Raw genomic sequence first — 115,482 nt, 5'->3', positions numbered from 1 at the left:
AAAACATGAAAACTTTATAAATGCCACAGGCCTTGTTAAATTACCACTTCCCTCTTCAAAATCTTATATAAGCCACGATCCACTATTCATGACAACAGCTGACAAGACCGTCCCAAAAAATCTGCATCAGAAACTGTGGACTGCCTAAAACACCATCAGCAACCTAACGCACACTTTGACTCCTATTCCTGCGGGTAAGGACGTACACGCACAGTTAAAAAAATAAATAAATAAATTTAAAAAAAACTTAAGGCTACTACAGTGCCAATAATACAAAAATACACAATTATAATAAAAACCACTTGATAATGACTTATAAATAAGTGATATATTATTAATAGTATGTTTGAGAGAAATAATCACAAGTGTCAGACTGATAATTAATTGATTACAACATCTTATTCAGGACTGTTATTTTCACACTTTCAGGTTGCTGACTCACTAACTTCCTGTGATTGATTAGAATTTAGTCCCTCTTTAATGTACCACATCGTGATTGAGTGCATATTAGCAAACACTTGTCAGCAGGCACTGATTGAACAAAATAAACAGCAGCGCTCCTTAACTGCTTTTGGATGGGCTTCCTCCTCTTTCTGCCCGCGTACATGCAGTCTCCCGGAGGGATCATGGTCTTGCACTCCGCGGAGGTAACAGGTGCGCTGCGGGTGAGACAGAGAGCACGTTAAGTTCAGTGTGGCTGGAGAGAGAAACTTTACACATGTAAAAAACTGTGAGAACTAAAACACATTCAGACAGGCTGTTGCACAAGATGACATTTAAAGTCATTCCTAGGGGGGGGAATTGCATTTAATCCCTACATTTCTAAAAATGAAAGTAAAAGAACCTAAATTAAGCTAAAGTTCAAATTTAAACAGAAGGGTCTGTGAATTAGTTAAGATTTATGGCATATGAAAGCTTAAGAGCCTTCAAACAAGTGCCAGTAGTTACAAAATAAAATACCACGCTGGTGCAAGTGATCTAATCAATATTTTTGAAAAGCCCAGAAGACATGCCGGATCCCTGGAAATGAATTATAAAATAATAATCTTATTAAATACACAGCAAAACGTCCAACAGAAATAAAAATAAAAATAAAAGCACTAACCCAGAATATCGGTGGTTGTCAGTTAATTCCAGTATAATGTTGGATGTTGGGTCACATTCACTTTAAGTGCAGAGTAGAGATGCGTCTCCCAGGGTGCACCGACACCGTAAATGCCAAATGATAAATCCAAGGAAAATAAAATAATTCGGAGAGGTCCTGTATGAGCTCCGAGCTGATGTTTTCATCAGCTTTGCACTGCTCGGGGCAGATGTTGGCTGATGCTTTATACCCAATTGAGTCGCCTTCACTTCCTCGCGTTTCAGGTGGCGGATTCCTCTGAATGACATGTCGAGCTCTTCGCACGCAACTCTCTGCCTCACAAACAGAGCGCGAGGAGGGCACACACACACACACACACACACACACACACACACACACACACACACACACACACACACACACACACACACACACAAACAGGCTTAGCTTATGCTGCTTTCAAGTACTGCCTGCTTATAGGAATTACCACCTACGTGTTTGTAGCCTATATGGTTTCAAATATTAGTGGCATGTGATTTTATATTAAACCTAATTATAAAAAACGACATGCTCACTGTGGCTGTTTTTCATTTTCTGCTTACTTTCATATGCTAAGTAAGCTACTTGGCAAAAATATGAGTTGCGTGTGTAGGAGCATTTTCTCTTTAATTTGTGGCTATTGTATTTTTTTCAAAAACCGCCACCAACAGTAACATATTGCACTTGGCAGAGGGAGTGGATTCTGTGTTAGACTGTGTGTATTTTCGACTCAATTTATCTCAAATACACGATGAGTTCTTTATATTTACGAGGAGTACATGAAAGCAGCAGTAGCCCAACCCGACCCCAGCCTGAAGCCGCGCGCTGCACACACACATTCTGAGAGTAGCGCGAGGGGAGGGATCACACGCGAAGGGCAGCAGAGGCACAAATCTCCAGATTCACACCGAGGCTACCCGCGGTCGACGGCACTCAGCGGACCGGAGGGTTTGGGGTTTTTTTCCCCCACCGCGGCCCGTTCAACAAATTACACACTTTACAACGAAACCTGCTGTACGTGAATATCACGCTGCGCTGGACGGGACCGGGCTTCTTCAAACGAGTAATTAAATCAGTGAACGCAGCTTTTGGGATCAACTCGGCTCTCTGGGACAGATTGGCAGCTGCGTCAAGCTCGATACAGATGAGATGTTTACGGCGGAAATGAGATGATTATGCCTTCAAAGCAAAAGCATGAATGTGTCACGGCTGTAATAGCCTTTCCAATATAGACTGAATGTGAAGAGACTAAACAATGTCGTAGTTATTAAAGCAATTTATATTCAGTTTTCAATGTGAATGGGCTGGTAGCGAAATGTTACACGTCTCCAATAACATTTGACAGCTTTGACACTTCGCGTGTACGGCTTTACTTTGAAGTCTGTCACCGGAAGTGGTGTTACATTCTGGTTCGCCTCACTGAGTCGGTTCATTTCGGCACAATACTATACGCCGAATTTAACTGTTCATTAATTAAATACGCGACAAGACACGAGGAGACACGGCTTATAAAACGTCCTTGCTTACAGTCCCGTAGAAAAGATAAGCGTCTTGTGTTCGTGATTTGCTGCCTAAATCTCCGTCCGGAAATCATCGCATTGTGGTTGTAACTTTACAAACTAAACTGAAGAGGAAAGATGAATTAAATTGAAGCCTTACCATTCCCTTATTAATTATAATCTTATTATGATCGTGTTTACTTAGGCCTCTGGCGCTGTGTGTGAAGGGACGAAGAAAACACAAGCTTCAAATGTGACGCATTCACTGTCGAAACTGTTTGTTTACCCCAACATCATATGTTAATGTTTAAATATTTGCTTAAAGTATACTCATACTTGCCGTGTATAAAACGCAAGCACAACGCCTAGTTTTTACGAGCCACTTATAAAACCAGTTGCTGCAAAATGCAAGCCCGAGTTGTTGAATGATCTCTGGGATAAATGCACGAAACCCTCAGCTCCTGCAAACAGCTGCTTGAATTAAAGCTCAAGGACAACCTTCCCATATGATTTTACACAAAATGTGTATGCTGGTGATTAATATGTTTTTATTGTCTAAAAATAGCCATTATATATACTTTTCTGTGTACTTTTAATTTGTAAAGGAATTAATTGTAATCTTTTGACTTTTAAATGTTTATTTTTGTTTGTATGATTGCTTGTAAAGCTCTAACCTAATAAAGTTGCCATTGTTATTTGTTGTGTCTTGTCACTGAAACATCATTACGTACTAGATGTACTGTATATGCACAGTATGCAGTTTGTATCATAGTCTACTGTACTGCACCCCAGTGTACAAATGCATGCACTACAAACAGTCAAGTACGCCCCTTGAGCACCCATTGCGTATTGTGTATTTATGTGTAGTAAATCATGCAAGCTTATGGCTGAGATACACTTTCCTCCTTTAAATAAAGATGACATAGTAGAGGAGAATCCCCATGGTGATGTTGTGCCACATGATCTCACATAACAACAGAAATAAGGCACCATTAATGGTGGGGGTGGGGTTGATTGTTCCTTGCCAATGTGCTTTTTGAATGAGTTGCTTACTTTCCCAACAAAATTAAAAACATTAAAATGACTAAAACAAAAGCAAATGCATTGTGGCTGTTATGTCATCTCTTTAGAATAGAGAAAATAGAAATAAAAATAAAAAATAGAGAAAAATCATTTAATCAGTATTGGTAACACCGAGATGGGCTGTATTAGACATTTTAATTCAGTTCTGAGCATATTCAGCATTATAATTTTACCTTTAACATTAAACAAATGCAAAGCCTGGATGGTTATTTTTATGTAATTTGATTTATCACATGGTATATGTTTAAAATCTTTACTTATAAAGGCAGCAAGCCAGTGTACAGTCACATGGCCAAGATGTGGTCCTGTGAAGTGGCTCCACCTTCGAAGGTTTAAGTCCACCAATAAGATTATTTTCAAATACCATTCTGTTGTATCAAATCAGGGCTGATGTTTCATTTGCTGTGACAGGTGGAGATGGGGATCTGAAGAGGTCCTAAGGTCCCGTTAACACAGTCAGTAGCTGCCATTAAAGCTACAGGGAGCTTTGGTATCAATGCAAATCCACTGGCAACACCATCCAAGCTGCCTTCCAGATTAGCCCAGGTTTAAAGCTTCTGCTGGGGGAGCCCTTCGCACGCAACCGTGTGTGTGTGTGTGTGTGCATGAGCTCATGTCTGTGTCCCCTGCCCGCGCGTGTGTGTGTGTGTGTGTGCCCACAACGTGTGTTTGTGTGTGGCTTAATAAACATTTCAGAATAATGACCGCACAGACAACCAGGGCAATACTGGAGGCCATCTGCCAGGTGCAATAGTGTGGCTTTCATTGATTAAGTTGTCTGTGTAAGCATCATCGAGGGATTTCAGGAGGCGTGCAGCGCTGCGACATGACAAGTCTGATTCTAATGGACATTCAAAATTGATGGGGTGGTCAATATCGGACAGACAACTTAAAAAAACATAATTTAAACATAGTCTAGCCAGCAATATTGACCTTATACACAAATACGTACATGTACATCAGTAAACTTGTAAATATGTGAGAAAACTACAGAGAAAATATGGTGGAACTTTGTCCATTTCTAACAATGAGTGGGGTCAATGGATGTGATGGCCCTGAACTCAGAGAGCAGGAGGAGAGCTCAGTCTGGTAAGTGCCATTGAAAAGCAGCAATGCTGTCAGGATATGCAGAGTATAATCCATGACAGCAGAGTTGTTAATGGACAAGACCAGCTCAAGAGGTCATGTTAGGTCGGACAGGACGCATGTTTTAACAGGAAACACTTGCAGACATAAATGCATACGTAATACCATCGCACAGAAACAATGGTGCAGTTCGAACTGTTTAAATTCATTCACTTTAAAAGATCACAAGCTGACCCTAAAGTGTTTAATACCACATTTGAACAGATTGGTGACTGGGGACGAGGAGTGGATCTGCTGTGATCTCTGACACTTAAATCCAGGAGGAAATCAGATGATGAACTTGAAAGGCACAGAGTGAAATAGCCTGCGATGCCAAGAATTAGCACAAAATATGACCACAAAATTTAGAAATGTGTCAGCTGATATACACACATGTTTAGCAAAAACCCTTCAAATGTGATTATCACACAACACTTGTGACAAAGATTTGTAATGGAGGTGGGATATTTTACAGGAAAACAATATAATTTACTGTCTAAAATAACATCAGTGCACAGACAGAGTAAACTTACTTACTTACTGTAATTTATTATAATCATTAATCACACCAAGCATCTTTTTCTGCATTATAATCCCTTAAAACTGTTTATGTGAAGCATGTAAGCTGGATGGTCATTAGATAAATAGTCCATTCACTCTTTTAAATCATACTGTTTATGTAAAGTCTGGCTTATTTCATCGCATTCAGTATCATGAAAGATTGTGAAGTTCAATTTCACTTGTTTTGAGCTCCAAATAAGTATCGTGCTGGTTACACACCACCCAATGGAGCCAAATGCTAAAAAATATGCCTCAAACTCGTGCTTCGCTGTCCCATTTAGGTCAGTCGCTGTATCAAAAGCTGTGTCAATTGGTTTAAGTAGGAAAATTGTGTTTTGGGACTCTGTGGAGAAAATCTTCTGTTGATATTTGGGCTTTTCAAAGGTCATTTTATGGTCAGAACAAGGGTCAGATGGAGGCCGTCCTCCCGTGTTTCCAAAATCTGTCTGTAATCTGCTGCATCCCGTGGCTGTGTTACTGTTTCTGTGTGAGTGTCGTGTACAGAGAAACAGAGAGGTGGGGGACAGAGAGGTGGTGAAAGGGCCACAGTGTTGTGTAACACCCAGGATGCTGGGAAATCCTAGGAGCAAATGAGTCACTTTTGCAAGGATGAATGTTGACAGTGGGATGCTAATGTGAAGTCAGGCAGCAACTGTTTGTTTGGGCATAGCTTGCACAAACAATACACAAGGCTATGATAGCTGTGCAAGCTGTTTATTGGATGTGCTTTAGCTTTAATCAACAACAGGCCTGCCTGATGTGAGGAAAAATGTGCTATGTGCAAAAACATTGTTAAATATTGCAAAGATTATTTGACCTGCGATAAATAAATACGCATTGAAGTGGAAATATTAGCTCTTTTCTCCTGTTCAGCCATCGCGCTAGCTAACCTCACAGCCGCAACCACATTGACGCCAATAACACTGAGGGTAGCTAACGGCTAGCTGGGACAAATGGTGCTTTGCGATGACGATAAAAATATGATTTATTGGTTACTAATCACCAACTGCTTAAAATGTGTTCAGTTCAATGGATAAGTACAGTACGACTGCTGACAGGAATCCAGCGACAATGGATGAAAGTGGGCAAGAGAAGTTAAACGAATCAGAATAGAAAGGAGAGTGCAAAACATGAGGTTACTGTCCTCAAAGTGAAAGCTCCAGCGGCCTCAATCCTGCAATCCCTGCTCCCCACTAAATCACAGAGACCAAGCATCCCAGGACACACACACACACACACACACACACACACACACACACACACACTGTAGTAAAGCCATTGCCCTAGGTGATGTACATCTTAAAACCGCACTGGCTTGTACAGCCAGAGGCCAATGGCCACAAAGTGTATTTCATGGTAATGGCACCCAAGCTCTTAGAGAAGACTCCCAAAATGCTGGGAAAAACCTCTGTATCTGGCAACTTGTTTCACCGCTGGCAGAGAGCGAGGCACTTGTTTTGCATTTTGACCCAAATATCTCCACAGACACGGCTGACGGAGCACAGCACCATCACAATTCATTAAGTTCTGCTCTTAATCATAACATCTTGTATTTCTTTAACCATTTGAAATGTGGAGGAGTTTGCTTGTTACAAAGGAAAATCAATCATGGGAATTGATTTCCTTGAACCAGAACGATGCCATTTGTTCCAGTTGTTTTAAAAACAGATGAAATGGCTTTAAATCTGGCTCATTTTTAGTTGGCTTTCAGTAAATGATGCAGCAGAACATTTGCATTTGTTAATTAAGTGCATTGTTCCTTTCAAGGGACCATTCGCCCGAAAATCAAAAATACATATTTTCCCTCTTACATATAGTGCTATTCATCCAACTAGATTGTTTTGGTGTTGAGTTTCTGAGTTTTGGAGATTATCAGCCGTAGAGGTTTCAGCCTTCTTTTGACATAATGGAACTAGATGGCCCTTGGCTTGTGGTGCTCAAAGCGCTAAAAAAAATACATTGAAAAATCATTTTAAAAACTCAACACCAGTGTCTCTTTCCAGAAATCATAACCCCGTTACTCAACATAATCCACAGACCTTATTGTCAGTAGTTTCAACTGAGAACATTTTCTTTCTACTGAACTTCCCCCACCAACCATGTCACCCCAAAGAAGGAAGTGTGCATCTACTCGTGGACGAGAGGCTCGTGCTGACAGCGCAGGATGTAAACATTGATGGCATCATCGGCTCAGCTGTAACAGTATCTGGCTTAGTTAGCTAGCCTCTTGTCTATGCTGATAACTCCAAAACTCTGTGGATATTTTGAAAAATTTGGCAACTCACAACAAAGCAGTCGAGATAGACAGATAGCACTACATGTAAGACCAAAAATATATACTTTTATTTTGGGGTGAACTGGCCCTTCTTCTATTATGCTTAGCAGGTGAAATAAATTGGTGGAGTTTATTGTTTCCAAGGAAAATCAATCACAGGAATCAATTTCCTGACTAGCAGAATGACGACCATCTTACACCTTGTGCTAGTGTATTGTCACTTGTTCCGATACTTTTAAAAACAGATGAAACGACTTTAAAATTGGCTGATTTTCAGTTGACTTTGGGTAAATGATTTTGCCGCAGACATCTACATTTATAAGTTTAGTGACATTTTCCTTAACATCTGACAGTACTGGACAACATGATACATTTTCATGACACGTGACAACTGTATAAGGTTCAGAATAACTGCTCTTATTAAACCATTTAGGTGTAATTTTGTGCTACTATGTCTTCAGCGTGTGCATTGAGAAATACAGTATGTACTGCTGTAGGGAGGCACAGGGGTTTAAGATTGGAAAACTGGCACTTTGGCGCACTGTATCTCTTCTGGGGATCTTAACCTCGACAGACTCAGGTTCCTTCAGTCAGCCTGTTTTACCACAGACAGGAGACCACATTCGGCTGATGAGGCAGACATCTTGGTTAAGGCTGTCTGGAACTTAACAGTAGCAGGGGTAGTTAAAATACATCCAGTTCTACAGAAATTAATTTATTAATCACAGAAATCTTCTTTCCGAGTCCCTATCCGCATCACTGAGCTTGTGACCTCTACTGTTTGTGTGATCTTCAGCATGTCTGCTGTTCCTAACTACCGCATGCCTACTGTGTTGACAGTTACAAACAATATTATTAAATGTTATTCAATCCAATCAAAACCGTATGCGAGTGAAATCAATTGGGAGGAAATTGAATGAGTCACTCCATTTGCTGCCCACATGCCACAGCGATGTTAATATATTCCAAATGGATTTCTCCCTCCAACAGTCTCTTACAGCTCACATATGAGTGTACATCTGAGCCCTCAATCTGCCACAGCCCTGGAGAGGAAAGCTTTCCTACACTGAGTGATGCTTTTCATTAAACTCTACAGGAACCCTGTCGCCTGCCTGTCGGGCCAGTCCATATCCAGGTCATCAATAATGATTTCAACAACGCCAGTGTGTTGCTATGTGGTCATGTTTTGGGGATGGTCGGTGTTACTGAAGCCGTTTGAAGAACTCGTTTTTTAAAAAAAAGACACATTTTTCAGTTGATCTCACTCACATGGTGACATTTGCTTCAAAAAAACAAAACAATACAATCCAAAATGGACAATGGGGAGTCTTTTAAGTCCCCCTCCACTCAAAAATGTTTTTTGCTTGTTGTTACTTTGCTTGGGTGTTTGGCCTTCACTGTGCAGAGTGACGTATGTGCAGAGTTTGATACTCGAAGGCTGATTTCACGCTGAACCGCTGAAGGAGGAAAGTTGCTCTCTCTGCTCACTTTAAAGCTCAGTTTAACACAAACACAGTACGTACCTGCAGGATCTTGTGACGTCATTAAGGTTGGAAGACAAAAGTTGTGTAAGGACTTACACAAGTGTGATGTTGTAACTTGAAACACTTAAGTACGACACATTTTGTATTTAATTCGGTGTCTAGCAGCATTTCTAGCTGAAATTTTTAAATATTTGCAAATTTATAGATAATACATTTTTCAATAAAGGTAAAGGAGTTTCCATAAATGTAACTAATATTAAAAACATATAAGACAAATTATTATTCAAAGCTGAGTAGTTTTATATGTCTTACACATGTCTAGAGTGGTTCTTTAAGTGGTTCAAATTAATTTTAAAAATGCGATACTTTGGTTCTGATGCCAAATAATAGTATTATTAAATTATAGTACTAATAATATGAATTTGCAAAGTATCTAGTGGCTTGAGTTGTCAGATAAATGTGGTGGAGTAAAATTGACAATATTTGCCTCCGAAATGTAGTGGGTAAGGCCGAAGAAAATGGAAATACTCAAGTAAAGTACGAGCACCTCAAAATTGTACTTAAGAACAGTAATTGAGTAAACTGTACTTAATTAAATTCCATCACTGGAGTTTTTCATTTTTACTGCCAATGTATATTGGTTCCAAATATCTTTGATTACTAATAACTGGTATTGATATCGGGCCTGAAAAACATTTCGGTTGATCCCTAGTGTAAAGGCCTACTTGGCTACTAATTATGACTTACACTGCTTCATCCCTGGAGGATCTAAAGCGAGCCTATGTAACTACTCCTGTACTGCAGCTACTATGGCCTCAGGTGGCAATTAAGACATGAGGCCAAATGCTTAAAGAAAGTGTTACGTAAGCATGGGTAGAGAAGAGTCAACAAGTTAGAAAACTGACTTCAATAATGTCAGTTACATGGTGAAATCCATCTAACGTCTGCAAACACGAGCCACCATAAACTACTGATCATACCAGAGCTGGGTAGGGCTGCAGCAGCATAACTCCTAAGTGGGTTAAAATAAGTAATGTCGAGCTTCATTGCTTATCAATTAAACCTTTAATTTGAAAGAGAACAATGTTTTATTTCATCTTTCAGAAGTTACATAGTACTGCTTTAATGTGACTACCAATACTAAGAAGAGACCTCATAGAACGTATCCCAGAACTGGGTCTAAAGAGTACATCACAGCTGGACAACACAACTCTGATGATTTATTACATCAATAGAAGGTCACTGCCATCTTGTGGAAAGAAGATAGTTTCACATTAGATTTTATTTGGTATATAGTTTTCACACAAGCAAAGCTGGAACTGAAACCTGGTTTCCAATTATTAAACCTGAGCACCAATGAGTATAGTCTGTATTGATTACTGTATATAGCAATATAGCATTTAATTTTGGACACAGACTTTATTTCTAGGAGTTATGATTCAATTCAATTTTTAAAAGTTCCTTTTTGAAAGCATACAGGAGGGCTGCATGTTATGGTTAAAAACAACATATTGCAATTATTTTTACAGATATTGTGATTTTATTTTCTGTACTATTAAAATCATGAGAAAATGACCCAAACAAACATGTTTTCTCACATCTGGAGAACAAGGTTTATAGGCTGGGACATCTCTGCAACACTACAGTACTTCATTGTAATGCTGTTTTGTCACATTTTACATTTATCAAAAAATTGCAGCTTCTTGTATTTTGGATATTACACTTGACCATATTGCAATTTCAAATACATTTCAATTAACTGTGCGGCCCTAGCATACAGTCAACTTATTCATATTTTCCCAGCACATTGCATGAATAAACAGCGTTATCTCATATCTAACTGTCCCACTGAAGTCTGCCACAGCCCATCCTTTGGATTTAAGCCATGGATTATAAGTCCCTGATATTCAGGGATGATATAGCGCCCCATCTGTCTGCATTGGGACAAACTATTTAATGGTGGAGCCAGATGCAAAAACAGAGGAGGCTCCGTGGAAACTATTGCTCAATGTACCTCTTTCAAAGAAAATTTATACTGCTCATAAAATGCTTCCAAAATGTTTTTGCCAATGTCCTCTCATCTCAAGTCCAATAAGATGTTAAACGTAAAGAAAAAAGAAAAAAAACATAGTTATTACATCATCATCATAATGTTTATTTATTCATGACAGCACAGTCTTGACTAAGAATTTACTTCACATAGTGGCCCATAAACCAAAGATATAAACACACTAGTAAAAGCAGTCCAAGAGACTGGATGACTAAAAAACAGCTTGGCTAATGTTCCTTTCCCTCTCCATTTGCTTTTCTCATCAGTGCACCTTTTTAAGTCTCGATCACAGTTTCACTGGCTAGTACCTGTTTCATGTCATTTTATTACTGTACTCATACTCTCTCTTATCTTTTCTCCATGGAAAACGTACCATTTTTACAAGAGATATGCATTTTCTTTCTCACATTATTCAGATAAAATAAAAATCTCTGTCAGCTCAAATTCACTTTCCTGTAGAGGCCGAGAAGGGCTGTGTTTGCAATTATTTCTCAAATGCTCTTCAAGCTTTTTTATTTTGAGATAAGATTTTTTGCGTCATCTCAAGAAAAGAAAATAACGTTTTCTGGAGATAACAAGATAATTTGTCACACGAAAATATAGGTCAGTAATTAAATGGTGTAAGAATGCAAGTAAGACTGAAAGACAGTCTGATGCGTTGATCAATAATGGGCATGGACACCATCTATGCATACTGACATGGCACTCTTGATTTCTGACATTGTAATTAATAAGAGGATATTTTACTGTGATAACAGGTTGATTGTCTTGTTATTTCGATGCAACGAAGATTATTAACTCATTACATTGAGCTAAGTGCATTAAAAAAACACAATTGCAAGCACGGCCATTCTCTGCTTCCATACACTTCCTCTGCTGTCGATTTGATCGTCTTGTCTTTCACAACTCCCCGCTCATAACCCTCTCTGTGTAACCCATGTGCTACATTAGCAGTAGTGTGGCAACCGTATCACTTTGGCAAAACATCACATTTGCCACACATTACACGCTTTGTCAAAAAGCAGCAGGGCACTGGACTCAGCCAGCCCTGTCACGCCTCCCCTGCTTTAGGATCCATAAGAAGAATTCTTTAAGGCAGTTTGGTCCTGTAAAGGCAGTTTATCAGGGCCTGGTTGGTCGTTTTGCTGCAGCGTCCTCTCGCAGTAACACCACTAGTGGTCTGGGACACTGGCGTTCAGGAGACTCCATATTATTAGTGCCTTGGCTAGAGGTCACCAGCAGTTTACTCTTAAATCAGGTACCTTTGGTGTACTTCCTGGTGGCATCAGGGCTGCTGGGTTACCTTTTGTTGGAGGAGCGTACCTGGTGTCTCATCCAACCTGTCGGTGCTGATCAAGAAAGGTGTAGAGAGAGAAAATCAGACATAGAGGAAGACAGATTATGATGCTGTCTTTGCAAGTGCTGGTGCTCCAAATTCTCCACCAGAGTTCATAGTTTACTTTAAACCTTTGACACTCACAGCGTGGTTCACCTGGCTGTCTTGGGTTGCTGGCACTACTGCCAAAGGAAGACTGGAAGTTATGGATGGTCTCTTGAAGGATCTGCCGTTCTCGGCCCTGATGACAGCCAACAACAGTCATTATAAACCAGTTATAATTTTTCGACAAAGATGATACTATACTTTCACATATCGTGTGTCTCCTGTATCCACCATAAATTGCTTCTTTTAGCAAATTTCCATCCTTGTTCAAATTAACTCTACTTATCTCTGCTGGCCCACATTGTTAACAGTTTATCGTGACATTATTGTTGAGTTATAATGTGGAAAAATGGAAGGGGAAAAAGTAGAACTATAAGCACAGAGATTCCTGGAAACACCACTGGAAGCATAATATATGTTTAACCAAATGCACCTTTCCAGCATTGAGCTCTGATATGGCAGCCAAGATCTGTTGTCTGGGTCCGTCTGTTTTAATGCCCAGCTCTTTCAGGTCTCCATCTGTTAGAGTCAGGAACGCCTCCATGTCCACCTAAAAGAAAACACAAACATTGATGGAAAAAATTTATGAAACGTGTAACAAATCACAGACATCATTTTCTAGGTTTAATATGAGTACAGAACGTACTGTACAGTTATGGCAGGGCAGTTTCTTTCATGTCGAGAAGTCGTGTATCAAAACGTAATGAAACAAAGGAAAAACAGACAGGAAAATGTTTTTGAATTCCCCTTTGACAGAAAAGATAGAATACCTCCTGCTCCTCAAATATAGGCTGGTATTTCTCCAGGGACAGTTTCTTCAATATACTAGACAGCTCATCTGAAAAAGACAAAAACAACATAAAGTAGGATCTTACGAATAGAGATAAACCTTGGCACTCATTGTTATACACAGATTTAGGTTGTGTGCTTTCATGTGCGTTGGTTACTTTATGTCATGGCCCATGGTTCACATACTATAAGATCATTGTTCATTTCAGGCTTTGTGTATAGTAGAGCTGGGCTATATTATTAAAATATCTGCATCTCAATGTTTTCCTTTGGCAACGGTTACAGATTTAGATCTGAATGGATATGCATGATTTTAATGACTTTTCAATGGGATTTTAATATCAGAAATCTAATTAACACAAAGTCAAAAATGTCAGTCATAACAAGTGAGGTTAAGTTACTGTAAATTATAAATGAACAGCAATTGAAATCCTCAAAGCAAGTTATCAGGATTCAGCTTCCACCACAGCTAATTGTATTACTATTAATAGTTGAGCATATCTATAAATATATTGTTTTCCTGCCTTCTCTCAAACATTTACAGAACTGGTCTAACTGGTCCAAGACTTGGCAGCAAAACTGGCAGCGGAACCATGCTTTCAGTTCAGGTCTGAATTCAACATGTCATCACCTTCATCAGTTATGGTTCCACTGCTGGAGCCACCACTGCTCTTGGAGCGAGGATGTGAAGAGGCTGAGGACAGGGAGTCTCCCGGCCCAGTAGGAGGCTTAGGCGTTGGGGAAGGAGACGGAGTCAGAGTGGGTGACGTACTCTTGGAGGTGGAGGAATTCCCTGACTGAGGTCTCTTCTTCAGCTCCATTTTCTACAGAGGAATAAAGGTGAGCAGTAGCACCACTTCACTGACATGATAGGAGGTACTTTCTTAACGTGGGCTGTTTTCACAAACTAAAAGCAACGACAGAAAAGAAACAAAAACACAGACCCTCCGCGAGTGGATGTCAGAAGCAACCAGGCTGGGGTGGGAGTGGATGTCAGGAAGGTTAATATCAGGCAGTGGTAGGCCAGGTCCTGAGGGCGGCAGTGAGGGTTGGCTCTGTGTCTGGCTGTGCTGTTTCTCTGGAGCTTGCGCCTTCACATCAATCAGACCTGCTGCTCGCTTCCTTTGGGCTGCTATCTGGGAGAGAACACTGTCTGCACTGCCCCCTGGTGGAAAAAGGGGTTTGAGAATATAATCTGGTTCCCATTGTGTCTGACTATGTTTGTATTTGTCTGTGTTTGTATGAACCTGAACGGTTGTGAGAGTCCCTGTTGATCCCTGCCACTCCATTTGAGCCTCCTGAGGAGTGTGGGGAGTGGTAGTGGCCAGAGTTTGAAGGCGAGGAGGAGGAGGGCCCTTTTGGGATGCTGGGAAACTTAATGGATCTGCTAACCACACGACTGATAGATGTCTAACATAAAAAGGAGAGAGAAGGAGGAGAGATGATGACAAACACATAGACGGCTTTTCAGAACAAAACATCCCTAAACAAACACTCACAATATCCGAGTTTCCACTGCTGTTCAGCTTCCTCTGGGGTGGCATGGGCAGACGGGGCGCCTCACTTTTTCCGTCCCTGAGTAGGCGCGAACGATCCGAGTTCCACGGTTCAAAGTTGGACGGAGGCAGGAAGGGAGGGATCACTGCTTTTAGCTTGTCATTGGGCAGCCGGGTCAAGGGAGCATCACTTCTGAGCTAGATGAGATGGAACACATGGTATGATTACAACACCGCTGCAAATAATAATCATAAGCTTTATTTATACAGCACTTTTTCAAACAGTTACAAAGTGAAAACCCTAAACCTTTAATACAGCATAAATCAAATATAAAAGATAACTACACTAACATAAAAACCAGGGCAAAAGAACAATCACTTTGCACCAGGCTGTTACAGTCAAGCATGCTATTTTTCTGACATCCTACAATGTAATTTATCATAATCACTGTCAAAGCTTGAAGAAATGCACTGAAACATCATTTATAGCCAATCCATCACCCCTACCATAGTAGTTATAAGAAAGTCCTCCTTTTCTGATGATGCCCTGCAAAGACCTGAAAAAAGGAAAACAAGTCACATTTACTACATCTTATAACATACAACTTCTGTGTGACATTTTTTTAAATTCACGCATGTACACATCCAAAGCCAGTTACTCTCAGTGGGCCAGTGTCTGGACAATACAGCCGACGATGAAAAGCAGCAACTTCTTCTGGAGCCACAAGAGGCTTTGCTTTGTTTCACATCTGAAGTAGTACTCCCTAAAACTAAAGTACTCCCTAAAACCTTTCAACAGACTTTGATGTGTAAAATATTTGGGCTCTCTCCCTTTAAGGTAATCATCTGATGTATTAGAGTCTCCAGTAATTATGCTCTAAAAATGACAATTAATTTTATCACTGTGTCTTACCAGCATCTTTGCTCTTGACTGCCCAGGCAGTGCTCATGTCATTTCCTCCCAGGGCAGGGGTTTGTGCTAGCGTCCCATTAGACACGGCAGCAGGCTTCCTATTCGCCTTCATCGTGGCGTCCAGTGAAGTTTCAGTATCGTCTGGAAATGGAGCCAAGCGGTTGGATGAAAGGCCGTGCCTCAGGGTGTGAGTCAACTTGAGGCGTCGGAACCGATTTGACATCCGACTCCACCAGGACTGGAAGGGGAGAGAAGTCCAACATGTTAGTGTCACAGAGTAGTGTTATAAAACTAGGTGACTTTCTTTACCTTAACATTTCATCAGAATCATCATAATTATTACACCATAGATGAAATGTGACTTGTGGGTTAGGGGTTAGGGTTAGGCCACAAATTCAATTTCCCTCGGGATATAAATAAAGTTGAACTGCTGAACTGAACTAAATTTCAGTTTAGTTAAATAATATACAAAGAACTACTACATGGTATGGATTATTCAAACCTACAGCATGATGTTTTTTTCTTTACCTTAAGGCCTCCCTTGTCGTCAGGTGGCACAGGGACGTTGTTGAGGGACTGTCGGCTTTTGGAGCGATTCATTAGGGCTTTGCCGCGGTGTTTCGACTTGTCCTTGTCTACTTGCATACAAACTGATGCTAAGAGACGCACCAACTCAGTGTCTGAGAAAATCCAAAGTAGACAGAGAAAATCAGTTAAGGATTCGCTGGGTTCTCCAAGCATGGACTGAGTCAGGTGCTGCTGTCCTTTTGCTGGGAAGACATACAATGCTTATTAGTTTGAACCTTATTAGAAAACGATTTTAGCTTTCTAGATTGATTACTTTCTTTATCAATTATTATAAATATTATAATTATTATTTTTGTTATTTATATATTAACAGTTTTGTTCTTATTATTTCTCTATTTATCAACTAATCATTTAATCTTTACAATTTACAGTCAATGTCATAAATAAAGGAATTAATTCCAGAATAGTTAATACTACAAAATCACGAGTACTTCTACTCTTTTTCCTTGATCAAAGTCTTAAGATGACTCCAAAAAGACAAATATCTGCTATCATTCTTTCAGGAAGGTACTGCTATTTTGACAAATTATAGACACCTGATTTAATAATCCTGCTATTCGTGGCAGTATTTTAGGAAGGGATTGTTTGTTCAGTCTGAGCACATTTGATGTGATGGGAGTACCTGGATCATTCAGCAGCATAACCAAATCAAAGGCTGTGTAGCCATTCTTCGCTCGAAGGTTGACATCAGCTCCTTGACTTAACAGGTACTTCACAATGTCTTTATTACTGGAAGGAGAAGTGTAAGAGAGAAAGCAAAAGAAAGAGTGGGAAAGGACTGATGATAATGCCAGCACACACAGTGTATGTACAACATTACATTATCACATGACTTCATAACCCCTCACATTTTCTGATTTTGTAGACTTGATTTAATGGGCCACTACATCAACAATTGTATCATAATAAACCTGCAGCTCCGTCTTACCCGTGATATGTGGCCTGCATTAAAGCGGTCCACCCGTGGACGCCATCTTGTTTGTCTATGTCTGCGTTCTTCTCGACCATCAGCTGCACCACTTCTAACTGACCGCTGACTGCTGCCATCATGAGAGGTGACGCTCCCTCCTGATTGGATGAATTCACCTGAGTCGGATCCTCCTCCAAGATTTCTTTTACTAGCTGGGAATTCCCTGGGGAAACATACACACACATATGTGGATACAAAAATATGCAGATTAATTTGGACTTTTTTGTGTTTTTCTTTTCAACAAAATCACCAGTTTATCTTACAAACAAAACATGACTTATTTGGAGTTCTAACGTATCTTTTATTATGAATTATTCAATTTAACTCACCTAACTTGAGGGCACTGAACACATCTGGTCTTCTTCTCTCATCGTCTGTGAAGAAAAGAGGAGGACCGAGAACAGAAGAGTTCTGATTTACTTTGAAACAACATTCCTACTTGGCAAAACTCCACATAGCTCAGAGTCAACTGTCAGTGTGGTGGGGTTAGATAAATAAACAGAAACAAAATCATTGCAGAGTTCACCGCTCACACAAATCAAACTTGAACACAGAGAAAAGAAATAAGAAACAGGTCAAAGTAGAGATCTGTAAGATACATTAAAAACATTCTGCTGTAACTGGAAAACTGAATACTACCCTGAGTAGTGTCTACAGGTACTCCTCTGAGGTTGCTTACAGCCCTAACGCCCTTCACCCATAAGGTAGGGCCATTGACTGTACATAATGACAGACAAAATGACAGCTCACCAAAAAAGCCCAAACATTTCTGATAAGTTGTGTTTTAATTAGTAATTTGATGATATAAAAAGGGGGTGGGCCTCCATGCTCCAACCCATGATCACTACTGTACAGACTCAGACTCAAAATGACATCACCAGTGGGAGGAAGTAGAGACACATCATCCATGTTTGTATGCAGTCGGTGGGTAGGGCAGCCTATACGTGTCTGAGAGGTGAAACTCAGGGCAACAAACAGCGTGAAGCACCCCCTGCTGCCCCCTAAGCTCATGGCTTTGAGCACATAAGTGCATCAACATCTTTATCAATTAAGATGTTCTTGCATTTGGACTGTGGTGGCTGGGCTGAACAATATTCAGGGACTAAAGTAAGAAAAACAACATGAAAGTGTAACAATGGGGGGGACAACAATAGGATTTTGAAATTGGAAATTAAGCCCTTGGCTCTTTTACTTGGTATTAATGCCCCAGTCAGAGCTTTAAAGACCATGCAGGAAAACTTGAACTACTGGTGAGAAGAGCTATTAAACATCAAAGAGCTACCACTGTTGGTTTCACTCTCACATCAGTGCTAATTGCAGTGCAAGACAGCTGCATTCTAGTTGCGGCAACACACACACAGACAGGGATAGGTTGTTATTTTTGCCAACAAGAAAGAGACAGGTCAGCACATCCTGTTAAACTGCAGATCGACATTAAAAAAGTGCTTCACCAAAATAAAAATCAAATACCAAAAATTCAACACGCTCTCAGACCAAAACAAAATTAAATATTTAAAAGCGGGAAAACTGGTATTACCAAGGAAGAAGCAAAACACGACAGAGCCCAAGAGACAACAACAAGAACAGCACATGAAACTGTACTGAACTCCTTCGAAGTCTCATAAAAAATTCTAGTTCTCTTACGGCTACCGTTCTCACCATCTTATCCTTAATATCATATTTTACGCTTTGATTTTGTAACACTTTGTATCTCTTCTGATTTATGCATTATGTAGCATTATACTATGTATGCAGTATTACAATTCAGGTTTATGATGTTTACAGAATAATAATGTGCAAACACGTCCTTTTTCCCACACACTTAGATTCTGAATCATTACAATTACATTGTAAACATTGTACAACAAGCTTTGTAGAAGAACGTCTTACCTGTCTGTGGTCTGACTGTGGTGATGGAGTCCAGGTAAGCCTTGATATCTCTCTGTTTCAGCTGCATGGCTAATTCAAAGGCTGTCTTGGACAGAACATTGACTCGGTCTGGGTCAGCTCCACGCTCCACCAGCTGCTGAGCCACAGCCACCTTCAAGACACACATAACTTTATTTGCCAGCTGCTCCAGTATCTCAAATCACACTTACAATACCCAAAATGTATTATCCATCAATCTTGTCCATCCATTGACCCCACCTTCCCACTTAGGGTGGCCACCATCAGTGGTCCCCAGCCGGTGGTCTTCTGGCAAAAGTTGACATCGGAGCCCCACTCTAGCAGCAGGCGCACCACAGCCTCATGGCCATGCTGAGATGCCACAATCAGGGCAGTGATGTCCATGAATTCTCTGCCACCTCCTCCTGGACAGCCTTCACCTCCACCGAAACCCGCTGCACTGTGGAGAAAGAGGGACAGAGCAACAACCGGTTTTCCACACAAGGATTAACAAAGATGATAGAGAATATATAAAAGTCCATTTTGTTTTAGTCTAGGAGTAGGTATAATGCCTGTCTGAAAACAACCCACACCTGCAGCTGTTGTTGTTGTTGCCATTTGACACTGCCTCTGCAGCAACAGCCAGATGATCATAATCATCAGCATAAGCACCGCTCTCAAGGAGTAGCTTGACCACGTGAGTGTGTCCTCCACGGGCTGCCATGGTCAGTACACTCGCACCCAGCCTGTTCCGTCCATTAATTTCCGCCCCGTTCTCCAGCAGGATGTGGGCAACAGTCAGATGACCAAACCTGGTTGGAGGAGTAGAGACACAGAGAGTGAAATTATCTATTTTTACCCACTTTATGACAGTTCATTACACATTTTGCAAATGCATTACAGTGCTCTTCTCTAAACTGAATCAACTCAGAGGGTTGAGAAGACATGGTTCTGTCTAATACCTCACACCACCCAATTAAGTTAGGTCACACTTCATCAAAAACCTGAGGGAAATTCATCCAGAAGTTCATGTCCTGTGCATCTGGCACAAATATTTATACACTTTATAGAAAGGCCCTAGGCAGGTGTTGAAATGCAGACCCTTGCCCCTGAGGTGTTATTTTATTTTCCTGGCCAATCAATAATCAATTGTAATGACTTGTACTCTTATTTGTGGACTATTGGAAAAAAAATAATTATGCTCAGGTTTAGGACAAATCCATCAAAACTCCATGACACCAAAACAACAAAGGCATAAAAACATTCAAATTGAACAGAGTAATGATTTCGCAAGGGTCATGACACTGACAGTTAACATTAATACACCCTTTGTAGAAACCATGAAGCAAAGAAATATGATTTCATCAAAAATGATCAGGAAGTGACTACAGAACATGCTGCAACATCAAACTCCATGAAAGAATCTGCCAATTGCTTAACAAATGTTCATGTAACAGGCAAAAGTTTTACACACACATCCCTTAAAAATATAACATTAAATAAACCCTTTTATTATGGTTTCACAGTGCCCACTGCCAGGATAAGACAGTCAGGATGGGTAAAATAGACAGATTTTTGAATGAAGTTTGGTGTGTGCTCCCCTGAACATAGTGCAACGAGCTCCAGCAAGCAGCCCCACCTAGCAGCCTGCATCAGCGGGGTCCAGCCGTAGTTGTTGCGGCTGTCCACCGAGGCTCCCTTTCGCAGCAAGAACCGGACCAGGTTCTCATGACCGCTGGCCGACGCGAACTGCAGGGCGGTGTTCCCCTCCTCGTCCGTACAGTCCACCGGTACCAGAGACAACATGTCCGCGATGTTGCACTCCGACCCAGCCTCTGACCGCAGCCTGCTCTGCCGCCCGGACTCTTTCGGGGCTCCGGGCTCCAGGATGCCCCGGGCGGTTTCATAGTCCCCTTCGTCGCAGGCCCGGAAAAGCAGCAGCGAATTAGCGGGGACACCGAAATTCATCTCCTCATCTGAAGTGTTGACTTAGTCCGTCTCCATTCAACTCCACTGAGCTTCAACGACGATAACGGGCAACTTTTCCTCTGTCAGTTGGCGGCGGCCTGTGTTTGGAATTCATGACGCACAGTAAAATGAAGTCAAATCTCCAAATTAAGACCTACTCTTGTTCTTTTCAAACACTACACCCTCACAATCATAATGTTTACAGTCAAAAACTTTCGGGATATCTTGAGTTTCTACAAAACAACTTTCTGGCACCGGCAGCCACTGCCCCGGTTCCGTTACTTGTTCAGGAATCTGACCCGCAGCAATACATGGACAACACAGAGCACGACTTCCGCTGTAATCCTTCAGAATAAAAGCCTAATGATTTATGCAAATGCAAGGGATTTTTTGTTATTAGGTTAGAAAGGACAGTGTCAGTAATGTAACATTATGCACTCAATTACCACATCATTTCTAATATTAATTAAACATTCAATTTTTGACTGGAAGTAGGCCCATCAGTACGTTTTTATGTCAGCCTTAGTCTTGTATACCCAGACATAAGTCATTAAAGGATAACTACCGTTTTTTACAACCTGGACCTTATTTCTAGCAAAATATATGATCATTTACTCACCCAGATAACTTTGGTGTCATTTGAAGTTGTTCGGACGAAATTAGATCCAGTGTAGCGCCGATATATCCATATAATGCGAGTGACGGGGCACCGACACACAGCCTCTATATAACGCATTATCTGCCACGAAACCAGTTCATTTCACTAATATTTTGTCATGATACGCTAGCGCTATTCCCCTCTGAGTCCGGGGTTGGCTGTTATCAACATCCGGGGTCAAACTAGCAGTAGCAGCTACAGGTAAACAAGCCGGCTGTCGCGGGTGTGCACGCAGCTCAGAGATGACATCTTCCAGGTCAGAGGTAGTAGGTCAACCTACAGACCCCGGATGTTGACAACAGACTAGCCTGGACTCAGAGGGGAATAGCACTAGCATATCGTAACAAAATATTGGTGAAATGAACTAGTTTCGTGGCAGATAATGCTCATAGAGGCTGCGCTTCGGTGCCCCGTCACTCACATTATATGGATATACCGGCGCTACACTGGATCTAATTTCGTCCGAACGACGCCAAATGACACCAAAGTTATCTGGGTGAGTAAATGATCATATATTTTGCTAGAAATAAGGTCCAGGTTGTAAAAAACGGTAGTTATCCTTTAAGTAATTGAAACCACCCAAAACATCGTTGGTATCATCTACCAGAATCAGTGATATTGAAGTGAGGTGTCTGCACAGAGCCTAAAGGATGCTAAAAAACAACAACCATCCCAGTCACAGTCTGATGGGTATTTCTCTACACTCAAGCTGCTTGAGAGCTCAATAAGGTTGAGATCTGATGACTGCACTAGTCACTCCATTATAGACAGAATACCAGCTGGTACTGCTTCCTGCCTAAATAATTCCTGTATAGTTTGGAGCTGTGCTGATGTGGTTGCACAAGGGATTTCTAATAATCAACAGGAAACAGGATGAGAGAGACAGGAAGGATGACATGCAGCAAAGGGCCACAGGTGCAAGTGCAGGTGCAGGTGCAAGCCCTGGACCATTGAGCTACTGGGGAGCCCCCATGGCCTTTTAACACAACAACTTTTGATTAGCTAACACAATGGGCCATTGCACCACAGAAGTTATGGTTGCTGAAAATGGTCCTTGGTACAAATATGTAGATATTTTATCAAAACATCGTTTTTTTCCAGCTAAAATAGTGATTTACCACATCAGTTATGTCAAGACTGTAATTCTGACCAATGTATTGTTATTCTAATTGAAAAATATTGCATTTCTTTCAAAAAATTAGGACATTTGTAAGTGACCTCAAACGTTTTAGGAGTAGTGCATCAAATTTGATTTTAGCAATGCAAATTATTTATTTTGCTTGTTTTATTTTGCAAATCTTTGCCGGATGTAAGACTATCTTGTTGAGCCTACCTTGAAACCACAGACGAGGCAGCAATTGTCGAGTGTTATGGGTACTTCACTGACATCTGGTGGACACATATATGAACTGCATCTCTTCATTAGTTGTGTCAAATCTGGTATTGATCATGATTGCAATTGCTCTTGTTAATATTTGTCATATATAAAACTATTAAACGATAACCATCCGTACCATCGAACTGGATTATATTTCATATATTTTAGCAATAATATGTTTTTTGTGATTTATTCTGCATATTTTAGTCTATGATCTGCCATCACACTGGTGGAGCCTGGTCATACTGGGAGAATTCACTGTCATTAGTTGCTATATCATTTATGCTGATTATTCTTATACGTATTTATTCTGATCTTAGTCTTTTATCGGTAATTGATTAATAATTACGTTAACAGACTAAAGGGACTGAGTTCTGAAGAGTTAAGCATATACTGCCCTCTAGTGGTTACAGAAAGAACCTACAGCTCTGCTTTAAATTCAGTGGTCAAGTGCAGCCACCAGATGTCGCTGTTGGTTTAGGCCAGAGTAAAACACTAAAGAAGAAGCATGAGAACCCCGGATGAACAGTACATAACCAGGAAACAGGCCTCTGTCGGTCCTTTTTCGTGAAGAGCTAACCACGTTGGTTGCTCCCATTCCTGGCTCACCGCTGTTCGCTTGAATTTTTTCCGAATAAGTCGGTCAGGGGTATTCACAATGGTATGTGCTGTTTTAATATAACTGTTTGTATTTTTCACGAAGCTTTCTATTCGGTTATTTCGTAATTACATGTCCTAATTTGGACGTCAAAAGTCTACAGAGACGATTGGCTAACGCCGATAGCTTGTGTTGCTGGAAGTAGACATCCCGCCACTTATCATTTAGAACCTGGACGTTTTTAATAATAAACTGCGTGTTGACGAAGTTAAATCCGCGACACTACAGAAGACTACATATTTTCAGACTCTTAATGACTTAACTTAAAATTCGGCATGCTTTAAAGTACACCAGCAGCATTTGCTTGAAATTAAAGCTTTAATATAGCTAACGTTATAGTTTACATTGTCTCGTTGAAAACTGACCTTATTGTAATGTTTATGATCGCTTAAAGTCTAAAATCCCTAACAAACTACAATCTGTCAATCATGTTGGACGTGTTACATTTGCCAACGTGTTCAGACATAAATATAATTTGGAAAAATGATTAAAACGAGTATTAGCAGAATAGACAGTTGACCAAGCTAGTTCTCCCATGCGCCCATTATGTGGCAGCAAGTCAGATGGAGAAATTGAACTCAGGATTTATCCACAGGCAAACATGGTGTTTGCTTCAAAACGTATTTAGTTTGAGTACAGCCTGAGCCTTGTTAAATTCAATAGAAAGCGACCCACGTGCTAGTTAACTTGTGCTGCGTTTACGTGCTACACGTAATTCTCCAACTTCAAGTTGAAGTCTTATGAAATAAATGATTATACTGAATTTTCATCTATAAACGTATATCAATGATTATCACAGAATTACATTACCAGTCCAGCCTATTTGAAGGGATTGTCCAGTTTTCTTAATAGTAAACATACACTGATGCAAGTGATGTAATCCTATACAGTGCTTTAACTGTGTAAACTCTTATTTCCTCACATGCAGGCTTTCAAGGACACTGGCAAGGCACCTGTTGAGACCGAGGTCGCCATTCACCGCATCCGCATCACCCTTACCAGCCGCAATGTCAAATCTCTGGAGAAGGGTGAGTTGGCTCAAAATTGTTAGTGACGAGAATGGAACATAGACCTGAGCTATGAGGATACAACTTCCACCTGATGAACCCTGACGACTGTATACGCTATTCTGAGCCATGGCTTTTCAAAAGTAGAATGATGTGAGTTCTAGTTGCTTTTGTTAAGGTTTTGTCTTTTTATTATCCTCAGTCTGCGCTGACCTGATCCGTGGGGCTAAGGAGAAGAACCTGAAGGTGAAGGGACCCGTCCGCATGCCAACCAAGGTACTGAAGTATATTCTTTTATGGCTTCAATGTATTGAATTCTTCTTCTTGAAACAGGAACCAAAATGTTTTTTTGGACATTTATGGACAACACAAGCAAAGGCATTGAATTTTTTACACTGAATACAATTGACAAGAATCTAGCCTAAGTAGTTCAACTTCCCTTTGTGATGCTGATTGGTTTAACAATTCTAGCAACTCTGAACATGCCTTTACATTATTTTCTGAGATGACAGTGGTCAAGCTAAACTCTGCCTTTTCTGCCTGTTTTCAGACTCTGCGCATCACCACCAGAAAGACTCCCTGTGGTGAAGGATCCAAAACCTGGGATCGCTTCCAGATGAGGATCCACAAGCGCCTGATTGATCTGCACAGCCCATCTGAGATCGTCAAGCAGATCACCTCCATCAGCATTGAACCCGGTGTTGAGGTTGAGGTTACCATCGCTGACGCATAAATGATGCGGATGATTGAATAAAGAAATGAATAAGAAAACTGTGACGTGGTTATCATTGGCTGGGCTCTTAAAGTGGGAATCATGAAAACTTTTTAACTGTGTGTGTATAGCAGAAGTGTGGGTGGGAGGGACAGGGTTCTAGAAATGTGCTATCAACCAGTAAACTTCTTAATTTGTGAAGATGCCTTAAGCATTTTAGAGGGCTGAAGGAACATTGCTTTTCCAGCAGATGCACGCAACATCTGATAATTGATCAAAACTGAGGACTTAGTCTGACAAAATGTTCTCACTAAAAATGCAATTTGTGGTATGAACTGGAATTCTTACACAGTGGGATCCCAATACATCTAAACCTGATTCACTGTCATTTACATAAAAACTAAGTTATTGCTGAAGATTAAACTGAAGTGCATTTCATGAATTGGCAAATGTGCTGTTGATGTAGGGTCTGTAACTCTTGAGAGAGCAGGTTAATCAAATACTATGTGGCCATTATAAATTTACAATACAGCTAAAAGCATCTTGCTTGGCACTGCAGTGTCGATGTACTACAGTGCCTGACAGGTGGTCTGTGTGTGAATTTGTAATAGCTACACTTTTTGGAGTTGCATTTCAAAGAACAAAGTTCCATAAAATTCACCCCAAATAGTAAAAAAAAAAAATGGGTTTCTCCCATTTGTAGACAGTGTAAACAGTTTAATATGTTAATGGAGAAAACTACAATATATTAGATACATGTGGTCAGACTTGCATCAGAAAAGAAAACTACTTAAAGAGGAATCCCACTGCCTATACTGCATTCTCAACATCTTTTTGCATTGCTATTTACATTATGGACATCCAACTTTTGTATGGCCCTTTGTTTAAAATAAAACTTACCTTTAACCAAGAAAGAAAGGTTACACATTTCATTGTGTATTCTCACTGTTATTCAGAAAAAAAAACTAACTCAAGTGACAATAACATAATACTGAATACCAAGGCATAACGTAACTCAAGTAGAAAAAGTTAGTAACACAGCCATAACTAAAGTCTCCTAACATTAGCAAAGATGGGCTCTTCAAGCTATGTTCATATTAGACAAAGGCTGTAGCAGCACAACTCCTACATATATGGAATTAAGCATGATTTGTTCATTGCTTATGAAAGTCAGCTTTTCATTTCAAGGAGGAAGAATATGTTATCAGTAGGCCTACTCGAGGGAGTCCAGATTCTTTGTGACAATGTTTGCCACTGGTCACATACCTAATTTTATAGGGTCTTTCATTATTGGATTTTAAATGTGTAAGCTACTCTTGAAAATGATTCACACCAAAGACATTGAGCAGTCTTTAATGTTTTATTGACCCAGAAAGTGACAGTTTTGGCTTGCGTGGCAGCCTAAGTTGTGGAGCTATTTTAGCTGCCACTCTCATTTGAAAATGATATGAAAGAATTACTCAGAAACACAAATATATGCTTTAGGATATTATAGTAGCATTGAGTGACTGATGGAAAACAAGTCCTGGTACTATTTGGGTATTCATTTTAAAAGATTAACGTCTCTCCTGTCTTAGAAATTCCCTTTTTAAGTAGAACAAAGAAATCTGGTTATTGCCTTTGCCTGCAGCACAATCTTTTATTGCGTATAAATCATGTTTGATCCCCAGAGAATGATTTGACATATCAGGGTTAAACTCGGTAAAGCTGGAGTAGAGTTCTCTGAGCTGGTTGGTCATTCTCTGTGATTTGCTTGACTTCACCTGCTTTCAATTAGAATTGATTACAAGCTCCCCCTGACATTCAGTGGAAGATGAGCAGACTCAGACTCAAGGTGAAATAAGTCAGTTTTAAGGTCAGAAATTCACGTGTATTATCTATCAAACAGTCTGGGCTGTTTAACCTGCATTTGTGCAGAGAATCAAGTACAACTTTGGGGCAGATAAAGAAATTGCACTTGAATTAATAGACATTTTGGAGATTCCTTGCCTCAAGATGAGTACAGTTATTGATTTGACCACTGAAGGAAGTGACCATATGGAGCCTGTTGACATGGACTTGACTTGGGATGTTCCTGTTGTCAGCGCTTCATCCCAGCAGGTGAGGTTTTCTCCTCATTTTGTTTTCATCAAACAATAAAACAGATTCCAGTTTGATCTCCCAAGCTAAACTCATTGAATACTGACTTTTTTGCTTAGAAAGGATGCCTGTGCCTATTGAGTTCACTTGGCTTTATCATTAGCTGTTCAAAAGGACTGCAATAAATCCTAAACCCAGTGCTGATGTGTAGTTTGCAGTCTGATGGCTGTCTTCCTTGTTTGTAGAATGAAATGCCAGGTGTTGCTGAGCAGCAGACCATGAGAGTTTACCTCCGAGTCAGGCCCTTCTCAAGAGAGGAACTCTCGGACAATGAAGATCAGGTACAGTATAATAAGGAAAGGTCAAAGTCATGATCGTGAATGTGACAACTGGGTTTTCAACTTGTAAAGAAGCTGAATATTCCTATTTCCTATATTCCTATAAGTGTTGCATTTTATCTACATTGTGAATCTGATTTCCACCAATGTAAGGGACTGTATGAAAAATACTTGGATGGGTGTGGGGGCTGATATTATATTTTGCCATATTAAAAAGAAGACCCTCCCAAGAGTTACCATGTGCCCCTGAAACGCTTAAAAGTTAAGTCCAAGAGGGACATCAGTCTTTGAAAATATACATTTTAAAATTAATTTCAAACGGTCCCTAGGTGTAGACGACAAACCACAACTTGCTCCAACATCCCACTTTGAGACTTTTCATCCACTGTTGCTTACGGCTTGACAGCTCATTCCTCTTTTATTCCCTCAGGGTTGCGTAGTGATTGAAAACGGCCAGGCAGTGACACTGAATGCACCAAAGGGTTCTGCAACCATGAAGAGCAGTGAGAAAGGCATCGGCATGTCACTCCACAAATTCTCCTTCTCACAGGTCTTCAACATTTGACATTTGTAGCACTGTTTATCTAGCTGCCTGAACATGTTAGAAGACCAACCGAGCAACTTTGTGTTGGCTTTTAGATTTTTGGACCAGGGAAGACACAATCTGAACTATTTGAGGATACTGTCAAAAGACAAATGTATGATTTCTTGGATGGGAAGAATGCACTGATATTCAGCTATGGTGTAACCAATGCTGGGAAAACCTACACAATCCAAGGTAAACATGAAAAGACAACAGCATTTTAATATTGAGCGCCAGTCCTATTGACTTCCTCCGCCAGTCTAACTATGCTGTGAAATGTTTTTAGGATCTCCAAAAGAGCCGGGAATACTCCCTCGAGTGCTGGACGCCACCTTTCAGTACATCGCAGGCCGTCAGTATGAGGGGATGGACCTGAAACCATACCTCAGGAATGATGCACAATATCTGGAACCTGACCAAGTCAAGCAGGAGAGAAGTGCTAAAGCTGCTATTTTTGCTTCAGTCAAAGAAGTGAGGGAAAAACTTGATGTTTCGTCAGGCAGCGTAGAAAATATTGCTGGAATGACACACTGTTGACCTCAATGCTGTCTGCAGGTGATGCATATTTCTTTTCTCCCATCTAGGAGTGTGATCCTCTCAGAGCCAGTGGTGGTTTAGAGTCCTTGTCCTCTTCCACCGCCGCCCTCTCATCCTCCTCTTTGTCCCACGAACAAACTGGTAGCCCTAATTTATTGTACACTCACACTGAAAATATAATATATATATTGAATGTCTAAATGGTAACCAGTGAATGTTGAAACTGCAGGATCTTAGGCAAGAAGAATAATGGCAACTCAGTCTTCTTCAGATCTTTCCATTTCACTCCTCTGCCTTTGTTGTCCTCTGTATTTCTATTTAGTGTTGGCAAGCAACCCAACAGAAGCAGACAGCAGCCAGTTCACGCTATGGGTGGCATTCTTTGAAATCTACAATGAGTGTGTGTACGATCTGCTTCAATCTTCCCTGTGCACGAAGTCCAAGAAACGTGCTTCTCTGCGAGTGTGTGACGACGGTGCTGGCAACGCTTACGTCAAAGGTGTCAGCGTGTCTTCATTGCGTCAAGTTGGTAGAAACCGTTATCCTAAGGCTTAAAATTGAATTGCAATGTGTGTTTTTTATTTCAGATCTCAGGTGGATCAACATCCAGACCCTGGGTGAAGCCTGCAAACTCCTACAGTTTGGGAACAAAAACAGAAGTGCCGCAGCCACGAAGATGAACCAGTCGTCAAGCAGGAGGCAAACTCTAATTTCCCACTTCTTAACATGGTGTCATTTTCTGTTTTCAAAACTCACGCCAGCTTTCCTTACAGCCACAGCATATTTACAATGAAGCTACTGAAGATCGATGGCAGTGCAGTTAAATGGGTCTCTGAGTAAGTGTCTCATCATTTTTTTTCCTGCCTACTCATCATTTTTTCTGTGTGGCTACATTTGGCAAGTAGTTGTTAAGTGACAGGAGGAGGAGGAGAGGATTAACATGAGACATGATTGTGATAAAGAACTGACTGAGTCTTGCTGACCTACGGTAGCTCCAGCACCATGAAACAACCACTAATATACAAAAATAACTTAACCAACTAAATTGCATTTCTCAGGTTTTCTCTGTGTGACCTGGCTGGTTCGGAAAGATGCAACAAAACCAAGACGTTTGGAGAGAGGCTGAAGGAAGCAGGAAACATAAACAACTCCCTGCTCATTTTGGGGAAGTGCATCACTGCCCTGCGCAACAATCAGACTGACCGGTACAGTTGGTTAGATTAAGTATATTTTTGACAAAAGTTGCCAATGCTTTGAACCTTATAATACATGGCTTGACATGTCCCTTAATGATTTATATGCTTCTGCACTCTGAAACTCCTTTTTTTCCTCTGTTGTTGTTGATCAGAATGAAGAACAGCTACATCCCTTTCAGAGAGAGTAAGCTCACCAAGCTTTTCCAGGCGGTTTTCTGCGGCAAAGGAAAAGCGTCAATGATCGTCAACATTAACCAGTGTGCCTCCACCTATGACGAAACCCTCCATGTTATGAAATTCTCTGCTGTTGCCAAACAGGTTAGTCTGAGGTACTTGATGATGTGAGAGGTTGCAGAATTTAGCTGTGGGACATCTCCAACACCACTAATGTTACCTGTGTTTTCTGTAGGTGGTGCAGGTGATCCCAGACAAGCCTCTGGAATCTCTGGCTCCCTGTTTGGTCGGCCGGGATGGCAAACCTCTGGTGAGGAATGGGATGATTGACAGCCAGGCCCTGGAGAGCTACCTGTCTGAAGAGGAGCTGCTTGATGAGGAAGAAGAGGCTGACATGTCTTTGCTGCCCCAGAATGTACAACTGCTGCTCAATATCCCATTCAAACATTGTTTCACAAATGTATTGGAGAGGCAGTACGTCAGACGTCCAGTTGTATTTGTTGTATCAAAATCAGCACCATGCATTTTATGGATGAACTTGGATGAAGGATGAGACTCGCACCAGAATAGACCTCGTTAACTTTTGGTGTGGATAAAGGAATGGATCCAGCAATTTCTTTCTCACTTTCTTTAACATTGTGCGATATACAATTGTGAACATGCTGTAGTTAGCATTCAGCTCAAAGCATCTAATGCTTGAATATTGCCTCAGAGCAAAAAGCATGGCTGTAACCTACTACCTTTGTGTAGTAAATAGTTTTAGTTTTATTTGTGTATATATAATTTGGGGGATATTTACAGTAGCCTTTTCTCATTACAAGAGTCACACTATTATCCTTTAACTCTTCTAGGAGCTTATGAATGTGATTGAGAGTCTGCGAACAAAACTCCTGGCTGAGCGAAGAAGAAACCTGGTTCAGGAAATGGAGATTCGTAAGGAAATGGGAGATGCAATGTTACAACAGATCATGGAGAGTGAAGAGCTCCGCAGGTAGGCTATTTTTTTAATTTTATTTGCAAGAGAGGTTATGACTGGTGTAACATGTGGTTCACTGATTTGATTGGTTGAAGTTAGCCCATGATAGCCTGTGAAAGGCAGTTGATATGATCACCTACAAAGTCATTTTTTAAAGTACCTGCCCTTTTCTTAACCGTTTCCAAGGATTATTTTTTAGATGGTTATGTATCTGGCTGGCTAGTGAATAAAGCTTGGGCACAAGAAAGGAAAAGAATGGCTCTCATCAAGTATGACTATTCCCTTTGATCGTACCAAAGAGCTGTTGAAAAGAATCATATCATTCACAGATGTAACATCACAAACGAGAAGGCGAGTGATGCATACCTCTGGTACTTCAGGCCTACAGTTTTCATTTCTGTTATTACGATTTGTTTGTCAAATTAGGACTCTGCTTAAAACTTTCATAAATGCAGTCATGGTCAGAAGGCATTTCAGCATAATCTCCTGAAATAAACCTTTATTGAAGTCAAAATTAAACCAAACTGGATGAATGAGGTTTGCTTTTTATGTTTAGTCGACAGATAGAAGAGCTGAAGGAGGGCTACCAAGAGAAGCTGGAGAACACCTTTGAGATGTACAAGGATGCTATCAAGGAGCACGCCTACCAGAGTGCCATGAACAATCTGGAAGATGACTATGTACCTCTGGATGAGTTCATTGCAGAACAAGAGAAAGTGGAGGTAGGTCTTTTAGTCGGCTGTTTTAGTGGCTCTTAAAGTTGAGGCTTTAATCTCTACCCATGCCAGACTCAGGACTGGGTTCATTACAAATGCTTTGCAGGTATATAATGTACTGTTAAAACCTGATAAACTTCATTGAGTTCTTATATTGCAAATAGTCAAATTGGCTTTGTAGTATTCTGGTATAGTCTCATGTTATGCCACCAAGCAAAACAGTGGGAATCTTCAGATTTTTGGGGTTATTAAAACTTAATCTCTTACCTTAACGACTGTAGGCTCTCAAACGTAAAGTGTCAGAGTTGGAGACCTTAACGTCCAGAGGAGGAGTGTGTGCAGCTCCAACAGTGAACCAGTCGTGCCAGACTCAACCATGTAAAACAGAAAGAGCAGGTCAGCACACTGTATATTCACAGACATAGCTCAACATCTTCCGCTTTTAGGAAACGCCCTCTGGGATGGATACAGACAACTTTGTTTGAAATCTGTAATAATGCCAATTTGTAAGTTTTAAAAACTTCTGTTGTTAGGGCAGTAAACTTGACTCAGCTCATTTTATCCCCACAGCAGATGATCGATTCAAATGGATTTACAAAGAAAAATGTGCCATAGAGAGGATGTGTGAGGACAAACAACAGGTAACAGGGACAAAATTAAAATGATGTATCTGAATCAAATGTCTGGTTATGTAATCACTTGCTCAGTTTTCACATTTAATGCTTTGTCCAGTTGATTTTGTCCTTGGAGAAAAGGCTGATGGATCTTAGTGACACACTTGAGAAGGTCAGAGATGGCTTCCTGGAGAAATCTGCTGATCTGGAGGCTCTGCAGAGGAAGGCTGATGATCAGGTGAGGCAATTCAAATGTCACAAGAAATCAATCAAATTTAAAATCATACTTATACTGGCTTTTAAGAATAATACAATTTGAGCAGATTGACTGGATCCAGGCATGTTGGACAAACCTGACTTCACCAGGATGGAAATATTGTTGCATGTAGATTTAATGTTTATCAATTAATATTTTTTTTCCATCAAGACGAAATCTATGGAGGAAATCCTTCTGCAGAACATTGATAAGGACAGTGAGATTGCCTCACTGAAGGCAGACATTGCCATGCTCTCCCAGAAGTCCCCTGTGCAGCCAAAAACCAAGCGAGGCCTGCTTGCCAACATCAGGGAGGCAGTAACTTCTCCACGGAAGTGTACGACTAGCCGAACGCTCAGGAAAACTCTGAAGGCTACAAAACGCTGAAAAAGAGACTTGGGAGAGAGCTTTGGTTTTTAAAAACTTATCTTGGAATAGTTTTACTTGGGTTAAAAGTGATAAATTATTGATTTTATCCAGTGTGTCTTGCTATGTTTGTGTTTTTGGTTTTTAATAAAAATGTAATTACTCAAACTTCTAGGCCTGAAGTAATTTATCTTTCTTACTGACAATATTAGTTCCTCTGTTTTTATATATTAAGCATCACTAGTATGATGTCATTTCATGGTCACAGCACATGCACATATGGTTTCTTTTCTTATAGTGTGCCGTTTTCCCCACATAGAAACCTTGTTATACATGCATACATACACTGCTATAGACATGTCACGGCAGGGAATTCATGCTTAGAACGCGCTGACCCTTAAATCAACCTGGTCAAATGAGGCCATCCATTATCTAGGGCCTAAGGGGAAGTAAAGCACCAAAGAGCCTGATAGGACAAAGAAACCATCTATAACTTTCAATTCCTTCAAAAGCATCACTATTCAATAAGCTTAATATTCCATTCTGACAATCAATAAGTAAAATTCTTAATTCTAAATCAATGCAATATTAAAAACCCTGATATTTCCACTGTCAATGAAATACTTATGTATCATATTGTCTTTTACAGTAGAGTGAATGATCCAGTGTGGTGTGCGTGAGGTGACAGAGCGCAGCCTCCTCTCAGTTAGTGAAAGGACCATTGTGGCAGGGACAGCCAGCTGCTCTTCTATCTCTCTGCTCTCAGTGATGGTTAATGAGATTAGCTGTTCGTCTTAGCCTGCGTCAGTCCAAAGGGGTCAATCACAGGATTAGCACCTTGCTTAAGAGTTACATCAGTTTATTACACTTTTTTTCTTCTTTCCTTTGACTCGCCCACCTCTGGCTCTTTTTCGGGCCCATTTTTTTTAGCATCCAAAGCATGTTTGGTACCTGTCATTTAGTAATTGGAGTGGAATATTGCGGTGCATCGTGCGGCTGTGGGAATGAGTCTGTCTCAACCATCAGCCATTGAATGAAGCATCCTACAGGGGAAGAAGAGGAGCAGCCGCAGCCAGAGAAGTGAAGGGCTGCTGGGCCAAAATCTTGCCTGCTGTGGCAGAGTCTGAGACTCTGGACAAGTCATCCTCATGCCACTTGTAAATAACAAAGTGGGCGATGATGGCACAGTTGGCACAGACAAGGCTTTGGCTGATGGGAAGGCTCTGGTGGACTCGTTGATGAAGGTAAGATGCTCCTGGTTTTTACAGTTTTTACTTCAATGTCTATTAAGGACACACACAATGCTGTGGTGTACTGCTGTATTGGCATGTTTACAACAGTAGTTTCAGTTTGCTGCTTTACAATTGGATAAGCAGGTGCAGGTTGTCATCTAATACATAAATTGAATGTCAGTAAACACCTTTCAATCAATTATGCAATGTTACTGCATAAGAGTGGAAAATTGTTATTTTAATTTTAAATGTACTATTTGATATGTTTTGCATCAGCAGTTATACCGTCTTCACTATATTCTTTTCTAAAACTCTAATGTCAGTATTTTACAGACTAAACAAACGCGAGACTTCTAAGCATTGTTTTTCCCCCGTGGCCAAAAAAGCACTCTCACTGAAAAGAATTTCTTGGTCCACTGCATCTTCGTGACCCTTCTATTATGTGTTGGAAAATGCAGAGGCAATACCAAACATTTTTTTCCCTCAGTTATTGGCATGTATTTACTACAGTGTTTTATCAGCAAAAAGCGTGTGGGTAATCTATATCATTTTTGCACATTTTTGCTCTACGTTTGGTCGCTGAATATTTGTTTAATATGCAGACAATACAATTCTTGGTGCTAACAGCATGCAAGTTCCAGTTATGCAGACCTTTTTAGCACTTCTTACGAATTTACTTTAAGAATGACCAGATATTGCCATATGATGGATTATTATTATTATTATTGAAATTAATTTCATTAATTCCCCAGAGAAATTTGAGCATCATAGCAGCAGTTTAACACATTGATAACACATGAGACACCTTCGTAGTAAATGAAAGACTACTGTACAAATGTTTCTATTTAGTATGCCACTGCAGTGCAACATGATAGAGATAAGCATGCTTTGTTAATGTGGCAAGAAATATACTAGGGTTCTGATTACACAAGCAAAACAAATTATATAGCATACTCAGTAATAATTGTGTTCCCTTCTTTCATCTGTCCACGCTCTGAGAGCACAAGGTTGTTTTGGCTTAACTAGAAATAGATCAATGATAATGAGATTATTAGTAATATTTTTCATTGGAACCACTCCTGCTAATCCTCCAGCGCGAGGCTAATGCCTATTAATAAACCATTATGTTACCGTATGATGATGTAGATCACAAAACTGGATGTGTCTCATTTTGCACATTTCACAGTTACTGTTTCAGCTTTAGATTACATACAGTATGGATATTTATCAAAACTGTGTCTTACCCATCTTAAAGGATAAGTTCACCCAAAAATACAAATTTAGTCATTATCTACTCACCCCCATGCCGATGGAAAGTTGGGTGAAGTTTGGTAATCCACAAAACATTTCTGGAGCTTTGCAGCAAAAAAAAAAAAAACAGCATTGCAGCGTTCTGCTAAACAATTGAAGTAGCTGGGTACAAAAAAGACAGAAAATGAACAATTAATTTCTTTAATGAAGCACTGATGTGTAAAATGCATATTAACTCTAAGCAACTCTAAAGGTGACTTGGATAGCAGCACACAGCTTCATATTGTAATTGGCACAATTACATCGCTTGTATTTCTACGTCCTCGTACAGGTGGTGGCATGTTACCGGCACTTGGCCTCATGTGTCGGTGGGTGCACAGACAGCTTGCAGTTGCGGGATGAGCTGCGACAAACGAGAGAAAAGGCCCAAAAGTTGGTCGTGGCCATCTGTCATCATCTGACCTCACATCTCCGAGACAAGAGCCTGCCTGAGGAGCAGCGTAAGGAGATGGAGCTCCTATGGGTGGCCTTCTCCTCCAGCCTGGAGCTCCTCCATGCTGACATGCGCAAAGTTTTCAATGTGGCTGACATCTTCTCTCTGGCCAACAGTCATACCCTGATGCAAACGGGCCTACAAGGTACATTTCAGCCCCATAGCTCTTATTAGTTTAGCCTAGGAAAAAGCTTTGAAGGTGGTACAACATATATAATTGCACTACTCCATCTCCATAGTCTTTTCAGAGATTAAGTGTGAATAGGACTGTGATGTCTTTCTTTGATGCACTGAAATGACATACGATAGCAACCTCCCTTATTACCATAAACAATAACTAAAATTTCAGGAGGAGCACTGATTGTAAGTCAGTTGCTCTTCTGATGATTAAAATAAGTTGAAGTTAGGACAAAAAAGACAGGCTGCTCTTTAATAATTCGACAATTAGTTCACTTTCAATGATTACAAAACATCAGCACTTTAGTAAACATTTTTTGAAGTTAAAGTGAGGGCCAGTAACGGTGGCTGTGTTGAGCTAGAGCTTCTCAGACACTACTGGTGAGGATCTCTATTGTTGAGATGCTGCCTCTCGTGCACTTTCTCTGCTCTCTAGCATTTGAAGAGTTACTCTGATTAGCCTGAGGGGGAACACAACATCACTTCTTTGTGCGTGCACATCTCAAGTGGCATTTCCAGTAGAACCTTTGTCATCTGAGTAGTGCTGTCGTGCTTTCATTGCAGTATTCAGTAACCTATACAGCCAGTTTTGAAACCTATTTTAAAAAACTACTATAAAAACACCACCTATTATTAAGTCTTTCACTGCTGGAAAGTTGACATATACACTCAGTTGCCAGTTCTTTAGGTATGCCTAGCGAAATAATGCAGTCTAATACAACAAAAAATGAACATGATAACTTTCACGATGGGTTTATCAAAGGACTGTTACAGCCAGTTTTATGTTGTCTGTAGGGACAATATTTACTGTGACAACTAGTATTAGTCTGTTAAAGTCGGATGATCTTGCAGCTCCAAGTCATATGATTCCTCCCCAAAGAGTGACCACTGCAACAGACTTTAATTTATTAGGTATACAAAATGTATTCATGTTTATCGGTGCTCCTGTGACCATCTGTTATAGTTGACTTGGTATGTGGACGGGGACTTTACTACATTTCTGTTATTTCTGTGCCTATAATCTTTCAAGGTTTTAAGTGTCACATTTTATATAATTTTATTTAATTTCGTTTGTCCATCTCCTAATTTCTTTTTTCAACATGAGTCAAACTCTTCAGTGTCAAAGTCCACATTTCTGATTATACAAATCTTTAAACTTACCATGACTGTACTTACCTGCAATGCTTGAATAAGAAAAAGATAATTTGTCCTTAGTCTTAAATATGGCTAATAATTATCTTGAAATGGGCCTTTATAACATTAGTTTTAAGTTTATGATAACTGTAGAACAGAGCTTCACTTCTTTGATCTTCTTAATACTCACTGCTATTTATATGATATAATAGCTCTATAAGCTCTATTATATGTTATAAAAGCAGTGAGTAAATTATGAATATCGCCCACTCATTCCCTTTAAACATACTGTACTCTGGTGCAGCCTAAACAAGCTGAGTCCTTTATGAAAACTTAGAATAATGTTTCAGCTTTCAGAGCTTTGTCTCTTCGGTTTACAAATGCAAAAGCCTCAGTATAAGAAGTTTTCTCAAAATAATCTAATTTTTATTTTGTTAACACAGGAGGAGGCAGTGAGGTTGCAGCTCGGGCGCTCAGCCTGCCGGACCTGAACCAAACTCCAAGCCAGACCCTCCCTGCTAGCCTGGAGAGCCAGGAGCACAGCACCATGGAGCAGGAGATCAGCCAAATCGACCACATGATCGACGACATGGAGATGAAAGTCAACGTGTTGCGCTGGATGGTGGAGCCCCACGGGCCGCAGTATGCAGACCCTCTGAGCAGCACCGACAGCACCTCCCTGGCTATGCTCTCTGTGGATGAGGAGCAGCCCGTACACCAGTCTCTATGCCAGCGCAATCAAATCTTTGTGCTCTTATTGCTGTTTTGTGTTGTTTTGCTGGCAGCCACTTTATCTGTTTCTGTTGTGATTTTCTCATGAGCGAAACCTTAATATATTTTTTTTTTCTGTAAAACCTCAGCAATACTCAATAACACTGTAAAAAAACAAAAACAACAAGTAGTTTTATCTTTCCAAAAATGGTTACATTTTGTAATAGCAGTTAAAATATCTACTAGTGCATAAGATAATTTGTCTAATAACAAATCTGGATGAAAACCAGTGAATCCAAAGCTGCCATATTCTTTGACCTATCTTTGTTGAACAAAGTGACAATAAAAACACATGGTTGCCAGTTACAACTGAGAAAAAAAAATAACAATAGCCCCCTTTCCATCAACAGAGAACCAGTTCTGTTCCGATTGGTGCACCGAAGTTTAAACTGCTCTGAGCATTTCGACCTGCTTTAAATTGATTAGAAACCCCAAAAGTTTGTTTCCAGCTGGTTCTGCTCAGAACTGGTGGAAGGTAGATAGCACCATGGTTCTAAGAATCTTGAACGGAACTGGTTCAAGAACCAGAGCTAATTTGGTAGAAAGGGGGCTAATATAGGACAGGTGGTTGACTCTTACTTACTCTACTGTAAAAAGATAGAGCTTATATTTTCCCTTTGTTCAGTACAGTATGTTCTCCTGACTAGTCAGAAAGACATTTCCTCACGTTATTCCTTGTTGCCATCGAGAAGACATAGGTGCTGATGCTTTGTAGTTGATATGCTGTAATAAGAACATTCACCTCCAATGACTGAAGCGTTTTTTGATTCATTTCATTGTTACTTATTGTGTATATAATCTGTGCTGTAGAGAACTGACAATGTATAGTTATGCATTATAAAAGTTATCAACTTTGATATGACACTGTGTTGTACTCCATTCATTTTTATTTATTAGCACCTTGGTAAAAGCACTAAATCTTTGTATGCAAAGCAACAGGAAAATGTGCAGAATCTAACTTTCAAACAGGATAATACGGTTAGAGTCTATGAAAATCTGTAAGGCTTTTATGGCTTTTTCAAATACTGTATAAATGTGGGTCATGCCCAAGAGGGTTACAGGCATGCTGAGCAGCTGGTCTATCTGGCTTGAAAATACAATTTGCAAAGTCGTCCCCTTCCTCCCAAACTAAAAAACATGTAAAGTACCGCAAAGGATCCACACATCAAATGTGTCATTCGCGATTGAAAGGCTGACAACACACTCTAAATATATAAACTGTAAAACGTTAACATAAAGACCAGTTAATGTTGATGACCTCACAACGGTTATGTATGCTTCCAAAACAGACAAAACTGTGCAGCATTAAAGTAAAAACAAACCCTTATGAGCCAGCTCATTAGTATGCTTTTGTTTTTTTAAAACATTAAAATGAATAATGCAGAAGGCTTGAATCAGGGCGACTGCCGACTGTATATTCTATATAGATGACTTTAATTTATTTAATTTTCTGATGATCACAAGAAAAATACAGTATTGTGATCTTGACATAAGCTGCTTGTTTAGTCACCGAACATCTCAAGTAATAACTTACTACGGTATACAAATAGATATTGCATCACAGCAGAATATAACAAATTGCTTAACAGATCACATTAGAATTTGAAATGTTGTACTTCTGTAATTTTCAAAGAACTCCACCAAAATATTCCTGCTTTAGAAGTCATACATGTATTAAAAAGTCATTCAGATTTTTAATATGCCATTCTGCATATTTACTTTTGGTACTTTAAGAATATTTAAAGCTAACACTTTTACAAAAGTAAACAAATTATATGCAAGGCTCTTACTAGTAACAAAGTATTTCCACTCTGTGGCATTACTACTTTTACTTAAGTACAAAATCTGAGAAGTAGGTAGCCTACTGCATGAGCAGTTGTGACACAGGTAAGCTTTATTTTGAAATATAAAACCGGAAGTTTGTGAGTGTCACGTTTCAGTCCGTGCCTCTTTGTTCATTGTGTCAAACTTGATGGTCGGGCGGGGGCAGAGACTGGGTGAAAAGTTGCTATGCCGCCGCGGTAACATTGTCAGGATTTCACCAGACTGAAGTACAGCTGCTGCTGTAACAATGGTGCCTAAACAGTGTCATTCGCGATTGAAAGTTTTTCGAGTCAGCCATGGAGAAAGGTGGTATGACCTCTCTTTTAATCACGCGTGTGTCCGGTGTATCTTCTTCACTACACCCTTCAACGACTTTAAGCCGCAGTGGAGAAGGAGACAAGCTCCTGGACTAAACTTAAAGCCTAAGCATCTGTCTGCAGTGACACAGGTGTACGCAAGAGGTAACGTCTTATGGTCTCCTAACTAATATGGCATCTAGTTTCATGACAAACGTCAAATAACCACTTTTAGCCCCAGTGTGTGCATGAATGCAGTGACGCAGCTCCTTTGTGTCACAAGTGAAAGGTAATTATTTCTTGTGAAAACAGGTGTGTGCTCTCTGGAGTCTGGTGACAATCTTAATCCATCAGAAATGAGCTGTCATACACAGTAACTGTCTGCATGAGGTCATTTGATGTGTCTCTTTTATGAATGTCAAAATAAAAGTCCTCTTCAGAAACTCTTAATTTAGGGCTTTCTTATATCTCTGCCATTGATCAATTAATTCGTCAGCTGTTGAATTCAGTGGTTGTTGATCCCAACATCTGCTCACTAATACAGTTCTTTGTACCTCTGCGCTTGGTGTTAAATGAAACCAGACCCTGATGCTAAATGTTTTCAATAGAAACCTTTGCCCACATCTCACACTGTATTCACAAAACATGGCCTCCCATTCTTCCAGGTGTGTTGCCACCATAGGGTTATTGTTGTTTTTTTGAATTTCAATGTTTTATGTAGTTAACTATCTATAAGTTGTTTATATAGTTGACCTTTTTGAATTTGGTTCAACCTTTCTTTACCCACACGCTTATCCTGATTATTGTTGTTGTAATGGACATTATTTCAGAAGTTTTAGTTTTCCACCTTTGAATTGTCCAGAACACAACGGAGCGAAGAGCTTCAGTTAGCAGCAGGTAGAAGTTACTCAGGTGATATGCTGCAGTATGAATTCAACAGATGATCAATTCTTACATGGTGCACCTTTATGACAGGGGGAAAAAAACATTGTTTAGTTTGTTTCAACAGCAAAGGAAGTGACTGGTGGAAACCATAGTATAGCATTATAGAAAAATAATAACATTAAAAGTTACATGAAATATGCATCGTAAAACAGCTGTTTACTTGCACAACCATCAGTTCCTTCATATACGAGTAAACTAATACTTTGTCCTTTAAACTATTTGTACGAGTTTTAAATCCTGTAATGTGCCCAATAAAGGTCCATGACTGAAACATTGTACTGTATCTGTATTGAACACTGCTGGAGTTTCTTTTGCAGCTCTTATTAATGCTAAATATCAAGTAAGGGCTATACAAGTATATATAAGTTATTATAAACATGAGCGCCATAATATGAAAGATAATTACTATTTGTAAGTAAACATATAACCCATACATGAATACAATATGTACAGTTTGAAAGAGTATTAGCTACATGTAAAGCAGAAATGTTTACAGTTAGAAACATTATTCACAAATATACATTATATGAACATTTTTACTTTGATTATTTAATATGTGCATATATGTTGTGGCATAAAGATTTATGTTTACAAATATATAATATTTAAGCAATTGCTGACAGCATATGTAGAGAATGTGCCATTTATATTAAATGCTGTGTCTTCACACAAGTTTGAAGACAAAAGCTACATAAATATGGAAAATTGTGTTAAAATATGCAATGAATTACAGTGTATATTTCAAAATAAGAAAGGAAGGGAAAAGTACATTTCCAGGTAATGTTTAATCTCTTGTCCTTAATGGTTTCAGATCTGAGTACGTCCATTAGAGCCCTCCAGTATGATCTGGACCCAATTCCAAAGTCTGAAGGCGGGAAGCGTTTTTTTGATACACACGCGGTGGTACGACTCTTTGAGGAAAATGGTTTGGCTTCTTTTGTTACTTCAACAAGTACCAATAAACAATATCACTCTGCTTTGTTAAGACGCTGTTGTTTTCTATTAAATAATGATTTTCCATGAACAGGCTTCACTACTCAGCAAGCTGAGGTGTTGGTTAAAATACTGGTAAGGATGACAAACTCTAACATGGATGTCATCTATGCTGAAATGGTAACCAAAGTGCAGCAGGTGAGGATCTTATACATTTACTGTAAGCACTATGTCAGCACCTGTTTGTTTCTTCTCTGTGTATCACCTGAAGGCTGTGCCTCTAGTCTCGTAAAGGTCACTTTGTGTTTATCCTCCACTGCACATTCATTGAACATGTCAAAGCATTTCAATAGCAGTGCGTTGAACTAATCAACAATAATATGATCATACGTTTGAGTTTGATGTAGTGTGATTTGAGGATTCTTGTACTAATTGTGCTGAGTGAAGCTCAGGATTTATACAGTGTTGAGACTGATATTGCAATGTGAGCAGAGGATCAATCAAGGATCACTTTATTTAATTTTCCTCCACAGGATGTTCAACAACTTCTATGCTATATTGTTAAAAAAAGTTTTTCTTATTAACTTTTGTAATGTTTATTTGATTCTGGCAGGAGATCATGCTGCAGCGTGTGATGTCTCAAATAGCAGCTGTAAAGAAAGACATGATAATCCTTGAGAAGAGCGAGTTCTCTGCTTTACTGGCAGAGAGCGAGGTAAGTGTCCATGGTCCCTGAATTCACATTCATGTTGTTCTGTTTTTGATTCATATTACTAAAGAGTTTCAATATTTTTTATATTTCTCCCAGAAACTCAAGACCCAGTTATTGCAGCTCAAGGTCCAACTGGCTGTAAGTTATTCCTATTTACTCAAATCAGTTAACGTCCAAGTTTTCATGATATAAGTAATTATTTAGATTTGTGATTGAATGATATAGATTTATTTGTGTATCTCCGTTGCAGGATATCATGAATAAAGTGCGCTCAGACACTATTTTGGACATGAATTTGGAGAAAAGCCGTGTAAAAGAATTGGTAAGTGTTTGAGGAAATTAAATGGATTTAATTTGGTCTTTTTTCATGTTGACTTAAATTTGCTTTAAATTACTGATGACTTATTGTTGAAACATATTGTTTTGAAATTATATCTTTTACCAACCCTGTTTCTCATTGAATGCAACACTCTATTATTGCAGCTGCCAGTATGTAAACATGCTGAATGACAAGAATAATGCAGTCTTGATCCTAGCAGATCAGTGATGTTTGAAATGTATTGTTCTATAGACCGGTGGGACAGGAAGACTACATGAAATGTGAACCTGACAGGTCTTGACTTGTGTTGCTTTCTCTAAATAAAACATAATTTGTCATTTTCAGAAAGCAGAGCATGAGAAGAAGCTTCTAGAAACACGAACTGATATTATGGAAATGGTTTGTATTTGTGCAGTACACCTACACCTATGATAGTCTACATAATGTACAATCACAGAATAAACTGTGAAACAGTAGATAGTGTCAGGTATAGGTGTAACAAGTGTTCTTTTAGATGAACATGATAGTCGTATCATTATACTGCTCGTTACATTAAATATGCTTTATTAAAGTACAACAAGAAGCGCAATACAGTACCAGTCATAAACTTCTAATAATGGCTGTAACTGATTGCTTTGAAGCTATTACACTGTGTGTTACAAATATCTGGTAGGTCTTTGGTGAGACTTATAGATCTTTAATGTCTGACTGTGTCTAATTGCCTTTTTTACAGACTGCAGAGCAAGAGCGTCATTTAACTCAGACCAACATGAAGATAGACACTGAAGTGGCCGGTTTGAAAACCATGTTAGAGTCCCATAAGCTGGATACTATAAAATACCTCGCAGGTAGGACATGGCACGGGTAGAATAAGCATTCATAGCCTGGAGAAGAAACTGGATTTTCAAATATACTATATACTATACTATACTATTCAAAAGTAGTTGCCAAACACTTAGCTGATGATAAATGAAATAATAAGTCCGGTATATTAATGATTGACCTACGTTTTTCTCTCTTTTAGGTTCAGTGTTCACCTGTCTCACTGTGGTCTTGGGTTTCTATCGTATTTGGATGTAAGAAGGACAATGAGTATGATTTCATATTTATAACCACTGGTAACACTTGAACCTTCAATGAATCCTCTAAATCTAACAACAGTCAAAGACAAGTCACTTTCATGTCCGACAGTTTGGATTTTTTTGGTGCAATCGTTATCTTTTGTTCTGAAGTATGACTTTTAGAAGAAAGCCTCTGCTAACTGATCACTGCTAGAAGTTTTTTGAAATAATGAAATTTTGACGCTCAGGGCTGAGGCCAGTCATTTTATTTTTTAGCTGCCATGGTTATCGAGTATCTGCCGGAAACATAGCTGAAGAAGCGTTTTGGACAGATGGGAATTGACCTTCCCCTAAAGAAACTCTGTATAAAGAAATGTGCAGGCGATTTAAATACTGACCTCTAATTCAGATAATGCTATTTGAAACTGAAGTAAAACTTGTTTTTAAATGTATTTATTTGTGTATATATCAAGGTGTTGATATTGAAGAGATGATTAAAAGAAGGATGGGTCAGTGTGACTCATGACTACTCCACTATATTATCACAGAAGTAACTTGTATCTATCTTTCTGCTTTGTGTTGTAACATGATTGATTAACTGAAATAAATTGAATTGCCAACCAATGCAAACTTTGTGCCAACAAACAAAGTGTCTCTCTCTATTTATTGTGTTGGGAAATATTTGATGTTACTGTTGTTGGGAAATGTTCACATCAATATGCAAAAGTCTTACAAACAAGTCATATTGATTAACTACTGGATCTCCTCTGGGCTGCAAAATATAATGATAATGCTTGAATGATTAAAACGTGTGCATCATAACAGTGATCTGGAAATGTTAGTTTTAGTAGTGAAAGCAATAGTTTTTAATGATGTCACGGCGAGTTGATGAGAAATATTTGTCTTAAGGTAAATAATGCAATAATATAAGACATTCATGAGTCACCCTTGCTTTTATTTTGAAAAGCCTTTGAGCCGGAAGTATTTGCCCTAGCGACTGTTGTGGGGAACAGTGTACTGCTGTCACACGTGTGTAGCTGTCAAAGAAGCGTTTATCTCTTAACAGGAACTCGCATGACATTGAATTGTAAGTCTACAGATATGTTGTGATGCAAGTATATAACGTAATAACTTGTAAAATATAATTTGTAACTACCGAAGCTTTAAACAAAGATTTCTTGTAGTCAATCAGCTAGCGGCTAAGCTAACTTAGGTAAGGTAACGTCAACGTTATGGTAGCGCGGCTACGCTAATTTAAGGATGTCGGATATGTTACTAATTTGTTTTATTCGCTTATTGTTTACTCACCGGGTGATATGCTAAACCATAGCTAATCTTATTTTGTAGGCACTGTTGAGTGTTTTCTACGCAATAATGGCTGATGCATTCAGCAGCAGCTCGGAAACGGTAATTCAGCGTGTGGTGGACGTAACAGTGAAGACAAACACCCCTCTGGAAAAACTTGAAGAGTTGTATCAGATTAAGAAGACTTGTGAATTCATCTCTGAACGTCAATTTCAAAAGGTGAGGGCTTTTTTTTTACTTGTAGTCATACAAACATTCAGTCCATCCATTGGTATACAAAAGCATGAAAGGAAAACGTGCTTGTTTAAAAACAACTCTTTGAATAAAGCTGCTCATTTAAGCAATTGAGGTTAAATCATGTGCAGGAATGCCTGACGCACGTTTAAGAAGAGTGTGTCTAAAATGGTGAACGTTCACAGGTTGCCCTCCAGTTTCCTGATGAGCTGCTGGTGGATTCAGTTGCAGTAGCAGTGGAGATCGAGAGAAACAGCAATGCCAAGCCGTTCATTTTGGGAGATACGTCCTATGGCAGGTAAAAAACACCAGATTCAACAGAGAAAAGCCTGATTTCATGGAATGATACACGCATGCCATGCCATTTTTAGTGCTTGTGTTTCTCATGCAAAGTGATGTGTAAAAGCAGTGCTCAGTGGTACCTTTACTGACATATTCCACAGCCATTTGTATGCTTCACGTGTTAACTTCGAAATTTGGATCCAGAATGTGATATCTTGAATTGAGAATAGCTTTTGTGACACTGATTTGGTAAGTTATTTACTTAGTTGACTTATTTATCATCGTCTTGTGTGATAATATGCTGAAATTCAGTGGCTTATAGGCTTATATAAGGCTAAAACAAAACAGGACCTGAGCCAAGCTGTCCATTAGTGACATTTACAATTTTTGTTAAATTCTCTCGAGCAGTTGCTGTGTGGATGAAGTCGCAGCAGAGCACGTCGGAGCCGACTGCATTGTGCACTATGGCAGCGCCTGCCTCAGCCCGTCTAAAAGGCTGCCCTTGATGTACGTCTTTGAGAAGCGACCGATGGATCTTGAAAAGTGCACGTCTGCCTTCAGAGAACTCTACCCTGACACACAGAGTCACATCATCCTCCTCTATGATGTCAACTATATTCATGCCATCGGTAAGTTCTTTTACATAGCCCTACTGCATGCTCTTCTATCTTTAAGTATGAAAGAGGATTAGATCATTATATATGTACGCCATTGTATTGGGTAGATATTCATGTTTATTTGAGCTGTCATCTTTCAAATCACAAGATGTAATTCTTCATTAAAATTATGAATGAAGATACATATTACTGTTCTAGTTAATTTGACTATCAGGATCCTCAGTCAAATTAACCACACCCTCAGTTAAGAGTATTGAAATCTTACCTATTGAAATCTTTCTTTATCAAAGGCTTGTTAATGATTTCCTGTCACTGACTGAACATGTCTTTCTGTTTTATTTTTTCAGAGGATCTTCAGACCCTCCTTTCGCCAGAGTATCCGAACCTAGTCTGCTCAGAACTTGTTGTCGAAGGGGAGCAGTGTTACAGTCATGGCTGGATTAAAAGAAAACATGATGACACCTGTCCCTCAAACCAGGACGACAACCAGGTTGTCTGTCAGTTTGGAAGACAGTTCTCCTTGAAAAGCGGTTTAAGCATCATGGATTACAGTATGTTCTATGTAGGTCAAGAGGGAGCCACCCTGAGAAACTTCATGATGACTTGGAATCGCTGCACATTTTGTTCTTTTGACCCAATCACCATGATCGGGAGGACTGAGTCGATAAGTATCAACCGTACACTGATGAAGCGATATTACGCAATAGAAAGGGCCAAAGATGCCAATGTGGTTGGTATCCTGGTCGGCACACTCATGATGGCCGACTACCTCACCATCATCCAGCAGTTGAAGGAGACAATCAGCCGAGCTGGCAAGAAGAGCTACATGTTCGCCATGGGGAAACTGAACGTGCCCAAACTAGCAAACTTTCTGGAAATTGACATTTTTGTGTTGATTGCATGTCCCGAGAACTCACTGCTGGACTCAAGTGAGTTCTACAAACCTGTAGTAACACCGTTTGAGATGGAGGTGGCCTGCAACAAGAAGAGGGAGTGGTCAGAGGAATATGTCACAGACTTTCGACAGCTCCTGCCAGGTCAGATTGGGACTTACCCACATCATAAATTCCTAAATAATCTCTTGTCAACTTTTTTATGTTAAGGGACTGAATTAAAAAATATAAGGGGGTGGTGGTGCAGGGTGGGGGTGAACTGTTTTGATTTAATCTCACCCAAAATGTATATTTCAGACTCTCCTTGTAGGATTGATTTTAAAAAAGGATCAAATAGTTGCAAATGATAGCTTTAGTGTGAGCAGTGGGTCATAAAGTTGCACTTAGCCATGTGCGGAGGACAATTCACTCTCTGTAGCTGGCCTTTTTTTCTTCCCATCACAATTAACTAGCTGATCGGACCAACTGATCAGTTTTGAGAAACACCAAATAAATGTGATTCTTCATAGTATTTTAAAGGTGTTACCAGAACCAACAGTTCTGCAAAGTTTGCTTATATTATCATTCATGCAGCCTATTATGTTGGTGGAATTCAAGAATAGAGATGGCTGGGTTTGCAGTAGATTTAAAAAATCTTATTTGGCTTCTAACATGCGCATTGGTGGCTACAGTGAATATTATTCCTCCATTAATATATATTAAAGTTGATTGCACCATACAAAAATCTTTATACTTCTCTTCTTTTAGTTAATGGTTAAAGATTTGTACCAAATCTACTATGTACTATGGTTTGCGATATTAAGGGGCGGGTATTGCATTTTTTTCTAAGTAAAGGGAAAGGTCCGAAGAAAAGACTAAAAATATTGCAAAGTGAAATAAAGATTAATTTCATACAGTCCCTAATATGAATACAGGTCTATATCTCTCATACTCAAACATGTTGAGCCTATTATTTTTTTTATCACAAGTAGCCTAATGAAGGCTATTAAAGTCTTTCTATGTCTAATTTTTTCTATCCGTCTCAAATTTGCACCAGGTGGACAGAGTCATGTGCCGTTGTCTGATCAGCAGGAGGATGGCGACGAGACTGACATGTCATTAATCACAGGAGCTCTGCGGAGCAAAAATCTGTTGATCAGTGAGCCTGCAGAGTCCTCGTGTGGCTCCTCCGTGGTCCTCAGGAACCAGACGATGACTGTAGCCACTAACTCAGCTGGTATGTAGTGAATAAGATGCTGTTTGCTCTAATTTTCATACAGCCATAAGTTTATTGTAGAATTTCTCACACATACAGTAATTGTTACACCTTGTGCAATGTGAGCATTTCGCAAAAACAACAAAAAACACTTCAGTCAATATAGTCTGGCATAAACACTATAAATGTTTTGTATCACACTACAAAGTTCTGCTTTTTTTTTTACAGCATCTTTCCTGGCAGAAAGAAGTTGGCGTGGCTTAGAGCAGAAATTGGGAGAGACACCTGTGGTAAAGGCAGGAAAGGGCAGGAAAGGCATAGCTATTGCCTATGAAGAGGAAGGATGATCTTCATGATAATTAAACACATTTACAGAACTCCCAACAGAGAATTTGATTATCTCTGTATACTATTTGTAATTGCTGGAAACTGTAAGTAGTAATAGTTATCATTTTTTTTCATTTCTCACTGTGTCACAGAATGTCACCTATGATTTTGTCTTATTATAACTTAATACACTTGACTATAAAAAGGTATTGTGATAATGTCAAAAACAAAAATGTTTCAATAATATTCATAAAGAATCTGTAGGCTGTGATGAATCAGATTTCATTCATTTATTAAAAGGTTTTGGTAGGGAGAACCGGACCACTTTTCTGCTGTGGCCACTTCATTATATCACTGGCTTTAATATTGTTTCTCATTACATTTCTTAACTTAAATTACTGGTCATTGACAGGAACATCTTCCACAAAGGATGCAGGGAATATACCAGTATTCCCGTTACACTGCCCCTCCAACCAATCCTGGTTAACTAAAGAAAAGGGGAAAATGTGAATTAGAATCATCAATCTTGGAAAAAACAGTATTTCTAAAGATTTGGGATATGTCTGGCCAAATGAATGGAGTCTCACCTCTAGAGAGCAATGTGATCGTATCGCCTTGATGAAAATTGAGATCCTCTGGATTTGATGACTCGTAGGAATGAAGAGCCACAAAGTGAATCTTGCTCTGTGGCTTTCCATCAGTTTCCTAAAAACACAAATTAATAATTTTCTGCTCAATTACCTTGAAATCATGTCTGTCTATTGCGTAGTGGTGTACTACAGTTTGACTGGACTGCAGCACCACCGTGATTGAGGAAGAAACACATCTGTATTATTCTGTTTGACTCTAAAGAAGACATTAGTAGTGTCACAACATGTTTCCACAATTAAAGGCTGAAAATCAATCTGTGTTCCAGTCCCTTTTTTCCCCTGGAAGTTTGGTCAGAGTTTCAATCATGTCGATATTGCTTTCCAACCCTGACAGAAATTTAATTCTCAGGGAATACTTGATACTCTGGATCATGAAGATTTTAAAAGTAGTAGGTTTTATTCATAAATATTGCTATCATCCCAATACCCATATTACGAAACTGCGATATCAACCAAAATATATGAATAGAAGATAGAATTATTTTGAAGTATAAAGTATTTTGTAAGGTCCGCATGCACAGCAACATAAAACGCCACTTACCTCTTTTGTGTCACACCACAAGGTAATGTGCCTGCCACTGGCACAAGTCCACACACTTTCCATGTCTGTGTTGGCATTGATTACAGTTTGTCCTGTTACCTCAGAGGTCAAACTAAAAACAAAAGGACTGAGTTGAAACTCTGCCAGTAACACAATATACCGATTAAAGTGGAAATGTTTAAATGTGTACTGTACCTCAAGATGATTGCTGTAGAAGGGAGATTCAGTTTATTACTGATTTTTTCAATCAGTACCTCATAGGGAGATCCAGATGGTACTGAGACAGCAAAGGTGAATGTGAATCGGACTTTGACAATAAGAGAATTGTCAGTAGACTCTGCATCCTGGCATTAATGAAAGGACATAGTGGAATAACGTCATTACAGAAATCAAATAAAATCCACCTTAAAACACTTCACATGACGGTTCATTTAGAGAGTGTGTATTCATGGGCAGGAACGAGCATACCATTACTTGTGTGTTTCCACTGCTGTCATCACGACGGAGACCTTTATTACATAAAAGTTTTGTTAAAATGGGTCATATATTATTTGCAAATACTTGCTCTTGGGTAGAGCTGGTCAAATGTCCTGGTATTTAACACCAATCAGAGAAAGATGCCTGTAGTTATTTTAGTCATAGTTTGCTTAAACCGTCAGTTAAGTCTACCTTGTTTCCTTTCAGGTCTGGTCGGTGGTGCTCGATTTGGAGGCCTAGATATTCCCTGTACATGGTGAATCCAAATAATGTAATTTAGAATACAGGAAAACAAAGATATAATAGCAACATACTACAAACCTTGAGCAAACACTTCATTTTATCGAGGGTTATTTTAGAAACCTGGAGAGTATACCTGGAAAATGTAATAAAGTCAACTAACCTCATTCTGTTTAGAGGCCAAGGAGATCTCCAATCGTTCCAGGTAATTGTAAGGTACAAGTCCTCTCTATAATTGACACAATGATGAACACTCAGTGACATTATATGAATTCTCTTAACATGACATAAATAATAGTTTTATATGCCATTAGTATGCAGGTTGCAGATGTACAGGTTCTGCACATTGTGCTCTTACTCTTTCATTGAAGATCACAGATGCCCAGTTGTCAGCTCCCTTCTGCAGCACAAACACAATGTTGCCCGGCACTACAGCCAACTCATCACTGGTCTCAGGAACAAACTCAAACAGGACAGTGTGTGGTTCTCCTTCTAGAGCCCTGTGAAGATGGGAAACATCCACATGGCATCACGACACATGCTGGTTATTGCTGTGTAATCATGCATTCCTATCCTGCTCTCATATTGCACAGTGATTTAACATTTCCCTCTTACAAAAAGCTGAACATTTAATAGATTTGCTTGATGCCCCCCCCTGTTTTCAGTTGCCTTTCTATGCTAGGAGCTGATTTTTTTTCATTTTACATGTCCATGTGTAGGTGGAAATCCATCATTATCACAAAATCTTACCAAGTATCATGGCAATTTACAAATAAATACATTTATGGATAATAATAATAACTTAATACATTGTGTTTTTTAGAGAGAACCGAGTTTCACTGCTTCAAAGTTAGTGTTCTACCTTAGGACCTCAGGTTCTTTTGGACAAGTCGGGCCATCTTTGACCTGTTAGATAGAAAACACAAAGCAATTAATCAGTAGTGCTGTAAACAGTTTGAAAATGGCTGAAAGAAAAAGAACCAATGGTCTTTTAGTAAACAGTTACTATGTAAGTTATAAGGCAGAAAATATGCCAACATACAATGCAGCTTGTGATACATCAATGTTTCCTGGCATCACGGTCAATATTGCGGAAGGATTGTGAATAATTTAGTGCCTCTTAAGTTTTTAAAATCTTCCATATAATATATTCTTGATGTAATGATAATTTTTTATATACATCTGATTGTATTGATTTTTTTATTCCTGAATAAGAGCCCATATGTCACCTGTGGCTGTAATGGGGCAAATCCAGAGAATGCATCCTGAGGAATGACTGAGGCAACAACCTGAAGATAACAGAAAATATAATGGTTATGTATGTCAAATAATTAAATTAATTGGCTGTTGAAAAAACAAGAACAGCCTAAAGACAAAACATTTACATTTTACTGAGCTATACTCAGAATGGGGTGCATATGAAAAATTCAGTACCAACAAAAGGTGTGTCATCAGATAGTCTTACCTTCGCTTTACCCAGGTAGTCCTTCTTCTCCAGCTCAGCAACATAGTGCTTATTTGGTTTAAATAGCACTTTTGAGGGGTACTCGACTGGTTTGAAAGGTTTCTGTTTCTGAAATTGCATCACAAGGGATATTAGTGTTTGTCAAGCATTTCTAACATGAGAGTAAATTGTAATTTAATTGTGAACACCTTTGCTTACAAACACAGTATCATTTTGAGCTATAGAACTGCAAACAAATAGCACTTTCCATGCCCAATCCTTGATTCTCACTGATATTTTTGTATTGTTATTTGACTATAGACTGTTTTTTATTGAGCTGTAATTAATAATCGCCTACTTGCTAGTCAATGTGAGGCAATGCTTCATTATGAAGCCTTATACAACAGAGTTTTGCATTGGTGCAACACCTTGCTCGAAATAGCTGCCATCCCACCCAAGTTGATAAGATTTAGTCTGATCCACTCTGACAAAGATTTTGTTAGAAGAAAGGCTAAACACTTAGATGAGATAGAGAGATATAATAAACTGAATACATTTTTGGTAGCTTAAATATCAAGTTTTTGTTACGTGCTTCAGGACTTAGATAATGGTGATGACATTTTAACTGACCAGGGTGGATTGCAGGGCTCTGTCGAGGCTATTGAGCTTGGCCTCTGTCTTGTAGTCAAGTGCCTTCACAAGGTTTTCCTGGGCCTTTTCCCAGTTACCCAACTGAGCCTGAGCCAGGGCCATATTGTGGAGAACCTGTGGCAGGAAAATATTGATTAGAAACTTGTCACTTAATCACTCATGCAGACCACAGAACTGAAAACAATGGCTGAGTCTCCATAAGAAGAAGGAGTGACAATATTTACATTTAACAGACGATTTTGTCCGAAGGGACTTACAATAAGTACATTTGTCACAAGAAAGAAACCACAACATATCACCGTGGATAAAGTAAGAATGAAAAGAAAAAATAGAAACAACTTTCAAGCCCTCGTCTGAGCATAGTAGCTGCTATTTATCAAGGATACCTTGTCTTGTTTTGAACAGCAGATTACTGGTTGCTCCTTTCATGTAGGGTTAGCTCCGCCCTGCAATCAAGCCTATACCACAGCTGAGTTGGCCGAAACTGGCTAATAACCACTCAGCATCAACAGTTTCCCAAGAATTTGCACAAAAGGTACAAAATTAAATAAAATTAACCCTCCTCACCGAATGCCTAAACACTGGATCTACAATTACTTTCTGACTTAACTCAAAGCGTACCTGGGAGGAATGACTTACATCAACATTGTAATTTCAGAATTAATGTACTCTGCACCTCTGAACTGCAGGATGTAGAGCAGTCATAAGTAGTCTGATGATTGTAAATCACAAAATAAGGAGGCTTAACAAGAATTTATAAAAACCTATTGGAGGCTTTGAAATACTTACCTCACATGCGTATAATTTGTATCTGAGACCAAGTGCTTTGTAATCTATCAGCTGGTTGCCTCTTAGTGCTTTGAAGGCATGCTGGAAATCCGCTAAACTCTCCTCATACCTTTGAATATAAATAATCCAGTTAGTCATTTTTGCATGTAATACACCACACAAATGGTAAAAAATAAGAAAATAGTGATTAAGATTGCAATTTTATAATAATAAACACACAGTGTATCTAGTACACAGTTGTTTTAAAATCACAATGTGATGTGAATGTGAAAAGTAAATGTGGTCATTTTATTAAGATGTTGTGTCTTACCTCTGCTTTCTGTAAAATGTGATTCCTCTTTGAAAGAAGGCAACAGCCAAATGCTCATCCTTGCGTATGCTGTAATCAAACGCCTGAGAAACACAAGAGCATAGAGTAACTTCCTCTAGAGGAAAGGAGAAACAGTAAACTCAACTTCTTCTTTCTGCGTGACTTGCACTTTGGGGCTGTAAAATATCACAGCATTTTGCCTGAGATTTATCAGCTACATCTAAACAAGATTTTACTTTTCGATGAGTACTATTACACAAAGATGTTTATATGCAATATTTTAGTTTGCCTTTCACCAACAAGGGTCATACCTTTTCAGCAGCATCCAGATCTTGGTTAAGAAGATGGAGACAGCCAATGTCAAAACAAATTTTGGAGTTTGGCTCTTCGATAGACAGGAAAATCCTGAGTGCTTCTGGCATATCCTGTCTGTCAACACAAGTTACAGCCTTGTCCCACTGTCGCAGAGTGTCCAGGAAAGACATGGTGGCAGGTTAGGTGTACACTGAGTTACAGACCAAATTCAGGAAGCTCTTCTGATTTGTATCAGGGAGATCAGGAAGTGTGATGCAAGTGTCAGTGTTGGGACATTTACATCTTGCCACCACTAGGTTTTAAGGCCCAATGGTTGATGATTTTTACCCCCATGTGATTCACAGGCTTCTCTGTAGTAATTCTGTGTGTGTGTGTGTGTGTGTGTTTTCATATACTTTCCCATATCACTTTTCCCCATGCATATAACAGTTTATATATCATAAATGGGGTAGGCTACATTAATTATTTCCTCAGGGGGAAATGATCCATGATCAGTCTCTGCTGTGTATTTAATCATTATGATTATACCTGGAGCACAAAGAGGAGTTTTATTGGGAATGGGCCTTTTTTTTAATCAGCATCAGTGCCAGACTTCAGTACAAAACTACGACTTCCGCTAAATACTAAAAATACATTGTTTCTGAATAGCCGATGAACCCTGAGCGAATACCATGCAGTCTACATTTTTCCACCGCATAATGTTAAGGAACTTAACTATTTTAGGAAGAAAGTGTTTTTGCGTTGTTAACCTTTGTTGTTGTTCCTATCTTGTGTAGCGCACAGTAAATAATGCTCTTATTTTAAAAGGCTAAAATACGTATTTCCGTTATTCATCTAGTTAACTCCAGACTAGTTGTCTTGATGCAGCCGTCGCTAGCTAAACAAACATGGCTCTGCCACATTATCAGACAACGGACTTTAATGATACGTAGGCACATGCGACAATTATTTACAATCGTGCCAATTGTAAAGCTGTAGATGGAGAGCTGATACATTATTACGTTAGTTAGCTTAGTGTAGCCTTTTGTGACCGTGTTTACACATAGCTAGCTCTCCAGTTGGCTAATGCAAGCTAGCAAAATGGACCTTGGAACAATGTTGTACAACAATTTAAAAGATGTTACATGGAGCACGACGTCCCTGCCACTAGATCAACTGGTCAGTGCTTACAGGTTGCCTCAAATTGTCAAGCTGGATAACGGTTAGTAACTTTCTGTCACTACAAAGTTTTCTGTCGCTAGCTGCTAATTCGCTAATTAGCAGCTGAGGTAAAAACTAAGCCGTGTGTACGACTTTATTGTGGTTGATGTTATCAGCGTATGTTATTAATTCTCAGCAAAGTTGTGTAGATAACATGACAAAAAGTTGGCATTTTCTAATGATCAAAGTTGAAAGTTGCGACTCTATCGTTAGGACCTTGCGTCTGTCGTGCAAATATCACCAGACAACGTCAAGTCTGTGTTATTTTATAAAGGTTATGTAAACTCACTGCTGTCACTCAGCCAGTAGGTGAGGGCAGTACGTTAAAGTATAAATGATTGTTTTAAAAGTAATAGTATTTCATGTTGGGGACACAGTGAGCACTTGAAAATGTGTTAATGTCATTATAAATGACACATGTGAAGTGCAGAATTGAAGGGCAAAGTTTCAATTGACAAATGTAGCAGGATGGATCAAGTTGATTGTGGATTCAAGGCTGAAAAATCAATTTTGGCCTCATTCGGGGTGCAATGAACGATGCATTTAAGCAAAACCGTTCCTTCAAGATGAAGCTAGAACATAACCTGCTTGCATTATGGGGCTGGGGAATTTTTCTTCACAGCTGTTTTACCTGACAGTTGTGTAATTATAACAAGCATGTTTATTATGGTATGAATATGATTTTGATGAAGCTATCCAAATCAGATATGTATGACTTTTAGTTTTTTTCTGCAACTTTCCATTTTTTGTCACACTCTGGCCAGCCTCTCCTGCAGAATTGTGGTGGTGTATTGTATTTTTAAGTGGCAGTGCTTGCTATTTAGAGAGGTATGGATTAGGGCATTAGTCACTCTAGTCTGGAGGATAGTGACTTGAATGTGCCGAGTAATCCAATTGGCTTGAGTGGAGCACCCTGTGAAGCTCACAAGGAAACAGTAATCATGGGATGCCTCAAGATACTCACCTTATTATTACCTTATTTATGTAATATTTCTCAATCATGGACATAACAAATTAATGTCAATGCTGCCATGACTGTTCTAATTAATACAATAAATGCTAAGTCACAGTGACGAGATGAATCAAAACTTAAACTAATCATTTTATAATTTGCAAGAGACATGATGCAGCAGACACAATTGTTGTTATATTACAGTTAGGATGTTGATTGTCCAAAAGTGGCAGGAAATACATCAAAAGTACTTAATCTGCTGTTTTTTTTCTATTGCACCTTGCAGTTTCACAATATTTCCTGGATTATAAGGTATAATCCGTAACCTGCATGTTTTGATTTCTGCAGGTCAGTTAGTTGAAGGGCTCAGAGACAATGACTACCTCTTGCTTCATTCCTGCCGTCAATGGACAACTATTACTGCTCACAGTCTGGAAGAGGGACACTATGTCATTGGGCCTAAAATAGAGATCCCAGTGCACTATGAAGGTGAGCTGCATCTGCATGGATACTTGATGCTTGCTTTACATTGTGTTATGATAACATGTCTTTGTATGTTGCAAAACCAATAAAGTCAGTGTCGAAAGATCGTTGGAACAGTGTGCCTTATCCCAAACATAGTTTTTAATACTTGCACCGAACAGTACTACCAGTGCTTGACCCTTTCTGTTGCACTAATTTGTCTTTTCCTATTTTAGGTCAGTTTAAGCTACTGGAGCAGGACAGAGATGTCAAAGAGCCTGTGCAGTACTTTAACAGCGTGGAGGAGGTTGCCAAAGCATTCCCTGAGAGGGTATACGTCATGGAAGAAATCACATTCAATGTTAAGGTAGATCTAATCTCCTGAAAGGATTATTGTGATTGGTTGTGGATTCTATAGTGTTAATTAGAATTAATATCTTTTTTTAAACTATGCTATGCCGTGTTATTTAGAAGTCTCATCTCCAACTGTGGCATGAGGTGGATTTGATAAATTAACATCTCCAGTAAAGAGCAGACATCCTCCTGTCTAAACTAATAATACAGCATATTTAAATAATTTTATAGCATTAATAACAATTGTATTTCTATAAAATTCAGTTCCCCAACAAATCTCTACAGAAAGCAACTGTTAATGCACTGACCTAATGTGTATTGACAGGGTTTTTACTAAAAAGTGTCAATGCTGTCCTCAATTTCCGCTGTACTTAGGTCATATGTCATATTTTTCACAGATGGCATCGGGGGAATGCAATGAAGACACCGAAGTTTACAACATTACACTCAGCACTGGTGATGAACTGACATTAATGGGCCAGGCGGAGATCCTGTATGCCAAGACCTCCAAAGAAAAATCAAGATTCAACACCATTTTCAAGAAGATTGGAAAGCTGAACTCCATCAGTAAGATCGGCCGAGGCAAAATGCCCTGCTTGATCTGCATGAACCATCGCACCAATGAGAGCATCAGCCTGCCTTTCCAGTGTAAAGGCAGGTTCAGCACCTGTAGTCCACTGGAACTTCAGATGCAGGACGGCGAGCACACCATCAGGAACATTGTGGAGAAAACCCGTCTCCCTGTCAATGTCACAGTACCCAGCAGTCCACCCCGCAACCAGCACGATCTCCACCTCATCCGCGAAGGTCATCGCTACAAATTGGTCAACATTCAGACGAAAACAGTGGTTGTGTGCTGCGTTCTGCGAAGCAACAAAATTATCCCCATTCATTTTCCCTTTCACATGGCCATGCCTAGATTTATTATTCCAGAGGAGCTGCTGCAAGGAGAGTTATGGCTGGAAACTATGGTACATCGCTGGTTCTCCTTCTGCCAGGAGCAGTTTGACATAGACGACTATTCTCGTGCTGTCCGCGATGTGCGGACAGACTGGAACGATGATGGTAAGAGTCCCAAGAAAAGCAGTGGGAACGGTAGTTGCAGTGGAAGCAGTGGAGGCAGCTCCAACGGGTGTCAAAACCACATGCAGATACCTAGCTCTTTAACCTACGCCCGGGATGAACTCACCCAGTCTTTCCACCGACTATCTGTGTGTGTGTATGGCAGCAACCTGCATGGTAACAGTGAGGTCAACTTGCAGGGCTGTATGACACTATGTGGAGATTGGTCTCTTCTGCCCTCTGACAGCATCCCTTCAGACGCGGGGGAAAATGAACACTTTTTCCCTGAGCTCATGGATAGCACAAACCAACAACCACCCCTCAACAAGTCGGACGTTCCTTATGAGGAGCTGTGGTTGGACCACTTGAGAGGGCAGATCCCAAAACCTTCTTTAAGTGAGGGAATTCGAGGCATTAACAACGGCTGTAGTACAACAGCAGCCCTGTCATACCCAATCACCTGTCCTCTTTCTGCCGTAACCAGTTCAGATGTGTCTCCTATTCCACCGCCGGTCCCACCCAAGTCTGAAGCTGTGAGTATAAGCTGTTAAATGTAATCCTTAATATTGCGGTCTTGGTTGATTTGGCAACACTCATGGTTACTGTGGTAACAGAAAGTACAGTTAAGTGCTACAGCAAACACACCTTGAGCAGCTGCTTCTTCAGAAATACAGCAGGCACATCTGGTGTATCAGTTTACAGCGCAACCACACAAACTCACTTTTTAAAAAAAATTCAGTTTTTTCAGATTCAGTAATTATATTCTGATTTAGTTTCCACATGACAGCAGGGCAAAGTAAAGTTAGTTAACAGTCCACTGAGGCTGATCCATCTTATTCCACTACTTCTTTGCGAGAATTACAAAATGATCTGTTGATGAAAACGGTGCCAAAGATTTTTTTCTAGATGCATTTTTAGCAAGACTCACAAAAGATCTTACAAGAAGTAATTTTTTTTTTTTTTTTGCCTAAACCATGATCTTTCCCTAACCCTCAAAAAGTGTTTTGTGCCTAAATCTAACCAAAACCAGAGAGGTTGTGTATTGGGGAGACAAAACAAACTCTTCACAGGAGGGCCAACTCCTCAGGTCAAGACTCTGCTGTCCACCTACATCTGAAGGAGAAAAATGTCCCCAGACAGCTTAACAACCATTCACACCTGGGCTCACCTAGTCCTAGCAACCCACATGAAGGCCGGTTGGGTCAATGACCCACAAGTGCCCCTAACGACTCTGAAACGCAGAGCTCACACGTGTCCTTAACAACTCCGTAAGGACACTCCCACACAGAGTTTAAAAGCCTGCAACTCCCCTCCAGTTAGTTAGAACTGAAGTAGCCTCTTGGATGAGAGGTGAAATGTCTTCAAAAGAAAGAAACAAGCCCAGGTGCCTACGATACAGCACTTTAGTGAATGATGAAATCCAGACCATAAATGGTATCAAAAAATGGGTTTTAAGGATCATATCTTCAAGCAGCGTCTGACATGCTTAGTTTCAGAGAAAAATGAATATGTTGGTCTTTCTGTCAGTTTCAATGTCAGTTACTTTCTTCTCTAGGTGAAAGAAGAATGCCGTCTTTTGAATGCCCCACCTATTCCTCCAAGAAGTTTGAAACAGATGCCAGCAGTGCCCATCCTGTCCAAGCCTCGGCAGCAAGAGACTCGGTCTCCAAGTCCAACCCTCTCCTATTATTCATCTGGTCTCCACAACATGTAAGAGTTTCATAGCACAAATCTGACATCTATTACACTTCATGTAAAGATATAATATGCAACATTTTGGCATTGAAGTATCTAAAAACAACCAGACCTTTGTTCCACACAGTATTTTGTTGAGTTGTGTTCTTATATTATCCCAAATATTTCCAACAATGTTGAAACCCAGAGAAATCCACAAGTTTACTCAAGTTCACGGTGCTTTCCCATTTGTTCCCCTTTCGCTGTAACTTCTGGAAGAGAGTCAGAAGCCCTTTTCACACAGTAGACTCCGCTTTATCGCCACAACGAAGGCTTTCCTTTACGCCACCTTTGTTTGTTCACACTAAACCCAGCAAAAGAGGCGTGATGGTACACATCATGACGTTAACATCCGTGTGTTTTTGGTTTTTTTCAACGTGTTTCCTCCGATTTCCACCTGTTAATCTAAACATATATCCGCCGGCTGTTTATAATCATATGGATGCAGTTATTTATGTGTTGTGATTGAGATCCTGACCCACTATACAATGTGGAAAGTGACAAAATTACTATTTTGCTCTAAATTACATAATTGCTATCAGTAAACGGCATACCCAGTCTTGCTTTCACTCTCGGGGAGGGATGCTGTTTTCTAGGGGAAAGTTCACTGAAGTCTCGGTCAGGAGTGCTGACCGTTGCAGTGATTTTTTTCTGCCAGAGACCGTAACAACCACAACACAATAGTGGAAGGCGACAAAGACATGAGTTTTTTGCTCTGAATCGCGTCACATAATCACCATTATTCAACTGCGGGACCCACCTGGCTCTCTCTGCCGGAGACAGATGCTATTTTTCGGGCAGAAATGTGACGAAGAGTCGGTAGGACAGACATGATGACAGACACTTTTCCACGTATGAATGCAGTATTTTTTTTCCTCATATAAGTTGCCAAAGACTCTACCAGTTACCACATTACTGTTGTTTGGTCCTGTAATGTTGCTTTATGGGTTGAGGTTTGGGACATTTCTCTTTGATGTTCCGCGCTGCTGGCTTTTCCATTCACACAGATGGCGTCTCGCCTCTGCTGTGGCTCTGATACTACCTCCGGAGGCAGATCAGACGGCAAGGCGGAGTATTGGCGCATGATTCCCTCATTGAAAGGGCAGTGTGAATGGGGCTAGAAAGTGAGAAAGGAACTTAAACACAAGTAAAATTTAAAAAACATTACCTTGTGAGTTAACATTTCGGCCTGAGTCACATCAGATACATTTGTACCAGTGAATATACTATTAAAATAATATACTGCATTCAAATAAAGGAAAATCAGGAGACGATTTACTAATTTGTGCCCCTTGAAGTCCACCTAGATCTTTTGGGATTTTTGTCCTGTATATTTCTATCTGTGTCCCTGAGTTTTAAAATGTTAAATATTTAGATCATATGATAAGGTATTCATAAGGGTTTTCTCCTACACCTCAAATTAATCTTGAATCTGTTTTTTTTATCAGTATTGGAGCATGTGAGCAAGAGGCTGCCGAACCAGAGGAACGTGTGTGCTACCCCTGTAACTGGGGCAAATCCAACAGCACTGAGCCAGCTGCTACTTTGCCCAGCGGTAGCCTGCCATCGGATGGGATGTCTGCCAGGTTGTCTTGGCCAAATAACTTCAGCGGAGGAGAATCATACGCCATGGATGAATTTTCTCCTGCCAGCTGTCGAAGCTACTACAGTTACCCCAGAAAGAGATCCCCAAGCACCCCCAAAATGTGCACGTCCAGCCTCGTTGACTTTGATGGCCGAGAGTATGCACGAGAGGACTTTCGACTGGAGAAAGCTTCTCTGAATCCGTTTTGCACCAAATCATCAAGTTACAATTCAGAAATGTACAGAGACAAGCCAATAGAAGAATCTAACACTAAGCAGAGCCTCTCTTGCCCCATCTTACCACCGAGAACACCAAAATCAAATGCCATAAAGATGTGCAAAGATTTACTGTCTGGATCGATCTGTGACAGTGAGCAGGAAACTTCCAACTGCTCATCTGCTCCACTTGAGCAGGGCACAAAAGAGATATATTCCATCTCTAACTCATTAACCCAAAACTGTCCAGCCTTTTCTCCCGCTGCACAGTGGCAGCCCCCGTCCAGTCTGGCTGGTCTTTCTATTGAAGAGGTGTCCAAATCTCTAAGGTTCATTGGCCTGCCAGATGACATTGTTTCTCTTTTTGTGTCGGAAAAGATTGATGGGAATTTACTCCTGCAGCTCACCGAGGAGATTTTGTCTGAGGACTTCAAGCTAAGCAAACTGCAGGTGAAGAAACTCATGCAGTTCATAAATGGGTGGAGACCCAAGATATAACTAACAGTATATGACACCGAATCCTGTAAAGCAGAGAAAGTCATGCCTACAGTACCGTATATGCTATGCACACCAAGCCACAAAGAGTTTCTTTTGTATAATATGAAAGGATTTCCTTGTTACTATATTGTGGGCAAGATAGTCGGGTAATATTTCCCAGCCAACTTTAAGTCTTTGACAGCTATTTACGAACCATTTGTAAATGGAATCATTTGGCACTTTTCATGAAGACATTTTCATGTCCGCTACGTATTTGACCCAAAGCTTACTAGTGTCACACAAATCCTAACTGTCGCCAACACATTTAAGAGAAATTACTGATTTGACAAGGACAAGAAAACATTAATCTGCTTGATGAGGACATTGTATGATTCTGTTCTTAAAGGGGAATATCACAACATGCTGCTATTTCCAGTATTTTTAAAAGAGCACAAGAACCAGAGGATGGACTGTAGTATACGTTGCCTATTTAATGTATGAAAAAGAATGTAGAAAACATGCAAAAAAATACAAACAAACTAGTCCTTTAATTTTTACTTTTATGAAAGTATCAAGTAGCAGAAAATGGAAATACTTAGGTTAAGTACAGCACTTGAGTAAATTGTACTCGTTACATTCCATCATTGGTTGTTCTACATTTTGACTCACAAGATTTTCATTTTTACTGCAAGTTTATGAGTTCCAAAGATGGGTTATTGGTCTCCTTGATTATTAATAATCGATATATGCCCTGGATCGGTCAATCCTCAGTCCTGCTCACTACTAACGGGTATTAGGGTGTACTTGTGTTCTTTTAAAAATCTGCCCCTTTGAGCTCTTCCTAAGCTACAAGCCTTTGTCAATTGGAAAAGAAGTGGACTCTGATAAACTCCTTTCCTTTTCCAATTGACAAAAAACAATAATGTATGTAATCCTTATCTTTAGCCCTGTGGTATCATGTTGATGTACAGTTAAAAAATTAATTGTAAAAATGAATGGGGAGTTGTGCCATTACTGAAAAGATTTGATTTTACAGCTCTCTAAAAATAATAAATATCTTGAATTTTTTAAAAGACTGGCTTGTTGGACAAAGCCAAAATCTATAACTTTTAATGTGAATTTTGACGTAGCTGTCTGTACATCAATCTGATATCAGGTAAGAGTGTTGGTTTACTGTCTAGTTTTAGAAGATGAAGTTTTGCATTTGGGCTTTGTTCGCCACCATAAATCCCATCTGCATTCTTGGTGTGATATTCTACTTTACCAAACTTTGCTTGCAAGAGTCAGCCAAATAAAATGGATAACACGTTATAATAGCAAAAATGAATTAATGGTACATTTATAGCTAATTAAACTTTAGTTAAAAGTCAGTTCACTGTTAACAATGACCATTATAGACCATTTATTCAGCAATTGTTATTGAAAATGTGCAACTGATGTTTATTATAATTTGTAAATGGTTAATAAATACTCTGTAGCTTATCTATAAATATTATTAGAACAGTAACTATTAACTAAACTTTAACTATAAATTTACCATTTACTAATGATGGTTATTATAGAGTGTTGTCATGCTCGTGTGCAACAAGGTGTTGTATTTGTCAACCTTCTTTATGCAAGGTTTTATTTCTATTTGATGCTTTTTTAATCTAGAGTTGAATTCAACTATATTACTACTTACTTTAACCTAAAACATCTCTGCTAAAAAAAACATATATATATATATATGTATATATATAACTGAAAAAGACTGACAGAGGCCTAAAAAAAATTATGTCCTTACTCTAATAATGTGGAAATATCTGACAGAGATAATGGACCATGACGTTCTACATAAAATACAAATTATGCATCATGCACTTTGGTAGATTTCAGCCTTATTAACTGCAGTTAAGGTCATTAAATATTAACCTATAAAAGAAGATTGTCTATGTAGAGAGTGAATGCACTACATGCTTTTTCTAAACTAAAAATGGTACTTCTCCTTTGTTAATTTTGTGTGTTGTAAGTTTCCTCTAATGCAAGAAACAAGTAAAAGATAGCTTTTCTGCGCCTTAACCCAGAGTCCTTAAAATATGTAATATTTCATTATGACTTAATATTTTCATGTAGTCAGACACTTGACTTGAGAATATTCTCTAACATGAAAGTCTACATGAACATCAGGGAAAGATGTTAAGTGTGTATTTCCATGGACCCTGAGAGGCATGTAGGCTAAAATTGAAATTGTGTGAAGGTCTGCAAAAATGAAATGTTGGTTTATATTGGTACCAAACCTTTTGTTTTCTATTGCTTAGATTCAGATTTTTTTTATGCAGCTATTTAACTCATGTAACATAATGCGAAAATATGCAGAATTGTAGTTGTTAGACTGTGTACGGCTGATATATGAAGGTGCCTCAGCAACAACAGCCTTTCTACAACCCAGGTGTGATCTGTTGGCCAACAGCAGTTTTTTTTCCCCTGACACTTTTTGCAGTGGGGTGTTACATATTTTACTTGATATTTTTATTTTTTATGTCAGTGCAAATTTATTGTAATTTTTTTAAGAAAGTGATTACTAATGTTGAAATTATTTTTATTGAGAAAAAAAAGCTTATGTTCAAATTTCTGTTTTTGTATTCTGTACAACTTGGGTTCTACTTGGGTTTATAAATCCATGCATTAAAATATCACTACAGTCACTCCATGGACAGTGACCAAAAAAATAATATTAATAAGCCACGTGTCCAGGTAATTTTATAGATTTACGTGCAACTCACAGTATCCACATTTTTTATGGAGAATGGCTTGTGTCTCTTAACATCCTATGCAACAGCCATGGTGCTGCAAAGAGACCGGGGGAAGGAACAACTAAGCAATTGAGTGACAATAAAAGGCAATGTAGTATTATATGTTAAAACTTGCCACAGTGTTAATTTCAGGGGAATTTAAATTGTGCATGCCAAAGGAATTATTCCAAATCCATAATGTTACCTGAGTCATTCTGAGATATAAACTGTGAACACACTACAACAATGGACTCGGTCCCAGGCGTGTGGACTCTGGACTGAGGACTATATGAATAAATGCTATTGGTGTGCAAAAAAAAAAAAAAAGGAAGGAAATGACTGTGACACTGCGTTCCATTGCATTTGGAAAAGTATTCTGCATTAGTGAATCTTGAGTTACGGACAGTTATCCTTCAACTCAGCTCTTGTTTCCTTATTTTTGATTGTATAATTTTGATTCTATTCTATCTATTAAAATGGATTAACTGATGTTTGTGTGTTGTTTTTAGTCACGTAGCAGTTGAGGATGCTGTGAAAAGGAATTCCCCCTTGGGGATAATAAAGTCTAAGTCTCTAAGAGTAATGTCATTAGCTGGGCTTTTCCAAGTCAAAATGGCTACTATGTGAATGTTATATTGAATTAACATTTTTCAATCTCCAAAGTAACTGGAAACTTAAGTTTTCAAATAAATGTAGTGGAGTAAAAAGTACAATATTTCCTTCCAAAATGTAATGGAGTGGAAGTATAGGGTATCAGAAAATTTAAATACTCGAGTAAAGTACAAGTAAAGTACTTGAGTAAAAGCACTTAGTTACATTCCATCACTGTCTGTAACCTTTTCAGTCCCAAGCCAAAAGTTGCTTTTGTACTTTTTCTATTCATCTGCCTCTTAAAGTGTGTTAAGAATCATTTAATGATTTATGGTGGTCTTTATGATTTTAACATTTAGGAAATTGCATGCATTCACAAAAAATCTGCAGGTGTCAAATGTCATGATATAGTATTAGAACATCCTGCCTTCTTTTAAATCAAAAAAGAGACTGGTTGCTGCCACTTTTATGTCTGTTCTGGACTACAGTGATGTTGTATATATGCAAGCCTCGTCTCAAAGCTTACATGCTCTTTACACTGTGTATCATGGAGCTCTGAGGTTCATCACTGGTTTTTATGCGCTTACTCATCACTGTACACTGTATGAACGGGTTAGATGGTCCTCCTTATCAATATGTAGACTGAGACACCTGCATATTCTCACTTACAAGGCAATCTTATGTTTACTTCCTTCTTACCTTTTGTCCTACATTAACCGAAGTAATGCTAGGACTTACAAGCTTCGGTCTCAGGATTTGTTCTTGCTGTCTGTCCCATAAGTCAGAACTGAACTGGGAAAGACAGCGTTTAGGTTTTCTGCTCCCTCTGCCTGGAACATGTTACAGAAAACTTTGAAACAAAATGAGTTGGTCTCATTGAACACTTTTAAGGGGAATTTGGATGACCTGGAGGCTGAAACATCTAGCTGTAGATGTTTTGCCTGAGGCTTTTATTATTTTAGCTGACCTTGAAATGTTTGCTGTTTTGGATGCTAAGTGTTTCGAATGTTTGTGTCCACCTTGTGTTTGTGTGTATGTATGACTATGCTGCTGCCTGTCTTGGCCAGGACACTCTTGTAAAAGAGATTTTTAATCTCAGTGAGTCTTTTCCTGGTTAAATAAAGGTTAAATAAAAAATAAAAAACAGCATCATAACTAAGAAACAACATATTGGAGTCTCATCTCTGAAGGCAGAGTTCACTTTGAATGTTGGGTATTTCAGAAGCAGTTAGAACAGTTTGAACAGTTTTGTCTCTTTATATACACCTTTACATACACAATAAACACATCAATGCTCTGTGTTAATTGGTGTGTGCAGTTTAAGCCGACACTTTGATAGCCTCTTATATCTTACAAATAAACACTATAAAAAATAACTGTTTAAACAACTCATCACTGTTAGCAGACCTGAACTATTTACTGACTACAGACATTTCTATTGATTATTTTATTCATAGAATACACACAAATACTCATAAAGATTATAGCTTCATGCAATCATATTGTGTTAACATGACATCAAGTGTAGAAATAAATAGACAATTTATATCATCAATTGTGCTACTTTTTGATATTTATCTCGTGCACACATGCGCCAACAGGAGTCATGACAACAGCACGGTGACGTACGACAGAGGCTATATAAGAGCTGACCTGTCCACTTTTTCTCTTTGCACCTGGACCCAACACAAGTTGACCCACTGCAGAACCGGACCGCTGAGAGCTGAACTCTTTGGAGAGGAAAGCATCTGAAAAAGCGACACGCAAACGTTGTTGGACAGCTGAACCAGCAATAGAAAAAGAAAACCAAACTAGTGGAGAAATGTCTGCTGCCAGACCTGCTGTCTTGGAGGAGCATCTGCTGGTTGGAGGCCAACGTGACCTGGTCGTTGACTGCGCAGGTGAGACAACTAAATTCATGTTTTTCCTGCGTCTTATTCATGAATAGACCTGCCTTAACACTTTGGTAGCAAAACAATTAGATAATTTGTTAAATTTAAAGGTTGAAATGTAACAGTATATTTGATTGCCTGTTTGAGAAACACAGATTTGATGACACATGTCGTTTTCACGGTGTAAAACAGTTGGTTTTAATGCATTAAAAGTCCCGGGAAATGTGTTCAATATGTTAACAAAGGTGTAGTGGTTTGAAAACAGTGTCATTTTGGTTTGAGGGCATCAATTTCGTTGAATTAGGCGTCGACATTTTGAGAAAAAGATGGCGACTGGGCCATTTTTCTTAAAATGCTTAAAATTAATATTTTTTGTAACCATGGTAACGGTGGAGCTATTAGGAGCAAACGTCAGAACGCACAGGTGTAAACAAACGTAGACATTCTCTCTGTGAGGACAGCTGAGTGCACTCTATTAAAGTTATACTGAAAGATGTCGGAACATTTTAAATCCAAAGTTTATCACATATGTGAACTAATGTTCATGTTGCTCTAAACGCATCATAAGATCCACGTTGTGAGTTTGAGTGAAGGGGAAAGCTAAACTGTTCTAAACTGTTATCAATTATCAGTCCATTATCATTTAAAATGAATAGAAAAGAATAATTAAAAAATACCTGACCTGATGATTCAGGTCAGAAATGAAGAGTGAATGAGAATGGTTTTACACAACAGCCTGTTTACTTTTGACTATTGTGCAGGAATGAAAAATGCAGACATGTTTGTTTCTCTAACGCCTAAACAGTTGTAACTAATAGTAATAATACATTAAAAGTTTGTTATTCCTATTATATAGTGGTGACATGATTTCTGACACTGAACTTTGGAACAAAGTGAAAATTTCTATCATTTGTTTTTTATCGTTGAATCCCTGAAGGGTAATAAACCTGGTTTGTCATGTTTGTGCTTATAGGCGGCCTGGGCAGGGCCACTTGTTGCGTTGAACTAAACTTTTGTATATATTTTATAAGGTAAGATTAAGGTAGGAATTTCTTAAAATCAACATGTTCTTACAAAGTCATGACGCTGCATGTCTCTGCGCTCTCCTCTGTGATCATGTGTTGGAGTGCGTGTTGGGATCTGAGCTTTGTCTGAGGTGTTTGTCTTTTCTTTATCACCTTCTTACTGAAGTGATGTGGTCTTGCATGAACGATGTTCTGTCAAAATGAGAATGTTACTGCTCATTTCACATGAGAGATATAATTTGCATGCATGTTTTGTCTGTTCTGTTCTCACCATTTTATTGTGTATGGATCTGTGTAGGAATAATGTCATGTCTGGTAACTTTATACATACATATAGTTTAGTTTTCTCATGATTTCACTTTTTCCCTGCAGGTGTCTCCGACGCAGTGGGCCGTGCTTGGCGGATCAGGCTCGATGAAGAAGGTAACTCTCTCCTGATATTTAGCTCCTCTGATGAAGAGGACATGGGTGAGGCTGTCCTGGAGAGCGTTGAAGATGAAGACGTTCCTGAAGAGGACGATGATGACAGTGATGATGCTTCTTCTACGATATACTGGACCTGTGAGGATTCGGATCAGGACACCATTTCCTACCTGGGCAATGATGATGATGATGATGATGGTCATGAGGGTGATGATGAGGCTGTTGAAGACCATATCAGACCTCTTCGTTATGAGGACCTTCCATCACCTTCAGCTGAGTCCTGTAGTTCCTGTAGTTGCTGTGGTTGCCTCCTAGATGACGACAGGTCCGACGCGCTGTCTCCATCGACGTCCAGCCTCACCCCCTCCAAAAAGCAAAGCAGGTGGGAGAGTGATGATGAGGAGCTTCCTGCGAAGAGGCAGAGGACAAATGGGGGTTTGGAAAGATACTGGTAAAATCCAGCCTGGTATGAGAGCAGCTCAGATTAGATCATCTGGAAACAGTCCAACGGGTGGCTTGATTTTTTGTGGCCTTGAGGGCTGGACCTTGCGTCTGGTGGGGCTGGCAGGGCCCTCGGTAGCGTCTTGCACCAGGGCCCATCTGTATTCAGTGGCTTTTTTTTGGTTTGTAGCCTAAGAGGTGTCTTTGCGTCTGGCGGGGCTGTTTTAACCTTCAAGGCTGGCCTCTGCGTCTGGCGAGGCTTTTTTGAAGGCTTGCCTCTGCGTCTGGTGGGGCTTTTCTGAAGGCTGGCCTCTGCGTCTGGCGGGGCTGGCAATGCCCTAGGTAGCGACTTGCACCAGGGTCTATCTTTATGTGTTGGTTAGATTCTTACTTTGTAGCCTCGAGGGCTGGTTTTATTGTCTAGCAGAGGTGGCGACTTTAAGTATATACACAATATAATTTATATCAATTCTTTAACAACTAGAATGGCACTGCAAACGCAGGCTGGCCTTGCGTCTGGCGGGGCTGGCAGCGCCCTCGGTAGCGTCTTGCACCAGGGCCCATCTGTATTCAGTGGCTTTTTTTTGGTTTGTAGCCTAAGAAGAGGCTTTTTTGAAGGTTGGCCTCTGCGTCTGGCGGGGCTTTTTTGAAGGCTGGCCTCTGCATCTGGCGAGGCTTTTTTGAAGGCTGGCCTCTGCGTCTGGTGGGGCTTTTCTGAAGGCTGGCCTCTGCGTCTGGTGGGGCTTTTCTGAAGGCTGGCCTCTGCGTCTGGCGGGGATGGCAATGCCCTAGGTAGCGACTTGCACCAGGGTCTATCTATATGTGTTGGTTAGATTCTTACTTTGTAGCCTCGAGGGCTGGTTTTATTGTCTAGCAGAGGTGGCGACTTAAAGTATATACACAATATAATTTATATAAATGCTTTAACAACTAGAATGGCACTTAAAACACATACTGGTACAGTTTACACAAAAGGGAACCCAAATGCAGAAACAGTGTGGCAGGTAAAAGAACAAAAAGCGAACTTTAATGCTGGTAAACAAAGTCCAAATCGACAAAGCAAGCAACAAAAGGCAGGCAATTGAAAAAAGTCAAAGGAAAAAACTATGAAGAAATACAAAAACTATAATAGGCACAAGAGCACAGGAGATGCAGGAGACACAGGCTGAAAACAGGATAAAAGCAGGCAAACCAATGAAGTGTGAGAGGGAAACACAGGCTTTATCGACCCAAACACAAGACACACAGAGAGGCAGGCAGAGGAACAAAAAGGGAGTTTAAATGCTGGCAACCGAAGTACAAAATCTAAAATCCAAAAAGCAAGCAATAGAAGGCATAGTCATAAAGAAAAAACTAAAAAGGACTACAAAAACAGGGGACAAACTATTAAACCACGGAGGACATCAGGAGCACAGGAAACACTTCAGGTTGGGGAACAAGCACAGGAGACAGGGTGAAAACAGGATAAAAACGGAGACAGGCCGGTATAGGAACAAGGAACACATTTTAATGCTAGCAACCAAAATCCAAAAGGCAGGCATCCAAAGGCAACAAGACAAATCGGAGAAAACTAAAGAGCTATACAATAATGGAGAAAAAACCATAAAGCCATGTGGAAACAAATCAGGAACACGGGAAACATACGAGGACCAGGAAAAAGACACAGGAGGAAAACAGGACTGACGTGATGAAACAGACAAACCAACAAAGACTGAGGGTACAACACAGGCCTTAAATACACAGGGAGTGATTAACTACTGAGACACAGGTGTACAGAAAAAGGGTGGGAAAACAGACAAAGGCAAGAAGTGGAACATAAAACATGACAGGATAAACCTTGGACATAAAACAGGACATGACAAAACTAAAAACCCAAACCATGACACTTTCAGTTGACTGAAATATCTCAACTGGCTCCTACACTGGCCACGCTGGCCCTGAAGTGAATGGTGTGTCTGCTCTAACACCTGAGACACTGCCATTCACTTCATCCTGGTGGAAAAAGTAAGTACAAGATTCTGTTATATAAAAACATGATATACCAGTTTATTCATTTAATATCACTTATTTAAAAGTTAAAGATCACTCATTATTTTGTATTTTGATTCCTTCCTATTATTTACTGAGGTGAAGATGACTTCAGGAGACAAAGGTATGTAAATCTTTAATAACATTATCAAAAGACTCTTGCAGGTATTATTAGTAATTCGGAAATTCTTCATGTTACTCACTCTGTTGTATGCATTGACTCCGTTGCAGATGGCTGTGACTGGCAGAGGTATGCTCACAATTAGTAACAATTAAAATTTGTCTTATTAACAATTTAAAGATGATTAGTCTCACTTCTGTTGTTTTTTCACAGCGGTGCAGGTGGCTGTAGCAGATAAAGGTATGGAAACACTTTTAACACCATTAAAACGTGTCTTATGTAAGTCTTCTTGTCACTTTTAATTAATAATTTACTCTGTTGTTTTTATGTTACCTCAGCTGCTGCCACTGGCTGACCCCATACACCATTCAGAGTTGAAAAGGGGAGCCGAGCGTCCTCCTGCCAGTCTACAGCCGCTCCACCACCAGGACCCCTGCAGCCCCTCCCTGTGGTAACACAAGATAACTGTAGGGGCTCTTCGTGCAGCGTTGGCCCACCAGACCAGAAGTTCAACCAAGAACAGGACAGGATGCGGTGTTTGACTCAGCAATGTAAGTATTTATTAACACTACAAAGTGGCTTAAAGGTGTGATAGGCTAAACATATCTGACAATATTATATAAAATATTCATGATTTGTTTTTCTGATGATAGGACTCCTGTGTTTCTGAGGCACTTGAGGGTGGAGGTCATCAACCAACCAATCATCCCAGGAAGCTCTAGTACCACAGCTGTCCACTGAACTGACATCTGCAACAAACCTGCTTCCAGAGCCTGAACCAGAAGAAGACGACAGCCCCAGTCCATGAAGAGCGTCCCAAACTCACCTGTGCAGATGAAGCTGTCCCTATGTGCTTCGTCTGTGGCGGCAGGTTTGTGACGCTCCTCGCACACAACACTGAAGAAGCTCTCAGCAGCTGCTCGCCTCCATGTGCAGAAATCAAGACACTGACGACTGAATGAGATACGTTTCTATTGATTCTGGTTAAATCATAATATTTCAACTGATCAATACTCACTGCAAGTCCTTCTTGTCTTTCATATGTCTTTCAGAGAGAGGAAACGAGGAAGAAATTTAAGATCAGACCGATGCCAGATGAGACAAGAGATGGACAAGGGACACAGTTCATGCTGTGTCCTACTGTGAGCCCTTGCCTTAAAAAAGATAAGTACACACTGACTGTTTTTATCATCATATTTAGTCTAATCCACAGTTCTTCCATTGAGCTCAGGTAAAGTTACAAATCGTATGTCCTCTTTGTCTGTTGGACTCCTCGCTAAAAGACAAAGCGAGGAGTCCAGATGAGATGAGAAGAAAGTAGACACCTCAGGATGTCAACCATCTTTTTTTAAAAGATATGTTTACATTTATTCAGTATTATATTTCAATTTAATGTCATTGTTGAACTTAGACACTAGTGTTCCTGCTTGTGTTCACAATATTACTAAAGTTTTGAACTGTTATTCCCTCTTTTCTGTCTTTATCCATTACCAGATATGTCCTCATCTGCAGCAGCACTTTATTGTCTTCATCCTGTCTGCCATCACACACAGATCACGCTGCACTCCACAAAGTCTGCAAGTGTCACAGCTGCATTTGTTTACATTACATGCTGTCTGCTCATAAAGTTCCTGAACCCCCTTTAAATATAATTAAATTAAAAGATGAATGAATAAATTCTTCTGAATGTATTATCTGTGTCACATGATGAACATGCTTTATATTTGAGGTAAACCTGCTTTTTGTCTTTAATATCATCAATGTTCAGTGGACAAGTTCTTGCATCTATGGAATCGATTTCAGTGGTCTGATACATTTTCTTAACATCACTTCAACTACATAAAAAATTCATAAAGACATGAATATTTCAATCATGCTTTAAATACTTAAAAATGTTTTGACATCTGATAATAAAGTGACAGGAAATGGGATGTCCAGAGTTTAACAGATTTTTTTCCCTACTTTTTGATTATTGTCTATTCACAAGACCAAGAGTCTACAGCCATGATAGGAGCTCTGTGAGGCTGCAAAGCTTTGAGCTCAGTGCCATCATCAGCATGCTAACATGCCTGATGGTAGTATGGTAGGAGTATTTATTATATGCAACATGTTAATTTTAGCTAGTTTTATTGGGAACATTTGCTCATAGCAAATATTGGGACAAACTGTACTAACTGAAAATTTGACCAGATGATGGCACTAGTTGAAAAGTTAGGATCACCAGTTATTACAATTTAGTATGCATTTAACATAAATATATTCCTCAAATTTACTGTATATTATCTGACAGATGGATCATTAAAGCAGTGCAACAGAAATGTATAGTAGTTTTACCAGCTTTCCATAGCTGAGCCTCTTAGCAACATAATTAACAACCACAATGATACATTCATTTCCTTTTGTTTCCAGTATTCCAGTTGACATTTCAGCGGACAGTGTTTAATCTGTAGACCAATGTCTACACAAATTATTGTCACTTTTCCTTGGCTGTATAAGTCAAGTAATATTTCAAGTGATATCATCTGAAATATTTTGTGCAAAGTGATCATATATTTGGTACATCAGCACCTTTAACATTTTTTTTTATTTCAAATGGAAAATACAAGACATTCACAAATGATGGCAATAATAGGTTCCCTTCAAATAGAACTGAAGTACGAAAGAAAGAAGAAATGGCCGACATTATGGTGTTCATGTGCAGAAGAATCTAACAATGTTAAATACCCACAAGTTTTTTTTATTGATTTTCTGTCAAATATGAGATAATATTGCATTGTGACAAATTGTATGGAAGGATCAGCATAAGAATTAGTTTACACAGTGACAAAAGAGACAATGTTTGACATAATTGGGATCTGTACGACTAATGGCTGTTCTGAATAACTATTTAGAAAAACTAACAATCACACCCATGGTTCCCAGCCCACCCAAACTCTGCCCAGCACATTTGGGTCCATGGCTTGGTCAAGCAGACAGTCCACCTGCTTCTCCACCGACAAACCTGCAGTTGGAAGCTTAGCTCGAATGTTGTGCTCCTTCGTCCCCAGGGCCACAGACTGCATCCCAGAGAAAGCCTTTTCCTTCTCAAAGCCCAGCCTCAGCTCCTCACTGAAATAATACAACATCTAATTATATACAAGTCAAATGCAGAGTTCAAATAAGGCCTTGTTTGGATAATAGGAAAGAGAACAATGACATGAAGAATGAAGGCTGTGTAGGTCTATTGTCTATTTGGTTATAACTGTTAGTAGCTCAGCATTAGGGCTTTCTGAAGACAGCCAATGTAACACTGTGTAATTGTGTTATATGTAAGGGATAATGTATAGTTCGGAGGTTGTTATGGAGAAATAAACCCCGACAGGTTGTATGGAACCCTGGCGCGCGGAGGGGTTCCATACAACCTGAAGGGGTTTATTTCTACATAAAAACTGACTAACTATACATTATCCCGCTTATTACACGGCTTACGAGTGAAATAAATAATAAATAATCACCCACAACGATTCAGCAGCGACAAGGATTGCTCGGTAAAGTTTTCACGTTCACTTTCACTTTAAAGCCGGCCTGAGAGAGGATTTGGACAGCGGTGATGTCTTGATTATGTTGCTATTGCCAGGGCGGATCAGAGCGCCGTCCCTAGCAACGGTCTGTTATACTTGACGACGGTCATTATACAGAAATAACAGACCGCAGAACGCAGCGACGGACCAATCAGAGAGCAGCATTCAATAGACCCGTGTAATAATGTAAATTATACAATGGAAGCCATGCCACGGTGCAAGATTAGGATTTGATGATATACCTGGTTATAGCAGCTGGATTTGCTCCTTCTAGTTTTCTTCTGGCAAAGTTGACCTTCTGTAAGGGATACCAGTTGATTTCTTTGATGTTTACATCCTCGGTCCATGTGCCTCTTTTCTTCAGTTGTTTCAGCTCAAAGTTCTGTGTAATAGAAAAGGGAAGCATAATTTGTATTGCAGCTAATTTACTGTTCATAGAGAAAAAAACATGACTTACGGCAAAGTACAATTGAGTGAATTTAATTTGACTGGGAAGAGACAAAGATTATACAAATAGCATGTAAGCATGAACTTAAATGGAACTGGACATAAAACAATACCAAATTATGTATGACCTTCCTGGCCAGGAAGCAGGACTCGCAAGATCACATGATCTCGCAAATCCATCTTGCCAGGCTTCAAGCTATGCGCTTGTGTTCAACCACTCTGTCCTTTGGGAACTACAAGCAGCTATGGGCGTGGTTTCGGTGTGGCGACCAGCGAGAAAAGTGACTGTTTGTTTGAAAACAACAATGGCAGCTCCTCAAAACGTTAACCTTGATGCTGCAAGCATCTGTTATACCAGGACTGGAGAGGTCTTTTCATTAAAAGAAAAGCAAAGAACAGCCCTGAAGGCTTTTCTCGATTCTTTTTCTCGACTCCTATTGACTTCAGTAAGAGTTTGATTCACCAACGGGCTCCACTGCTTGCAGTACTCCTCTCTTGTTGATCTGATTGGTTGATGTTAGCCTGTGATAGCAAGTCATTGACAGATGGTTCGTTCAATCACCAAGAACTGCCAAGTATTTTTTTTGTGCTGCCCCTTTCCAAACAGTTTCTAGTGGCACCCTTCCTAGACAGTTTGGTAAAAAAAACAAACTATCTGGCACGCAAGGTTAAGATTCATCCATCCATTTTCTGAATATCCAGATGGGATCCCAAGCAATCATGTTTTGGGTCTACTCTGGGTTCCCGTACCAGTTGGATGCGTCGGAAAACCTCCAAAGGAAGGCACCCAGGATGATCCTGATTAAATGACCAAACCAGCTCAGCTGGCTTCTTTGATTCAAAGGAGCTGCTGCTCAAGTCCGATCTCCCTCCGGATATCTGAGCTCCTCACTCTGTCTTATAAGGCTGAGCCCAGCCATCTGATGCTTGGATGTGTGATCTCATTCTTTCAGTCTTTTCAATTCAACATGGTTGTAGCAAGAGCAATGGTTACCTTCCAGTCCAGTGAGGGCTCCTTGACGAACACATCCATGGTGTTTAGCAAAAGGTCAGGCTCAGCCCTGTAAGCCCGGAGGGAGTGGACCATGACGCTCTGGATCAAACCCGACTCCTTCAAGGGTTGCATTAGATTCACAAACTGTTGAGTCAGCCGGAAAGGCATGATCTCAGGCACAGGGAGGAACTGTAAGGACAAACAAGATTGCACAGAGATTAAAATTGTTTATACAAGAGACAGTTGTGTCTTTTTCAAGAAAGTGGTGTTCACATTTGACATGCCAGCGATATGTCTCTTCTGCTGTAACGACTAACCTGTGTGGCTGAGCCAAATGCATGACCAAAGTCAATGCCAATCATGCCTCCTGTTTCCATGTTGATCATGAAGTTGGAGAGATGGCGGTCTCCAATACCTAGAATCCAGTGGCTCACGCACAGCAAGGCATGAGAGCTGATGAAGTGGGAGCGCAGGGAGAGAAAGGCCTCAGGACTGTTGCACATCTTCAGAAAAGCTCTCCTAGAATTTGAAAAAGGGAAGACATTGGTTTAGTCCAAGTGTTAACCTCCATGAGCAGTTTTATAATACAGATAAGGAGATTCAACTTACTTCAGGAGATCGCTGGGCACAAGCTGCAACACTTTCAAAAAGTTGTTGACAGTGTCAGCACGTTTGGCTTTCCTGGAAGAAAACAAATATGCTGTAACCCACGGCTGTCTGCTATTTAATATCCATTAAAACTAAAACATTTTCCCCCTGATGACAATTCCTACTCTTGAAAAAATTGACAAGGTGGTAAATAGTAAATTACAATCAACAGAATTCACCTGAAATAGCTTAATATGAGTATACAGTATTTTTAGTAAACAAAAATGGAACATTCGGGAAACTTACTCATAAGCCAGGACATGTAGTTGCACACCAGACATTTTTGAATTTCCAGCAGTGGTTGACAGCCACTTATTGTAGACTTCAGGAGATCTTTAAGACAAAGAATGTATGTAAAAAATCAACAGACACTTAACCACTTCACCTAAAAGATTATGTCTTTTCAAATGTCACTGGCGTTTACATGTATAGACAGAATAGAAAAATAGAAATATCTCTTTGTTAGCCAATTTATGTTGAGACATTTACTGTGCATCAAAAATATCTTTCTAAACCTTAAACTATATAATGAGGTACGTTTTTGTATTCTATTACGGTGATGAATAGGTTAAGTAAAGAGTTTATATATTTAAATTCAAGAAAAGCTAAAATCAGTACAGTATTTCTTGTATATCTAAATCTCAATGATATCCATCGTATATTGCCCACCCATTGGATTTCAAATATATATATATATATATATAAACAATAAATAGCAAAGAATACTTTTCATACTATCATGGAGTGAAGGGTGTTTTTAAATGTATACAGTATACTGTACCGTCCTGCCCTCTGCTGTTCCTCTTCAGTCATTGTGCTATACACAAACTCTTTGAGAGTACAGGTGTTCTCCATCCATTCAATTAGACCAATTCTGTAAAGGCAGTGAAAGTGGTAAATTAAGACAGTGTTTCTCCATAAAATCCCTGGAGTTATTTGACCAACAACAAATGGAGTGGAGTGTCTAATGATTGGCCCCAATCCCTAAAAATGTAAAGAAAAAAATAAATAAATCTAAAAACATTATTATACATTATTTTTTGTATATCAGTAAACTGTTGTGTTTTATTGCTTACTTGCTGGCGGCTGCCATCAACACAAATATAATAAAATATAAATAAATATAAATAACAAGTTAGATGTACAATACTGTAGTTCTACTTCAACCCTCAATCTGTGTCATCAGTATATGCATTAAGTTTAACGAGAAGCACAGAGTGATGGATGGACAAACAAGCACAGTACCTTGAGTTTATGGGAATGACTTGATAAGTGCGCAGCTGCAAGCCTCTGTGTGTGCAGGCGGCGTCATAACTCAGCAAGATGTTCATGACAGCAAAAAGTTGCTCAATGCGTTGGTCCTGGCGGAGGTCCTCCCCACCCTTCACCAGAAAGGGGTGGTCACGCTCATCATCACCACGAATGATCAGACGTTTGGGCCGACGAATGGAGGACATCACCTTTACCTGCAGGGCATAAATTCACAATACACTGAACACTAGGTTTTCAACCTCGCGCAGGGTGCTGTTAACTTAATCATTATGATTATTTTACAGTCAATGACAATAAAAGCATACCCTTTCATCAAAGCCGGTTATTTTTGCATGATACTCAGGCAAAGGTTTAGATCTGCCATCATATTGTCCTGCAATGAGAGGAGGGGAAACATCTTCAGTCAATGGAATTTATTTAAAAAAAATGTTTTAATAAAAGGTATCCGTGCAACTGTATGTTGCAACTGCAACATATGTCCGATACTTAAAGCAAACTTTTCAACAGTTTAGAAATTTTTTTTAGCTATCAATTTCAACCATTTATTTAAAACTATAACGATTTTACCTGTTTATCCATTACTTGAACTAAACTGTTTATTACTTTTAACTAAATATTTCAACTGCTAATTTTATAAACTCAATGTACCAAGTACCCCGAGTTGGGAATCGCTGCCCTAAGTTGTAAGCTATACAAACCAAAAGCTAAAAGTATCTACTAACCACATATATTAACTAACTAATTTTTATGATAATGATGGGGCGTATATAGGATGCGCCAAAACCACCTGTCAACATTGTACATTGTACAATATTTAGTTTTCAGCTGTACTGACCTGGGATCTCCAGCTCATTACTGAATGTGTCTGCTTTAAATCCACTCAACCAGGGTGAGTATTCCTTCAGGTTCCCGGGTTCCTTCTGAAATCCACGCATGGATAATGCCAGATCCTCCACCTGTCGCAAAAAGCTTTTTTCTTTTTTCTTCTCAAACAGCTTGCTGCCTTTAGGTCCCAGCAGTTTCTCCACATCTTTTGCAAATTTCTGTTAGATAGAAAAAATGGCTGATATGAACCTCATAATAACAGAGTATAACAAGTGTTGTTGCTTAGGAGCTGCACCTATAATGTGTAAGGCTGTATGTGTTTTTTATGTTTTCAGTCTTTTTGCCAGTCTACTACCACTTCCAACAACACAAAAGAGCGATTTCGTGACAGTTTTTGTCAGTTGCTGTCATATGTCTTGTCTCTAGTATGGAGCCCCAAACTGATATATGTAGTAAAAGGTTACCAGACAAGTCAGAAGTATAACTGCATGCACCAATAAATACTATTGTTGGATAAATAATCAAAATGGAGTGTAAAAGGCATAAAAATGTTATACTTTTCCTTTCAATTGGTTTGTAAAAGTCAATAAGGTATTTATTTTTTTCATTTACTAATTGACAAAACAAATAAAAGCATATTATTTATCTCCTATGTGACCAGCATGCTTTGGCCGCCTTTCATCATAAAACTACATCAGCCTGTGTATGCAATGTTAATCATCCTCATACTGTATTTCATATTGCTGAGGCATCCCTGTATAAAATCTTGTAACAGAAGTTCAAGCATTTTAGCCAGCAAGCTAATGTATTCAGTTAGATTGTTTTCTTAACTTGTTGACTTGACATTTTATCAGTTTTGGGGATTCATACTCTGGGAGGTCCCTCATAGTAAAAATCTTCTGGCATCTAAATGATGCATTTTCAAATTGGAATAATGTGAAAAAGAAAGGAAACTGAAGAACTGAGAAGTTAGCATGTGCAGGAATAATCACTCTGAAAGACACAGCTGAAAAGACAAAGGAAAAAATACAAACACACAGATACAAATGTGAAGAAACACAGACTTGAATAAAAACATAACAAACTGAGTTTTAACAAAAGAATGAAAAGCACTCTCTTGTAGAGTATACTACATGCCTTTGCTGTACAAACAATAAAGAGATCAAAGTAAACTACAAACTTGGATGAATTTTTTGCGAAACATTCCATGACCGCCTGTGTTACGATCCCCAAGTGAAGAGTGCATCTCATCATACATGATGCCCATCTGCTTCTTGTCAAAGCTTGTTTTTTCCAATTCATTTTTCACACCATCCCACCAATCCTGCATGGGACAAAGGACAATAATCAATTACAAGCCAAATTCCACTAGGTGGCAGCTTCATTAATCCATCCATGTTTAAATTTTTAATTATCACCTTAAAAATCATATCAGGGTTTGTAAGCTGCTGCAGTGCATCCACAAAGTTCTTCACAGCTCCACCCTTATCCAGTTTGCTCCTGAGCCTGTTGATTCACACAAAAGATCTCTGAAATGCATAGGAATTTAAGGAGTTTATTTTAATCTTTATAAGGCACATTAGGCAGTTTACCTGTTAACAAACTCCTGCTGCTGGTGTCCTCTAGCGGAGTCCTCAAACTGGTAACTCTCACTGCTGATCATCAGAGCGTAAACCAGTGCTTGAGGGTAGCACTCTGCTATCTGCCCAATGCAGTGCTGCACTGCCACAGCTTCCGGCTTGTCCAACAAGGCGACCATTTGACTGATCCAGCTAATCAGCATCCAGCAGGGAACTGACATCATCTACACATGTAAAGATATTACTATGACTTAGTACAACTAAAACACATGTACATTATATTAGACAGCATCAAATCAAACTTCAGACTCACTAGAGCAATGATATAGTGTTTTACTACCAAAGCCTAAAAATGTTTGTTGTCCATCATTTTTCATTGTCATCTAAAAAGATGTACGTCTGGTTCACAGGAGAATTTCAGTTGTAACATCGGCAAACCAAATTATGGCAGTACTCTTGACTGACTAATCAGCTTCCCTATCCAGAATAGTATTTCTAAATCCATAATATTACTGAAATTTCTTGACCAGGGAGAACCCAGCTAACAAAGCTTACTATAACTAGAAAATAACCCAAGAAAAAAATCCAACTTTTGGGAAATATTCCTGATCATTTTCTGGCCAAGGTATAGATGAGGAGATTGATGCCACTCTCAAATCTGTCTGTTAAATATGAAGCTAAAGCAAGCAGCATCAAGACTGGAGACAGGCAGCAGATTGGCAAGATTTCATATATAGTTGGATGAAATTAAAGGAAAATTTTATTTTGAGTAAAATTTTGATTAACAAATCTTCATATAACATCACTAGTGTGATCATTTGCACACAACCAAGAAATAGGTTGAAATATTTTGGCAATTATAAAGTGTGATGAACTGTATTAGTGTGTGTTTACTCTCCACCCACTGCACATACCTCTTTTGTCATGAGGTCCAGTGTCTCAGAGGGGTAGGACTCAATGATCTGCAGCAGACGGGGGAACTTAAGGCGAGCTTCCTCTGAGTTCATCTTCAGAGCTTTCAACATGCTCTCCACGACATGAACAGGTAGTGCCAACATGTCTGGAAATTGACTTTCTGTATCAAAACACAAGGAAATAACTGGTTGATGCAAGAAGCGCAATTCTTAAATTCAATTCCTAAATTCCTTAAGATACCCACACAAGAACACACTGGAAAATCCAGCTTTCCCAAGTTAGGTATCCCATTTGTGTACTGTATATGAGACCATTGTGGATAGTGTCACAATTCAATGAGCAGGTGTATGGACTAAACCTGCCCATTAATAAATTCAACAAAGATACCGTTTTTCAAAGTATTATCACTCACCAGTATCACTCTGCTCCTCCTCTCGCAGTCGTTTGTCACAGAAGTTAGCCAAAGCCATGTATGTCTCAATGATGCTGCTGCTTTCCACACAGTCCTCAGTATAAGACTGAAGCTCTTCATCAGCCTTTCTGGTAGCATCACACAGCAACTTCAGTGCTTGTAACTGCAGCCCAACTTCCACTTTCTGCAGAGTAAACAGGTTTTGGTGAATAAATGCCTTGAACTCATTTGCATCGACAATTTGTACATTTTTAGGTTTCGATTTAAAACTACTAAAATCGTCTGTGATCAACAAAGTACAGCCTTTGTAATTCAGAGACGTGAATCATTCTTCTGCTCCTGTGATTTGCCTGCAATTTGTTATTTGGATAGCACATAAGCAATTCAAAGAAGACACAAATGCCACCTGCTCTAGTCTGACTATATGCAATATGTTTTCTATTAGTTTGCAAATAATTAGAAAATATAAGTAGATTACCTTTGGATTGTCACTGGGCCAAGCAGCTCCAGAAAGCTTTGCAACTCTTTCCGCTTTGTCTGCGTCAATAGTTCCCAGGACTGAGGGGCTTCTGCCTACAGCTGTGGCCAGGATGTGGAAAGACGTACCCTGGAGTATCTTTTGATATCTGAATACTTTAGCTGTGGAACTCTGACAGTCAGCCTGAAGGTCATCTACAGAGATAAAAGACCTGACATGAAACTTACGCAGTTCTGGTTGACATTTTCATCAATTCGTCAATTTTGTCAATGCAATTTTGCCACTGAGTGACATCGCTTGAGGCTTTATACAACTTTTTCCACATATGCAGTAGTACTCCCCTAGACCTGTAAACACACTTCAATATGTAAAATTGGTCGAATTACTCTTTAAGTGTATTACATGATCAGAAAATCTGGCGAGTCAGTTAAAGCCGTCTATCATTCTCAGTTGTGTAACCCTTAAGATAATGTACCAGAATCCTTTTCCCAGCTTACCCAAGAGTGGGATAGCCTTCAGCATGGCACTGATTTGATCCACAGGACCCTGGGTCTGGCTGCGCTTATGGTTGTAGCGGCTAAAACTGTGAACCCACCGCAGAAACCAGCCTCTGTTTGTTTTAGCCTCTTTGTGAAGATCCTTCAGCAGCTTGGTGGCCACAGGAAAGTTATTCTGAAAACAACATTCATGTTCCAAGGTCAGTTTCTGGTAAAGAAGTGACAGCACAAAAAAGTGACTCCCACAGTTGTTTTCTCACCTGCTTCCATGCACTATCAGCCATCTGTAGCTTCATGTTGAACTTGCAGTTATTCACTAATGTGTCAATGCCACCTGCTGGGTCTTCTGAACCGTCCACCTCCATACTGTCACTGGGAGCCTGGCCTCTCAGCTTTTCTCTGATCTTGTCCAGGAAGAAACATCTGAGAAGTAGAGGTCACATTTGATACTGTGTCACAATTTGTTATCTGAGATGTTAAGATTGCCGCGAAGAAAACAGCATGTCAACACTCACCAAACTCGGATCATACTATAAAATTAGGCAGTTCTTATCAAATATGAGTCCAGATTTTGTTACTGCATAGCCTTGCTGTACTGCATGTGTGGCTTCAAATGTTTTTTTTAGTGTACTGTTTAGCTGTGTATCTAGAATGTTTATGACCAGACAGCCACTTTATCTGCTTTGTTATTTTCTTGTGTGTTTTGTTCAGGTGTGGATTATTGAAGTGTAGGCCCCAGGCAAATGTCTTTTCGAGGTGGAGCTGTAATGTTAATGTAATGCTGAACAGTTTAATGAATAAAAATGCATCACATGTTTTTATCTTGTAAATCAGTAAACTTAATCTAAAAAAATATCAGCCCACAAAGCTGGGGCAGCAGCCCATTTGTTATTGTTTTATAATGATACTTGGCTTGCCCAATCACATACTTGTTCAGAACAGGGCGGCCCTGTACGCTTACTATGCACGTTGCTTAAGGCCTCTCAAATTACAATAGAGTCCACCTCTCCCTCATGTCAAAGTGGGTGTCAATGTCTAAAACTGGATCAAAGGATGAAGTGAAACTGTCCTCCTGGTAACTAAAAGAAGAGGAATGAAAAAAAAAAAAGACCATGCAGGCAACTGTGGGAACGGCAATCAGGTTAACTCGTATTCTCTCCAACTTTGATGTCAGCAAATAACAATTACATTATTTGCACACGACTGCTGCTGTCTACCAGTGGATGGTTTTTTTATTATTGTGTTGATGCAAACAGAGAAACGTGTTCTTTATCACTGACCTAACTAAGTCTTATCTAGGCCAATTAACCAGAAGGAGGTCATGCTATTTAATTGTTATTAATGTTTGAAGAGGTAGGGATGATTATTTATTGTTTATTACTCCTTCAAGGACCTTTTCCACGTTTTAAATATCAACTTGTTTAATGTTTACACTTTTACAACTTCAGTGCAGATGACAATTATATTGATTTAGCGTTTAGTGTGTTTCTTTTTTCCTTTCTTCAATTTGTGTTAATATATTGTTTATATAAATTTGTTCAATTCTCTCATCCTCACTGCAGTCTAAATATTTCCATCTAATACTGTCTTTCTTAGAGCCTGTCAGTGTTATCACACATGAGGTGGTTTTAAAAGCACATTGTAGTGATTAAAATGTGTTTGCAGCTTCTCAAATTACACAGGGAGATTTCTTAGACGCAAACGCTATTGAGAGAAGATATTAAAAAACAATTTCTGCATTTTGGTTTTGGTGGACTGTGAGCTACATTCCAACATACAGGTACTGATGAATCATTGCCCGTGTGCTGTGTTTTCCAGGTGGCATGCACCAAGTAATAAATGTTATCAAACTGATCTCCTGCACGTGTCTCCTATAGAAATTTTCGGGTAATGATTGATCAGCACAACACACTATTTAAGGCTGGGATCAACCGAGAAACTACAAAGTAGAACTGCACAGACTGCCACTATGAGAACTGAGATGATAATGTGTTGTCCACTGTTGCTGCTGATCTGCTCTCTCTGCACGGCTCAGCTTCAAACAGAGACTGACAATGAAATTATTCCACTTGGAGAGAAAACTGAACCCCAGAGAAGAGAACCAACTCATGCTTCTGACCACCAACGGACCTTTACACAAGACATCGATGCTGTGCTAAAAGAGATGAACGATTCCTTGGCTGAACAGAGACTGGAGATAAGGCTCTTACAGAGAGAAAATGCAGGTACAGTAGTATAATAATCACTGCTCTGTAACAGGAAGTTATTATTATAAAATGCAATAGCAGCTCATCGGCAAAGAACAGAGAAATATTTCTTAACATTTAATCTTTATTTTCAGCACAAGCAGCTAAGCTGAGACAACTGGAGTTGCAAAGGACTGAGGTGAACAGGCTAAAGCAACAGCTGCGAGGTAATGAAAAAAAAGTTATTTGCCAATTTATCATAGTTTTCATAGCAGACAGTGGTTTATTTCATATTGCCACTTTTTCGATGAATTTTACCTGATCACCATTAAAGCCAGGCAAAAGGTAATTTAGAAACATGCTCATCAGTCACTTTAAACAAGTATTTTTTTTCTTTCTCAGGGAACCGGGTGGCTTTCTCGGCTTCTATGTTGGCCTCATCTGACTCATTTTACGGACCATTTAACAGACAAACTACTCTGGTTTTCAGAAACGTCTTCACAAACATTGGAAATGCCTACAACCGATACACAGGTACTCAAATAAAATAAATAAATAAAATTCTTTTGACTTTTTGGCCATGTTGACTTCAATCTGGTTGACAGATGTGTTAATGTACATTCACTGAAAATAAAAATGTCCCACAGGTGTTTTCACTGCACCAGTGAGAGGAGCCTACCACTTTGAGTTCTTCATAGGAGCACGTGCACATGGTCCTCCTACAGCTGCCGTGTTGGTCAAGAACAGAGAGGCTATTTGTATTGCATATGAGCATCATAGATCATATTTTGAGAGTGCTGCTAATGGCGTCACACTGCTTCTACGGGCCGGAGATGTTGTTTTTTTGCGTCTATGGGAACGCTCGTGGGTTTTTGACAATAAAAATCGCCATAACACCTTTAGTGGTCATCTGCTTTTCACCATGTGAGCAGTAAACAGGCCTTTTTCTTCATTTACTGTATGTGATAGCCATGCACATGTCAGTACTTCTCAATTTGAGTGACATCATTTAAGCTGATTGAGCAACAACAACAATCTTTATGATAAAAACATGTTAATGATTTTTTTCTTCTGCATCGCTTTCTTAATATGCATAAAAATACACAGTGATGGACAGTGAGAGAATACTTTAACATGAGATTAAGGAATTGCACTAATCCATGAGAAAATTGTAGAAATGTTTGCTTTGTTGTTAAGTATCTTGAAGTACTTTATCAGTACCTGCACATTTAGGTCTTACTGATATTTATCCCATATTTGAAGGCTGCACAAAGTTCCACAGCAAAACTCATTTGTCATATTATATACATTATTATTGTGTTGTATTAAAATAAAAGCATAAACATATTATTTCATTACTGTCTGTTTTCCTCAACACATGATACATTTTGTTTCAAAATGAAATGAAACAAATTTTGTGATATCCGTTTGGCAGTACAAAATGTACAATTCATCAAATGTATTGTTATGGTAACAGAATGGTTAGACCCACTACTCAAACATAAATTTCACTTTCATATGCATAGTGTCATTATATTGCAATTTAAACTGCTTTAGTCTCAATAATAAGTGCAACAAAGACTGAGACTTTTGCCCCTATATATATATATATATATATATACAGTATGTATGTGTATATATATATATATATATATGTATATATATATATATGTAAGATGTGCAGGAGCAGATCTGATCCATGGAGGCCCCACCCCCCAACATACAGGACCCAGAGGATCCACTATAAAATGCTCTGGTGCCAGACACCACAGGACATTCTCAGGGGTCTTAAGTCCATGTCTTGACAGGTCAGAGCTGTTTTGCCTGCACAAGGGGAACCTTCACAATATTAGGCAGGTGGTCATAATGTTATGCCTGTTCGGTGTATATGACAGCCCAAGTAAACAGTATGTACCTCCTGGTGACAGCAGTTCAAGATAAGAGATTGGAAAGTGGATATATATTTATTTGATATTAAAAATTGAATTAAAAATGCCGAAATGGTTAAAACAAATAACAAATAAATATTTGTTAATATTGCAATATTTGCAAAATCTGACCATTTTGGCGCAAATTTGGAGGGGATTGGAGGAATGTTGCTTTCAGGGATCACTAACTCACAGACAAACAGACACACACATACACACTAACCACTCTCTGAGTATAGTAGTAGGATTTGCAAGCTAAATACGCAAACTATTTTCCTACCGTGACGTAATGATGTCATCCCATAAGTTCACTGGATCCACTTTAGCATCAGGATACCGCTCAGTCCATAGTCCGATGAGCCGCTTGAGGGAGCTCAGAGACACTAATTAAAGACACAATGAATATTAGTACATTTTGAGAGTGGGACAAATGTGTTTTTATTTAAAGTATTAACCAAGATTTTATAGATATAGACTAGAATAACCCTTATAAAAAAGAGGAAATAACTACTTATTTATTTGTTCTATTTGTTATTTGGTTCTTTACAGTTATTTGAGTTTTTAAAGATAATAACTTCTCTCACCCTCTCCTTTAATGAACAGCAGGAAGTCCTGGATTTCAGTCAAGGCCTGCACTGACTGCAGGGTGGTCAGCCGACTTTGAGTCAACAGCGTATCTACACTAGAGTAATTCTATAGGAGGCAAAGAGATTAAACAGTGCACAATAAATGAATGAATGATCTTTGTTGTTTTAAAACTTTGAGGTGACAGACAGAAAGGATGTGTAACAGCAGACCTCCATAAAGAGCTGCATGGCATAGTTTGTGTAGTATTTGGCGCGGTCATAGTCCTCCTGCAGGATGTAGAGCAAGCTGAGCTCTTGGCTGTAATGACTCTCCAGCAGCTTTTTGCGTTCCTCCACCCTCATGGCTTTGTCAATGAAGCTTAGAAGAGTTTGGTCTGTCTCACCCAATTGCAGCTGCTTCAACATGCTGCGAATCACATGCTGCAGGTACATGTCCTGGAACAAAAACGCAAAAGACTTGAGTGAGAAAAGCATTCCAACTCTGGTGCATAAACTTGATACTTTCAAAGTGACATCATTTACATGCCATTGAAGGCTGAGATTACAAAATGTAGGTTTTCATTTCAAGTTAATGCCTAATTGAAAGCCATTGGTTGGAATTAAAACCTGCAGGACGTCAGCTCTCCCTGGTACATGACTAAGAATTTCCACACTGTGAAATCTCAGATCTATCACCTGGTAGAGTGGCTCTGACCACATCCTCTCAAGGTTGGGTGGAGAGGCCTCATCTATGTTCACAGTGGAGCAGTACTGAAGAGACTTCCACTCAGTCAGATGACTGTAGGCGTCCATAGCAGCTATTTCCCAGAAGTCCTTCTCAGACTCAGTGGGCTCACCATCATCCCAGTGCTCAGTGTTCAGAGCCTGCCAGTATGGAGAAAATATGAACTTTTGACTACAATGCTACACACAAAGCTAACAATCTAGTAAAACTACATGAATCAACTGCCATGTTGCCTTCTGTAAGCACTATGCTGGACTTAATGTATTGGGAAAAACAATACCTCATTGTATAGCTTCACAGCTTCTGCAAAGTCAGTGTTGGCTTCGGCTTGAAGCGCAGAACAGGTTATCGACTTGGTCCCAACTTTACCACCGAAGATGCCGCGCACAACATCATAATCTTCCAGAGATCTATAAAGCCTGGAGAACAGAGGGAACAAAGAGCAGTTACATTTATCCAAAGGTAATTTATCTTTACATGTAGAGGAGCTCCTGATAGCTACAATCTGACAAAATGTGAAGGGTCAGAAATAAGGTCATGAATGTGTTCATGTTAATGTCTCTGTTGGAAAAAAGACAGTGAACAGCTTTTAAAAAAGACAGCATCAATGCATTGATTAAATTAATACACTGTCACTGCTACTGGCTCCAGGAGGCGATCTGAGGGGAGATGACGTCCCCCTTGTGCGCAAAATAACCAAAATGTAACCCATTGTTAACCTGCTTTTACTCCCCACCAGTCATCTTATGTGATGCTACTCAGCCAATCAAATCTGTGCATCAAGGCAGTAGTGGGATAGATAAGTATACATACAGGGAGAAGAGATAAGAGACAACAGTTAGAGAAATAAATGAGTCTGACAAAGGTAATTTCACATGGCGTGCTCTAAAAAAAGAAAAGTAGATGGCAAAAACAGACCCTTTCATCAAGAATGGACCGATTCTTACATGTTCATTCTTCCGAGCAGGAGTTCAAAACCTGCAAGTCTCATATCTGAGACTGTGGTGATTATTTCAAGTGGGAATGTGAAGCGCCACTACTACACAAAGCATAGAGCATCTTTTGAGCAAACATACCTACTTAAATCTGAACTGAGGGCAGAGAAAATAAAAAGTTTTATATGGCACTGAATTAAAGAATCGCCAACTGACTATAATCAGCCATATACAGTACCTTCAACACAGGTATGATGAACCTGAACTATCCAGGGAAGACCACCTTGTTTGGTGTGTACAAATGCACCTTAAATCAAAAGTTTATTGTGATATTAACCTCATATAACACGCTGAATTACAGCACACAACAGAAACACAAACACTTATTACCTTATTACAAGCCAGCACTAATAGAACCAGTATCAAGCTAAACAAAATATAATACCTTGCGAGGTGGATCCATTTTTTGGTGTCTGGTGGGATTTCTTTGCGTCCTCGTGCTCGTTTGGAAGGAGGTTCATCCTGGCCACCAGCATGCAACAAGCCCTCTTCCAGCAGCAGGATGCCCGAGGGTTGCTGGAGACTCACCAAGCAAGTGGAGCTGATGGCTGCTGGATCGAGCTGCTGCAGCTCCTTATTCTGGTAGCACATGTCCTAAAAACACAACCAGTAGAGTGTTACTTATATGTAATTTAAGAGTGTTTTGCGAAAGATTTCTTACTTGCTAAAATACAGTGTCACTGTGGATGTAAATGTGATCAATGTAGTGACACTGAATGCCACTGAAATTGTACAGATTCAAGACCCGCTTTAAGAATCAAAATATTTAATAGATTCTAAAGGTCGTACCTGCACACAAGCTATGAATGGAGGGAAGCAGAGGGAACTCTTGCTCAGGAATGTATTCATGTTGGCCCGCAGCTCGTCTTTAATCCTCGCGCTCTCCCCTCTTGGTTTGTGTTTTTCCATTTCTTGGAGGATACCAGCAAACAGGGAGCTAAACAGCTGTTTGGCTAAAAGTGGATCTCTCTGCAAAGAAAGAAATCCATTAACTTTCATCAAAGGTGATTTATGTTTTACATTAATTTATTTAAGTATATATACAGCCTGACCATTTTTTGGGAGGAGCAGTGGCAGTTTTACCTGGGCTAGTGCTTGAAGGGGGGCGATAAGGCTGCTGTATGAGATCTGGATGTCTGGAAAGTCTCCCACTCTGTAGTTACGATAAAGAGTCACCTGCGCCTCTTTTCGCAGCCTTTGATCAGCTTTGTCTTCCTGTGGGACACCGAAAAAGAACCACTGATAGTTAGAGACACTGGCAGTTCAGAGAGGAAAAATACGGCTCAGCATACTGGTTCCTGCATGTTTCATACCTTTTTCTGCCTTTGTTGTTGAATCTCTTTTTGTGCATAGTTCAAGCTGACTTTCTCCTGATCCTTGAGAAATCTGCGTCTCAATCTCAGGATGTTACTACGTTGCTCGTTTTCTGCTGTTGAAATATTACCACAAAAAGATATTCACATTAATAGAATTTAAATTAATTTTAAATGTTTACTTCAAAAACAAATGTGATTGTTGTGGTAGTTAACAGAACATCTAAGAGTTATGAATGACACGACAAATTTCTGATACAAACAATCATTCTACAGTGAAGTCTTGAAACCAAGTTATTGAAATCATTAATACAAGAATAGCAAGAGCATTTATGGGCCCTTTTTTGTGTAAAGTTAGATTTCTAAAGGGTCTTTATAAACAGACCTAGGTGCTACAGTTTACAAATAATGTGAAAGTATCAAAACACTCATTCCACAGAGAAATGCACATAGATCGCATTCAGAAACTGCCTTCAAACGAGCCATCATGACTTATATCACTAGCATACAACACTGGCAGAGCTAATGTGAAGACACAGTGAGTGAAGAATCTGACCTTATTCAGAACTAGCAAACTAGTTTTAACGGTGCAACAACCACTCATTCATTTACCTAATATTTTTGTCTTGGAGATACTTAAGGGTCATATAAAATTAGGTGAAAGATATAAAGGACTGCTTGTTTAAACAGGTGGGTAACTAACCTTTGGTGTGACTGTCCACCTCATCGGTTGATGCAGTAAGACGCTTCAGGCCGAAGCCTTCTCCTACTGGTCTCCTTGCTGCAGTTCGCCTCTCTTTCTTATCAAACACCATCAATGAAGACATTGACTCAGAGCCAAGTGTGTACTCTGCGAGTGTATCCACACTGCTGCCTGTCAGCCAGTTATATGCTGTGCGTCGACCTAAAAAAAAAAAAAAAACATTTCAAGGAAAAACATATACGTTAACCTGTACATTTTCTGACTGCAGAGCTATACTGTATGTACTGCGCATGCTTTCATCTGTAGTGCTGCTTTAATACCAGGACATTAATCTACAGTGGTACCTGCTGTCTGGGTTTGGGAGAACTCCAATGAAGTCTGAGTGGCTCTGAGTTTCCCCTTCATGGATCCGGACTGGGAAGCTGCCAAACTCTCTGGGCCCTGAGAGCTTTGGGTTTCCACAAACATGGGAGTCATCACTGTGCTCCTGAAGCGCCAGTTGGAGTCAATCACATAGTCCTAGAGAATGCAAAATTGTAATTAATACATCAGTAGCATATAAATAGAAATCCCAAAATATCTCATTTTTATCTGACTGAGTGAAATAAACGCTGCAGATTCCAACTGACCTGGAAGGTACACTCTGACAGAGGATACTCAAACATGTTTCGTTTGAAGTCAGGACTCTGGCTGGTCATTTCCAGCAGCAGATTGGTAGCCAAGCTTAAGAAACACCTTTCTATTTGACAGGAGTAGAGAGAACGAAGCACCGTCAACATTCGCTCCAGGGTCGCAGTGGGGAGGCGCTTCTCTTGACTCCAGAAGTTACGAACATAAAGCCTGAAAACATAATAGAAAGGGATGTTTTTTTTCACAAAAACACTGAATATATATTTCAATTTATGACAGTGTGACATAAATAAAACTTAAAGTAAAGGCAAGCGGGAAATATTGGGTACTTACTGAAGGCCTTGGTTTTCTTCAGACAGTCCCTGAAGGAGTGTTTCTTTAGCTGCATTCAAAACCTCTACTGAGGTGTTGTCTTCCATGCTCTCTGTATCACTGGAATTAAAAAAACAAAAAACAATACATCATTAAAATTGACATCAGAGAGTTAACAAGAGGCTGTAAGCAACAGTAACCCTGTCACTACACATAAAATATGCACACCAATGACCATATAAAGTAATAGTATTGTTATATGGAAGTTATTTTGCCTAACATGGGTTGGGTTTTGCAATCACCCCTTAGATAATTTAAATCTATATGTAAATGTTATATTATGTTGTAGCTAGTTTACACTACTACATTTTGGTATGAGGAATGTCACTAACAAGATGCAAAAGTAGGAAAAGGTCATTTGCATGAGAACGAAAGCCAAAATTGCTCACAGTACCTGTAGTTGTCCTGGATCCACATTAGGATGTCATACATCCTCTCTCTGCACACTGGTGAGGGATGGGAGACAAAAGCTGTCACAGCTCCCAGGAGCTCCTGAAGCTGAACTGGATTCAGGAGGGCGATGATCTTGTGGATAATATCCAGACAAACTCTCTGCCTTGCTTCATCCCTAGGGGCACAGAAGAGTAAAGTGCAGAAACATGCTTGCAGCAAAAATAAGTGTTATTCATTTACACTTGCTATTTAATTTCCAGTAGTTAATGTCCATAAAGAAACAGGTGATACTGTTTTGTGTGAAACAGATTCGTCAAAAAAGCAGTGAAATCTGGTTGTAAGAGCTCCATATACCTGTAAGTTTTTATCTTCTCAGTGATGAGTTTCATTTGTTTGGAGTACTTACAGTACAACTCATTATTGTCTCAAAATGTTTGTACATGTTTGTGATGGATATGAACCAAAAACGATCCAGAAAGTCAATAAGAAGCAAGTCAGGGAGGAGATAATGGTATGGACTTACCTGTGGACCATCACTTGAATAAAGCCTGTGGTCTTCAGCTGCAGAAAGATGTCTGGGATTACATCAGCTCGGCTTAGCACACACTCCAAACAATGAATCTTCAAGATGCCATGCATCTTCGGCAGGAGGCAGAAAACGAAGTTGACAAACCTGAAAATAGAAAAAATACTTAATTATCAAGCCTGGGGTCAAGTCAAAGGCAATTTGCAGACAATAAAATCCAATATGTTGATTTACAAAATCACTTATATTACAGCGAAAAAAGCAGCACTACGAACTCACCGATCCATAAATGGAGGAAAGTGCTTTGACACTTTGTTCAAGCAAATTATGAACTTGTCATCCATGTCTTTTTTCTTCAGATTGGTTATCTCACTTGCAGCATGATTGAGAAGTTCTTGATGACACTGAGAAAAGAACAGACACATGAAAACAGTTTTGACTTTCATATAATGACTGAATTTGAAATTAAATATTTTGGACAAAAAATAATATTTAAAGGTTTTATCATCAGCATCGTCAGCATTAGGGATGCCCCGATCAGGTTTTTTTTACCCCGATCCTGATCCGAGTCATTTAATATTTAGTATCTGCCGATACTGAGTCCCGATCCGACACTTAGCCCTAACCAATATTTTCCTAGATAATACAGCTGCATTAAGAAAAAATTACCTGCATCCAAGCTGTTCCTTAACAGGTTTTTATTTTGTTGAAACAAAGTAAATACTTTCATATGGCTCCCTGATCCTCTATCAAGGAGATGGGCTCGTTATCCAGAGCGATGAATTCAATGAGCTTCTCTGTAATATTTGTGTCCATATCGCTGTCTCAAGGATATTTCTCTTTCCTTTTGAAAGTATCCGCGAGTGTTTGTTGCTTCGGTGCCTTTGCCTGTATTGCTTGAGTCAACTCGTTGTGTTCCTTTGAGTGTTTGCTTTTCATGCGCCGTATCGAATTTGTAAATGCAGCTCTTTTGTTACCAGCTCGCGAAACCGTTGTATTGCAGATGTTACATGTCAACGTTGAACCGCTATATTTCCACACTGCAGACATTTTATCCACAGGGTTGCCAGACTAACGTTACGCGCGCGTCTGCGTTCTTTCACAAATTGTGCTCCATTTACAGCTGACGTAAAAATAATCGTGCTTGGGTCATATTCAAAATGGCAAAAATCGGCTCGGGACATCCCTAGTCAGCATAAATAGTTTTTCTACTAAGGTGCTTTGAGGTCTCTTCAGACATAAACATAAGTAAGTACAACTGTCATTCAACCACACTGGAGAAAATCTCATACTTCGTCCTTTTCAGGCATATTCTTCAGGATGAGGCCAATAATTTCAGCAGCAGCTGCATAGACGTCTTTATATCTTACAAAGGACAAGTTTTTGGAGAGAGACTGGATGTACCTGTAAAAACACAGCAAAACAATTATTGAATAAACTGCTCTCATCTTTCAGTTTGCCAATTAAAAAAATGGTAACTTAATAACATAATAATCATGTTTTCAAACAGTAAAGCTGTGGGGCAACACCGTGCACAGTGTGTTGCCATTTATCTACACTATATATTTTACCTCTCATATGCAATTTCACATGAGGCATCGTAAGCAGGGAGGTTGTTGGCCAGGATGATTCCCAGCAGTTGTAGTCCAACAGAGTTGTCTTTACTGTTTCGGTCAGTGCCACAAAATCGCTCATATATCAGACTAGAGGGGAAAGAAATGAGATAAAGCACAAGCATGTATACTCATATACAATCAGATTTATCATAATTTCCAACTTGCTCCTTGCTAGTGAGGGCTGAACATTGACTTGCAGAATAGAAAATTCATAACAATTAGTGGTTTTTCAGCCTTTTTGTAACTAGTAGGAGATAAATAGAGCTAAGGACAACGGTCAGGCTGAAATCTACTTAGTTTCAGGGAACATTCAACCATCAAACACTCACAGGCCATAATGCCAAATGGAAGCCAATAGTTCACTTGGTGTAGTCTGCTTCCTTTTGGCATCTTGGGCACAAAGTGAGAATTCAAACACCAGCCAGGACATTTTCTTTTTTTCTTTCTCTATCAAATCTATGTTCTCCAGACCAGTATTTTATAGAAGTTTGTTTTCACACAATTTCAATTTTCCATTTTGTCAATTGGGTCTTTTGTCACAAAGTAAAAGATTTTGAATGTAATAAAACTGATTTTGGGGTTTCTTTAGCTATATTTCACCAACTAGATGGTGGTCCCATCGGCTAAACCAAGGCATCAAAGTCATAAATCAAGACATCAGCTATGAAAAACTATGGACAAATAGATATTACAACTTCAAGTGCAACTTAGGGGGTAAGCTAATTCCAGAAAGCCTGCTTCAAGCTTAGCTCCAATTTCAACTAAAGCCTGTTTCCAGGGGGCATTTCTCTCCCTGTTGAGTTTTTAAGCTTCATGTAGCATGGTGTGTGGAGTCTGTGTCCTGGCCATTTCTGGCCATTTCCATAGCCTTGTGTATAATGAACATGTATTGTCCAGTGAGAGTGTGTAAGTACTACCTGTAAGGCACATGCAGACAGTCTTTCCAGCACTCTACCAGAGTGCGAATGATCTCCAAGTTGTGGCGGAAAACTGCCCTCTTGGAGTGGAAGCTGTGCTTCATCAGGAACTCCAACAGGCGGTTGGCTAGCACTTCATCTCTGGGGTTACCCTGGGATAGCAAATTTAAGTACTAATGATATATAAACTTATACTTTATAGAATTCTTACACCCTACAATTTGCCACAATTTCTTGTAAATTTATATTGCCATACGTTGAAATGTTTATATTGAACTCTTGACATATACAAAGATCATGACAAAAATGTATTAACGATTTATATTCGCAATCTTTCAAATGTAAGTATTAGAAACCTTGGGGTTGGCCAGGCTTGTCCAAGAGAGCACTGTGACCACAATGTCCACCACCATAAAATGGATCCCCTCTCCACCATTGTTTCCAGAGACGACAAGCTGCAGGAGCGGCCCCAACAAATGCTTGGCATATGGTCGAAAAACCTGGAAAGATGGACAACACGGTCCAAATCCATAAAGGAGCAGGATAGGAGGTGACACATATGTGTATATATAGAGTAGTTGCATCATAATCATTCATTGTCAAAGACTTTAATTGAAGACATTTTTTTAAGGGACATGTACCTCCTCTGTGTTGATGATCAGCTTTGAGATGAAGAGTCTAATATTCAGAGGTGTTGCTGGATTTGCCAATTTTGCATGAAGAAATTTCATCCATGGAGGAAGATCACTAGGCATGTTTCCCTGTTTCATTAAAGAGGAGAGAGCAGTTTGAATGACAGTTTGTTGATGATTATATGGCTTCATACATCTGTCTCCAGTGTCACTTAAACCTGTTAAAACATAATGAAAATGACAGTTCTATAAAAAGATCCTGAGTCAAAGCCTGCTGTACCTGCTCTTCAGTGTCACTGACCTGCTCAATTTTGGGGGTTATGTTGTTCCTTTGCATGTGTCCAATAAGACCAGTCATGGATGCCATGCATTCATGCTGATTCAGCTCATCCATCTCTAGATCCACCATTGCATCCTGGGAGGGATTTGTCTCCTCTGTCTCCTAGATGTACAAACATACCAACAAACTTCCTTTTCCTTAACTTCCTTTGGTTTATAAAATCTCAAAAACATTGTAAGAAATTACTATTTATTTTTAATTCATCATTTTCTCGAGTTTTCAAATAGCTTCTTTAGTCCAAAACCGAAAATTTTTTTCATTTACTATCAAAAAAAAGAAAAGCTGCAAATCCTTACATTTATGAAGCTAGAACCAACGAATGTTTGACATTTTGCTTTTGAAAACAATTCATTGATTATCAAAACAGTTGATGATTAATTTTCTTTTGATCGACTAATAGATAAATCAACTAATTGTCACAGCTCTAGTGCGAAACAAAAATGCATTTAGTTGCCTCAAAGGACCATTGGTAAGGTTGACAATCCTTTGAGACGATATTTAACACATCATATGACGCTAAAATATAATATAAAGTCAGGAATTGTGTAATTGGGAGAAAAAAATCATGACTGACTCTTTTTGCAACGGTGCGTCTCTGTCCTTCAGGGTTCTGAGAGCTGTAGGAGAAGCTTTGGACTCCGGTGGAGAAATCAAACTGACTCATCTCCTCGCTTAGGCTGCTGTCGGCCATGTAGGACTGAGAGGACAGATACACTGGTGCGTCTATGGAAACCACAACATAAATCTCATGAACAAACATAAAAGACTTCAAATAAACTTTGGATACATTTTATTTATTTACCTATGATAAACTCGCATCACATCCCATTTTGTTGTAAAGAGCAAGACATTTTTATTGGACTTACTAAGGTCTTATAAAGTCTTATAAATAAGCCATAACAAGGCACAGTTTTGGGTGAACACAGAGTGCGCAGTGAAATTACATTTTCTCTTTGAAAAAGATGGCCAAATTCCAAAAGTTACAAAAAACATTGATGTGAGCAGTAAAATACCTCCATTCTCCTCGCTGACTTCTTTGCGAATCATGACGTATTTTTTCTTTCTCTCAAGTGGGACCTAAATTGATGAAAAAAATAAATGGATAAACAATCACTGCAACTCAAGGCATACTGTTAAACAAACAGCTATGTCAAAAAAAAAAAAACATACCTCAATTTCAATGGGAAAATTGTAGGTCCTTTCAACATCGATTATGTTTTCCAGAATGAACTGATTCTGGATAAGGAACAAAAAACACAAAATGTGAAGAAATTGTGTAATTCATTGTAGTGTATTGTTCCAAAATGAAAGAGGACTGCAGTGAAGTGAGTCGGATAAAATTTAAAAAGGCAGCCAGCACCTTCTCTGGTTTCTCACTGAAGAGGAAGCCCTGGTAGAATTTGGGCTCGTTGAAGCTGCAGCTGATGGCAGCGATTGCACAGTTGTATGCAGCACAGTGATAGAGTCTTCGAAGTCCAAGGAGCTGAGTCTCACCAGCCATGTTCTCAGTGAACGCTTCAAAACATGACCTGATGGAGATAAAAACAATTCTTAATACTTATTCATGGTTGAATGAGGACATTTTACATCCCTTTCATGTCACTTCTTACTTAATCATGGCCTTGGACAGCTCATTTCCCTCTGTTTTGTCTGAACGACAGAAGGCTTGATTAATGCGAGATTCCTTGGAATAAACCTCTTCTTTGGGAAGCCGAGAATACAGGAGCTCCATCAGCTTGAAGCAGCCATTCTTCTTCAGCAACTGGATCTCAAATTCATCTTCATTTGACTAAAATTGATAAAGAAATAATGCATTTGATTTCCAATGTTCTCCTTCCATCTACATAAGACAGTACTAGCTTTGGGCTGTGAGGACTCAAATTGCACCTAACTGCCAAATGTTTGTTTAAAAGCGAATATCATAGAAGTCTTAAATAAAACAGCCATTAAACTGATAATTTTTCATCGTCACATTTTTCTCTAGAAGTAACAATGTTAAGAAGCAAACCTTAGTGAAGCGGCTGAGCAGCAAAGCAGTTATGTCAGAGACATTTCCCACAAAGAAGTCATTGAGAGCCGTGATGCTACAGTGAGAGGCAAGAGGCAGCAGAACCCTCTCCATCATAGCCTGCAGCATGGAGTTCATGGGCACATCACCGTGCTGGATCACCACATATACTGTACACAGTAGCTTCAGCTGCCGCTCAGTACTTGACCTAGTCAGATATTAATAAACACAGGGAGTCACCACAAAATAAGAGACATCTGTGTGATCTACTGCAATATGGTATAATGGCCCTGCAATGGATCTTAACATGTACAGTATGTTATACATTAGTCTACATGTGTATCTACAACTGCAGTTGATAACAAAAGCTGAACAAGTTATGTTTAATCTATGACTTCAAAACATCTACACCTTAAATTAAAATGAAAGAAAGAAACCTTGTGTAACCTTACAGTCTCGCATGAATGAAGAAAGGTTGTGAAGGCTTTACTGACCGCTTAGCAATTCTTTGGAAGCAGTTTTGGAATTGATCCTCCATGATGTGTTTTCTATCTCGACACAGAATCCCTGCTATCAGTTTGAGCAGGAGGGGGCTCTGAGAAAGCTCAAGGGCATCCAGCAACTAACAGACAGAAAGAAATGTAGAATTACGACCTCCCTAACACCAACAAATAAAACCTGGTTAAGGTTACACTTGCCACACAAGGGTTCTTGGTCAGTTTTTGGAGTATGCTTGTTGTCATCTATTATATTAACTTTTCCCCTAGAAATCAGTGGTATCCATATTAATCTTCATAACACAGGCTTTACCTTTCGGACACAGTCCATGTAGTTGTTACGGTGAAGCGAGCCCTTAGCAAACTCATCTGACTGCATGGGGAAGTGGGAAGCTACCAGGGTGTCCAGGGCTCTCTGCAGCTCAGCCAGTGGCTCCTCTGGGAGGGTTGTGAAGAAGGGCAACACCAACAGGGCCTGACTCTGAAGAGTTGAGAGAATCCAACAAAAGAAACTTAAATGTCAGCTTTGTTTGCTTGTTTAAGCAACTCAACAAATCCACTAAATAGCATCTCCTTTACCTTGAGATTCAGAGGCAGATTCATGTCAACCAGCAGCATAGTGAAAGTGGAAAACACCGGTCTGAATGCTTCATGGTTGATATCAGAGCAGACAGTGGAGTCAATCTGATGCGAGAGGGAATAAGTTAGACATTAGAGGACATTTGAAAAAAATACATTGAGTAAGCTCGTTTTGTACCATTTTGCATTGTGTTTTGTTAGTTTACAGACAACTCAGGGTTATTCCCCTATTCACAAACCATTGATTTGCTAGTAACTTCAGCTTTATAATACCTGTAGGAGCTTGGAGAGCAGCAGCAGGGTGGCGGTTTTGCTCTCAGGAGTTGAGGAGTGTCCTTCCCACCACGACTGCAGACTTTTCCATCTTCTCAGCACCTCTTCAACCAGCTGTTTTCCCTGAGTCTTCCTCACAGAGCGCTCTCTAAAGCTGTGGTCCAGCATGCCATTCAGCAACACACTGACCTGATGACAAAATTCATCATCAGAATAACACACTTCACATACAGAAAAACAATAATGTTCCTTTACAGGTGCATGGCTGCGACTCACTTCATAGGCTTGAAAAGATCTAAATTTGTACAAGAAATTATATCTTTACCAACAATGATTCTTAATAATCAATACTTAAATAACTGCATCCTGATAACAATGCTACTGTGCAGAACAAAGACCACAAAAACATTGTCTATATAGCCTCATTAAGCAGGTGTCAGGCTGTAAACATGTTTCACCTTTAAATGTTATATCTGTGTTGGGAATGTTTTTGGAAATCTATTGTACAATAACCTTTATTTTTAACCGATTTAAAAATGTGGGGAAAAAAAGAGAAAAAGAGCTACCATGCTGGGGTTTTGAGAGGAGGCTGTCATGAGGCGTGGTACTGTAGTGTCCAGACTTCTCAGCAACTCAGTGTTGATGGTCATCTGGAAGAGGCTGTAGAAATACTCGCCATGCGAGAAGCTCAGGAAGTTATGGCTATGGCTTCCAGATATCGGCACAGAAAGCATGATGGTGTTCAGCAACAAGTCCACCAGCTGCTCACTCTGCAGAGAAACAGCAACACACAACAGCAGGCAGGGAGCAGTGAAACACTAAAGAACTTCATCATATCCAAGGAGTTTTTCATTGACGTAATGATCTAAATATATCTTTTAACAAAGTATAAATTGATATGCTATTCATGCTTTTTACAGTGTTGAAACTGTGAGTTTCATTGTGTCAACACATCCACTGGCAGTTTTGCAACATTGTTATATTCTGCTGTAGTCAGCTGACTGCAGCTCACCATAGAAGGTTTCAATTTCATCTCATTTTAGCAAATCTAATCCAAAGAGCGATAGCACTGACCTGTTGACTTAGAGAAAAGGCAAGCTGAAGCAGGCCGTCTGCTAGCCTCTTGGTATTTATGTCCAATGATGGAAGTGCCTTCCTGTCCTCACCGGGTGCTATACCTTTGTACACTGTCATTAGAAGTCGGGACCCAAGGGATTGGGCATAGGCAGCATCCTTTAACACAGAGAAAGACAAATGTGTGGCTAATATTTTCATATGCAATAAGCACTGTAAGAAAATGGCCAAAATACTGCATTACATCAGTGCACAAAATATAAAATGCATTAAATTCATTTTCAGTATATATTGAGTGTTAAATGATTATGCAAAATGAAAAATACCTGGCTGTGCAGAATGGAGCTGAGGAAGTCTGCTTTGTGGATCTGCTTACAGGAGGACAGAACCATTTCCATCTGGTCGTGGTGGCTCAGAGTGCTGGAATGGTAGAGGTCTACAGCACACAAGTCCTCAACACTGGAGAGATCATTTAAGAAATTAAGAAAGAAAAAATAAAGATGGCTGGTTTTGACAACTGTACTATTATCACAATCAGGGTTGTTTGTTACAATAAGTTTCAACTGACATGCTATTTATTTTTTGAGATTTCATAACTATGTTTATGGCTGTCAAAATAGCTAGTTGTCTTTTCAGGCCTCAGTTAGCTCAATCCAAGTTTTTTTTTTCTTTTCTTCTAGCATAATATACCATACATCACACAGATGGGAGAGTTTGTTTATCGAAACTGGGACTGACCTGGGACTGAAGTGATGTCTAAATTTGTAATTTATGAAATGTGAATGTTCAATTCCTCTGTCTATTCTTCATTTTGCAGAAGATTATTTTATCATTTAATTATTGAAACAAATTTTAATTGTTACCTTCTGACAACGACAATGACTATTCTCAAGCCATTTTTTGTAATGATAGCCATTGCATGTGGCCAGTCTTTGTCTCTAACAGTGAACTCAAAATAGAGTACTAAAAGATAATCAACATACCTTTTTCGTGAGATTTTTGTCCGCAAACTGCCTTCAATACGAGTGCGATAGGGTGAGGTCAGCAGGACCTTCAGTAAAGGAACACACACATCTGGGAGGTTCTTCATTACCTCTACATCTGCCATGTTGAAACCAACAGTGGATGGCTCACACAACACCAGCGCAGTCAGCTCAAAAAAAGCTGAGACCAAAATGTCTTGTTCCAGAAGCTGTGAATTAAATATGATTAAGTGAGCAAAAAAAAAAACTTTCAAATGAAAAAAATCAAGCCTTTTCTTAGATTCAGTGATACCTTCCAAAACTCCTTGTCTCCTTTCTCAAGAATCATAGTGGCAAACTCCAACAGGCGGACAATAATGGTGCACTTGCTGAAGTTGTACTGGTCCACCTCTCTTGGGCTGAAGTGAGAGCTCCTTTCACCAAGAGGGAAACAGCTCTCTGCTGCTGCCAGTTCACGAGTTGCCAACTCAGTCAGAAAGAAACTCATAGCTTTCAGAAAGCTTGATTTCTCTTTGGAGCCTTTGGGGGAACGATAAGGGAAGAATAAGAATAGTATTTATTGCGATCACTGCAGGGCCAATACAATGTTAAATGAGGTTTCATGTTAGAAAGTACGGATGGAATAGTCAACACTGATTTCAAACTGAAAATACATCTTTTTTTTCAGAAATGTCAAATTTGCAATGTCATAGCAGTTACAATATGACAAAATGTAAGTCACAACATGACCCCACTTACAACTACTGGCTCGTTATCTCACTATCCCAGTATAAGAAATGGTATGGGTAGTAATAACATACTATAATTGTCAAGGGTTTCACAAACAAGTCTTACCAAGCATGTGATGAGGCTTGATTATGTGTAACTTGATGAAGGTGTTGTAGCAGTCCAGGGAAGCCAGCAGTAGGTCCATCCACTGCAGGGTGGCTCTGACACTGAAAGGACTAGACAGGTCCCTGAGAGTGGGCTGGGAGAGGAGACCTCCGCCCTCAAACCGTGAGATCAGGAAACTTATACCATGATCCTTCAGCATGCCATCCAACCACTGAGGTGGAGACTTCTTTCCTTCAGTTCAGTCACAGACATAGAGTTTATTCATTTGTATAAGTATAAAAAATAATCAAAATTAATGCATTGCTACTGTGATGGTATGATAGGGTTCTTTTTATGAAATGCATGTGTTGTGTTCACTTTTATATCTGGATGACGAAGCCCTTGCTTGGATTGCTCACCTGGGAGGAGGGGTATAAACTCGTAGAAGAGTTCCATGCATTTGTGGCGACACTCAGTCTGAGGGCGGCCACATTGTTCAAGGAGCCATAAAACCACATCAGAGAGACACAGCTTTTCATCAGGGGGAAAGCCCCTGTATGAAGAGAAAGAGGAATTTCATATTAATTTCCAAATACAAATCATAATATCTCATAATAGCATAAATATTACTTTAGTCTTAGCTTTAGCCTTCTTGTAGAAATATGGAGAATGCACACATAATAAAACTTTATGTGAATCTATGAAATGTGATGCTAAATATACAAAATGTATCTGACTGCTCATTTTCATTTCAAAGCAGCTATATATTTTAATTTTGTTATGTTAAATTGACTTTGGGAAGCGTCATTGCTTGCAAAAATTAACATCCATGTTCACAGAATACCGACCTTGGGATGCGTCTCTTAGCATTGTTCTGATTGAGATTGGGGGCCTTGTGTTTAATGATTCGTTTCAGGTGATCAATGGCACTTCCACACTGCTGCAATGTACCTGAGGATGGAGGAGCAGCAATAACAGCTTAATACCTTTTTTGAAAATCAAATTAGCTTTCCATTATAATTATCCTTTAATGCAAAGTAGAAAGAACCATAGAGTGGCTTGAAACATTGTGTTGTTTTTGCAACATAATTTGATAACACTGTAACACACTGATATATCACCTTCAAAGAAATATCTGTTCCCGAGGTATTAAATACCACTGCTAGTTATCAGTCATACATTTCACATGAACCCATTTATATATTTTATAACATGAACACATTGAAAATGATTTTAAAACCTGTCCTGTAAAAATGTCCTGTCTATAAATCTGAGGTGGAGAACAATTACCCAAAGATCGCTCATCTGAGTGTGCAAGAGCCAGACTTTCGACAAATATGACGAGAACTTCGAAGACAAACTGCTCCACCAAGGAACTTTCCTCCCTGCAGAGACAAATAAAAAACAGTACAACAACCCAACAATTTAGTTATAAACTAGCATTTCTCACAATTAATTTTGTCATTCTGTTGGAAAAACAAGGCAGTGGGAAAATATTATTATGCATATTTTTTTGGCATAAAAAGGTAGTTATTTAAATAGAATGATAACAAAACATTATCACTATCAGTCAAACCTTAAATATCAAACGCAAGATACAGCTTGCTTCTTTAGATACTATATAAATTAACTCAAAGTGTCCAAGAGAAAAGTATCGTACCTGAAAAGTCTGTAGATGCTATTGAATGCTAAGGCTGCACCAAGTCTTTTGAAGCCATTGGGGTGGAGAGCCAAGCTGTAGATACGCTTAAACAAGGATTTCATGTTAGTGGGGCTCTTCTCTTGCTGCTTGGGTGTGGTTTGTTTGATCGACCATCTGACAAACTCTTCAATGCAGCGGCCACAGAAGTCTCTGAGAGTGCTGTCCATCGGGTCGACCACACCGTCCTGAACAGAAAAGCACGCACAAAAGAAAATTAGGCAACCAAAGGAGGCAGAAAAGAAACGCTGAAGATATTTAGCCTATAAAGCTCTTCATAGAGTTTACACACTTACCATAATGGCCTCTAGAACAGCAACTGTATCTTGGCTTTCAAACTTCTTGTTGTTGGTGAACCAATGAATCAGCTGCATAACCAGCGGTTCAAAGAGCTGTCTGGTCACCTAGTAAAACATTTTTTAATTCATTAGCAATACTTTAGACATCATCACATACCCAGCATTCCCACACCTTAGATCAAACTCAGGGACTTTATAAGGGATTTCAAGGCCCAATTCCTTAAATTCAAGAATCCAACACAGCATAGTTTGAGACATGGTTAATTACCGTTACAACTCTGAGAATTTTTATAATGACAACTTGCAGTCTTTACATGCAGACAACGGAATGTAGCCTTTAGTAACGTAAAGTAAAAAAAATAAAAGTAAAGTAAAACAAATACTCAGGCTAAATTGAAAAACAAATATACTTATGCTACAAATATTCTTCTTTCCCGGTTTGTCAGACATTATTTTGTGAAAGGGTCGAGATTTAAATTCCCTCGACAATTTAGTTGATTACCACCATCTAAATTTAAACAAGATGGCAGTGTTTATTAACATACATGTCTCTCCTTGACCGGTTTAAAATCCTTCCAAATTCCATCAGATTTAAAGGACCTTTCATGACCAGCAGGTATCATGTCTGGGATAACTATCTTGGTGGAGTGCACACACCTGATCCACATCACAGGCCAGACGCAGTAGCACAGGAAACAGCCTCTTGTGCAGCTTGTACATAGGTGGCAAACTGTTCTCCCCTTCAACCATCTGAGCACTCTTCCCAACCATGTAGACCACCAAGCTGTGGAGCAGCTCACAAGCTGCTACCTGCATCAAACAAAAGAGAAACTTGATTCAAAAATGTAGCTTGTTTTTATTGGGTTGTTATCATATCACAACCAAAAGATTGCATCAAATTAATTTTGTGAACTGCCACTGGAGGGGGAAACTCTTCCATGTAAGATTACATACTTTGGTGTGTCTGTCACTTGTGGACAGAGCCAGTTCACTAATTCGAGGCAGAAATGGGTCGAGGTAGATGACTGGCTTCATGTCAGCGAACGGCACTGCAAAGCTGAGCCTTTTCTCAGAATCCCAGGCAACAAATTTCTTCATCATCTCCTCTGATGACACCACTAAATGTATAAAAATAGAGGTCTTTGATCAATAAAAACAGCAAGTATTTCTATTAACAGTCATGTGTTAAGTGTTGACAAAGCATCAATCTGGAACATTGCTAAAATACTGAAAATGTCAGTGGAAAATAGATGAACATGGTTTATTGATTATGTAAATCCTCACCAGTTACAAGGTTCCTGTTCAGCTTCCCTCCCAGGTGACCGAGCAACTTCACCACCCTGAGCCTCACAATGTCAAGTGGAGCATCTTCCTGCATTCACATAGAAGAAATCAGTACATTCAAATACAGGACTTCACTGTCAGTGTTATCATCATGCATCATTAGTGGTTGAAAAAAGAGAAAACCACTGAAGACAGATTAGGAAATAACACAAAAGGCAAATCGCTCTCCTGAAATATTTTTTCCCACCATAGTGAGCTGGTTGGATTTTTTCAGGAGCCTTGTCATCACTCGGCTGTATCCTTTGTCACGTGTTGAAGACACAGACGACATCACTTCCCAGTTGCTGTCGTCTTTGTCTAAAGGCAACAACATCTGAATCAGACTTTATGTTAATTTGGCTGATATCTTCATTTATTAAACTGAAAATCATTTAAAATGTGACCAAACTGTCCATCAACTGACTTGACCACTGAATATTATGGGCTTACTGTCGGTGGAGGTGGTTTTGAGGTATCCATCCAGAAGAGGAAGGACAATAGTGTAGCAGGGCTGCATAGTCTCCAAGGGGATGTGGGAGGACCAGTCCTCAAGAGCGTCTAGGGCTACGTTGGCCAAAGGAACATGGCTCAAACCCAACTTCAGAGCCGCCTAGAAGCCCCACACACACACACACACACACACACACACACACACACACACACTTTTAACTATTTCAACCATTCATTTTTGACTTGAAGTCACTTTCTCTTTGATTGTCTGCGTTTAGTTGCAACATGGTATGATATGGGCATATTTTTTATTCAAATTGTAACTTTTATTCTATAGAGCAAATGTTAGACAAAATCAGACAAATTATATAAGTGACTTATATAATATATATATATTTCCTCATGCTCCCTGGAAACTGCAGAAGTAACAGCTGGGGATCAACTGCCTCGGTTGAAAATTACTGCATTAAACTGTCCAATGTACATCCACATTTTAGGTTTTTGTTTTAAGTTGTATTTACTCATTTTCATCTACATCACAAATGCACAATGAAACAAATGAAAGGACCCACCTCAAGAGCAGGGCAGTAGGCCTTGATGTCCAAAGCTATGATGTTGTGATGCAGCGAGAGGACAAATGTCAAGCAGGATGCCAACAGCTCATCTTTATACTGCTTCATTCTCACACACACCTAGTGGGAAATAAATGTCACTCACATCTCCGACATATTAAGTTCACCAGTAATGCCTCATTTTAGTTAATTGCACCAACAAGCAAGTTTATAACACTTTCAGTAAAAATTGTGAAGAGCAACTACCTCTTTTCCAAACTTAGAGAAGAGTGCAAAGCTAGCACTTTTCACTGTGTCGCTCTGGGCGTTTGAAGAGTTTCTCAGGCCAACTCCCTGTTCAAAAACAGATTGTTGATATTTGTAAGACATATTCAATGTCAGAAGTGTACTCCACAACTTCTTTTTCTTTGAGTTTCTTCAACTCTGCAATTATCCTATATCTCATATGACTGAGCTTACAAAATGCTTTGCACTAGTGGAACCGTACCTGGTAGTGCTTGATTCTCTTGGCAATCTTCATGGTGACGGACAGCAGCTTGTAAAAGCCACTGACGAGTGGGTTTCGTATGGAGTGGAGGATAAGTTCATGGCTTAGGGGATACACCCAGGACTGAAAGTACTCCACATGTTTATTCAGCAACAACTCACTGCAAAAAAAGGAAAACAGTGAGACTGAAAATGAACCATCAATGTGCTAGAATACGGAGTATGTACACTTTTTATGGCCCTACAATGCCTAACAGACTGATCTCCCAGGTTGAAATGTGGCTGGAAGAGAGTGAAGGATGAAAAGGTCGAAAAAGTGTAATATATAAAGTATCCAGCATGGTTCTGTTCATATTCAGACCTTACCTGCAGAAGTCAACCAGGTTGATAAAGGCAGTGAAATCTTTGATCTTATTAGGCAACAGATGAGCTGCAGGGTCAGAGGAGGGAAGGACGTGAGCCGCATCATCTGGAGCCTGACAGAGGGGGAGGCAAGTGCCATGGATTAGTGTTCAAAAGACAGACATCTGAAGACCAAGTGAATTATGGTTCAAGTTATACTTACAACAGAAAGGATAAAACATGTTCACAAGTTTACTAGGGCCTTATCATAATGACCTCACCTCTTCTCCTGTTGTCACTTTCTGCACAGACAAGTCCAATTTCTCCACAATTCGGAGAATGGATTTCACCAACTCATCATAAAGGAGACGGCTCAAAGATACCAGAGCAGCGTTCTGACTTTCAAAGGCTCCGTCCAGAAATCCTGAATCCTGCAGAAGGATGAAAATGTAACATGGACAAAAAAAGAAAACTTATATGCTCATTAAATATCAATGAAAACTATCTCCCTTGCAGCTGCCTCCTCTAATGAAGGAAGGCATGTGAGGAGACAATGTGGCTAGTAAATATATGTAATTATATTATGTACCTAAATATTTACAATTCAAAACTGTACAGGCAATACTCTCGTAGTAAAAAAGTAGTTTTATGGTAATAAAGTAGCGTAATATAATAACCAAAAGTTAGACTTATTGATAGTAAATGAATAAATACTGTCTTCAGAATGGATATTAAGTGGCTAAATGTAACAGGTTACACCAACCAAACCTGCTGAAATTAGTTGAGCATTTTTTTTTCACATCTTAAAAAGATAAAATTAAAGAACATAGCTGTACCTTAAGCTGATCACAGTCTAGAAGGCTTTTATACAGAGCAAGATAGTTCTGACTCGACGGAACTTTCCACTTTCCAACACGAACTTGGGAATACTCAGACGGACCACCATCTTTGTCCTGAGGAAATGAGGACAAAAAGGCATATTTCCTCTATCAGCAAAGTAAAAAATTAGTTTTTAATTAAAGGAAAACAAATATGATTGCAAACAAAACATTCCGCTGAGTAAATATATACATATGTCTGGATTCAATAATGACATCAACATCTAGAAACATGCATCTGACCTCAGCAAGCATGATGGGTTTTGAACAGACACGAATCAAGCCCTGGTGCACTGAAAAATAATGAAAAGTGAAGGTTTTAGCAGATATGATCTCAGATAAATCATACAAGAGCAACATGGTGATAAAATCAGAATATGATCAATTCTATTTTTACACTATTTACTGAATTGACACTTTTACAGATAACATGATAAAATGCAGGGTTTCCTTTCAAAATACAATGATGGACTTGAGATGTAATGTGATCATGATCTACTTACCCACTGAGCTAATGAAAGTCCATAGGACAGGTCCTTTAGAAGCCATGGCCACCAGCACCTTAAGGATGGACCGGCAACACACGGTCTGCATTCTCTCGCTGTACTGAGGGAAGCTGTCAATCTGCACTACGAGGAGACGCTCCAGTAGAGGTGTATACACTTCTGGAATCTGAGAGCACAGACACAAAGCAGACATTGAAATGAGACAATCAATGGCAGATGAGTCTTTCTTGCCACTGCATGACATCATGGTGCATACAAGGATGGCTGAAAACTATAATGCTTGTCAATTAGATTTTTAGATTTGTTTGTTGTTATTCAACTGTGGTCAAACTTTAATGACAGAGTTTGTTACCTTGTCCAGGTGAATCAGGACACTAGCAATAGAGTCCAGGAAGCTTGGCAGCTGGTAGAGACTGTCGTCCTCCCCATCAGACTCAGTCAGGTACATCTGCTTACAGCGCTGAATCAGCTCTGTGTACATCAAGTCCACGTCTTGTGGGCAGACTTTCTTGCATGGCTAAAAAAAAAAGGTTTTTTAGGCTTTTTTGGATTTTTTTATTAAGAAGTCTGGACTGTACATGAAGAACAAAATATTACATTTAAGATTATTTAGTGGAATACACAGGAAACCAAACTGTTATTAAAGCAAACAAAGGCAATTAACATACGGTTGCAAAGAATCCATATCCTCGTATGGCAATGGACAGTTCTTTATGTGTAGAGTCCATGGTCTTTATGATGCCGCAGAACTTCTGCATGAAGAACTTCAGCTTGCTTTTGTGCTCCTCAATATTCTCTGCCACCAGCATCGCAACCTTCAGATGATTATAAAAATATTGGTTTTGGAAATATTTTTACTGATGATCATTTGTCTGGAAAAGCCTTTAAGTGTTCACCTGTTTGAGGAAAGATTCAAGTGCATAGTAACTTGTCTTCTTCATCTCAGCGTTGATGTGTCCACAGAGTTTAGACATGACGTCAAACAAAGCTCTGTAGTGGTCCATAAGGCAGCTGCTGAACTGGGATGCATGTCTGGCAATTAGTCTAAGCCCAGCTGTTTAAGAAACAGAGTCATAGAGATATTAGATTTTTAGGGAGGTTTATCTTATCATTTTGCGATGGAAATGGCAGGCCTTACCACATGTGACAGCATAACGACTCATTTCCATCTACAACAAAAAAAAAAGAAAGGGAAAACACACTGTCAGAGGGGACAGGTTGCATGGTAACACATTCAATTTAAAATACAGAGCTGGACCGGACGTCTTTTTTCACATTCAAAGCTTCTATTGAGGTTTCCAAATGAATCTTTTAATGTCTGTCATCATGTCATGTTTTATGATGAAGTGTTTCATCAGATTAAAGAGTCTGTTTAATTAAATCAACTAAACTAAATTGACAATTTCTTCAATATCTTACTACAGTCGTTAGTGATATGAAAGTGATGATGTCTTGATGGAGTGCCAAGACAAAGATACTATGATCGTTTTTTTTAAGGACTTCAGTAATATACTATAATAGTGTTAGGGCTGAAATGTATTGATGGGGTAGTCTAGCAGCAATCTAACAGCACCGTAAATTACATTTATATACCCACGTCAACAAAAAATCTAAGTGCAGGCCTCATTTTGTGCGCTGCAAGCAGGAGAGTAAGCAGTTTTTTTGACTGCAGTGAAAATATTTCTGAAAGGCTGAACACCAACAAAGATGGACAGAACCTGAATATTTTGTGAATTTTAGAAATAATTGCATCCATCTTATTCAATAAACTTGGACTTTTAGATTTTAAAAGTCCTTTATCCTCATTCCTCTTCAGGGAGCGTGTGTGTGTGCGAGTGAGTTTATATGTTTCGTGTGTGCTGGACACACACTGTTTTTTAAAATAACATTTCATCTGGAGTTTTGGATTTAGAATAATACCAATGTCAACATTAAAGAAGCTTTGAATGGTACAGCCCTAGTAAAACACAATCTAAAAACAGGTCAGCATGCCTTGACACAGTATGCACAAATGTAATGGTCAATATGATAACATATATTAAACGGTGTTGTTGTGACAGTGACACATTTCTGCTGGTACCATAAAAGAATTCAATACACAGCACTACACATTACATGTACACTTTCCTTGCCAACTGGGTGCTTCAATGGTTAATGACAGTTGGACAGCTGAGACAATGACATTTACCTGGGGACTGACTGCCTTCAGGGCATACTGAAAAATGTCCTTAGACGTTGCTGGATCTGCAAGTCAGAGAGACACACTAATCATGCTATTCCAATTTTTTTTGTTGGAAATGTGAAATGAATGGATGAATTGAGAAGTGCAGAGACACACACACACACACACACACACACACACACACACACACACAACATCCCACCTTCTTCCATGGTTTTAGTGAAGTTGACCATCAGAGAAGTGATTCCTCTCAAACATCCAGCTACGACCAAAAGTTTGGGTTCCTTTGTTGAAGAGGTCATCTGAAACAAAAACCACAAAACCACAACTGAATGAACACACATTTTACCAGCTGTTTTCAACTGGCTGCATTAGTTCAACACTTGGCACAGCCCAAACAACAGATCGTGATATTCTCTTTGTTTTTTTTTATGTCATCGCCGTTTCATCTGTAAACATACCTGTTCTTTTAGCTCTCCTAGATAGGCTTTGTAGAGTTTGTCAGGGTTGTTGACCATCTCGCTGGGGTGAACCTCTGCAAGAACTCCCAGCAACTCATAGATTTTGCCAAGGACTATAAAAACAGCAGCACAAATATATAAAATATGCCTATATAAAGACATTCTCATTATGGTGTTAAGATTTCAGTCATCAAGGGCTGACTCACCTGAATCTGGTAGTTTGCTCTTCTGACAAAGCTCGCTGTAGTATTTGTTGAATATTTCACTGATTCGAAGCTCTGCAGCCACACTGGAAGCCTTTGTTGTTTGGAGAACCTGTGGTGAGTATTTGACAAGACCAAGTCAATATTTAAGTCCATGTTCACAAACATACCAGACAGACTCTCACAAGCTATGAATAAGGAATACAGGCAACAGCGGATCTTTTCTTTTGCTCCAAATGCAGTCTGTTTTTCTCACCTTGCACGCTAGGCTTAATTATGTTAAAGAAAATACACTAAATGGAAAAGGAAACCAACCTTCATGAGGAGGTCCAGCACTGGAGTCCTACATTTGGCCACTTTTTCCTTCGTATACACAACCATGCATGTGTCCTGCATAAAAAAGAAGAAAGGAAGAGAGTTAAAAACATAATTAATTTTCAGAAACATGTATGCAAGCAAAAGTGTGTTTCCTTAGTGTATGGTACTGGGGGGGGACTTAAAAGGGGGACTTACTCTTATGTCAATGGCGTAAGTCTTCTCCCAACCTTTGACTCTTGGCGAGACTCGGTCCAAAAACTTGTCCAAAAAACATATGATATCAACTCGGGTGTCCCGGAACTGGAAAAGAGATGTTTCTGTCAACGTGAGAATTTTAAATTCACTCAATTATTGTTCGTTCGTTTCTTGATATCTACCTCATCTGATGCCAGGGACTTCCTGAGGAAGCTGAGCAGTCCATAGTCTTTTGAGAACAACAGCGATGTCTGTAAAGCTTCAAGATGAAAATGCAAAGGTGGAATCAGAAGTATGTACTTCAAAACACCAACAATTGAATATGAAATTTTAAACACATCTGTGCAATGTGCAAGCCTCTATTAACTTACTGATCCTTTGCTACACACTCCATAGATTACGCATTATTACTTATGTACTATCATGTAACTGCAGAGAAAATTACCTGATCAGAGTTATGTGGAACTAAAATGTTTCTCGGCTGTATATATTGTAAAGAATATTGTGCTTTAATTGAAGTTGAACACAGGGCACAGCTAGTGCTTGTAATGTGACAGTACGACCACATGTTACATACAGTATGAACTTCAGAGTGAATCCCTCGGAGGAGTAAGGTGCCATGGAGGGAACCTGTGGTCTGAACATGATCCTACATCCTTTATTAATGAAACACTTCCTTTGCATTTGGATAGTTTTACTAGTATAACAGTTAAGACTTGTAATGAAGTTATAATATCTTATTTCAGCCTATAATTATTGAACACGAATCACATGGCTTTTTTATTGTACTCTGAGTGAGTGTCACCGCCCCCCTGGGAGTGAGTTTTGGCGGAAGGCGCTGACATGACACGGGCAAACTCAATAAAACACAAGTTATCGACATTACTGAAATAATTTCTGCAAGACGAATTGATAAGTAGCTTCTAAATATCCATACAACACCGTATCCAACAAGGTGTTGGTCGCTCGTCAACAACAGCAGCTATATAAACATTAAATTGCCAGATTGTCAATGGAGTTTGGCGCGGATTCAATCCCTTCCAATGAAGTATTGAGAGGAGTATCCATTGTCTTACCAAGTTCATTCTCGGTTGGAGTTAGCATGCATTCATGTCCCAAGTCACCGACGATATCGTGACATTTCAGAGCCGCAGCTCGAGTGTCTTCGTCTGAAAGTGATTCATGAAGTTTGAGAAGAAGCCCGTGAGTCCCTCCAGCAGTGCTGCTGTCGGGAGAAGACATAACTGCAGCGCGGAACAAAGTTAAAGTAACATTAGCATCCCGAGCACCACATTACTGTCTCTCACAGGTATAACAATCACAGAACTACTGTCTCGTCTCAACTGACCTAGCTTAAACGCACTACTGTCAAGCTAGCCAGTGCATTCAATCTCAAGTCATTACGCATATCAGGAAGAACCAGGATAGGATACATGCTGTGTGCGCTTCAAAATAAAAGCCCTGTTGGCACGGACATACACATCTGTCTAATTTGGATCGAAACTGCTGAGTTCTCCATTAAAGATATGAAAACAGTGTCATCGTTCATTCTGCTGATTGTTAATCAATGTCCAAAGTCCTAACTGTCCTAACGGACAGG

At 39.4% G+C, this 115,482-nt stretch overlaps 12 protein-coding genes across 20 annotated transcripts in view; 8 read left to right on the top strand and 4 right to left on the bottom strand.

Annotated features, from left to right (window-relative positions):
* The window catches only part of ahrra (aryl-hydrocarbon receptor repressor a), a 66,920-nt gene extending 65,579 nt beyond the window's left edge, over nt 1–1,341 (bottom strand). Inside the window, exons 1-2 of the mRNA XM_084340564.1 lie at nt 1,106–1,341; nt 567–659 (exon numbers count right to left, since the gene is read on the bottom strand). Of these exons, the coding sequence (XP_084196690.1) occupies nt 567–628 (62 nt within the window). The 5' untranslated portion in view covers nt 629–659; nt 1,106–1,341. The remainder of the gene's footprint in view (nt 1–566; nt 660–1,105) is intronic.
* Nucleotides 1,342–10,751: 9,410 nt separating this feature from the next.
* anks6 (ankyrin repeat and sterile alpha motif domain containing 6) lies at nt 10,752–21,552 on the bottom strand. Of its 2 annotated transcripts, none has more exons than XM_084340510.1 (18): nt 20,924–21,552; nt 19,878–20,096; nt 19,546–19,744; nt 19,288–19,438; nt 17,727–17,771; nt 17,356–17,560; nt 17,050–17,156; nt 16,368–16,519; nt 15,840–16,077; nt 15,434–15,483; nt 14,930–15,124; nt 14,678–14,840; nt 14,375–14,595; nt 14,062–14,254; nt 13,412–13,479; nt 13,075–13,191; nt 12,681–12,777; nt 10,752–12,549 (listed from the first exon to the last, which is right to left on the bottom strand). In XM_084340510.1, exons 1-18 carry the CDS (start codon nt 21,250–21,252, stop codon nt 12,500–12,502), a joined length of 2,799 nt encoding a protein of 932 aa, XP_084196636.1. In that variant the 5' UTR covers nt 21,253–21,552; the 3' UTR covers nt 10,752–12,499. The 2 variants fall into 2 exon arrangements, with proteins under 2 accessions (XP_084196636.1, XP_084196637.1); XM_084340511.1 differs by having other exon boundaries at nt 12,693–12,777.
* Nucleotides 21,553–23,803: 2,251 nt separating this feature from the next.
* On the top strand, nt 23,804–25,727 carry rps20 (ribosomal protein S20). The gene is made up of 4 exons (XM_084340547.1): nt 23,804–23,949; nt 24,875–24,974; nt 25,156–25,229; nt 25,504–25,727. The coding sequence occupies exons 1-4, from the start codon at nt 23,947–23,949 to the stop codon at nt 25,684–25,686; spliced, it is 360 nt and encodes a 119-aa protein (XP_084196673.1). The 5' UTR covers nt 23,804–23,946; the 3' UTR covers nt 25,687–25,727.
* Nucleotides 25,728–27,456: 1,729 nt separating this feature from the next.
* On the top strand, nt 27,457–33,668 carry LOC311249123 (kinesin-like protein KIF20A). 2 transcript variants are annotated; one of them, XM_084339877.1, is made up of 18 exons: nt 27,457–27,765; nt 27,990–28,085; nt 28,513–28,632; nt 28,722–28,860; nt 28,952–29,136; nt 29,250–29,343; nt 29,525–29,701; nt 29,790–29,901; nt 29,976–30,038; nt 30,261–30,407; nt 30,551–30,716; nt 30,808–30,987; nt 31,424–31,563; nt 32,105–32,270; nt 32,546–32,660; nt 32,838–32,905; nt 32,997–33,116; nt 33,306–33,668. In XM_084339877.1, exons 1-18 carry the CDS (start codon nt 27,661–27,663, stop codon nt 33,519–33,521), a joined length of 2,409 nt encoding a protein of 802 aa, XP_084196003.1. In that variant the 5' UTR covers nt 27,457–27,660; the 3' UTR covers nt 33,522–33,668. The 2 variants fall into 2 exon arrangements, with proteins under 2 accessions (XP_084196003.1, XP_084196002.1); XM_084339876.1 differs by having other exon boundaries at nt 32,835–32,905.
* Nucleotides 33,669–34,533: 865 nt separating this feature from the next.
* Nucleotides 34,534–39,249, top strand: rgs9bp (regulator of G protein signaling 9 binding protein). Its single transcript, XM_084339966.1, has 3 exons — nt 34,534–34,744; nt 36,315–36,621; nt 38,231–39,249. Exons 1-3 carry the CDS (start codon nt 34,649–34,651, stop codon nt 38,605–38,607), a joined length of 780 nt encoding a protein of 259 aa, XP_084196092.1. The 5' UTR covers nt 34,534–34,648; the 3' UTR covers nt 38,608–39,249.
* Nucleotides 39,250–40,520: 1,271 nt separating this feature from the next.
* Nucleotides 40,521–45,287, top strand: mcur1 (mitochondrial calcium uniporter regulator 1). Its single transcript, XM_084340507.1, has 9 exons — nt 40,521–40,843; nt 42,435–42,548; nt 42,651–42,754; nt 43,170–43,271; nt 43,365–43,406; nt 43,519–43,590; nt 43,933–43,986; nt 44,321–44,435; nt 44,612–45,287. Exons 1-9 carry the CDS (start codon nt 40,630–40,632, stop codon nt 44,665–44,667), a joined length of 873 nt encoding a protein of 290 aa, XP_084196633.1. The 5' UTR covers nt 40,521–40,629; the 3' UTR covers nt 44,668–45,287.
* Nucleotides 45,288–45,637: 350 nt separating this feature from the next.
* dph2 (diphthamide biosynthesis 2) lies at nt 45,638–49,885 on the top strand. Its single transcript, XM_084340923.1, has 7 exons — nt 45,638–45,735; nt 45,996–46,172; nt 46,373–46,485; nt 46,878–47,098; nt 47,434–48,123; nt 49,016–49,195; nt 49,403–49,885. Exons 2-7 carry the CDS (start codon nt 46,023–46,025, stop codon nt 49,519–49,521), a joined length of 1,473 nt encoding a protein of 490 aa, XP_084197049.1. The 5' UTR covers nt 45,638–45,735; nt 45,996–46,022; the 3' UTR covers nt 49,522–49,885.
* Nucleotides 49,856–69,658, bottom strand: ncf2 (neutrophil cytosolic factor 2). Of its 4 annotated transcripts, none has more exons than XM_084340919.1 (15): nt 54,915–55,137; nt 54,604–54,686; nt 54,294–54,402; nt 53,484–53,618; nt 52,875–52,982; nt 52,639–52,698; nt 52,272–52,315; nt 51,768–51,909; nt 51,573–51,638; nt 51,362–51,416; nt 51,161–51,201; nt 50,888–51,036; nt 50,693–50,804; nt 50,089–50,206; nt 49,856–49,988 (listed from the first exon to the last, which is right to left on the bottom strand). In XM_084340919.1, the coding sequence occupies exons 1-15, from the start codon at nt 55,086–55,088 to the stop codon at nt 49,897–49,899; spliced, it is 1,488 nt and encodes a 495-aa protein (XP_084197045.1). In that variant the 5' UTR covers nt 55,089–55,137; the 3' UTR covers nt 49,856–49,896. The 4 variants fall into 4 exon arrangements, with proteins under 4 accessions (XP_084197045.1, XP_084197046.1, XP_084197047.1 ...); XM_084340920.1 differs by adding an exon at nt 69,570–69,658 and having other exon boundaries at nt 49,899–50,206; nt 54,915–55,032; XM_084340921.1 differs by adding an exon at nt 61,591–61,609 and having other exon boundaries at nt 49,899–50,206; nt 54,915–55,032.
* Nucleotides 55,764–66,220, top strand: garem (GRB2 associated, regulator of MAPK1). The gene is made up of 6 exons (XM_084340917.1): nt 55,764–56,119; nt 57,419–57,559; nt 57,769–57,899; nt 58,285–59,481; nt 60,504–60,658; nt 62,131–66,220. The coding sequence occupies exons 1-6, from the start codon at nt 55,984–55,986 to the stop codon at nt 62,978–62,980; spliced, it is 2,610 nt and encodes an 869-aa protein (XP_084197043.1). The 5' UTR covers nt 55,764–55,983; the 3' UTR covers nt 62,981–66,220.
* Nucleotides 67,969–74,019, top strand: LOC311249681 (uncharacterized protein; the record flags this gene model as incomplete). Of its 2 annotated transcripts, XR_014621209.1 has the most annotated exons (5): nt 67,969–68,222; nt 69,187–72,491; nt 72,590–72,802; nt 72,905–73,122; nt 73,304–74,019. XR_014621209.1 is itself a non-coding variant. In XM_084340924.1 (2 exons), the coding sequence occupies exons 1-2, from the start codon at nt 68,144–68,146 to the stop codon at nt 70,114–70,116; spliced, it is 585 nt and encodes a 194-aa protein (XP_084197050.1). In that variant the 5' UTR covers nt 67,969–68,143. The 2 variants fall into 2 exon arrangements, 1 of the variants encoding a protein (XP_084197050.1); XM_084340924.1 differs by lacking the exons at nt 72,590–72,802; nt 72,905–73,122; nt 73,304–74,019 and having other exon boundaries at nt 69,611–70,116.
* A 798-nt stretch (nt 74,020–74,817) lies between these two features.
* Nucleotides 74,818–115,249, bottom strand: prkdc (protein kinase, DNA-activated, catalytic subunit). Its single transcript, XM_084340159.1, has 86 exons — nt 114,959–115,249; nt 114,065–114,141; nt 113,883–113,987; nt 113,685–113,759; nt 113,373–113,481; nt 113,167–113,279; nt 112,908–113,007; nt 112,712–112,767; nt 111,662–111,692; nt 111,420–111,577; nt 111,192–111,338; nt 110,876–111,040; nt 110,521–110,689; nt 110,261–110,310; nt 109,976–110,092; nt 109,421–109,570; nt 109,164–109,273; nt 108,799–108,958; nt 108,558–108,644; nt 108,312–108,431; nt 107,740–107,899; nt 107,498–107,607; nt 107,251–107,338; nt 106,921–107,084; nt 106,624–106,776; nt 105,964–106,071; nt 105,629–105,855; nt 105,259–105,353; nt 104,817–104,919; nt 104,388–104,521; nt 103,990–104,220; nt 103,448–103,674; nt 103,156–103,364; nt 102,499–102,631; nt 102,173–102,331; nt 101,665–101,868; nt 101,099–101,287; nt 100,826–100,930; nt 100,560–100,727; nt 100,244–100,371; nt 99,750–99,957; nt 99,352–99,530; nt 99,102–99,270; nt 98,912–98,977; nt 98,755–98,818; nt 98,316–98,464; nt 97,703–97,843; nt 97,411–97,530; nt 97,126–97,269; nt 96,770–96,921; nt 95,808–95,939; nt 95,529–95,640; nt 94,516–94,640; nt 94,234–94,383; nt 93,712–93,885; nt 93,279–93,377; nt 92,945–93,155; nt 92,660–92,834; nt 92,316–92,516; nt 91,613–91,728; nt 91,383–91,514; nt 91,089–91,268; nt 90,685–90,893; nt 89,585–89,723; nt 89,256–89,444; nt 88,791–89,015; nt 88,578–88,686; nt 88,274–88,376; nt 84,140–84,302; nt 83,880–84,054; nt 83,383–83,576; nt 82,905–83,088; nt 82,492–82,652; nt 81,590–81,801; nt 81,416–81,503; nt 81,178–81,321; nt 80,008–80,215; nt 79,478–79,545; nt 79,146–79,366; nt 78,682–78,774; nt 78,147–78,233; nt 77,862–77,933; nt 77,570–77,771; nt 77,253–77,441; nt 76,054–76,193; nt 74,818–75,359 (listed from the first exon to the last, which is right to left on the bottom strand). The coding sequence occupies exons 1-86, from the start codon at nt 115,122–115,124 to the stop codon at nt 75,155–75,157; spliced, it is 12,339 nt and encodes a 4,112-aa protein (XP_084196285.1). The 5' UTR covers nt 115,125–115,249; the 3' UTR covers nt 74,818–75,154.
* LOC311249263 (complement C1q-like protein 2) lies at nt 84,040–87,286 on the top strand. Of its 3 annotated transcripts, none has more exons than XM_084340161.1 (5): nt 84,040–84,079; nt 85,915–86,104; nt 86,221–86,292; nt 86,468–86,599; nt 86,713–87,286. In XM_084340161.1, exons 2-5 carry the CDS (start codon nt 86,044–86,046, stop codon nt 86,991–86,993), a joined length of 546 nt encoding a protein of 181 aa, XP_084196287.1. In that variant the 5' UTR covers nt 84,040–84,079; nt 85,915–86,043; the 3' UTR covers nt 86,994–87,286. The 3 variants fall into 3 exon arrangements, with proteins under 3 accessions (XP_084196287.1, XP_084196288.1, XP_084196286.1); XM_084340162.1 differs by lacking the exon at nt 84,040–84,079 and adding an exon at nt 85,479–85,766; XM_084340160.1 differs by lacking the exon at nt 84,040–84,079 and having other exon boundaries at nt 85,479–86,104.
* Nucleotides 115,250–115,482: the final 233 nt, after the last annotated feature.

This window comes from Pagrus pagrus (genome assembly GCF_965226575.1).
Source record: "Pagrus pagrus genome assembly, chromosome: 20".
Classification (NCBI taxonomy): Eukaryota; Metazoa; Chordata; class Actinopteri; order Spariformes; family Sparidae; genus Pagrus; species Pagrus pagrus.
Note: the sequence above shows the minus strand (reverse complement) of the source record. Positions and strands in the feature narration are given on the sequence as shown.

Coding starts and splice junctions, on each gene's coding strand:
- LOC311249123 (XM_084339876.1), top strand. CDS start 27,661: ATGAGTACAGTTATTGATTTGACCACTGAAGGAAGTGACCATATGGAG. Junction 30,408..30,550: donor CGCAACAATCAGACTGACCG/GTACAGTTGGTT, acceptor GTTGTTGATCAG/AATGAAGAACAGCTACATCC. Junction 32,906..32,996: donor TGTGTGAGGACAAACAACAG/GTAACAGGGACA, acceptor TGCTTTGTCCAG/TTGATTTTGTCCTTGGAGAA.
- LOC311249263 (XM_084340160.1), top strand. CDS start 85,849: ATGAGAACTGAGATGATAATGTGTTGTCCACTGTTGCTGCTGATCTGC. Junction 86,293..86,467: donor GCTAAAGCAACAGCTGCGAG/GTAATGAAAAAA, acceptor TTTCTTTCTCAG/GGAACCGGGTGGCTTTCTCG. Junction 86,600..86,712: donor TGCCTACAACCGATACACAG/GTACTCAAATAA, acceptor AATGTCCCACAG/GTGTTTTCACTGCACCAGTG.
- rps20 (XM_084340547.1), top strand. Junction 24,975..25,155: donor TGTCAAATCTCTGGAGAAGG/GTGAGTTGGCTC, acceptor TATTATCCTCAG/TCTGCGCTGACCTGATCCGT. Junction 25,230..25,503: donor CCGTCCGCATGCCAACCAAG/GTACTGAAGTAT, acceptor GCCTGTTTTCAG/ACTCTGCGCATCACCACCAG.
- garem (XM_084340917.1), top strand. CDS start 55,984: ATGCAAGCTAGCAAAATGGACCTTGGAACAATGTTGTACAACAATTTA. Junction 57,560..57,768: donor GATCCCAGTGCACTATGAAG/GTGAGCTGCATC, acceptor TTCCTATTTTAG/GTCAGTTTAAGCTACTGGAG. Junction 59,482..60,503: donor TCCCACCCAAGTCTGAAGCT/GTGAGTATAAGC, acceptor TTTCTTCTCTAG/GTGAAAGAAGAATGCCGTCT.
- prkdc (XM_084340159.1), bottom strand. CDS start 115,124: ATGTCTTCTCCCGACAGCAGCACTGCTGGAGGGACTCACGGGCTTCTT. Junction 107,085..107,250: donor GAACAGGAACCTTGTAACTG/GTGAGGATTTAC, acceptor TTATACATTTAG/TGGTGTCATCAGAGGAGATG. Junction 83,089..83,382: donor GGCCCAGTGACAATCCAAAG/GTAATCTACTTA, acceptor TTTACTCTGCAG/AAAGTGGAAGTTGGGCTGCA.
- dph2 (XM_084340923.1), top strand. CDS start 46,023: ATGGCTGATGCATTCAGCAGCAGCTCGGAAACGGTAATTCAGCGTGTG. Junction 46,173..46,372: donor CTGAACGTCAATTTCAAAAG/GTGAGGGCTTTT, acceptor GAACGTTCACAG/GTTGCCCTCCAGTTTCCTGA. Junction 49,196..49,402: donor TGTAGCCACTAACTCAGCTG/GTATGTAGTGAA, acceptor TTTTTTTTACAG/CATCTTTCCTGGCAGAAAGA.
- anks6 (XM_084340510.1), bottom strand. CDS start 21,252: ATGAATTTCGGTGTCCCCGCTAATTCGCTGCTGCTTTTCCGGGCCTGC. Junction 14,596..14,677: donor GGACTCTCACAACCGTTCAG/GTTCATACAAAC, acceptor TTTTTCCACCAG/GGGGCAGTGCAGACAGTGTT. Junction 13,480..14,061: donor TGGAACCATAACTGATGAAG/GTGATGACATGT, acceptor TGTCTTTTTCAG/ATGAGCTGTCTAGTATATTG.
- rgs9bp (XM_084339966.1), top strand. CDS start 34,649: ATGCCACTTGTAAATAACAAAGTGGGCGATGATGGCACAGTTGGCACA. Junction 34,745..36,314: donor TGGTGGACTCGTTGATGAAG/GTAAGATGCTCC, acceptor GTCCTCGTACAG/GTGGTGGCATGTTACCGGCA. Junction 36,622..38,230: donor GATGCAAACGGGCCTACAAG/GTACATTTCAGC, acceptor TTGTTAACACAG/GAGGAGGCAGTGAGGTTGCA.
- ncf2 (XM_084340918.1), bottom strand. CDS start 55,088: ATGTCTTTCCTGGACACTCTGCGACAGTGGGACAAGGCTGTAACTTGT. Junction 51,639..51,767: donor CTGTGATCTTCAATGAAAGA/GTAAGAGCACAA, acceptor TGTCAATTATAG/AGAGGACTTGTACCTTACAA. Junction 51,037..51,160: donor GTGGAAACACACAAGTAATG/GTATGCTCGTTC, acceptor CATTAATGCCAG/GATGCAGAGTCTACTGACAA.
- mcur1 (XM_084340507.1), top strand. CDS start 40,630: ATGGTGCCTAAACAGTGTCATTCGCGATTGAAAGTTTTTCGAGTCAGC. Junction 42,549..42,650: donor ACGACTCTTTGAGGAAAATG/GTTTGGCTTCTT, acceptor TTCCATGAACAG/GCTTCACTACTCAGCAAGCT. Junction 43,407..43,518: donor AGCTCAAGGTCCAACTGGCT/GTAAGTTATTCC, acceptor TCTCCGTTGCAG/GATATCATGAATAAAGTGCG.